The sequence below is a fragment of the Alosa pseudoharengus genome, unplaced genomic scaffold (genome assembly GCF_046254945.1).
Source record: "Alosa pseudoharengus isolate Yale_2024_CS ecotype anadromous, Long Island Sound unplaced genomic scaffold, YU_APseudo_1.1 YU_APseudo_1.1_scf_10, whole genome shotgun sequence".
Classification (NCBI taxonomy): Eukaryota; Metazoa; Chordata; class Actinopteri; order Clupeiformes; family Clupeidae; genus Alosa; species Alosa pseudoharengus.
Window position 1 is genome coordinate 17,566,388 of NW_027468565.1, and position 144,179 is coordinate 17,710,566.

General features: G+C 41.6%; 6 protein-coding genes, 5 long non-coding RNA genes and 1 other non-coding gene across 23 annotated transcripts in view; 7 read left to right on the top strand and 5 right to left on the bottom strand.

Moving 5' to 3' along the window:
• The window catches only part of glg1a (golgi glycoprotein 1a), a 28,015-nt gene extending 26,111 nt beyond the window's left edge, over nt 1–1,904 (top strand). The window contains exon 26 of the mRNA XM_076266170.1: nt 1–1,904. This exon is cut by the window's left edge and continues 1,915 nt beyond it. The gene's annotated coding sequence lies outside the window, so the exon portion shown is untranslated.
• A 1,283-nt stretch (nt 1,905–3,187) lies between these two features.
• LOC143102532 (fibulin-7-like) lies at nt 3,188–7,608 on the bottom strand. The gene is made up of 7 exons (XM_076266184.1): nt 7,536–7,608; nt 6,525–6,678; nt 6,038–6,238; nt 5,793–5,993; nt 5,447–5,584; nt 4,777–4,912; nt 3,188–3,992 (listed from the first exon to the last, which is right to left on the bottom strand). Exons 1-7 carry the CDS (start codon nt 7,593–7,595, stop codon nt 3,632–3,634), a joined length of 1,251 nt encoding a protein of 416 aa, XP_076122299.1. The 5' UTR covers nt 7,596–7,608; the 3' UTR covers nt 3,188–3,631.
• A 12,516-nt stretch (nt 7,609–20,124) lies between these two features.
• LOC143102540 (RNA-binding Raly-like protein) lies at nt 20,125–65,647 on the top strand. Of its 5 annotated transcripts, XM_076266221.1 has the most exons (8): nt 20,125–20,341; nt 30,563–30,638; nt 50,866–50,916; nt 53,041–53,216; nt 54,696–54,809; nt 55,687–55,829; nt 61,103–61,152; nt 64,648–64,771. In XM_076266221.1, exons 1-7 carry the CDS (start codon nt 20,305–20,307, stop codon nt 61,136–61,138), a joined length of 633 nt encoding a protein of 210 aa, XP_076122336.1. In that variant the 5' UTR covers nt 20,125–20,304; the 3' UTR covers nt 61,139–61,152; nt 64,648–64,771. The 5 variants fall into 5 exon arrangements, with proteins under 5 accessions (XP_076122336.1, XP_076122311.1, XP_076122320.1 ...); XM_076266196.1 differs by lacking the exon at nt 61,103–61,152 and having other exon boundaries at nt 64,648–65,647; XM_076266205.1 differs by lacking the exon at nt 61,103–61,152 and having other exon boundaries at nt 20,125–20,279; nt 64,648–65,647.
• A 1,464-nt stretch (nt 65,648–67,111) lies between these two features.
• urahb (urate (5-hydroxyiso-) hydrolase b) lies at nt 67,112–68,034 on the top strand. The gene is made up of 3 exons (XM_076300837.1): nt 67,112–67,248; nt 67,605–67,740; nt 67,945–68,034. Exons 1-3 carry the CDS (start codon nt 67,112–67,114, stop codon nt 68,032–68,034), a joined length of 363 nt encoding a protein of 120 aa, XP_076156952.1.
• A 1,808-nt stretch (nt 68,035–69,842) lies between these two features.
• trnaq-cug (transfer RNA glutamine (anticodon CUG)) lies at nt 69,843–69,914 on the bottom strand. The gene has a single exon. It is a non-coding gene; the product is annotated as a tRNA-Gln (tRNA).
• Nucleotides 69,915–70,987: 1,073 nt separating this feature from the next.
• On the bottom strand, nt 70,988–79,266 carry LOC143102564 (meckelin-like). 2 transcript variants are annotated; one of them, XM_076266252.1, is made up of 29 exons: nt 78,899–79,266; nt 78,734–78,807; nt 78,492–78,579; nt 78,190–78,265; nt 78,020–78,086; nt 77,382–77,426; nt 77,202–77,267; nt 76,985–77,100; nt 76,799–76,877; nt 76,562–76,639; nt 76,400–76,465; nt 76,135–76,261; nt 75,914–76,019; nt 75,602–75,698; nt 75,426–75,482; nt 75,214–75,312; nt 74,778–74,876; nt 74,562–74,657; nt 74,387–74,477; nt 74,048–74,205; nt 73,254–73,394; nt 72,953–73,033; nt 72,741–72,857; nt 72,490–72,606; nt 72,250–72,348; nt 72,050–72,152; nt 71,705–71,794; nt 71,481–71,536; nt 70,988–71,402 (listed from the first exon to the last, which is right to left on the bottom strand). In XM_076266252.1, exons 1-29 carry the CDS (start codon nt 79,077–79,079, stop codon nt 71,322–71,324), a joined length of 2,751 nt encoding a protein of 916 aa, XP_076122367.1. In that variant the 5' UTR covers nt 79,080–79,266; the 3' UTR covers nt 70,988–71,321. The 2 variants fall into 2 exon arrangements, with proteins under 2 accessions (XP_076122367.1, XP_076122358.1); XM_076266243.1 differs by having other exon boundaries at nt 76,135–76,279.
• A 152-nt stretch (nt 79,267–79,418) lies between these two features.
• gdpgp1 (GDP-D-glucose phosphorylase 1) lies at nt 79,419–80,913 on the top strand. Its single transcript, XM_076266264.1, has one exon. The coding sequence runs from the start codon at nt 79,647–79,649 to the stop codon at nt 80,787–80,789; it is 1,143 nt and encodes a 380-aa protein (XP_076122379.1). The 5' UTR covers nt 79,419–79,646; the 3' UTR covers nt 80,790–80,913.
• Nucleotides 80,914–109,324: 28,411 nt separating this feature from the next.
• On the top strand, nt 109,325–111,050 carry LOC143139985 (uncharacterized). 3 transcript variants are annotated; one of them, XR_012990502.1, is made up of 5 exons: nt 109,325–109,390; nt 109,686–109,782; nt 110,089–110,190; nt 110,747–110,848; nt 110,964–111,050. It is a non-coding gene; the product is annotated as an uncharacterized LOC143139985 (long non-coding RNA). The 3 variants fall into 3 exon arrangements; XR_012990500.1 differs by having other exon boundaries at nt 110,944–111,034; XR_012990501.1 differs by having other exon boundaries at nt 110,747–110,839; nt 110,944–111,008.
• Nucleotides 111,051–111,719: 669 nt separating this feature from the next.
• On the bottom strand, nt 111,720–112,740 carry LOC143140001 (uncharacterized). Its single transcript, XR_012990503.1, has 3 exons — nt 112,663–112,740; nt 111,893–112,050; nt 111,720–111,789 (listed from the first exon to the last, which is right to left on the bottom strand). It is a non-coding gene; the product is annotated as an uncharacterized LOC143140001 (long non-coding RNA).
• A 1,082-nt stretch (nt 112,741–113,822) lies between these two features.
• LOC143140007 (uncharacterized) lies at nt 113,823–115,184 on the top strand. 3 transcript variants are annotated; one of them, XR_012990506.1, is made up of 4 exons: nt 113,823–113,915; nt 114,224–114,325; nt 114,881–114,982; nt 115,098–115,184. It is a non-coding gene; the product is annotated as an uncharacterized LOC143140007 (long non-coding RNA). The 3 variants fall into 3 exon arrangements; XR_012990504.1 differs by having other exon boundaries at nt 115,078–115,168; XR_012990505.1 differs by having other exon boundaries at nt 114,881–114,973; nt 115,078–115,142.
• Nucleotides 115,185–115,853: 669 nt separating this feature from the next.
• Nucleotides 115,854–116,874, bottom strand: LOC143140020 (uncharacterized). Its single transcript, XR_012990507.1, has 3 exons — nt 116,797–116,874; nt 116,027–116,184; nt 115,854–115,923 (listed from the first exon to the last, which is right to left on the bottom strand). It is a non-coding gene; the product is annotated as an uncharacterized LOC143140020 (long non-coding RNA).
• A 1,082-nt stretch (nt 116,875–117,956) lies between these two features.
• LOC143140025 (uncharacterized) lies at nt 117,957–120,096 on the top strand. 3 transcript variants are annotated; one of them, XR_012990513.1, is made up of 4 exons: nt 117,957–118,049; nt 118,358–118,459; nt 119,015–119,116; nt 119,212–120,096. It is a non-coding gene; the product is annotated as an uncharacterized LOC143140025 (long non-coding RNA). The 3 variants fall into 3 exon arrangements; XR_012990517.1 differs by having other exon boundaries at nt 119,232–120,096; XR_012990514.1 differs by having other exon boundaries at nt 119,015–119,107.
• The last annotated feature ends 24,083 nt before the right edge of the window (nt 120,097–144,179 follow it).

Genomic DNA, 144,179 nt, shown 5'->3' on the forward strand with positions numbered 1-144,179 from the left:
TTATGGTGCTCTGGATGGTCTGCTGACCAGAGCTGCACTGTGCATGGGTGTCACGTTAGTATTGAAGACATCAACTCATTGCACAAAACTGAAGTGAATTCTCCTCCTTTTCCTAGTATTTAACTGCACAATTCATCCTCCTTATTTGGTAGGGGTTAGTCCTAGCCTTATTTATTCTGAATAGAATGGCTGGTTTGAGATTCTAAGATGATTTTTTTTTTTTTTTTTTTTTTTGGGGGGGGGGGGGGGGGGATTGATTCATTGAGATTGTTGAGATTGTTCATTGATGAATTAAGTTTGGGTTGACATTGAATTGCTTTGGGGTTGAGATGTTCTAGACTGATTTTGAATGTTGCCGTGATGCCCTCTGGATACACCAGCTGACTGCTCAGACTCTGCTCTTAGTCAGCAGTGCGAGGTTGAGTTGTGGAGACTGTGGCCAGTGTGCTGAGGGACAGAAAACCATGAAGGCAGCAAATAAGGATTAAGCTATGGCCTCTCAATTTCAAGCTCCGTGTTCATAATGCACAGCTTATTGGACTGTACTGTGGTTTGTGCATAGCCTTCGCAACACAGAGACCATTCTCTCTGATCTGCCTCAACTCATAGGCTACCGTAGGGGGGCTTTCTCATAGATCATAGGCCTGTCTCCCAGACCATCTGCTTACCTGTGGTCCAGTACGTCTCATTTCAACCCTGGTTATGACCCACTCCCCATCTCCCCCGTCTGTGTGTGTGCCTGCTGTATTCCCCTCCAACGCCTTGATTTCCCCTCGCACCACTCCAGCCCGCCCCGTTGCCACTGTCCCAGGGTCCTATTCGCTGTTGTGGTATGTTGACCATTACTGCAACCAATCAGCTTTCTTCTCTGAGTGCCCTGTTCCTACCCCGCACACTTGTGCTGAATTGGCCTTGTCATTTGTCTGGAACATGTACTTTTACTGTACAGAGCATAAAGTGGACCTTGCAAATTTATATTTCAGACTTTTAAATGTGCTTTCTGACTCCTGCTTGGAGGGAGGGAAGCCTTTGTAAATAGCTGTAAACATTTGCATCAGGAGTAAATAAATGAGTAAAAACCTATTAAAGCGCCCCAAACATCCAGGTGTTGTGGCAATTCAAGGATCCTCCTTACTGTGAAGAATGTGTTGATTCATGCTCAGCATTTGACGTTGTGGGGATATCTGTTTTAAACTCGGTACTTAAAAGAGCGAGCAAAAAGTCGACTTGGCCTATCAGCACCTCAAATCTTGTGCATGAATGAATCGTTCCTTCGCCAACCCAAAGGTTTCGGACCTTGCTCTGTTTAACGCTCTGGCTTTTGATGGTGTTTGTGCGTTTTTCTATGCATTTGTTATCAACGTTATCTGAAACCTCTCACTCCCCCCCTCCCATGGGCCTCAGTGCCTTGTGAATGCCCCGGAGGAGTGAGGGGGGGGGGCCTAACTCCCAGCCCCCGTCTGCTTCAGCCCTCAGCTGATGTCAGCTACTCGAGCTCCACACCAGACAAACAGGTACATTACTCACACTGTACAAAAAACATGGTCAACTGGAAGTTTTCCGATCCTAATTTTTCTTGGTCATTTTCTGGACAAAATGGCTGTCTCACTCGCTTACATGTACAGTTGCAGGTGTGGAAAAGGCATTTTTTTAACTGTCTGTGTACGTACAAAGTGAGCGTTCCTTGAAGTCCAGCTGAAATATAAAATGACTTTACTGATCAAGTGGTAAATGGTTCTAAAACATTTGTTTTTGTATTTTTACCTTTTTTTCTCTCAAAGATGATGATGCCATGTACTATTGAGATGTAACAGAATAACATTGTGCATTTCTTTGTTCTTGTATTTTCTTTCTGTACAGGTCAAATTGAAAAGTTGTTAATAAAATCAGTCTACTGCTTTTTATATTGTACTTCAAGTCAGTCATTGCAGATTTGTTATGTTTACTTGTACTATGTTTACTAGATAATAACTGTTTGAGAGTGGAGGGTCTTCAAGACAAACATCACAACGCAAAAGCTCAAAAACAGGCACTGTGTTGACATTAGTGGAATCTCTGTGTTCCATACAAGGTCTCGTGTGCAAGCAGATTCCTTAAAATGCGTCGCTGACTGTCAAAATACCTATGCGCTGTTTGAAATGAAAGGGAATGCCATATCACTCTCATTGATTTAAAGGATGTTACGCCACATCCTTTTGAAGATTGCACCCGACCTCTGATCACAAAATCATGCCACATGTGGACTGGACACACCCTAAATGTATTTAAGCTTTGCGCCTCTGACCAAACATTTCAAATCGCCAAGATAGGGCCTGTATAGGGCTCTGGGTGTGCCTTTAGAGGAGTGGTCTACAGGGCTTTGGGTATGAGTGGCCTTTAGAGGAGTGGTCTATAGGGCTTTGGGTATGAGTGGCCTTTAGAGGAGTGGTCTATAGGGCTTTGGGTATGAGTGGCCTTTAGAGGAGTGGTCTATAGGGCTCTGGGTATGAGTGGCCTTTAGAAGAGTGGTCTATAGGGATCTGGGTACGCCTTTAGAGGAGTGGTCTGGAAGTTTTCCATTGTTTTACGCAAGAATTTTGTCAAGTCCTACTTCAGGAAATTAAATACACTAATACACCAAAGTGATTTTCTTTCATGGTTTTAAATTATTAATCCTAAAGAACATTACACATAGTATACAACCCTCTATAACTATATATTATAGGCTACAAATCAAAGAGGTCAAAGTCTAGTTCAGAACTAGACCAAAACATTTTCATCATTCAGTTTGGATAGTCAAACATGGCAAGGATTCTCAGAAACAAAATTAAGATGATGTACTTTCATTTGAAACCTGTTAATTTAATGTTAATTTAAACATCTGACAGTGACCTATTCTGTGTTAAAAAATCCCTGGAGGCAAAGCTCTCTCTCACACAGTGGGTGTGAGATACAGGGCTTCTTGCCACGAAGGTGAAACATTTTTGAGAGCATACGTATCCATGTCCTCGTTTTTTTTTGCTCTCCCTCCCTACTCTTTACACACTTGAAAAACAATCTGGAGTTAGATCACCCAAACAACGACTCTTTGTAACTTGCTGAGCCATTACAAAGCTACCTACATAGCCATCATTATTCTGTCACAATTTCAGATTGGTTTTGTTTTGAGATGTAATAGAACGGCAGCCTTACAAAACTATTAGACACACAGAAGTAAAAAGGCTGATTACTTTAATTGATTTAGGGTGTTTTTCATATGTCAATAAATATGCCAGCTTCTGGATTAAGGTAACATGATGACCAAACACCAAAGCAGATTACAGATGGTAATAAATAAGGGCAAAAAATGGCACTGCATTTAAAAGGTTCAAATAAAAAAAAATGTATCATGCTTCAAACCTTTCTTAATGTATCTATCAAAAATAAAGATAAATAGTAGTAAGATCCAGTCTCTTTTGATTGATTTTCACAAAACTACGTGAAATCTGATATAGTCGTTAAGGTAGGGATGTTTCCCTTAAACTGTGTTAATTACACACACAGTTAATTAATTCCATCATCATAGCCCTGAAACAGGGCAAACACTACCCACTCCCTAGGTCTTGATTGTCACTGCCTCTGGATTTCCCCCTGTTTATCCATCCGTCCCCCTCTAGAAGGTGTATGGCGACACAAACAGGGTGACCTTGGTGACGTAGCGGCCCAGCAGCTTGCGCTTCTCCAGCTCGCTCATCTCCACCTCTGCGTAGAGCGTGGCTGGGCCCTGCGGGGGGGCCACCAGCAGCAGTTGGCCCATCGTCTGGCCCGATCGCTGCACGGAGAAGTGGCGCCGGCCGCGGTTCCCCAGCAGCCCGAATCGAAGCGTGTCCCCCAGCAGACGGGCGGCCGACACGCGGAACAGCACACGAGGGGCGGACATGTTGGACACCACTGCCATGTAATGAAAGGACACGGAGCTGGGCGCCTGGATGCAGGCCTTGTCCCAGACCATGCAGGGGTTTCGCTCACAACGCCTAGGGACAGGGGAGAAAACATTCATAAGTGGTAGTTCCAGAAGTTTCCCTCTTACATATGTATTAAATTTACATTTTTGTGGAGCTGCTCTTCAAATTTCAGTTTTCAGTCAGTGCAACCAAGAGAAAGTATCTGTAAGCCCATATGGCAACCATTAATCTTCTTAAAGGAACATGATAACTTTTTGGGAAATCAACTTATTTATTGTCCACAATCCAAAGTTGACTAAAGACCAAGTTGCACGCCTGCCAGAATACTAAGGATATTGAACCAGGCCACGTCAAAGAAAACAAATGGCATATGCTTAATTGTTACAATTATGGAAATGTTCTCCCCCACAAGGGGTCCTTGGAGCCAAAAAGTTTGAGAACACCTGGTCTAATCCACTTCCAATGAATTCTGCTAATTCAACAAGTCAAACATTTGTAAATTTTTTTCTGTAAGTTACAAGAACACTATCTGAAAAGATCACAAAGGTGAAATTGCAATCTGACGCCTGCTTGAATGACAAACAAGAGCCACTCACTCCGCTACCCGTAAACATGCAATTTTACTCTTCAAAAAACAGAATGATGGCTTTGTAGCAGTGAGTCATCTTCTGTCTGCCACAAACCTCTTTCTGGAGTTATCCAGTCTCACATTCAGAACAACAACACTCGGTGTTGACCGCATTCAATGCTAGTTTCATACATTCCATTCATTTGACCAAGGATGCACCATCTGTGCAACTACTTGACCTGTGAAAGCACCAAGTGATGAGAGGGGAAGAATGCCGGTACTCACAGAGGCGAGGTCTTGACATAGGTGGCGTTTCTGAAGTGGGGGCACTGGGCCGCCACACACTCGTATCCCCCGTATGTGTTCACACACACCTGGGCCTGTGTGCAGTTCTGCTGCCCTGTTTCACACTCATCAATATCTGCAATGAGGATATTGGATAGGATACATTTTTTTTATAAAGAATTAAGGTCTTCTGTTTTGTACACATCAGCTCCTTCACCATTAGAATAATGGAGTAAATTGTGTAGGCCTCTGACCATTTCTTTCACCACCAAGGACAGTTTTATTGCAGTCAGAAAATAACAGCTAATAAAAGTTGCTGTACACTACACATTATACCGCAATGAGAGCATTTTATAATAGGGCAGTTGCTATTTCATTTATTAAATCCCATTAAAGTCTGGTTCCAGTAAAAGTACAGAGAACCGCCTCCCTTTAGCATTCAGTCTGCATCTGGCTGCATCTCAAATATGTTCAACTTTGTTCTTGTAGAGGGCAGCTGCTGGCCACTTTTGGCTGTATATTAAGTCCTCTTTCAGGTCCGCTTAAGTCTAACTTGTGACACATAATAACTACTTTGTGAAAGTGTAAGACTTGATCAAAATGAAACTCCTGCAGAGTAGATAAAGCCCTATAAGAGGATGAGCCACTGGCTGTAGGAACAATCTCTGACCTTGGCAGCTGTGGTAGTCTCGGCCGAGTTTGTAGCCGTGAGGGCAGACACAGTGATAACTTCCTGCTGTGTTTACACAGTTGTGCATACACAGCCGAACAGACTGAGTCCTGCGATAGAGCTCGCATTCATCGATGTCTGAAACACACACACACACAGACACACACATTTAAAAATGCTGCTATGTCCACTGCTTAAAACACGCAACCAAGGAATCTTGAATGAACTGAATCTATTTAAGTCAAAAACATCCATGGACATGCTTGAATGGTGGGTAAATGGAGTCCTAAAGGACTTCCTCATTTAATAATGATGAGCATGGACATAGGCATGGTCATGGCCCCACCTGTGCAGATGCTGTTGTCCGTGCCGGTCAGGGCGTACCCCACCTCACAGGTGCAGTGGGTGGAGCCCTGCAGGTGGATGCAGCGCGAGGCTCGCACAAAGTCCGGGAGGGGGGCAGGAGACGGAGCAGGAGCTGGGGTGACTGGCGAAGTAACCGAGCTGTCAGCCTGCCCAGCCACTACAAAGAGGCAGGATATTCTCCCTTATTAATTACCCCTGACTGTGTTTATAAGCATGTAATAGAACGGCTATTATTGTCACAGGAGAGCTGCTTACATTTGCAGTAGGGCTCCGGTCCACTCCAGCTGAGAGACTCGTGGCAGACCCTGGTCTCAGAGCCCACCAGTTCATATCCAGGACTGCACAGGAAGTGGACCTCGTGACCCACAGTGAGGACTCCACCCAACCTCCGGCCATTCTCCAGTGGTTCTGGGAGAGGGCATGTGGCTATAAAGTACAATAAAGAATGGACAGAGAGGTTCAGGTTACAAGCATATGCATCAGTTGGTGAGTAGGTTTCAGTGGTCTACTTGAGAAACATTGAGCAGGTATGGGTAGCTTACATATGAACAGCTGACCAATCCAGTTAATGCACAATATATTCTGTTTGCCTGTCTAATATTTAAAAAATTGAAACACACACTTTTAAGAATGTTTTGCATGAATCTAAGTAAACATAACATTGAGGAGCAAATATGATTTACAGGTATCTCACCATTTCTGTTGCTGCCACTCTTGACATTGGATTTAGTTGTGTTGTTCTTCAACAAATTAAGTTTCTTCCTCAGGTTGCGGAGGCTTTGGATATACGAGGTCTCATGCGCAGTGAGCAACTTGTGGACCTGGCGGAGGGCGGTCTGTAGTTCCTGACTGGAGGGACAGTCCATCTGCATCAGACAGAGTCACTCAGACACTGGACTTTGTTTCACCTAGGATGGGGTCCATTATAGCATGGACTGCAACAGTGCTCAAAAAAAATTAAGACAGTGACACAACCTGTGGGTGTAATTGTGTCTGGGACTAGTGGTATTTTAATAAGTTGTCTCCAGATGCTTAATGTCACAGTAAATGACCTAAATACTTTTAGGCTAGTGACTTCAGACTTTTAGTTGCACCACAGAGCGTATAACGTATAATACAACTCAGCAATCACTAATACCATCTGCAATGTATCTCAGATGCAAACATCCCTGACATAGATAACACTGCTGCATGAGCTTGAAGAATCTCCATTGTAACCCACAGTCTCTACTAATACCATCTGCTGTGAACCTGAACCTGTGTCAAACGCTCATTAGTGTGTGATAGGTGAGGCTGTACAAACAGTCCAGAAGACCCTTGGCACCTTGGCCTCAGCTCTGTTTAAACAGAGCACATGTCTCAGGTGTTAGGTCTATTTACAGGGCTCTCAAGTTGACATACCAACCTGCGAAATTCTGTGACCCAATTTTCTTAAGGTCTCAGTGGTGTGCTAGCTGGCTTAAGGTCATCATCCTCACGTCAGACAAGATATTTATTAACATGGTATAATGAGCCGACTGTCAACACTTGAGAATGCTGCTGTCATCAGATAATCTTGAAGTGTAAGTACCGTTCAGTTTACCACTCACAATTGATCATACACATCCATATTCAGAACTGGAAATATTGTTGAAGAGCGCGTAGTAATATAAAGATGGGGAAAAAAGAAAAAGGTTTTGTTATCAGATGTGTAACGTATCAAATATAGCATTACTACACTCACCTGAGCGAAGCTGAGCTGGCACACACAGACAGCAACCACGAAAAAAACACACTCCTTCATCTTGAGAACAGGGATGTTGCACCCAGAAACGCACAAAAAATCTTGATGCTAAACCGAAAACGACTTTTGGCTAGACTATAAACTTTGGAATGAGCTTATAACAGTTGAAGTTCAGGCTCGATCGTTTCCCTGTACAGTAAGTCAGAGGAGACAGCATCGCACAGGGAGCGCCAGCGGTCACTGGCCTGCCTCCTAGCTCTGCTCCTTTCTTCCAATCTCACGCCAAGATCCTCTCCCCTCGCGCTGGCCGCCCAGTTGTGGTATTTTTACGCGCAGAAAAGGAACTCAGCGGCTAAGCAAGCACATCTGTGAGGAGGTCCTCTGGGCTGCGACCACTGCAACATTTCACGCAATTAGCCTAAAATAGGCATGTGGCCTACATGAACTAGTAGCTTACTGCTGGTCTGTAATACTCCACATGTGAAGAAAGAAAGCACCACAGTGACGTGTCCATGGTAAGGTCCAGCCCTGACCCAAATTATTAGTCTAATTCTGAAAAAATATGTATCGTGCAAAATAATTTGAAAAGTGTAGCCTATTCATATGATCTGCGTGGTTTGTTAGCTATGTGAAGATACTGAATATCCATTGTGGCCTTGGTATTGAAGGGAGAGATTGCACTTTTCTGGTCTTTCTTAGATAAGCAATTGCTTGCGTTTGGGTTAGTGGAGAACCCTGACACTCAAGGCTTAGAAAAAGAGAGAGACGCATGACGGCCTATGATCGTTTGTGAGAAACTGCTTTCGTGGCGTCAAAGCCCAGTCTTTTGTGTAGGCTACTTCACTACACGTGGGCTGCAATGACTGCCTCTCACTCAAACGTTGTAATTATCCTATCGTATGGGAAATAAACAGTTTCTTCTAAATCACACACACGCATTTTTCTAAAGCTGTCATCATAACATCTCATTTGATCTAACAAGGTCAGTTGGCCTAGGGTCATGTGGTATGGCGATGGTAATATGGTTGGCGAAGGGCTGTGATGACAGCAGCCTACAAGTGTGCCACAACAACTGGATTGAGAGGTAAGACCTACAGTAAGATGCAAACTTTTAGCAAAGCTAAAGCTCCGCTTTAACCCTCTCTGCTTTTAGTTTATATAATAGAATAGAATAGAATAGACTTTAATTGTCATTGTGCAGTATAGTAGTAACCAGAGCCATATAAAGGTACCTTTATACGGCTCTGGTAGTACCCTACCAGGGCGATTCTACCGAATTCGTGCAAATTGCTGTCCCAGACCCTAAAAAGTAATTTAAAAAGCATTTATACAGAAAAATGTTACATATTTATGAAGATCTTTTTATTATCTATTAAGAACTAAAACAATATTTGAGGTAGCATCAAGCTTAATATATATAAAATCATAATGTTTAGGGTACTTTCAATTGAGAAGTGGCTGTCCCAAACCCTAAGGCCTAAATTTCACCTTATGAAAAAAAATATGAAATCATTTTTGTAATTTTTTCCACATGTTTTTCTAAAGATCTTTTAAATACCTATGATAAAAGCAATCGAAAAAATATATTTATTGCATATTTTTTTCAAAAATCATAAATTATTATGTAAAAAATGTTGTCCCGCATTTTTATGTCACAACCGAAACACTGTAAGGTTTAGCCCATAGGATGGTAATCATTTTAGTCACACCCCTCCATTTGGACCAGGAAGTGTGTGTGAATCCCTCTCTCTCTCATGGCCACATGGTGAGTAGATCAGTCCAATAATTTTTGAGTAAATGCATTCAAAAGTCTCAAAATCAGGCTGGAACATTTAAAAACGTCACTACCGAACACATATTTATTTCAATTAATCAAGTTGTTTTGGTTGTTTTTTTTTGAAAATTTAGTTTTATTTGTGTATAAATGTTCAGAACTGTGCTATCTAACCATGTGCTGACTAGCATCTTTGAGATAGGCTCAAAAATATATGTTTTTGTCACTACCGAAACAGTCACAACCGAAACATGTATTGAAGTTTCGGTTGTGACGAGATTGTTTCGGTAGTGACTAAATGGACCGTTAGGTCCTATATTTTGGTAAATCAGTGATATTTCCAATTGCACATTTATATAAATAAAATATAGACAAATATTGAGGGATGACTCAGTGAAGTACCAAGAATATTTAAGAAAGGAAAGTGAAAGAAATCATTGTTCAACTGCATATTTTTGCAGAAGCATTAGTTAGGAAGACTGAGGGCCCTATCTTACACTCAGTGCATTGAGGAACCAGGCGCGACACAATTGTTTTCCTAGTTTTAGGTCAGCGCATTTTATCATTATTCCGCCAGACACCCATACTGTGTGATCCTTGCACACCCACGGGTGTATCGATGAAAAAACAGGGGTGGTCAGACATATGATCACAAATTGCTATTTTGACGCCACAAAAAATGATAACACCACTGACCAAGGAAAGTGATCTAAAGTTAAATGGGCATTATTTCAGTTATTTTGAGGGTGCACTGTCAGAGGAGTCTAACAGCCTGGTAAGACCTAAGCCAGTGTTTCTTGAACTGGGGTTCGGGACCCCCAGGGGGGTTGACAAAAATATGGGTGGGGTTGCGAAATGATTTGCAGAAGGTGTTCAGACCAACATGTTTAAAAACTGAGATATTCAGTAGCCCTAGATATATGGTAACAATTCAGTGTTTCCATAATGTTCCTCCGAAGGTGGATGCTTTGTTTACGCGAACTCAAATCTCTATCTGCGCCTCTTGCAACGATAACTTCAAAGATGCTGTGCGTAAGCTTACCAGTGACAGAACATTATGCAGCCTTTTCTTGCCACAGGACTGCCAGTTATACATTGGATGAGTGCTAGTTATCTAAACAATAAATCAGATTGTCAAAGGCTTGGTTTTGATGTTGACATAGCGTACCATTTCTGCCTCTGCCTCCAATGCCAGTCTTGCAACATTTTCCAAAAAGGAAACCAAATTTCATTGGCTGGAGAGAAGGGGGTCTCGAGACTTGGCCAATGTTTTTTGGGGGTCGCCAGTCAAAACGTTTAAGAACCACTGACCTAAGCAACAAGTCCCTGGCAACGCAATTCAAAGTCTGTGCTGGTGTGCTTAGATGAATGTCCTTAGCATTTTTTAACATTCATTAGAATGTTATCGGGGTGTTAGGAAGCGAAGTGCATGAGCATAGACAGTACACAGACACATATATACTCCATACACCTGGGGACGCTGGTTTGCCTGTGTAATCTGTGTTGTGTTAAACCACGTAGCTCAACCTGTCACTCGTCTGGAAACCCGCAAACAGCAGCACCTCGGATCAGGAGCATGCTAGCATTAGCAAAGCAAAAGCCCAGGCTGCAACACTACTCTATAGGCGTCTGCAGGGAGGTTTACCAACATACTGCACACCTACCGTTACACTCCTAAAGCCCCCTAAACCTCACTCCTGATCCGGGTCATGGTCCAGGATTCCTACACAGTGGACCACCCCTCCACCCTTGTTTTGTTTTCATTGTTGAAATTTGGGAAAGAACCTTGTCTTACATTTAAAAAACAAAAACTGAACTGCAGATTTGCTTAACTACTTGGGCTGTCTGACCGAGTGGCTCAGAGTTTAGGCTGGCTATGGACGAGGCAAAGCGGTGTCGCCTGGTTTCAAGCATTCCAACAATAGTTCCATACATACTTTCACATTTTGTTTTGCACACTTTCACATTTGTGTGAGTACCTAGTAGGGGTAATTGTTGATTTAAATAGTAAAAAAAGAAATGTTTGCTCATCCAGATGGTGGTACTGTGCCATGGTACATGCAGTAGGCCTACTTGCTTTTAGGGAATGGGAGATGGCACTCTTATTGTTTTTCTTCTGATTGGTTATGGCATACGGAGCCCAGGAGGTGTCATTGGAAGATATGTTTGTGTATCGAGAGAACGTACGCTTATTTTACTAAATCGTGCACACGTTTTACTAAATTGTGCTCTCAATTTAGTAAATTGTCTGCACGATTTAGTAAAATGTGCACATGATTTAGTAAATTGTGCGCATGTTTTACTAAATAGTGCGCTCGTTTTACTAAATTGTGCTCTAGATTTAGTAAAACATGCGCACGCACGATTTAGTAAATTGTGCGCACGTTTTATGAAATTGTGCGCTCAATTTACAACAATTAAAATGAGAGCACAATTTAGTAAAATGAGCGCACTATTTAGTAAAACGTGCGCGCAATTGTGCGCACGTTTTACTAAATAGTGTGCACGTTTTACTAAATCGTGTGCACGTTTTACTAAATCGTGAGCACGATTTACTAAATTGAGAGCACAATTTAGTAAAATAAGTGCACAATTTAGTAAAATGAGCCCACGCTTTCTGGATATATACCAAAAAATACCTTGCAATGACTCCTCTAGGGCTCCGTATATACCTGCCGACATTTAGCTTTTAAAAAATCGGGTTTTGGGTTGCCAGGTTTTATGACAACAGGATTGAAATTGAAAGTAAGTCATTGTGTTGGCTATGTGTAGGGTGCATATCATACCCAATTTGGCAACCTGGGAAATGTCAGACTAACAGAAAAAATGAATACATCCGTGATTTTAAAATTAAGTTTGATGGTTATGCAATATTCTGGGAGTTTCCCCAGGAGAAATAACAAAACGGGTGGGCGCCGGGAGATGACCTTGAAATACGGGAGAAACTAGGGAAAACGGGAGTGTTGGCAGTTATGGGTTATGCATTATACCTAACAAACATTCATGCTTAAAGGGATACTCCAGCGTAAAAACAACCAAAACAAAATAGCCTTACACTTCGGCGGTAGTGTCCATGGGCATCCCACAGATAAACCGATAAACCCTAGGTAGTTTTTACTTTGAAGTAGCCTTTCAATTAAGGAGCGAGGGACATTATAACAATCCTTTTGAACAATGCACCTGGCGTCTGATCACTTATTCCGCTGTCAAACTAGGAAAAGTGAACTAGACACTCCCTACATACATCAGAACCACATGCTTCAGATCATGCGTCTTAGGTTATCAATATAGGGCCCTGAAGGTAACAAATTGAACACTTAAATGAGATCTGGAGGTTATGTGTTCTTTGAGAAATTGTCAACATGTTAGATACTAATACTTTTAAATGTGACCATTTTTGAACACTTAATAAATCTTTCTTGAAGGATTATAAAACCAAGCATACATGTTCTATCTTGCATCCCATAACACCCAAACTATCCATCAGCTGTTCAGTGAAATATTAAACAGATTTCTTTAAAAAAAAATATATATATATATATATATATATGTCTGTTAAATGTGCTAGCTGCATTATGTGCAACATTTGTGACTTATTTGTCATTTTTATCAACACAAAATACTGGCAGTCTGATGTAGTAGTCACTACCGAAACACTACCGTCACTACCGAACATGTGCTGTCACAACCGAAACATGGGATGTTTTGTTAAAAAAAGATTATATCTAATCATCTGACAAGATAACAGGGTGGTGTTTGGTTAAATATATATTTATAGTAATACATCCTTAAATTTGAAAACGGTATGATCAACTTTATGCGTTTTACAAAGAAATATTGTTTTTAAAATGCAATTAATCTCATAAATGACCTTTATTTTGTGGTAAAAAATATTATTGTTATCAGTTGAATCATGGAAATGCTTTAAGAAAATTCTAAAAAATATATTTAGAAGGTATATGTAAAGAAATTCCTGATAGGTTATCATAAAACTTCTTATTTTGTTAATTTTTATTGTGTTTCGGTAGTGACACATTTTTGGGAGAAGGAAAACATTCCAAAACTGTACAAAAAGACAATATGAAATTAAAATGTCCAATTATTAGAAATGTGTACCTTAGATGTTATACAATGCATGTGAATGAAAAGTTTTGGGGAAAAAAGACACTTTTTTCAAAATGTTTCAACCTCTGAATTTGCACGAATTCGGTAGAATGGCCCACCATAAAACGAAATTATAGAATTCTAGAAAGTTCTAGTCACCTAGAAAGATTTTAGCCTCGTGAGACCATCCTGATCTCGCGAGCTTCAGGGTTTCACTCGCAGATCAGTCTGGATACTTTCCGTTAAAGAAAATTTGGAGCAGTTCACCAAACGAACGTCCAATCAGCATTGGCTTTGAGGCGGGTTGAGGTGTGATGCAACGAACAACATGACGGCATCCACAGAGATGAGCATAGCTATCGCGCAAGTTTTATTCAAATTAGAAAGTATTCCTGGGTAAACTGTGAAGCTATGAGTCTCAGCCATGCAGCTGGGAGGAATGAACGACACAGACATCCTCCACGGCTGATTCCAGTTCATAATGGAGGAATATACTATCTTCAGAAGTGTAGGGCCTACCGTGAAAACTTGATGGGAATTGTCGTTGATTAGGTTCATAAATGGTAAGTTAAAACATCTTAACGTTTGTCACGTTACCTAACTTAATTGTATGTTAAACGGCATTAAAAGAATACTTTGTTCATCTAATTGGTTGATTTGGCCCGTCGATAACCAACAAAGGTGGTGATAGACAGATGGTTTATCCAATCAGCTAACCAGTATGTCCGCCCCTTCCCAAAAGTTCTTCAATGAAAAGTTCCCAGATGGATATGCGGAGCAAATCCATCTGGCGGAGTCAGGTTAGAAAGATTTACCCTTGTCATCTGAAATCAATATAGCAAACTCTCCTGTTCCTGCCACTTCCTCCCCAACACACCAGTAAGGTAGCACTGTGTCCAAGAGAAATTCAGTGTCAGACCTTAAACATCATCACAATGTCAGAAGTGCAGGCCTAGTTTGTATGTCAGTACAGTGATGTCATGCCCATTGAAGCTGAGGGCATGTCCCCAACCACATTTTTAATTTCTGGATCTTTTAAGTTCTAGAATAATAGATAATTTCTTTCTTTTTTTCAGAGGAAGGACCTCATGTCCCAGTAGTACTTTTATTGAGCATTACCAGCCAAACACAACGGCAGGAACCACAAGGTGGCAACATAGTGCAATGAATTCCATTTATATGGGCCCTACTGTCAGTTTCTCAGCTATAACTAAATGAGTTCAATTAGTCTTACTTTATTTACATTTCGAGCCATGTCAGATTATTTCAGTCATTAGTCTGGAGAGCCATGGGTGATTTGTATATTGGTTCTGGTGCTGTGGGTAGAGACAGTCAAACACATTTTACAGACAAATGTTCCTGACCAATTTTTTTTACATCAACAGGGACAAATATTAGTTTTAATTCCAAATTGTTTAAAGAGATTTGGCATATAAACTGCTGCTTTGGCATTCAGAAACCACACACTTTCTCACCCCAGTTTCCCCAGACTTTTAACAGCAAAGTTTGTTTTTTACTTCAGTAGCTCCTCTAAGATAGGGATCTTTATGTGAAGCCAGAGAGCTCTGCATTAGCCCATGGCAGATATTTATGGGCCACATTTGTGTTTTATTGAGACTTTTTAACAATGTGCCTCAGAGTTATTCTAAACCCTTTGTTTCACTCAGTTCATAAACAATGATGTAAGAACAGGGCAACTGTTCTGCAGCTCGTTAATGCTTAGACGCCCGCATCGACCGTGAAAACAATGTGTTGACTGTGTTTAACCCGTTCTCCATCCAGAGTGCTTCCAGCAGAGCTCCTTAGTATTCAATACCCCCACACAAGCAAATGAGCGAGGGTGAAATATACTGATGACCTCATTTGTGCAGTTAACCTGCAAATGGAGTATTGATTGTACTGTGTTGGATGCAAGATGAAAGTCAGATAGAGGCTCAGACCAAGAGGAATGGGTTCAAAAGCAGATGAGCATGCAGCTGCGTATGTGTTTGTGAGCATGCCATGGGTGCCTGTGCATTACATTACAACCCCAAATCAGAACAAGTTGGGACGTTGTGTAAAATGTGAATGTAATAATCTGCAAATCTCTTAAACTCATATTTAGTTGCAAAAAGGACACAGACAACATATCAAATGTTGAAAATGACAAATTTTACTATTTCATGGAAAATATATGTTAATTTTGAATTTGATACCAGCAACATTACATGTTTCAAAACAAGTTGAGACGGTGGTGACAAAATGCTGGAAAGTTGTGTGATGATAAAGAAAACAAAAGGAGGAATTAGGGTAACTGGCAACTAATTAGGGTAACTGGCAGCACGATTGGGTATGAAAAAGAGCATCCCAGAGAGGCAGGATCTCTTAGAAGTAAAGATGTAGGGGTATTCATCACTCTGTGTAAACCTGTGTGCACTGATGAAACAATGTAATTTTAATGCTCCTTAACATGAAATTGTGAAGTATTTGGTGAGTTCATCATCTACAGGATATAATCGTATGAAAACAAATTCAGAGAATCCAGAGAAATCTTTGCAAACAAGGGAAAGAGCTGAAAAACAATATTGGATGGCTGTGGTCTTTTGGACCTCAGATCTATGAGGGTGTGGAAGAGAATTAGTGCCTACAGCATGGGCATCTTCCACATTTGGCAAAGCAATTCTGAATGGTGTATACAGGTTTTAAGCAACATATACTGCCATCCAGGCAATGTCTTCTCCAGGGAAGACCTTGAATATTTCAGGAAAACAATGCCAAAATGAATTCTGCACATATTTAAACAGTATTTCCCCATAGAGTAAGAGTCCAGGTGCTAAAATGGCCTGTGTGCAGTCCAGATTTGTCATATTAGGTGCATCATGGAATAAAAAACATGACTACAAGAATACTCCATACAGTTCAGCAACTGAAATCCTATATCGGGGACAACTGAAATCCTATATCAGGGACAACATTTAATTCTCAAAACTCTAGCAACTGGTCTCCTCAGTTCCTAAACATTTACAGAATTTTGTTAAATGAAGACGTGAAGCAGCACAGTGGTAAACATTCCCTGTCCCAACTTTTTTTGAAACATGTTGCTGGCATCAAATTCAAAATGAACATATTTTCCATGAAACAGTCCAAATTTTCATTTTCACATTTGATTTAATATCATATGGATGGATATGTTGTCTATGTCCTTTTTGCTGCTAAATATTTATTTTATATTTATATTTTACAAGACTTATTATCACATTCTGTTTTTATTTGCATTTTACGCATCGTCCCAACTTTTTCTGATTTGGGGTTGTAGTTTCGGAGGTGGACTTAAGGGTCTTACGTAAAAGCCTTTTCTTCATCTTCATTCTTCATCTTATGTAAGTGATATCATAGTTAGATGACATTTATCTCCTTAATGCTGATAAGAGGAGTGTCATGAACCATATTTCAGTTGATGAGCAGCTTTCTCATCTTTTATAAATGCCATATAAGTTTATGTTATGCCAGTGTAGTGCTCATATTTACAGTCATAATGTCTTATGTGTGTACATAAGCCCATTTATCTTTGTGTACATGCTGATGCATGAGTATGTGAGTGAGTGTTTTTCTCTGTGTGTGTGTGTGTCTTTTTCTCTCTGTCTGTGTCTGTGTGTGTGTGTGTGTGTGCGTGCGCGTGCGTGTGTGTGCGTGTGTGTGTGTGTGTGTGTGTGTGTGCGCATGCATGTGTGTGATAGGTTTAAGCAGGGCTCAGCAAGGGTTGAACAGAGAGCCACAAGTTTCCCCTCCAACGCCTCTTCTTCAGTCAAGCTCCTCTGATAAGGGTGGACAAAAACTCAAGAATTAAGGTGGCTGGCAGCAGGACAGTGACAGAAGGATTAGCCACAATTGTTATTATAATGGAGTCAGTATTTTGCCGCAGAGTTGGACATGGACTCAGTATAATCTGGCAACACGTAATGTCATTCCCTTGGAGGCGGCCATTGTAAAAAAAGGGATGACAATTGCAGCCCTCTCTGAAAATGAATGTTTTGCAAATGGCTTTCCATTCAGGCGAAGAGAGGAGGGCACGAACCAATTAAAGTGTGTGCATTATGCCAACGCGGGAAGCGTGGCCTCTCGTTATTTAAGGATCCAACACCTTTATTGAGCTTGGGTAATGAACTGTGGGAGTCCTCTCTGACTTCTACGCGACTGTGTGCACACACATATGCAGTAATACAACCGTGCTCACCTACCGTACACACACAAGATCATGCACGTATACAACACATCCACTATTCACCGAATGTTGGATACATTTTGTTGCCTCGAACCTCCATCCCCCCTTTTTCCCAATTTAGTTCTTGAGTTGTTGCCCGTTCCTTGTGTATTGAGCTGTTCCCTGTTGTTGCTGTACGCTAGCATTTGCCTCCTCCAGGACACATGGAACCACCTACTGCTTCTTATCAGCGCACAGTGGTGGCTTTCCCCAGGGAGCTGGAACACGCACTTAAGGCCACACCAGGCCGGCCACCTGCAGATGGCCACAGCAGCGGGAGTCGCTGTTGCCCTGGTGGGGATCTTATCCCTAGCTCAGCTACCCATGCACCAAACATTGCCAGTGCCGTTGGGTTGTGTGTCCAGCCCAGCTGAAGGCAGAGATATTGAGCCCAAATCCCCTTGGTAATGGGTCAGTGACTGCTCATCTCTGCAATCTTAATGACCATCAACAATCCCGTTCCAGCAGTGTTATTTTGACACTGTTAAACATTATTGTGCTTCTTTGTGTTTCAGAGATTGTTCCCACTATTCTGACAGTACAAGAGACTGGGCATGGGGATAGACAGGGAGGCTTTTCCTCATCCTAATGGGAGGAACTGGATTTCACACACACACACACACACACACACACACACACACACACACACACGCTCACACACACACACTCGCTCACACATACACACACACATACACACTCGCTCACACACACACACTGTCACACTCTCTCACACACATACACACACACACAGAGCTAGTAATAATAAGGCCCTGGCAGCTCTGAACATCCTCTTCCTCTCTGACATTTAATTAGAGGACTTTTGGAGCTGGGTCAGAAAGGCTTGGTTATAAGGCAATGAGGTGCTGTCAGAATCACGCCACAGCTCAGAGATCTATTACCACCCACGGCCCTTTTGTAAAGTGGTCATCAAACAGTACTAGTGGATAACGATGTCATCCTGGTGAATCACCATGCATTTTATTTTTCATTTGTTCCCTCTCATGCTCATAAGGCTAAAATTGCCACCGGTGGAAAAGAGGGAAATCTGTTTCAGAGCGGTCTCTAGCTGCAGCAAGGATATTTTATGTGCTTTGCTCAGGCTATCTCACACTATTTTACTGAACAACTATGTTTTATTGCACTCAACTCCCAAACCATAACAAATTGCTGGCCAGCAGCAGAACACTTAATGATATTATAGGTTTTGCCTGTAGCCTGTGCTTGACCACTAATTGAGGCGCGATCACCGCCAGGTGACCACTCTGCCATTTACGGCGAGCCCCTGGTCCATCAGGCTCGTCTAATGGGATTCTGCACAGTGCCGCTGACCTGCACTAGCATGTTGTTGCCTCTGTGTGTTGCAGGAAGCCTCCATTTGTGCAACACTTTGCTCCTCTTTGATCCTGCTGGAGGCTTGGCTAGAGAGTAAAATGCCTTCCGTCGATACAGGGTTCAAACACTGTCAGGTCTCATATAGGGATGTTGCCTTTGCCAGCGCTCTAATCAAAGATGACAGCGGTGTGTCATGGTTCATTAAGGAATATGCTAATTCAATCAGCAGTTTCTTAAATGGTATTTCACGCCCCGCACTACGCTTATTTTAGAGCTTGCGAGGCGGGCGGATGCGAGTGGGCTGCACCAGCAGTGGGCAGTTGCGAGAGCTCCTCTGGCTCGGAAGCGCTTTTATCCAGCCTGGCTGACTAAAGGAGTCAGCCACAGAGCCGCACTGAACAGGCAGTGTTAAAATGCATCATTTGCAACAAAGGTTTCCCCTAATCGGAAGCCATTACAGGGCTGATGACAGTGAAGTTGGGGAGGTTGGGGAGAGAAGCGGAGATAGACAATAAGTCTGTGCGTGTCTGAATAACATTAGGGCCTAATTGGAAAGGACAGCTTTGGATTAAATGTAATCATTCCAGTGGTTTTCTCATTAAAACAGCTCTGATGCCCACTCTCATTAACTTTGCCATCCACGGAGGCTGGTTTTACAGCCAGTTGGAGGTGTGTGTGTGTGTGTGTGTGTGTGTGTGGAAGAGAATGTTTGTATATGTCCTGGGCACAAAGGACAAGCCTGGAGTGTTTGTGTTTCTACTACACTTGCCTCTTACAGCTGAGTTGAGAGAAGTAATTTTGGTTTCTCTCTCTCTCTTTCTGTGTGTGTGTGTGTGAATGTGTAAGTGTGTGCCTGTGAGGTAAAAATAGTGAAGATTATTGTTAAGTGAAGTCTGCTCCATAGCAGAGGTTGGAATGGCCTCAAGAAATGAGTCCAAATGGGCCAGAGGCACATCTTACAATCAGACTGGACTGATTTAATTATGAGGAACTGGCATGAACCTGCTCCATCTCAACCTCTTTCTCCCCTCTCCCCTTCCTGGCAGAGCGAAAGTGGGATGGCCCAATGTCTCATCCCCCCCTCTTTCTGTGCAGTGGTGGGAGAGATGGTACAGCCTGCCAGCACAGTTCTTGGAGCACAAGCGTTGATTCAGTTGTTAGCAGTCTCCTCTCTGTCCTCTCTTTCTCTCTCTCCCTCCGTGTCTTTCCTTCTCACGCTCTTCCCTCTCTTTCTGTCCGAGTTGAAGGAAGGTCCAGAAGGGAAGGATTTTCCGCGGTTGGCGGCAGCCTCTTGGTGAGTTTCCGGTTTTTCCACTGGTATGACCCTCTTCAGGAGCGAGCATTACAGTGTGAAACGTAAGTATAGCAGACTCTCCTCTCTTTTCTTCCACCCCCTCTCTTTCCACCCCTTTCTCATACTCCCCTCACTGTGTCTACTTTTTAAGCCTTTGCATACTAAACCTGTTTTGCTTGTTCATGTGGAATAGGTTCAGTGAGGACTGTAGATACGCTTACAATGTGTCTAATTGTAATCACTGCAGAGGAGGTTAGCTGGAGATGACCAAAGCTATTACTTCACAAGTTGTTTGAAAATGCCTGAAAATGTGACTGATTTATAAAAGTGAGGAGACAATGACTAGAAACAGCACAAAGCACTTTGCTCAATTTAAAATAACAGCATCTCTTAAAGATGAGAAAATTTTAGGAATATGTGACTATTATTCATATTTTGAAAGTTCTTATGATATATGTGTCTGTCTATGCATTAGAATATTATGCTTGTGGTTACCAGGTAACTATACCTTTTGTCTACGTGTGACGAGCAGGCAGAAGCGGATAAATAAAGTACAGTAATCACCCTGCCTGCTTGTATCCATCACAATGGGATTTTCATCTGGCCGCTGGCCATGGCCACTGGCCCTTCCCATGTGCCCTTCCTTCAGCTGGGCTGCGGGACCTCTGCATAGAGTGGACCTGACAGCTTCGTCCGTAACAGGCAGCAATTACATTCTGTGCTCCAGTTTCCCGCAACAGCCCTCCCGGCTCAGACAAGTCTGAGCATGCACTTAAATAATGTCTGTTATAAAGAACATTCTTTTGACTAAAATGATATGGCCAAAAAAATAACTACAACAATAACAAGGCCATTCCAAGCTCCCAAATGGCGTCGTGTTAGATTAGCTTCCTGAGAGAGGAAGCCTCCAGGGCTTTTTCATCCCCCCTGACATCTGCAGAGGACAGGTGTGCTGCACTTTCTCCGGCGGAGAGCCTGTGCATGAGCAGGCATCACAGATTGCCAGCTCTCCACTCAGCCCTCCATATGCAGCACCCAAACGTTACCCCCGACCCCCCCGACCCCAAATCTCCAGCCGCTCTTGAGAGCACTGCAACAGTACTTCAGTACGAAATCTTTTTCTCGTACACAAAATATTTTCCAAATGGCTGGCACCAGAGACGCCCCAGGACTGGAGTGGAAAACAAGTGCAGTATGTGCTGAACAAGAACACAGGCTTAAGAGGTGCATCCAGATGGAGTGTGTGCTCACGCAACCATTTCATCTTTTGTCTCTGGAATATTCCAGAATAAGAGGGTTTCAAAAAGTAGACGTGTAAGAAATGTTTATAGCCCAAATACTAAATGAGTCCTGCCCAAATAGGTGACTTAAGCATGCATATCTGCTTACCTTCTCTCACACTGGAGAAACTGTCAAATGAGGTGCTGATGTTGTGAAAGCACTTTGGAGGAGTGCACAGTAGATATGCCTGTAGGTGACAACTTCTGACAAATCCCACATAGAACCAATGTTGCTCAGCCTCCACATGGAGTCAACCTTTCCTGCTAAAAGCTTCATGTGTAAATGTCAGTTTATTTGTGGTTGGCCTCCACTACCTCTCGAAAAGTGTCTTTTACACCATGTTTGAAGTGCTGCGTGTGAGGTGGAGCTTGCTGAAATGTTGGCGCGCCATACATGCTTTTAATCAACTCCCTTTAACCCCCTCGGCGCCACGGGTGCTCCTAAGTGCAGAGAGAGGCGCGCCAGTGAAGACCCCCAGCTGGACAGGCCAGGCAGAGGGATGCGTAAGCGTGGCCCTGATGGACAGTGACAGCGCTGCGGCATACGGCGCCTCCGGACTCGGTTTGACGGCCATTACTGTTTATGAAAGCTGACTGACTCCCGAGACGGTTTGCTGAGAGCACAGGAATCGCTGAGACGTACCGAATCAATCCAAAACAAAAGCAAATGAATTGGCTTATCCCCTTCCAGGGCATTCGGCCGTCCGCGCCGAATTAACAGCGGAGCCGCCCCGTCGATACCGCCACGTCGCGAGTCAATAGGTGATGAGTTGGGCTACCAACTCTCTCTGCTCTCTCCCACTCCACTGCTGTTAACCAAGGCATCCTTCAGGTCTGCATGCAGCAACGATCCACCCCCCCCCCCCCCCCCCTTCCCAACTCCCCATGTGCTCTGTATCTGATATTGATATTCACTGGGCACGGTGTGAGGAGGTGGAAAACTAGCTGTCGGCCTGTGGGTCCCGGAGTGGATCTGAGGAGGGAGGAGCAGAGCGAGCCTGCAGATCTGCTGCTCGGATTCAACAGGAAATTGCACGGCCTAAGCCGCCCTGCATGGCCCTCTCCGACGCAAAGACTAGAGTTACTGCTCGCCACTGCCAAAAACTCCCCCTCCTTCCCCATTTGGAGACTGGGCTTGAGTATTTCGCAGATCCAAGAGGGTGCGGACAGCCAGCCTTATGCAGCTTTAACAATACACCTCAGATATGTGACTGGGCAGATGATCTGCAGAGCTCTGAGCGGTCGAGTCAGTTGTGTTTATTTGGACGTGAGCCACCAGGCGTCAGAAGTGGGGCCTCTCCAGGAGAGTTGTGGTCTTGTGAGGTTGAGCCAAGAGCCACTGAGCCAGAAACATGGCACAGAGTGATGGAAAAATATGGAGAAACTGAAAGAGAGTACTCCACAGCTTTTCAGATATAATGTTCTTATGTGTTTATATATTAAATCCTCCAGTGCATCTGGAGATGTCTAACCTTGCTTGGCTCTTAAAATAGAAGAGCATGATTGTGGATGCTCTCTTCATTTAATAACCCCCAATTAGCTCACCTTCAGACTACAGCTTGTCAGGCTGCTAAAACCAGATCCCTTGCCTTTTTCTTTTTTCTCTCTCTTTTTGGAAAATAACATTAATTGTACCCTGGCACTTGGCAGATTTCAGCCGCTGTTCCCATCCCATGACTCAATTCATTTCTGCCAGTTACCCAGCTGCCATTTCCTCCAGCTCTCTCATGGTCCTCCACAGAGCAAAGCACCATCAAGGCCATGCCAGCTCCGGCCCCCTGTCTGCAGGGGCCATGTCTTTTCATGCTCATAACTCTGCAAAACCCTGCCAGCGCCTGGGCGAAGCAGCTGCTGACACAATATCTGACAGCCTGTGTGTGATTCAATTAAATTGAGCACACAGCAGCAGTGACAATGAAAAACAGTATGCGCGTCGTCAAATTCCTTAAACATGTATAACTGCGTTCTGAAAGTCAAGGCGATTGGAAGTGACAGTGAAAACACACCACACAGAAGTGCTCGCGAGTGACTTTGTGAGGATGTATTTTATTACTTTCGGTTGCTCTCCCTCTCTCTCTAAAAAGCGTCAGTGAGTAAGAGCCAGTCAGAGTCACTAGTGAACCACAAGCAAGGCGACAGGTAAAATAACATGAGGCAGGTAAATCTCCCTCTGAGCCAGACATTACCTGGCTGCAGCTTCACAGGAGCTCGATGAATGCTAATACTGGAGAGCAGACAGCCAGGGGGGCCAGCGTGCAGATTTCCACTTTTGTTCCCATCAGCCAGGGGACCCACCTGAGCTCTGTCAGACAACACCTCAAAGGGCTACTCAGCGCCGCCTTGCCAGACCGGTTTTTAGGCTTGTTTTGGATGAACTAGAGTGGTGGACAATTTTGACGATTGGTCCTGTCTCGACTTTTCTGACTCGTTTTGAATCACCTTTGACTAGTCAGAGTGGCTGCTCACAGGCATGCTCAAACATGTCCTAAAACAACCCTTAACGTTCGTTTTCAAAACTGTGTAACTCACCGAGTGGCAGTGTTGTAATCAAGTCACTATGCCTTGAGTCCGAGTCCAGGATCGAGTCCCCAGTGTTCAAGTATAAGTCAAGTCCAAGTCATTAAAAAGAAATTCCAAGTCAAGTCCCAGTCGAGTCCACTACTCATCCGAGTCAAGTCCGAGTCGAGTCACTATTGATCCACGTCGAGTCCGAGTCGAGTCCCTATTGATCAACTCGAGTCCAAGTCCAGCACTAAAGTAAGCATAGCCTACATGTCGTTCCATTTTTTCCCATTGCAGATGAAAATCCTTAAAAGCAAAACGGACAATCTTCTGTCTCCAAGCAGGGGTGCCATCACTTGTGTGAAAGTAGTATTGCCAAATTTCTTGCCAAACCCAATGTGTTGTATTTATTATATCGGAGAGAATACCATTACATAGCCATACCATAGCCTATGGGCCTACTCATAATAAATGAGCAATCCACATCCCAATCACACAGGCCATTAAGTCACATAATGCTGTTACTGACTGCTGACAATTGTACTCTGTAGGCAGTGTTGTAGAAGTTCATACTTCACAAGAGCTAGATGGACGTTGGATTAGGCCTATTTTGTAAGATGTAGTGTGGATCATAAAAGGGCCTCCCCTGGGCATTTTTTTTAAATTCTGGCTGTTAAATAGCACACACATTTAGCGCAGTTTGGGAGGGACAGAAACAGAGCAGGGCCCATCTTTTTTTATTTTATTTTTTTATTAATGCAATAACAGTAAATACAAAAATTGAAATGAGAGACAGTATAAACACAGACAAAAAGGAAAACATCAACAAAAATAAATAAAATAAATAATATTATAAGAGAAAATAAATACAAGACATAATACAAATCATATGTTATGAGTACAATGAGAGGAAGAGATCAGTCTTTCCATACTATGTGAAGGACACATAGGAGTCTGTCATTTTTTCTGTTGTCTTTAACCACTCTGAGTGAACTGATGAGCAGGTTTACTTCTGCCTTAAAGGCACAAAAGGAAGGTCGTGCCTTCTGCCATTTTTGTTTATGGAGAAAAAATTTAGAGTGCAAAATAAGGAAGTTTACAACATATTCAAGTGAGCTGTTATCAGGGTTTTCATAATAAAACAAAACGTCTTTTATAGTTAGAGAGTAGGAGTCAAAAAGATGCCTGGATAAGTTGTTGATAAACAATGTGGTTTCCTTACAATAAAAAAAAACGTGTTGCAGTGTTTCATCCTTATTACCACAAAAAGAACAAATAGCACTGACATCTGCATATTTAGCTATCCTAACATTCACTGGATATACCTTATGAAGAATTCTGAAGTTAATTTTATTAATTAATTTTATTAATTTTATTAGTGATACAATATTTATAAGGTAAAAGCCAAGCTTTATGCCAGTTGATGTCCTGAACAACAGATTGCCAATAGAACTTGCCCCTTGGTGTAATTTTCTATTTTTGAGCAGGGCCCGTCTTGGTAGCTTCTTTCTGACTCCCGTGACGTGAACACTGGCTACCTGCAACTGCATAATGTTATCAATTCACTGACACTATGGAGACATAGGCTATTTCACGTCAACAATGGAGATGAAAAATAGCTTTCGGTTAACGGAGATGCAGATCATTTGCCTAATTAATTTCTTTGCGCAACAGGCCACATTCTACGTTCATTTCAGCGAGATGAGTGAAATAAATGTTTTTTAAGCTGCCATCGCCATAGGCTACTATTTGCTACGATATTCACCTGTTAGAAATAGAACAAGTTGCTATTTCCTTTTTTTTTGTGCAGTGGATTAGGCTATCAAATCGCTCGTTTTAACAGTTTAGTAATCCACTTCATTCGTGGTTTATAGTTGTTTCTGGCCTACCCACGAGAGGTTCAGTTTGTCAGTTTCACTTGCGCAGACACGTAGGCCTACATTGACACTCTACATGGACACTCTACTATAGGCAATTTAATGTTATGCTTCTAAATTTTATGACACCAAAATTAAGAAGTAGGCCTATGCTATATCTTCATCGGGAAAACTTTTAGTTTATTTTTCTTTCGATCCGATAATAGCCTGCTGCAAATTAACAGACAGAAGCACGGCAGGACACGCCACAAATGAAAATTAATGAATGGAACCTCGCTTCTCGCATCAGTCAGGAAAAACACTGTTCACCAAGTCACGATGATCAGCTATCCAGCAGCGAACAGATATGATAAGGGATCAGATTCCAAAAATAATTCAGTGGAAATGCATGGATTCAGTTGCTTCCAGTAGCAGCAACTGGAATCCATACATTTTCACGGAATTATTTTTGGAATCTGATCCCTTATCATACTTGTTCGTTCGTACTCGTCGCTCAACTTGTCGTGACTGAATTCAAGATGGCGTCGAACTGTAAAATTCCTTAAGGTACTGTCTGTATAAATCGTCTTGTAAATAAACTACCAGTGCTTTTTCAAAGTTCTCTATGTCTCGTTTTAAATGTCAAGGCCCTCGGAAGTCTACCAATGAAGTATGGAGCTACTTTGAGCCTTGTAAATGGTGTAAAACAGTGATTTATTTGCATGGCTAGGCCGATGCCCGAGGCACCACAACGAAACACTGTGTTGGTAGCATTGGCTAACTAGCGCCAGATTTCTGAGTGCAGGGGACAAGCCAGGGTGAGCTATGAGACATACATCCACACTCGGTATCGTGTTTCAACACACTTTAGGTCAAAATCACACCGGAATTATCCTTTAACGTTACTGGACGTTAAATGCGGTGCGTTACTATGCATTGATTGAATAAACTGTGTAATCCGAACGCACCCTGGCTCACAGCTAGTGAGGAGGTGGGTTAATAACGACGTAAGCGATTATGATTGGCTTAAGGCAGAGTCATGTTTCATGATAGTCAATCAAAGCCAGTGTTACCTAGCGTTCATGGGCTTCGGAAAAACCTTTCTCCGAGTGAAAACATCATCATTCCGCGTCATTCACGTCACGTAATGTGTGAGTCAGAGGTCGGAAACTGGGGCTAGATTTTGCTAACAGAGTTGCCCAGTTAGGGGCTCGTCATCACTTTTGTCGTCACGTTGTAGTTCGTTTGTAGTCCATGTGGCCTTTCATGTCCAACAGTTTGAATGTGAACTTGGGAATTTGCCCTTTTTATCACTTGAAAAGCTGCATATCTTTCTTTCGCGAGCATCTTACACTATATTTTAAGCAAATACAGTTGTTTGTTTAGGATTAGTGAGTGTATGTTTTAACCTTTGTTGTGGCATCCGTGTTTGTCACACATTCGATGGCAAAGCACTTTCTATCGGAAAAACAAAGTAGCCATGGGGGCGGTCCTTGTCATTCCGAGGTGCTCTGAATGCACCCTTTTTACACACTTGCCAGCACACGTGCCACACACACACATGCAACAGCTAAAATAGAGATTCGACGAAACAGCAGAGGTCCGGAGCAATCCGAAAAGTTGGCATTTTCAAGGTGGAGATATAAGCACTTCTTCAAATTCATCAAGGCAAGAACGTGCATGTAATGTGTAGCCTACATTATGTCCAGGAGCGAAGACTTTGTCGTCATCCGTTGTAAGCAACTCTAATTTAATGAAGCATCTCACACACGCATCTAAAGCTAGTGGCCAAAAACACCGATACCTCCACCACAGATAACAGCTCGTCATCCACTAGCAAAGAAGGACTCGGAGCAAGGTCCTCCAAGCAGCAAAAGCTAGCTCTTTCTGCCTCACAACAAAAACCTATGACACAGGCTGAAGTCAACCGTCTGTCGATGTGCAATATCTTGAATTTCCCCTTTGGGATCAATAAAGTATCTATCTATCTATCTGTCTAATAAATATCTAGTTATGTAGCCTACAAACACCTGTCTGTTCTACTCATTTCAACTGGCTGGTCAAAACTGCTCAAAAAATCTAAATTCTTTGACATATAGCAACTTTTTTTTTTATAACAGTAACGCAAATAGTTACTTTCCCTGGTAACGAGTTACTCTTATCATAGAGTAATTCAGTTACTAACTCAGTTACTTTTTGGAACAAGTAGTGAGTAACTATAACGAATTACTTTTTTAAAGTAACGTTCCCAACACTGAATTTAGCTAATGACTCCGGGTCTCGGACTCGAGTACTACAACACTGCCGAGTGGTTAGTGGTGTTCGTTGATGTTCCAAAACAAGTAGCGTAGCGAAATACAGTTTCTGACGTGTTTTATTTGCCATTTTGTAAAATCCCATTGATTTCTGTTGGAAGACTCATTGCACGTTGATATTACTGCGCCACCGTCTATGCTTTAGACTCAAATATTGAGCGGAAGTTTATACGCGGTTGTGAGGTGTCTGAAAAAATAGTTACACAATAGCAAATAAGACGGCTGGAAATCATACATTGTGCCGATATATTTGATTTTAATAATCAACGAACACCACTAACCACTCGGTGATTTGCACAGTTTTGAAAATGAATGTTAAGGGCTGTTTGAGGACATGTTTGAGCATGCCTGTGAGCAGCCACTCTGACTAGTCAAAGGTGATTCAAAACGAGTCAGAAAAGTCGAGACAGGACCAATCGTCAAAATTGTCCGCCACTCTAGTTCATCCAAAACAAGCCAGAAAAGGGACTCAAAGTGCTAAAAACCGGTCTGGCGAGGCGGCGCTGAGTAGCCCTTTGAGGTGTTGTCTGACAGAGCTCAGGTGGGTCCCCTGGCTGATGGGAACAAAAGTGGAAATCTGCACGCTGGCCCCCCTGGCTGTCTGCTCTCCAGTATTAGCATTCATCGAGCTCCTGTGAAGCTGCAGCCAGGTAATGTCTGGCTCAGAGGGAGATTTACCTGCCTCATGTTATTTTACCTGTCGCCTTGCTTGTGGTTCACTAGTGACTCTGACTGGCTCTTACTCACTGACGCTTTTTAGAGAGAGAGGGAGAGCAACCGAAAGTAATAAAATACATCCTCACAAAGTCACTCGCGAGCACTTCTAAAAGAGTGGTGTGTTTTCACTGTCACTTCCAATCGCCTTGACTTTCAGAACGCAGTTATACATGTTTAAGGAATTTGACGACGCGCATACTGTTTTTCATTGTCACTGCTGCTGTGTGCTCAGTTTAATTGAATCACACACAGGCTGTCAGATATTGTGTCAGCAGCTGCTTCGCCCAGGCGCTGGCAGGGTTTTGCAGAGTTATAGTTGTAGGCAGCCACTCTGACTAGTCAAAGGCGATTCAAAACGAGTCAGAAAAGTCGAGACAGGACCAATCGTCAAGATTTCGGTGTCCACCACTCTAGTTCATCTAAAACAAACCAGAAAAGGGACTCAAAGTGCTAAATACCAGAATTTTCCTTTGAGACTACGTTTACACGAAGCAGGGTATTTTCCTAAACGAATATCTGGCCATCTACGTTTGCAAATAAAACTGCATGTACACGAGACATGACATGTACACATTTTTTTTAAATGTGTTTACACGAACCCGTGTACATACATGCTGTCATGAGCACGCCAAACCACAGTGGCAGTCTAACGATAGCCTCAAGCTCACATTAACCAATCAGAACCCTGAAAAGTCGCACGTGAGAACATGTAAATGTAAACATTGGTCGCACATTTGGTGTACTTCTGTTGCATACTGTGACGTTGGCTGCCCAAAACTCCGTTTACCACAGTTTAGAACCAAACGCATAAACGGAGTTTTCCCAAAAAAACACTTTGGCCGGAGTTTTTTTGGATAACCGTTTTACGGGACGAATTCTCCGTTTGCGTCTAAATGAAAGGCTCAAACGTAGGGAAATGTCTTCGTTTATAAAGAATACACATGCTCGTGTAAACGGGGTCTAAGGCAGAGCTCGAACCTTCATCTGTATGCACCCTGCTCTCCCCAACACGATCTGTTCACTCGCTAGCAAACACGGCCGCCCAGACAGCTGAAACACATAGCGAGGGAGCGAGAGGAGCCACGTGAATGAGAGAGGTGGAAAAAGAAGCCAGTGAAGGAGACTTGGAGAATGTCCGATGAGCTTTGAGAAGATGCTGGATACAGATGAAGATTGGGGGTGGGTGAGAGAAAGCAATAGAGAGACAACTAAGGGTTTGGGTGGGCGAGGTGGGTAGATGGGCATTCTGTCATGACTAGCAGGTACCAAAGGGGGGAAGGAATTAAACTTGGGAGTCGGAGGCAATTCATTTCACAGTGGCAGATGGAGTGCAATTAGGCTCCAAAGGCCTTCATTTATCAGGACCCGCTGTGTCCCTCTCTTTCCGTCTCTTCCAACATTGACTGTCTGTCTTCCTCATCATTTGTCTATCCCCTTTAGGTCTCTCATCTTGCATACCTTCCTACCTTTTCTCACACAGTTGCTATAGCCCACCTCCACATAGACACTACTTTTACACAAATACAAACACACACACACAACTTTTACCTAAACAGGATACTCAGTGATCAACAGGACTGTTCTGTTTTGACCGCTTCATTCATTTGTTGCAGACATAAGCATGACAGGTGAGACCAGGTCCAGTCGACCCCGGGCAGGAAGCAAGCGGTCCAACAGCGAGTTGTACAGGTAAGCCTCCTCTCCTCCACTACACCTGCATCCCCATGGTAACCGCTTTCCAGACTACTTACACTTATCTCTGCAAGCCACGCAACCACAGCGCACAAGGCATTCTGCACTCTCGTCATTTGCATAAAGCTCCATTCCTGGCTGCTCACTTTGTCTTCTCCTCCCCGCCAGAACTAGTTTATTTCCTGAGATGTTATGAATGCCGTGCCACATCTTTTTGATACACTTTTAGAACAGTCCACCAATCTCTGTGACAGAGTGCCGGAATCAAGGCGATGTTCTGTTAGCTGCTGCGCTTGTGTTTTTGCATGATGGGATTGTGAGCCGCCGTCATTTTTCCTGTCGGCGTTCTCACACACACACACACACACACACACACACACACACACACACACACACACACACACACATAGTTAGAGAGAGAGACACACACACAGACACAATGCTATCTCCTAGCCCTTGACTTATTCTTTCATTGCTTTCTCTGCATTGCCACTTTTTTGGAACATTACTTCCCTTTATGTAAAGTGGTGAGGCGGGAACTGTGTGTGTTAGTAGAGGGAGATTAGTTTCAGTAATGTCAATGAGACATCTCGCCTCCCACCCGCATAGCCCAGACAGAGGGATAGAGACTGTGCTACCACATACCATGCTGAAACACAGAGAAACAACACACTCCAGCACTAGAATCAGCCTTTTGCTGATCTGTGCTTATTTCACTGGGCAATGTTACTTTTATATTGTTTTATGCCAAGAAAAAACATCCTAGGCCATTGTGGTCTTTTTTCAAAACTGAATTTTGCAGATTCTGAATAGAGCATAACCTGTCTAGTTGTATTTAGTGTCACCAGCATAACACTGTGCATGTTAGCTTATGTTATAGCTTAACATAGTCCTATAGGACAGACTAGCATTGCCAAAGAAAATACCAACAAACCATCAAATGCTGGTCCCTGCTTTTTTATTCAGGGGGGGCGGCAATAGCTGCACACTGTAGGATACCTGTGCAGCCTTGCAACATATTGATATCACCTAAGCACTGCCTCACGAGCTCCTGCCGCTTAAGTGCTGGAGCCAGAGGCTGTTGGAGGGTTAGTGTCCCAGAGAGCCCACCTACTGGGACTATGCATACCACTGTACGCACTTGACACGAAAGAATAAGCCTGATGTATTAGTGCCACCTAATGACATGCTAACAGCACTCTCTTGCTACAACGTGAGCTACTAAAGACTCAGTTCCCTTGCATAACAACATCACAAAATGGCTCAGTTGTGCATAGAATCCCACTTTAGATGTGGAGTACCCTGTGTATTACTGTGAAGCCACTTTCATAGACAGGAGACATGTTTGTCATAAACAAAGGGGATGAAATGGTGAGACAAATTAATTTAATGTTCATATTTTATTTATGGGCATGTATAATTCATGTTCCTTTAGTATTCTCAATGGTCTGTTGTGACTGTGTGTACCATTAATACCTCTGATGCTGACAGCACTAGTCTTGATTCTGCACCATCTACTGTTCATTAAAAAGTCTCTCCTGTGCCTCTCTCTCTTCATCTCTCCTCCTCAGTTCAGTTCCCTCGAAAAGCTCTTATAAAACATGTGTAAAGGTGAAATGCATTACTCAAATGGGGGAAATTAAAGGTTCTATAGCTGAACATACAAGACAAAATGTTCTGTCTTCTTCTGCAGCTTTAAGAAAGAATATACGGGATGTGCTAACGATTGCGTAATTAACACACTTGTCATTTATTTTAGGCACAAGGTCACAATGAAATTATACCTAAAACACCTAAAGATGCTAACATCGTAGTGTGTTACAGAGCGGGGAGGTTGGAGAGAGGGAGAGAGAGTCACCTCTTCACCGGCTCTGTGTAGGTTGCCTACAAAGTTATCTACAGTGCTCTGAACCAAACACATGTTGTTTTCCATACAATAATATAGGGCCACTGTCAAGATACGGTCTGAAACTCAAAAAGAATTATTGGATATGGCAAATATGTATTGTGATCATCCATTTTCATCTTGTTGAACTATGTAGCCTCATGTCTGTCCACCACAGACCACAATAGGCACGAACAGGTGTGAAACAACAGCACCATTGCAGGTTATGCACATACAGTATATTCTAAAAGGGTATAACGATATACAAAAATCACAGTTCGGTGTGTACCTCGGTTTTGAAGTCACGGTTTAGTTCATTTTCAGTACAATAACCCTGTTGATGCACAATGGGAATAGTATTTTGAAAAGGTGTCAAATGTTTTTTGCCGTTACTGTAATTGACTTACAGTAACTGACATATGGTCCACTACTTAATGTTTGTGTGGTAACATGGATTTGAAACATGGTCTGCAAGCAAAAAGGCTTACTGTTGATTACTGTTAAAGACTGCATTTGGCACATTAGTTATCTGTATTGAACCTAACATCTTGTACCTAAACGGTTTGGTACAAATATATTTACCTTTACACCCCTACTAAAAGGACACTTCTAAAAATACCTAATTTCACCCACCCACCCACACACACACACACACACACACACACACACACACAGACACCCACACACACACACACACAGAGATGTACAGATAGACCTACCCAATTCTTACAGAAGTTTCACATCTCACAAAACTAAAAACAAGTTCTAGACGTGATAGATATTTAGATCTATAGTGGAAGCAAGAATAGTGCACTTTCGCCTGGAGTGCATCTTCTGTTTGGCTCAGCTGGAGAAGAAATGCTGCGTAAAGAAGGCAATTACAGTTTTTCTCGATTGCTTTGACCTGCTTAAAGAAACTAGGATCCACTTGGTCTTCATGAATACCTTCTTTGCACAGCAGAAGTCATCTCTTGCGAATGTGTTCACACATTTTCATTGGGTTCACATTCAAAGACCCCAAACTCTATTGGAAAACTTTTTCACAGGTGGTAGAGATTCCTTGCATAAGTCTGAATCTCTGATACACATGTATGAAACTCCTTTGCACAATTCTTCAATCAGTATTCATCAGCACATTTAGAGAAAGTACTGTAAAGAAAACAGTACAAAAGGTGTGTAGGTCTATTTCAATGAAAAATTACAAGTTGTAGTTCAATGAAATTTGTATTTTTTATTCAGTACATTTTGTCTTTTCACAGTTTTTTCTGATTCCAGAAAAATGAGAAAGAAACAGAAACAGACATAGCAGAAATGTCAACTTTGAGAACTATATTTTGCATTTTGTTGTCCAGTATGTAATGATTGTTTGAATTCATACAGTGATTTGATGACAGGATGTGTTGTTTGAAGGCAAAATTAGCTTTTGCTGCATGTTTTAAGTGTTTTGAGAGGGTAACAGCCTTTTGCAAGCAAAATGTGTCATTTTGGCAAGAGTGCTTTTGTTCAGACACAGGTGTTAATTGTTTTGAAAACGTGATGTCAGAGTTGATACAAGCATCAACGCGATTGATTTGATTTAATTGACCTTACAGTTGTTTTCAAATCAAACATTTCTCTCATTCTCTCTCTTTCTATCCCTCCCTCCTTCCTTCTCTGGAGGTGTTGTGCTAGTGCACTGTGCTGTAGTGTAGGTGTCTCCTCTGAGTGCTCTCGCTGAGCAGTGTTGTATTTCGGTGTTCTCGAGAGCGAGAGCGACTATTTGTGGAGCTCGCTGTGGCCCTCTAATGGCCCATCATTAGTTTTCATTACGGTGAGGGGAGGCCCTCGCAGGAGTGCCAGGACCAGGCACTGGCTGCCCAGGCCCCATCTGTCATTATGGGCCAGGCTGGTCAGCGCAGTCTGGACGCCTTGGAACGGGTGCCAACACAGATGCCGGGGGGTAGCAGTGATGTGGGGAAGAGAACGTATGTAAACGAACGAGAGAGTGTGGTAGTGATATTTATGGCAGGCCGTTCAGTGACACTAGGCTTAACCCAATGTATTTATGACTTGTCTACAATTTAGACAACTAGAATAACTAGAATTTACATGTCTATAGTTACAGTAAAGAGGATTGAATTTGACAAATTCAAAAATTAACAACAAAATCATGTAGTTAATAGCTAGCCCATTGATTAACCTGTCATCTAGCTCAATAGTAGGCTACAGTACTTACACTGAGTACTTAAAAGACTTATAAGGTATATTTGCCTCGACTACGTTAATGTAACGTGAATATCAATAGATGTTGATGCAGACAATAATTGTCTCCTAAATACCTTTGAATCATATAAATGTTTTCATGCTACATGTAGACTTAACTTAAGCCATTTGATCTATTGGTGTAACCTGATGCGATGGGAGAGGAGGTGGGGGTGGCCCAGTGTAGTGATACTGTATGCTGCCCTCAATTCCCCTTGGAGTTATTAGCTAGCTCTCCAACCAACAGCTTGGCTGATCTACCCTGGAAATCCAGAGTTCTCACAAAAGCACAATGGAATTGTCTCTGCAAGACACTCTGGCAATGAGTAATGATACACGCTACTTTTACCCCACATTCCTGGGAACCAGCTAAATTGATGAAGACAGCGCTGCAACGTTGGAGGACAGTAGGCTACACATTGGTCGTAGTGTTATCCGATTGCGTTGATTCCGAAATCATTCAGAGTAAACATGGTCTAGTGTTATCCAATTGCGTGCAGTGAGATTTTTAAATGCATGCTTGTTGCCACCCCTCGAGTTTGGCCATTACATTGTTCATGGCCAGACCCTTAATCTTTCTAGATTACCAGGGTCTGGATTTTCCAGGCTATGGCTGATCTGCATAACTCCTTGAAATGGTTAGCTAGTGTTAATGTCTTGGCCCCAATCACATCTAAGTCAAACAAAGGCAACATTTACATAAAGGCAGAACATTTACATGCAGCAACTCATTTGGCAAGATGTTGCTATACAGTGTGCACTTAAGAATTTATGCAGTAGCATTATAATTAAAATGGAAACTCATAGGCCTAATGTATTCTGTGATAGTATAATGCCTTGAATTGCAATGTTATGGTCTTGAAATCAAATTTGTATAAGTATTAGTTTAATTTGATTGCATTGTGAGAGGTCAATTGATGTCATTCAAAACTAAAATGTCTTCCTGTGAATGCTTGTGTTTGTGTGTGTATGTGTGTGTGTGTGTGTGTGTGTGTTTGTGTGTGTGTTCTTCCTGTATGTTTTGCATAATTTTCGAATAAATATTTATGGCCTGACAATGTACTGTACATAATCCTTTATAGTCAGTGCTGTATATTTGTATATCAGGGTATTATATTTGAAATCAGTGCTTTGGGTGTGCTTTAGTCAGATTCTGGAGCTGAGCCGATGAGTAGGTGGTCTTGAATGATCAGACTATAGCATAACTACCAAATAGATGTATTTCTGAATGGCCATAGCATTGATAGTGAAATGCCTTTTCAAGTGTCATTAACTATGTATGGAACTTTTTGTATGGAATTACTTATATGAGCAATGAGATGTGTATGGTAAGGCAATGCATTCCGTTCAGGTTCACAGTGATTCACTGGGTTCCAGTCAGACAGACAACTTGTTTACATCGAGTGTGCTGCAGCTATTAACCTTTGTTCCTGCACCCCCCCTTGATTCCTCCATCTTTCCCCCTCTCTCTATCGTCATCCCTCCACTCCTCTTGCACACTCATTGTCTTTTTTTGCATACCTCCTCTCTGGCTCTGTCGCAACTGCTGTTCCACGCTCCATTTAACATCATTTACAACCTTGAGGATCTGACCAGCCACTGGGAAAACAAACAGCTCACACAAATACACACACACAAACACACATACACACCCATTCTTATACGCACATGCATTGTTACCCGCATACTCTCACATACACACATACATAGATGCATCACACTCTCATACACACTCACCCTCTCACACACCTAATATATGTGCACACATATGCACTTGTACATGGACACACACACATGCATGCCCATTTTTTAACACCCACATTTGCATATCAGTGCAACAAAGTGGGAGCATGACTTCCATCACTTATGTAAATGTGATTCTCTTATGTTCGCCTGCATAGCTGTGGGCTCCGCCTGATTTATGCCGTTTGATTGGGCTGATTTGCCTCCCTTAAAACGCTTTCATGGCCCTGATGCAGGCAGGAGTGTTGCTCCTTGTCTTTTCAAAAACCCCTCCCTCAGCACCTCTGGTGACCCCTCTTTCTCTCTCCTCTCCACTCTTTCTCTCTCTCTCTTTCTCTCTGTCTCTCTCTGTCTCTCATACCCTCCAACCAAACTCATCAGAGGCAGCGTGTTGAGAGGGATTGGGATGGGGAAAAACTCCAGTCTGCATTTTAAACGGACTTCCCGCAGGACGGCTGCTCGCGGCTTCAAGAGGAGCCGTATGCATGAGTTTGACATGGGGGACCCAGAGGAAGTGGGGGTGGAGGTGTGGAGAGGGGGGCAGGGGGTGGGGTGGCGGCTGGGTTGGTTCTCCTGTGGACAGCTCTGTTTGATTTGGTGTGGGTTTGCAAGTGTGTGCGTGTGTGTGTGTATATGTATGTGTCTGTGTGTGAGTGTGTGCCTGTGTGTTTGTGAGTGAGTGAGTGAGTGTGTGTGTACGTGGCTGTGAGCATGTGTCTGTGTGTGTGTGGTCATGACTGTGAGTATGTGTCTGTGTGTGTGTGCCTGTGTGTTTGGGAGTAAGTGAGTGTGTACGTGCCTGCATGTGAGTGTGTGTGTATGTGTGTGTGTTCATGGCTATGAGCATGTGTCAGTGTGAGTGTGTGTGTGTGCCTGTGTGTTTGTGAGTGAGTGAGTGTGTATGTGTGTGCATGTGAGTGTTTGTGTACCAGTCTATTTGTCTTTCAGTTTTTGTTGACCTGTGCCTCCCTTGGGGAGCTCCAATGCGGCACATGCTTGTAAATGCTCACCCCGCTCTCGGAATCATCAGTAATAGCCAACAGCCATTCATGATAGGGAGCCTGAATCATATCTTCCAAACACAACGGCAATGAGGAGGCCGTGTAATATCCTGCCGTTCCCAAGGCAACCCGATCTGAATTCCACAAGGGACCTCCGTGGAAACATGAATACCAGATTCGGCATCGGGTTGTTTACAGCCTTTCCTGAGTCCTAACAGATCGGACGAATGCACAGCTCTGCTCTCCAGGCCCCCGGGGTGATTTGCCACATAATGCCCCCTCGGTTACCCCCTACTCCCTTCCCAGCAAGCGGCCTATCCCTCAAAAGACTGCTGCTGGCTGGATGGCATACGGCTGTGTATATCAATGCAGAACCATGATAAAGACGTACTGTGTGTGTGAGTGTGTGTGTGTGTGTTGGGGGGGGGGGGGGAAGGAGGATATCAGCTCATGGGCATTCTCAGAGACAGATGCCCAGCGCTGTCTCTCTGATGAGATGCACTTAAGCTTTTAGTTGATAAAAGAGGGAAATCGCGCCGCAGAGGGGAAGAGTGTATTAAATGCACTGAGAGGCTTTAAGAGGAGACTGGCTTGTTTCTCTTTGTCATTCATCTCACAACTCGGCATTAACTTGCTGTTTTGTCCAACCTGCGTGGGAGGGAAGGAGGGGGTAAATCTCTAAAACATCTCTTGAAGTGAAAACACTATAAGCACAGATTGATTAGTTTCGATGCCATTTTAAGATCACACTTTAAAAACTAATTATTATCTGACTGAGGATGATAATTGTGATTTGGCGACCTCAGGTTACCATTAGCTAGATAGATAGATAGATAGATAGATACTTTATTGATCCCCAGGGGAAATTCAAGGTCTCAGCAGCATACATACAACACAAACACATTCTTTAACAGCAGAAAGAGTAATTAAAGTATATAATATAAAAACACAACTAAGCAGTAAGGACAGTAGACGATAAAGAATATGCTAAATATACTAATACAAATTATACTAACACTTAATACAATATATAAAAATATACTAAAATACAAATTACAAAAATACAAATTATACTAACACTTAATCTAAATCAATTCTAAAAACAGTATCCACATAGTGGTGATTAATAAATCAGAGGCGCTTGCAATGACTGAGGCAGGGACTGAGCCTGTGGACCTAGCAGATATGTTGCAGTTTGACAGAGCCAGCGCTTGAGGTCGACTGGGTTTAACTTTACTGCCAATGAGGAGCAGGGACGTGCACAGGGGGGTTGCTCAGGTTGCCCGGGCAACTGCCCATATGCCCTCCTTGACTCATGTTGCCCTTCCAATGGGGAAAATAAATAAATAAATCGTACAATGGATGCAGAATTTCCCGTAGGCCTAGATAAAAAAAATCGCAAAGCCTCATTCACTTCCATTCCGGCACCGAAAGTGAAAGTCAGTAGGGGAAGGGCAAACTCTGTTTACGTGGCACCTGAGCCTGCATAAGCGGCCCTAGGAGATTGTCGCGGTTGTCGTATGAGACGACTCAACGTTGTCGGAAAAAGTGAGTTTGTGATGTATGACAAACGAACGATCATCGTCATCAAGTTTTATGAAATGAATTAAAATCTTCATAAATCCAGGCTGAGTTTGCCACGTTTAGCCTAAATAATCAGACAGATAGCTTGCAGAGAAGCAGCCTGTTATCACATAGCATAGGCTACTATTTTTTTGGTAGGCATTAGGCAAACTAAGCTACATGTCTGCTGATAGTTAGTTTCTCACATTTCGTTTCAGCAAGAAGAATGAATGATGGAAGAAATGCATCACATTCATTATTTTATTCAAAATGGTTAAATGCCTAAATCCTATCACTAGTATTTTGGGTATTGTTTGAAGCCAAGATGCCCACTGAAAAGTGTCAGATTCAGAAGAGAGAGAGACAATTCAGGGAGGCAGCAATCACTGCAGGGTTGGCTGCGAAAAAGCCAACCAGCAGGTGAGACAGAGACTTTGCACTGTGATAAAGATGACATGACACTTTGTAGACGAATTGATTAATTAATCCGACTCATATTTTAGCCTACTAATGGCAATGTTTCATAATTACATTACATTTAAGATGAGGCACAGTCACAAGCCTCCAGTGAGGAAAATGAATGTGGGCCAGGAGGAGGCACAGAGGACAGGAATGCCTAAGTGATGATCACCAAATATGAGATGAGAGGACCATGCTAGAAAGTACAGGATTAAAGAGCTGCATGCTAAATAATTGTAATCTAAAAAAACATAGGCTATTTTAGAGGTAATTTCAAAGATCTTGCCTGAGCAGAACATAAATACCACTAGTGGGGATTAAAATAATAATGATAAGTTAAGGTGATTGAGTGCTGTATTTCAGTGTTTTACTTCTTTGTGTATATATTTAAAAAAAGACAGTGTTATTCTCATTATTGTATAGCCCGTGAGTTTTTTTTTTTTTTTTTTGGGGGGGGGGGGGGGATTCCTGTGCACGTCCCTGATGAGGAGGATTGTTGGATCTCAGAACCATCTGAACCCATCAAGCTGAGTATATGCACCCTTTATTAGAAACCCCGAGGGTGGTAAAACCAGGCAGCTCACGACCACTTTCATTTAAATGCCATTCACAGATGTGCTACCTGTAGTTGATGAACAAAACAATAAAATTAGTCCCATTAGGTAATACATTTCTATATAAAATTGACATTGCTGGGTTTATTTTTTATCCTACTGATCTGAGATTAGCCCTCATGCCTCAGTCTAATATGGTCTTGGGCTGTCTTTACCATTGCTTACATATATTGCCAATTTTCTTACCATCTGCACTTAACTCTGAGGTAAGAGCACCCATATTACATAAAGTGATGAAGGATTTGATTGAATGTGCTGTCATCAGTGTTCATCTGATCTGAGGCCACCAAATCATTCCCTGATGGTGTACGTGTGGCATATTTGGCATGATGTTTCCTACACAACCACTTGTGATTCTCAGGGATGGGTTCCCTGTAGATGACTCCATGCAGGGTAAGATTATCTGTGCTGTAAAGCCCAGTGGTGAAGAAACAACTGAACACATTTCAGTCGGATACACTGGCGGATACTGTTACACTGTATATCCCCCCTCCTGGTGGTCTGGCCATTCACTCTGGCTCAGTGGCTTATGTCATTTCCCACAATTCCCGCCTTTGATCATACTGAATCAAATCTCATCATCCTGAATTTAATAATCAAAGTTCAAATGGCTAAGTAATTTATCACCCAGCAGACATGTCAAATACAATGTCAGTGATTCTCATGCTATATTCTCATGCTATAGGCTATGCTTGATATTTTTAATGGTTTAACCATTTGGGCTGTCAAGACTTGAATAGATGGCAGGATGTTTTGAGTGGGAATACTGTTCAGAGAAGCAGTGTAATGCATTTTCATCAACATAAAATCACATAAATGATTCTGCAGATAATCGCCCATACTTGTTTGTATGCCAAAGCTCTTACAATTTGTTCACAGAATGAGAAATTGCTGTTTCACAATGTTCACAAGTGACTAGATGATGTGGAGACTGAACAAGCTGTTTTGAGAATGTTAATTCTAATCTTAGACATATGCCAAAGCAACTGGGAACAACTGTAATTAAGCAGGTGCAAAAGCACCTGATGGTTCATTAAAAACCTCACAAGCCTTTTTATGTATAACAATTGCTCCCTTTTAGATTCCATTTAAGCAAACAAGTTTATGTTTAGTCATGTAACTACCGCTTGGAAAAACTCTCTGAACACCCGAACAGACGTGAAGTTTGCAGGTCTGGTTCCTGCTGGGTTGAAGAGACACTATCTGTCACAAAGTCCTTGTGATTGCTAGTTGTAAACGTGAAGGGAATGGAACATAGGAAGGTGGTATTGACACACTGTTCACACAGTTGAATAAATCTTACCCCTCCCTTTTTGCACGGCTGGTTTCTCTCTCTCATTTGCCGGGTGCCAAAGTGATACCAGCGTGTCCCTAACTGCTCTGGCCCAGGGAACCATGGACTTGGCATCCATCCTTGATTTCAGTTTGTGTAGGTGTGATGGGCTCATCTGTCTGTGTGATGAGGTCCTCTCAGAGGCCTTTGAACATGTGAAGGTCAGCCATTCAGTCCCATTGCTCACTCTGTTTGGCCTCCTCTTCAGTGTAGTGCCATCGCTTAAATGGACCTGGTGACCTTTTCTCTTGTGTGAATGTACTACTACTCTCTCCCACTCTCATTATCTGTAGATTACATTGCATGTATTCATATGGCAGATGTTTTGAGGAACAACAATCAAGTAATGTCTTACAATTGAGGAACGACTTTAGTAAATTAGGAGACCTTGGAGTAAGTGCTGAGTACTTGCTCAATCTGGCAGAGTGCAAGGGGATCAGGGAAAAACGTGTAAACAGTGGAGCTAGGTATGTCAAGATGTTCAATGTGTCTGAAAAGGTGGTGCTCTAAGAAAGAGATGAGTAGACAGGGATGCCCCAGCGCGGATAGCATTTCCACCATCGAGGAGCCACAAACGAGAACAGACTGTGTCTTGTGTGAAGGGACCAGTAGATGCCCATTTAGCAGCAGACTGATGGATTTACGGCTGATCTAGAGTCAGTCTCTGGAGAGGCTGGTGCAGCCATGGCTAGTCAATTTCAGATTAGCAACAACTTTTTCCTAAAAGACAAAAAAATGGTGTAAAATAATGGCATGCGCAGACACAGTGACCTGTTTTGAGAGGGTCTGGATAAAGCCCGGGAAGATTGTTTGGGGCGCAGCAATAGTCACCGAGTGGCAATTTGTTTTTCGTGGGTAATTTGACATAAATAAAACCCTTGTGTGAGAATAACACACCCCTCCATTCTATTGACCCAGACAGTAAATACACGGTCGGTAATTACTATCGTGGATCAATGCCGCTGTCACAGCTTGTGTATGGAGACATGCTGAGCATGGGTCCAGCACTGATGGACGATCCCTCAGTAGAAATGTCCTTAAAGCCCAGTGGTCATGTTTGGCACCACGGCACAGACAGACGCTGTGTTACTAGAGGGGGGTGTTTGGGTCTCCTCCTTCAAAGCTCCTCTTCCTGTTTGTCCTCCTTTACTGTCTTTGTGTGCCACAACCTGTCCTCCCAAATGTTTCTACACCTACTAGTACACACACACACACGCCTACACACACACACACACACAGTTTCTGTGCAATAAAAGACTTGAGATGTTAAAGAATTGGAGAAGAGTGCTGGCATCGTGAAATTGCTTTTCCATGCTCGATGTCAGCACTGATGATGATGTCTGCAGAAATGACACGAGAGATGATTGATGACACCTTTGACGTTTCTCAAAAAGCAGACCTGTTTTCTAGATGGTGAAGAGAGGACGGCCAAGGTACATTTTGATGAATCTTTTGTGTATCTAGATGGAGGGGTATGTAATTGTGTGTGTGTGTGTCTGTGTTTCTGTGTAAAGGTTTTTTCCTATTTTCAATTTGTCCTACAAGAAGGCCTCATTTTGCCCAGTCTTGTCCACAACTACAGTACCTCTGCAAATAACCCCCTCTGTGAAGGTTCTCTTGGGTGGAAAGGACTTGCCATTGATGTTTCTCCTGAAACTCGGGAGCAGCAGAGAGCCTTATTTCCTGGTGATGCAGTTTCACACAATCCTGTTTAGTGTAACTGGCACCCAAAAACAGTTTCCCAACAGAGTAAAAAAAGATTAGGAATCCATAATGTAAATGGATGTGTGTGTTTGTGTGTGTGTGTGAGCGTGCGTGCGTGCGTGTGTGTGTGTGGTGCATGGTGTAGCTGTGATCCAATCTCTGAAACAAGTCCTGCTGAGGTGTCTATCTGATAGAGAGTGACTCAGCATTTCTCCAGAGCACAGACAAAAGTTTTACTTGTTGGAAAAGTTGAGACAATCTTCCCTGTTATTTGTCTTTGTATGAAGAGACTTAAAGTTTTGCAATCTTAAATCATACAGCAAGCAATTATGACAATGCTAACATTATAAGATTATGGGGCTTTCTTCTATTGTCTGCATAGTGATTTCAGCTTAAATGAATGAAGGCTAGACAGATTATCAGAATGTGCTTATTCGAAGTCTATTTCCTGAAGTGCAAGCTCTATTTTTTTTAGATATTTCCATAAGTTAAAGTAGGTACATTTCAGTGTATTTTTTGATGACTACTAATGCTACTAGAGTGGTTTGGTGGTAATGGTTTTAACCTTCATAGTCCAAAAGTTAGTCTGAATATGTGTGCAAATATTAATATGTATCTTATCTTATCTGATCTAATTTTATCTTAACTTATATTATATTATATTATATTATATTATATTGTAGTACACTATTGTGTTGTTGCAGTGTTGCAGGTTGGTTGTTGCATTGTTGATGATGGTAGCCAGTGTTGCCACAGTTACCTTGAAAAAGTAATCTGATTACTGATTACTGATTACTCCTTTAAAAAGTAACTTAGTTACTTTACTGATTACTTGATTTTAAAAGTAACTAAGTTAGATTACAAGTTACTTTATTAGTTACTTTCAGCAGCTGCCGACAACACCCCCACCGCCTCAACATAAAAATGATAACTGGTTTTGCCAATACTCACTATACTGGAAGTGCATTTTAACATCAATGTATAGCAGACATCCCAACCTAACCTACTTAGATATTGAAATTCAGATGTTTGTTCAATAATGTCTAAGTACACCAAATAAGGAAGGCCTATTGATAGAAATTGTTATAGTAAAATATGTAGATTTTTTGTAGATTTGTTTTTCATGTAGCCTTGGCAACTAGCCATCTTGTATAGGCCTGAGTAATATGCAAATTAAATTACACTTGTTAAACTCACCTCAACAAGTATTTTGCAATCATTTAACCCGCCGTGAGCAATGCTAAAGTCGCTGTTACAAACAGTGCATTGTGCAAGATTATCATTATGTTTTAATCTTTTGAGACAATTGGGTACACTTTTGTGTAGTCTGATGTGTCTTAAATCTTCCTTTTTGAGGGGCACTGACGCTGCCATCACGCTCCTGTTCCTAGATAGGCTACACTGACTAAACTGATTAATTAAGTTTGGGAGAAAAGAGATATAAGCACACTTACACGTTAAGCTATGCACACGCGATTTGAAGTCCGGTTGGCTTGCGTGCTCTTTGTTCGCTCTAGGTTCCGGGAGATTTTATGTAATTTGCGGGCGTCAGGAAGCTGCAGTATGTGGGAGATTCCCAAAACTTCGGGAGACTTGGGATGTCTAGCTAGACAGCACTTTGTCGCCAGCACAGAATGTACAATTTACCTTAATGTTGTCATGTTTAGCTGACACAAACTCAAAGTAATGACTGATGAAATGTGCATCTCTCCCTCTCCCTCCATTGTTTACGTTTGTGTCGCTGCGTGGTTTTACACGTGAATTGTGCTCATGCTGAAAACGTGAGCATAGCCTACATGACATTAATCCCCAAGACAAGAAGAAAGCAAAGAATATATCTTTTTATTAAGGAAAATGACAAAAATAGTAACGCACAGTAACTTAGATATTTAACTTTAATCCGATTACTGGTTTGTAAATAGTAGCGCGTTAGATTACTCGTTACTGAAAAAAGTGGTCAAAATAGACTAACGCGTTACTAAGTAACGCGTTACTGGCATCACTGATGGTAGCCAACAGGATTGTATTTGTCATGTTGGTCTCTGTGGGTTAGCCGCAGTGGTGTTGCAGTGTTAGAGTTGATGGTGGTTGGTGGTGGTCTGCAGTGGTGTTGCAGTGTGAGGGTTGATGGTGGTGGTCCGCAGTGTTTGAGGCGGTCGACTCAGGCCTTCTGCCCGGGCTGAGGCGGCGGCGCTGAAGTGGCAGGAAATGGTCTCTCCAGCCCATTAAGCTCAGTCACGCCGCGCTGATTCTGATTCATTTCAGAAGCACGAGGGAACGCTGAATCTGAATTAATCAATCCGCCCTCCTCAGGGGACAGTACATCTGGAGTAGGGAGGGAGAGATGGGCTGTGTGTGTGTGTGTTGGGGGGGGGGGGGGGTAGCAGTAAACTACACACTAAAAGGAAAGCAGAGAAGAGGATAGATGAGATAAAAAGAGTAGGAGCAAATAGAGCCAAGCTGAGAAAAGCAGAGGAGAGGGAAGAGAGGAAGGAGAGAGGGCTAGAACCATAGTAACAATAGTTATCTCACGACTCGACTACTGCAACGCCCTCCTGACAGGTCTCCCAGCCTGCGCAGTGAAACCACTTCAGATGATCCAGAACGCGGCGGCGCGCCTGGTCTACAACCAACCCAAGAGGGCACATGTTACCCCGCTACTCATCCAGCTACATTGGCTACCTATGGCGGCCCGCATCAAATTCAAGGCTCTAACGCTTGCCTACAAAGTAGTCTCCGGTTCTGCTCCCACCTACTTGAATGCCTTCATACAGATATACGCTACCTCCAGACCGCTGCGCTCCTCAGACGAACGACGTCTAGCTCTACCTCCGGTACGCTCAGGCCAATCCAAACTTTTCTCATCTGTTGTTCCTCGCTGGTGGAACACACTGCCAGTTCCTACAAGGGCAGGGACATCCCTCTCCATTTTCAAAAAACTCCTGAAGACCCAGCTCTTTAGAGAACATCTCCTCTCATAGCAACACTTACAACAAGTCTTGCTGATCCTAGCACTCACCAGCCGTCTTAAACTGACACGTAACTGTTAAAAACAGCACTCACTGATGCACTTACTCTTACTGTACTCTAATGTTTTTTAAATTGTCCTAATATTGTTGAGAATTGCTCTAAAACTTAAACTGTTTACCATGTTGTTAGTCGCTTTGGCTAAAAATGCGTCAGCCAAATGTAATGTAATGTAATGTAATGTAATGTAGAACCGAATGCAGAAAAGAGGAGGGAAGCGTTAATATTGATGGGAAGGGATTGAGAGATATTGAGTTAGAGAGGAGAGAAAAGTTAGCTAGTATGGAAGGGGGGAAAAGGAGATAGACAGAGGAGAGGAGAGAAGAGGTGGAGAGGTGAGATAGTGAGAGGAGGAGGGTAACAGAGTAGAACGGAATGGAATCACAGGGCAACGTAAACAAAACCGACAACAACAAAGAGAGGAGTGAAATAAGGGGCCCCATCCGACTGTTGATTGTGATTCCAGCTCTCCCGGATGATTAGTGCAGTAATGATCTCTTAACAAATGTACCCAAACAAATGGATCCGCAGCGCTCCTGTGCCGGCATGGCAGGAGAGATGGCGTGCTGAAAAATGGAGATGGATTCCGCCTCCTTTGTACAGATCATTGTAGTTAATGGTCTCGCTCTCTGCAAACACTTATGTGTTGTAAATTATAGATATACTGTAGAGCCTAATGTCCCCTGAGGGAGAGGAGCCAACAGCTGCACTAATGAGCCAACAGCACGGATGACGGATGCGTGCGTGCGTGCGTGCATGCGTGCATGCGTGCATGCGTGCGTGCGTGCGCGGCGCCATCCCACTGCCCCCCCAGAGACATAAATCATATTGGCTCAGTTGCTCGCAATGAGTCTCTCCTGGGCCTGTGACGTATGGAGGGGAATCTCAGAACAGGGACCACCGTCATCGCTCATGTTGGCGGCATGGGCCGTTCTGGCTCGGAGCGAAGAAGGCCCCCCCTCCTCTCCCCGTCCGCCCATAAAAGTGTCAGACGCTCTCCGCCTCGGCGCGACACGCGCAGGGTTTGCGTGTCGCGCCAGGCCGTATGCAAATGGGGGATGCTCAGTGAGGTCACTTCCTCTCCCCATGGCGTGCAGAGAGCAACAGAAGAATGGGAACGCTGGCAGACAGAGGGAAAGAGAGAGAGAGAGAGAGAAAGAAAGAATGACACAGAGTCCAACTGTCTGGAAAGAAACAACAGATGGAGAGCCTAAAAAATGTGAAGACAAGGCCACAGACACATAGATGAAGAGACAGAGAAGAAGACAGAGAAAGAATGATACATTGGGCGGCTGAGAAACTTCTAGCGGAGCTGATGACCAGGCAGACAGAGCAGTGAATGGACAGAGGGACAGAGCTCAGATTTAGCATAATGAGCCTTGTCTGAGGGATGGCCTTGTCGCATGTGAACTCATGAAAAAAAATCTAATTAGCCTCCGGAGACCTTGCCGTCCAGATGAGTGTGTCCCTCCTCCTTTTGCACTGAGAGAGAGAGAGAGAGAGAGAGAGAGAGCATTTTAATGGGTAGCTCTGCCATGTACCTGACACCCCAGCAAATAGCCAGTGTGTGTGGGGTGGGGGGTAAGGTGAAATAGGGCCAAAATTCAGTATTCATCTCTGTGAGCGTGCTACTTGTAAATATACTCTTGTCGATATGAATAGGTTGGAGGCTGTCCCTGGGTAGTGCAGTAACCTGCATGACTGTAAATGTTGCACAGACGCTCCACTGGCCGGAGAAAGCCAGCCCAAAGGTGGATTCTTAACGAGACACCATAAAAGCCCCGACATGCTAGTCCTTCCTCAGGAGAGAGAGAGAGAGAGAACTGTAATGGCAGCCATTACCGTTCTTCCAACTCTCACTCTCGCTCCCTCTCACTCTCTGTCTCCCTACTTGGGAGCACAGTAGAGGTGTAGACTCTGTAATTTAAACAGCCATTTCAGGCCTCCCTCGCCCTGCGTGAACGATCAGCACCGCTGACGGTAATCACTGGTGAAGCAGGGGAACTTTGCGCCAAAGCGTTTCGGAAGACTAAAGGTCAGCCGGCAAGAACACGCAATGCCCCACCACCACACACACACACACACACACACACACACACACACACACACACACACAAATTGATATGGACATAGACTGCAAGGAAACGGCTCTGGAATGTCCGTGACTTATTTTGCCAGGCGACCTTTCAGGTGTGGAGTACTCTGCGTGGCCTTTAAGGAGATTGACACCACATGGGTGGCTGCACCGCGCTCCAACGCTCCACCAGGCTGCGCGTGTTTTCCATCTAATCGCACACGGACTGGGGAAGGGCGGAGAACGCCTCTCTCTCTCAGGGTTATTCAAATGAACACTTGTGCCTACACGCATATTATATACACTTCCATACACACACACACACACACACCTATGCTTTCGCACTCTCAGACATACTCATTACAGAATTGGTTTTCTCCAGTGAATGAAATAGAATGTCTGTAACCCGGTGATGGCTGGCTCTGCAGCCAATAGTTATGGATTTTCTACACGGGCTTCAATACAAATGAAATGTCATGCTCGGGAATCACATTTTCTACAAGGCTTGACATTGTGAATTCAAAATTAACTTCAGCCGAGAGGATCTGCCAATTCCAGCATAAATATTTTTCACATATTTGTGTTCAGTGAACCTTTGCTGTTATTTAGTTCATTTGATTTCAACATGGAGGCACACACAAACCCTCCGTCAGATTCACCCTAATGGGTTGTTTATACCTTACGCCTCACAAATGCAGGCAAGGCCGTGCAGAGCGGTGGGGAGTCTCACTGGATGAATGCAGAACTGAGCGTTAGACTTAGCTGATCTGCTCCCTGGTTCAGATCATGGCAATGGTACACACACATTCACTCAAACATAGAGACACACTTACAGTCTCACACACATAATACACTGATTGTAGACTGTTCTGTCTTGTTTTGCGCTGTGGTATGGTGTGTGTGCAAAAAGGGTAATTACCAGTTTTTGCCTGATAAAAGTTATTTAAAAAATGTTGAAATTGAAATTCAAAATATGCCAATCAAAATGTGCAGTAGTAATACTCATCCAAAACATAGATTTTATTCTTAAACAGGACATTTTGTGCAAGAACCACCAAAGCCTTTACTACAGTAGGAGGACATAGAAAATGTCATTTTGATCGTCAGACACATTGTAGTGATTAGCCAATCAAATTGCTCCATTTCTATGAGGAGGCCTAATCTATCAAAAACATCAGTGTCTCTCCGGGTAATGGGAAAATAAATGCCAACAACCTTAAAATGGATCGGTAGGCTTATTCAAGTTTTGTTTGCCCAAATCAAATTTTTCTGATGTTGAAAAAATACAATATCTTGTCTCATAGTGCCATTGCTACAACTCACGCTGTTGCTTACAAGTAATGCAGGAAATATGATTTCACAATCTAGCGAGCAACAGTTAACATGCTATCGTTTTGTGTGAATAAAACACTATCTTGGATTCCCGAGGTATCACCCCCTGGATTAAAAAAACATTGCTGTTGCTAGCCAGGTCATTTCACAGCCCTTTACATAATCCAACCCTATATTACTCAAGTAAATAATAGCCTACGACAAAATTATTGTCAAAGCAAGAGTTGAGATCAATTCTTTTATTTACTTATTGATCAAAAGTACAACATAGTTTAGGTGAGCAGAACTGACCAAGAGAAGACAATTACTTACTCTGTTCTCAGGTTTCTAGTGTTACCATGTTCACCAAACAAACCCAGAATGTGACTGCACATATAGGCCTGCACTCTGAGCTGAGGAGGTCTCAATGGCATTTCCGATAGATTAGGCCCACCAATAGACATAAAACAACTGTATTGGTTGATCTGATTTGTGTTACAACAGAAATTAGATTGACACAGCTGCAGCCCTGGGGTGGACTCCCACTTCATAGAAAACAAGGCACATGATTGGGTGCAATCTCTTCCCGCACTCTTCAATCACATACTTGAATGTAATTAGAGAAGGAAGTGATCTGGAAAATGGCTTAAGGATTTGGACATTATCTATTCATGTTGAATAAAGCTAACACCCCCCCTCCCCCACACACACACACACACACACACACACTCACACACACACACACACACACAAACACACACACACGCACACACACCACCTCCACCCAAGACATAGGTGTACATCATACTGCATGTGCAAATAGATTATGCCAGCCAGTAAGTTTAGAATTTGTCTGGTACTGTATATGTAGTACATATGGTGACCAGATGTCCCTGTTTTTGGTGGCCAAAATACACGAAAACCAGTTCTGTCCCCTCTTTCTGTAGATACATTTATATATATATATATATATATATATATATATATATATATATATATTTTTTTTTTTTTTTTTTAAATGATAGTCACCGCCAAACTGGAAATGTCCCCGCTTTTCATCTCAGAAATCTGATCACCTGAACATACTAGCTTTGATGTATTTGTACGTTTGTATGTGTAAGTGTTTCTGTGTGTTAATGGTAATGTGGAAATATGGCTCCCATCCATGAATTTGGTGGTCAAAATAGGCAGCAGCTTTGGTCAGGATCATGTTGTGTCTGTACCATGCGAGGGGTTCTGAGCTGGTGCCCTGTTTCTCTCCCCCTGCAGATCTGACCACGACCTGGACTATGACTGCTACTCGGAGCAGCTCTATGACAGGTGCTGTCACTTTCCCTGAGATATGTTTCCCTCAAGCCTTGAGAGCCACCGGCACCACCTGCCCGAGGAAGAAAAGAAGGGCAAGAGAAAAAAGAGGAGCAATAAAGATAGAGAGACAGAGAAAGAAAGAGGGAGAGAAAGAAAGAGAGGGAGAGGAAATGTCAAAAGCGAGTCGTTCATCCTCCCCTGTGTCCTCGCTGTCTCCTGTGCTTGATATGCCACACATTCCCCTGAAATGTTCTGCTCAAATTGTTGTATGAAATCTCTTGGATGGTTTCTTTCGTCACCTCTGAAAAATGTCTCAGCTGTCTTTTTAGATTTATAAGGACCATTTCAGAAACACTCCATTTAAGTTGATGGGACCTCACTGCCTCGCTGTGGTCCTCTCGCTCTGTCGCTCGCCCTCTACCTCTCTCGCTCTCTCCTTTACTCCCTCTCTCCTCTCCTTCTCTCCCTCACTCTGTTTCTCAGGGACACAGAGGGTGATGGTCAGACGCCCCATCTCTCCTCTCCATCTCCTGTTCAGCCCCTATCTGTCTTGTCCCTCTGCTGTCTGGAGGGATTCTTACTCACCTGTCTATCAGCATTGTTTTTGATCCATCACATATTTTGTGTTTCTTCTTCTCCTCTATGCCTTTCTTCCTCTCCTTGTATTCCCTGCTCCTTTTTCTACTTCTATCTTATGTTCCCTCCATCCCTGAGTCCTCTCTGTGTTGTATTTTCTGTACTTCTATGTTATGTTCTCTCTATTCCCCAGCCCTCTCTCTCTCTTGTCTTTCCCTTGTGTAAGGCAGACATGCTTCATCTGACTGCTCTGCTCCTCGCAAATCTTAAGACTCTGTAGCGAGGTCACTAACTGCTATGCGCTTCCAAACCCCTGGGCACACCATGTAACATCTGAGCTATCTCCGGAGCAAGAAGCAAGACACACATTCAAGACAAAAAACAAACAAAGCTACAGCACTTAAAAAACTGAAACTATTGAGTCTTTCTTCTGTGTTTTGTTTCTTCTCTCTCTCTCTCTATCTGTCTCTCTCTCTGTGTCTCTCTCTCTCTGTCTGTGGCGGGCGAGCTTGGAATGATTGAGTGGTGGAGAGTGGGGGATCGGAGGGCGGTGGGGGGGCTTGCGCTGTGGCGTCGCGCAGCCCTCCACAGGGGCAGCTGCATGGGAACGGCGTGATTAGCCCGCCGCTGATTAGTGTAGCACACATGGCACTGCACGGCTCATGCAGCGACAGAGATAAGAGAGCAGACAGAAACCGAGAGAGAGAGAGAGAGAGAGAGAGAGAGAGAGAGAAAACATGACAGAGAGTGGGAGAAGGGGAGAGAGAACGAGAGAGGAGAGAGAGCCAGGGAGGCAGATGTTTGAGGCAGAAAGCGTAGAGAAACAGAGGGCTGGAATTTGCCATAAAGCTTTAACCGTTCCACTCTGTTGTCAAAGTGACACTTAGTCCTCTGCAGGCAGTGACAGTTATATAGTTTGAAGAGGCACAGGAAAGTACAGCCACAAGAAAGGCCTGTCATCTAGCCAGGCAGAGTAGCTAATTCTGGATACGTGTGTTTTGTCTGAGTGCAGGCAAGGTTATATGAGATGTGTGATTTAAGGAGCATCCGCCACAGGCCCTCAGTCATGCTGCAAGATGCACGTTGTCCCCATCCAATGACTACACCGTAGATTGGCTCTTTGGTCAAAGATTGAACCACATCACTGAAGGTGACACTGCCCATTGAAAGTGTGTATTCAGCAGCAGGCAGAAGGAGAGATAAATACTTTAGATGTCCTTTGTGGTTTTGCAATAAAAGGGCACCTTTCTTGTTACGACACACAGTCAGGGGCCTTTTGTGTTGGAATATATTTTTTCTGGAATTATAAAGAAGGTAATTCATATTGAAGTAGATATGGCACCATCAGGTCAAGCCTTCTTTTAAACAGGAGAGGAGAAAGGAATTATGGTGTATAAGTGGAGGATTTTTGAAGAGAGGTAAAGGTGGCTATGACTTAAATTAGCCTGACACTTTACTGTTCATCAGTGACATTGTGTGTATGTGTGTGTGTGTGTGTGTGTGTGTGTGTGTGTGTGTGTGTGTGTGTGTGTCTGTCTGTCTGTCTGTGTGCACTCTCAGAGTCTTTGATTACCAGCGTGTTCCTGTCTCCATGGCAACCATTTCACGAGACGTCACCCCTCCCAAGCGCCCCCGCTCCTCCTCCTCCTCCTCGGCGGTCCACCGCAGCAGCAGAGAGCGCTTCCAGCTCAGGCACAGATCCAGGATCAGTGGGAGCAGCTCCAGCACTGCCAAGTGTGAGAATACCTCTCCAGCTGAAACTGATCAGGGGACAGTGAGTGGGAGGGAGGGCATCAGGCAATCCAGAACATTAGACTACACATCTAATGGTTGCATGGTGACCATGAATTTGTGAAGACACAGTTTAAATGGAATGCTATTAAATTATGGTGAATGAGATTGAGTTTGATTTGAGGCCAGGAACTTTGGGGAAAGACTATATGTAGCAAGTGGTGTGTTTCTAATGTCTCAATGTTGTTGTCGTTGTTGTTGTTGTTGTGTGTGTGTGTGTGTTTGTGTTTGTGCGTTTATATTTTCCCACTGCATTTGTTTATAAAGTAATTACCTTTTTCTGATCCTTTAGGAACCTTTTAGAAAGATTTAAACAGTACAACATAGTGGTTTCTCTGTCAGTGCTGGAGTGTATCACACTGTTATGTGTATTTTGCAGTGGAACAGTAATAGATTATGATTTCCCTGAGTGAAGTTGCATCCCCAGGGCAAAGTGTGAGTGTGTGAATGTGTGTGTGTGTGTGTGTGTGTGTGTGTGTGTGAGAGAGAGAGAGAGAGAGAGAGAGAGGAAGAGGAAGAGAGAGAGAGTGTGTGTACAATGATGCTCCAGATGGTTCCTTCATTAACAACCCCCTCCACTTGCGAACGCTCCCGCCCGTAATCAAACCTAGCCTATCAGGGCACGCAATTATACCAAATTAATAGTGCGTAACCAATAAGAAGTGTTTATATTCTTTATTACAAGCCTTAATAGTTTTTAGTGCCGGCACATCGCAGTGAAATGAGTTTGCCTTTGTAGCCTGGAGGTCAAAACAGCTTTTTAATGGTGTGAGGCGGGTCGGAATGGCTGACGTGCGTCGACCGGGGTGAGCCATGCCGATTGGGGCGCTGATAAATGCTAGCAAGTGGGGTCACGCTCGGGAGACGGGGACGTCATTAAAAACGCCATTACGCGGGCGAGGGGAGGACGTCGGGGCATGTAACTGGGGCCACAGGGCTCCATCTGATAGCTCTCTGACCGTCAGGGAGGAACGGCCCCGACTCCAAATGCCTCGTTCTGCAATCAAAGACACGATACAATGCCGGCATTGCTGTTTTTTTTTTCTTTTTCGTTTTTATCTTTTATATTTTTGGTTGGCGCCGATCACTAGCCTCCCTGTCGTCCCCCGCCTGCGTGTCTCGTTTGCGAACATCAATCGGCCGTCTCTCTTCTTCCTCCTCTCGTGCGTCTCTTCTGGTCCTCTTAGTCGTGTGCGTGGGTTGTGTGTGTGCATGGTGGTGATGATGATCAGCTGTGGGGATCTCATCTTTCTCATTATCCGCCGCATTCTCGCTCTCTCTCAAATCCAGCCACCACCGTCTCCCTTATCTCTTGGCTTTGAATGGAGCAATCTCTTCATCAAAAATGTCACTGTCTTTCTTTTTTCTCCTCGCCTCACTCAGCCTCACTCTCATCTCTGTGTGTCTTTTCTGTCCCTCTCCAGTGAAAATGGAGGAGTTGCAGAGTATCAAGAAGGAGCTGACCGTGATTAAGGTCCAGATCGACGAACTGCTGGACAGTCTGGACGAGATGGACAGACAGAGGAGAGATCAGTCAGGTAGCATCAGGGTGTGCGTATGTAGATGTGAATGACTGCATGTATCAACAGCCCCTTCTCACCACCATGCCCAAGTGGCCCAAGTGACAAAAGTTCCCTCTACACCACCACTATATCAGCTCTCCAACCCCATACACACACACACACACACACACACACACACACACACACACACACACACACACACACACACACACACACACACACACACACCCATATCCAGAGCGTGCGCGCCAAATGTCTTTTTAATTACGCATTCATTTCGCTTGTCACACCGTGTGTTGGGGAGCCGAGGGGAACAGTGCGGAGCTCCCCAACACCGTGTGTTGGGGAGCCGAGGGGAACAGTGCGGAGCTCCCTCGGGGAGCTAGTCCACGGAGGGCCTTTTTCATGTCTGCCTTCGGCTGATAGCATCAGAGCAGCACCCCGCACGCAATGGACATGTTTTATCTGCTGAAGGAGCCGCAGTGAGCATGCTGCGTCGCTCATTCTCCCTCACATATTGATCAGACTCTCACTCTCGCCTCTCGTTACGGTGCCGAGCTCTGTCTGTCACTGGCTCCATCTGTTTGCCTTGTCACAAAGGAATTGCCGGGCCTGTGTTGTCTGGGACCGGTGGATGCCTCTCACACACGGTGACAGGCAGCAGGAGTGATGGAGTCTCTGCAAAGGGCTTTATCTGTGTGTTTGTGTGTGGCTACATTGAGACCATTACTCAAAATGTTCAGTGTTGTAGGCCTGCTACACAAGTTCTTGAGATCTGCAGATCTACTCGTGTGTTGTTCTTTGGCTACATGCAATATGTTGGTTTGCATTCTCTGTGTGTAAATATTTGTGTATAAATATTTGTGTGTGTGTGTGTGTGTGTGTGTGTCAGAGGGCAGTGTGACATGCTCCCCATACCCTGCCTCAGGAGGCAGCACCGCCGGCTCCCCCCGGGTCCCGTCCCCCTTCGGCCGGCCACGCCGAGATCGAGAGAGCCCTGAGCCCGGGGAGGCCAGCGACGACAACAGCTCCCAGGTACAGCACCGCTCAGCACACAGACAAGAACTGAGTACAGTCATAACAAGCCAGAATTAAAAAATATGTTTTGTGCAGGATAATGATATTTTGTACAGTAATAGGGAAATACAGAGAAGCATGGAATAATAATGATAATAACCGTGACCCTACCTGACCCGAGCCTCGACAGACAAGGCTCTGAGGTAATTATACTCAGGGCCAGATGGACAAAGGAAGCGTAATTAGCACCTTTTCACTCCGCAGGAAGCACACGCTGTGCCTTGCCATATTACATGCAATGTACTAAACATTCAGCATCAGGTAAACAGCACTCGCCATCGCCCCCCAATGTTCATTTTCTGTGCCCACAAGTGAACGGTATCACTCAATCACAAATGAAAAGGAATCAAGGGTTTACTGATCATGGAATTATGTCAACAAACAACAAGGTAATGCAGGGAAGCAGTTCTACTCCACTTAAAAATACTCAAAATATTTAAAGTTAAAGTCAACAGATATTTAGCAAATGCTTTTATCCAAAGCAACACAGATGTCACCACCACCACCGTGCTCCACCACACCTGATTTGTGCAGTGAAAGATTTAACATTCTCTAGCAGGCATAGGGACTTGGATTAAGGGTTGCTTTCGACATGATTCAAACAAGTAGAACTGGTGCTCTGTCGTGAGATGACTATTGCCTGAACCAGAAGTTGGGTGGCATCTTGAGTTAAGTAAGTCCTGATTTTCCGTATATTGTAGAGTGCGAAACGGCATGACCGGGCGACTGAGGCAACATGATCTGAGAAGTTTAGTTGGTTGTCGAGAACAACTCCTAGATTTCTTGCAGTCCTGGTAGGTGAAACAGACAGAGAGTCAAATTTGATGTTGATGTCGTGGTGTATGGTAGGTTTAGCTGGGAGGACCAGCAGTTCAGTCTTTGAGAGGTTCAGCTGGAGGTGGTGTGCCTTCATCCATGTAGCTATGTCTGAGAGGCAATCCGAGATCCGTGCTGAAACCAAGGGGTCATCAGGTGGAAAGGACAGATAGAGCTGTGTGTCGTCTGCATAGCAGTGGTATGAGAAGCCATGCGAACGGATAATCTGTCCCAAGGAGGTGGTGTAGATAGCAAAGAGAAGGGGGCCCAGTACTGAGCCCTGGGGGACCCCTGTGGTGAGATGGTGAGGTGCAGATAGCTGACCAAGCCATGATACGTTAAACGAGCGTCCTGTGAGGTAGGATTCAAACCAGGAGAGAGCAGAACCGGAGATTCCCATGTTAGCGAGTATAGAGAGAAGGATGCGGTGATTAACCGTGTCAAAGGCAGCCGATAAGTCAAGCAGAATGAGTACTGATGACCGAGCGGTCGCCCTGGCTTCTTTTAAGGCTTCTGTTACAGACAGCAGAGCCGTTTCGGTAGAGTGGCCGCTTTTGAACCCAGACTGATTTGGATCCAGAAGGTTGTTCTGTGAAAGGAAGTCAGAGACCTGTTTGGAGACTGCTCGTTCAATGCCTTTGGATAAGAAAGGCAGAAGTAGAACTGGTGCTCTGAATACTGGTTCTGAAAGTTTCTCCTATTGATGCATTTTCACCGCAAAACAGGCGTGCGCTGTATTCATATATGCCAAAATGCCTAATCTCTTGAACTCTGCATTACGGACCACCAAACTGTCGCTGTTATAGCAGCTAAGTCCACCGAGTTGCTGATCTACAAGATCGCTCACGACTTTCGGACTGGTTTGCTTCCAGTGATCTCCAGACTAACATGGCCTAACGTTCACGTTATCTCCAGACTGCCAGTGAGTGTAAAGAACTTTGTTGGCGTTGCATCGGTTGTGGAGACACAGCTGTGCGCAGTTTCACGCGAGTCATCATTGCCCTTGGACATTTTCAGCCGGTTGGAAATTGGACTAATTTTATTTTTTATTTATTTTATTTATTAATTTGTTTGTTGTATGTCTTGTATGTCTTGGTGTCACGGGTACGCTGGCGACTACGCCGCTCAGTCCGCTATTGTCTTTGTTAGTGTATGTGTCAATGACAATGTCTTATATGTGGAGCGCTTTGGGTTGCACTCTGTGCATGTTAAATGCGCTATACAAATAAAACTGACTTGACTTGACTTGATTAATCAATCGCTCTTAACACTTCCCCTCCCATGTTTTTGAGCAGTACTCCCAGCTTTTCCCCAGCCTTCCCATAAATGCATATGCATTAGTAAACAAAAATCACAGCTTGCCTGACAGCTCTCCTGTGCCTGGCAAAGTGTGCTTTCATTCATGTGCATTCTGTTCTTTTTTCTTTTTTTTTTTCTTTTTTCATTACATTTGGCTGACGCATTTTTAGCCAAAGCGACTAACAACATGGTAAACAGTTTAAGTTTAGAGCAATTCTCAACAATATTAGGACAATTTAAAAAAACATTAGAGTACAGTAAGAATAAGTGCATCAGTGAGTGCTGTTTTTAACAGTTACGTGTCAGTTTAAGACGGCTGGTGAGTGCTAGGATCAGCAAGACTTGTTGTAAGTGTTGCTATGAGAGGAGATGTTCTCTAAAGAGCTGGGTCTTCAGGAGTTTTTTGAAAATGGAGAGGGATGTCCCTGTCCCTTGTAGGAACTGGCAGTGTGTTCCACCAGCGAGGAACAACAGATGAGAAAAGTTTTGATTGGCCTGAGCGTACCGGAGGTAGAGCTAGACGTCGTTCGTCTGAGGAGCGCAGCGGTCTGGAGGTAGCGTATGTCTGTATGAAGGCATTCAAGTAGGTGGGAGCAGAACCGGAGACTACTTTGTAGGCAAGCGTTAGAGCCTTGAATTTGATGCGGGCCGCCATAGGTAGCCAATGTAGCTGGATGAGTAGCGGGGTAACATGTGCCCTCTTGGGTTGGTTGTAGACCAGGCGCGCTGCCGCGTTCTGGATCATCTGAAGTGGTTTCACTGCGCAGGCTGGGAGACCTGTCAGGAGGGCGTTGCAGTAGTCGAGTCGTGAGATGACTATTGCCTGAACCAGAAGTTGGGTGGCATCTTGAGTTAAGTAAGTCCTGATTTTCCGTATATTGTAGAGTGCGAAACGGCATGACCGGGCGACTGAGGCAACATGATCTGAGAAGTTTAGTTGGTTGTCGAGAACAACTCCTAGATTTCTTGCAGTCCTGGTAGGTGAAACAGACAGAGAGTCAAATTTGATGTTGATGTCGTGGTGTATGGTAGGTTTAGCTGGGAGGACCAGCAGTTCAGTCTTTGAGAGGTTCAGCTGGAGGTGGTGTGCCTTCATCCATGTAGCTATGTCTGAGAGGCAATCCGAGATCCGTGCTGAAACCAAGGGGTCATCAGGTGGAAAGGACAGATAGAGCTGTGTGTCGTCTGCATAGCAGTGGTATGAGAAGCCATGCGAACGGATAATCTGTCCCAAGGAGGTGGTGTAGATAGCAAAGAGAAGGGGGCCCAGTACTGAGCCCTGGGGGACCCCTGTGGTGAGATGGTGAGGTGCAGATAGCTGACCAAGCCATGATACGTTAAACGAGCGTCCTGTGAGGTAGGATTCAAACCAGGAGAGAGCAGAACCGGAGATTCCCATGTTAGCGAGTATAGAGAGAAGGATGCGGTGATTAACCGTGTCAAAGGCAGCCGATAAGTCAAGCAGAATGAGTACTGATGACCGAGCGGTCGCCCTGGCTTCTTTTAAGGCTTCTGTTACAGACAGCAGAGCCGTTTCGGTAGAGTGGCCGCTTTTGAACCCAGACTGATTTGGATCCAGAAGGTTGTTCTGTGAAAGGAAGTCAGAGACCTGTTTGGAGACTGCTCGTTCAATGCCTTTGGATAAGAAAGGCAGGAGTGAGACAGGGCGGTAGTTCTCGACTTGAGCAGGGTTGAGAGAAGCTTTCTTAAGTAACGGTGTTACCCGGGCCGTAATAAATATATATATTCGTATAAATAATGCCAGGTTTTAAGGTGCAAATAAAGCATTGAAACAGGTGCTAATGTCTTTGTACATCAGCTCCTTAGTGTGAAAACTATTCCAACATAGCCAGCAAAATGGTGTATTTTAACTATTGAATACACACTGGATAGGTTTCTCTCAAACTGTCCCTCAGGATGAGTAGACACAGAGAAACAGACTGACTGGCAGGCGTAAGGGAGTATTTACGACCCCCTGTGAGATGACATGAGATCAGAACAGCAATGACGCTGGGTCTTCCTCTAAGCTCTCTTTGTGTGTGTGTGTGTTTGTGTATGTGTGTGTGTGTCGGTATGTATGTATGTGTGTGTGTGTGTGTGTGTCTGTCTGTGTGTCTGTGTGTGTAAGAGAGAGAGAGGAGGGGAGGAAACTGTTGAAGTTAGCACAGCATCCGTGTCCTCAGCAGCCTGGTTTTGGGCATGATGTCAGTACGCCAGGCCATTATTGTACTCTCCAACACTGCAATGTGCAAGATGAGAAAACTGCAGTGTTTTGGCAAACTCAACAAAAAGAGAAACGACACATTCGGACTTGGCAGATTGATTGTGTTGCAGTCTGAGCTTTATCACTGGAGGGAGTGATATCTCTTTTTTATCTTTCAGCTGCACGCTTTTTCTCTGCTACATCCGGCCTGTTACATGGAGTGGCAGCGGGGGGCAAGACTAGATTAATGATAATGTCACATTTCAGCCTTTTCAGTGAACTTCACTTAATTGCTGTGGCTACGCAGACTGCATATTGCCCAAAGGCTACATTACGAACAGTCTTTTTTAAAAACACAAACCAAAAGACCTAATCTGCAGATCAAACTCCAGACATTCCTAAGTGTGATGGACTTACAGAAGGCCTACATGTGATGCAGATTTCACCAACTAGCTTGTAGTCAGCAGGAGAAATGAGGCTCACTCTGGACACAACAGACTCATCACATGAGTGGGGGCAGCAAACTAGCCTGGCTTAGCTTAATTATTATCAGAATGAGTCTGGTATCATGCCATTGGGATGTGATTATGGGGTGTGTTTCAACTGATACAGGGGGGACCTCTGCACACAATTGGGTAAGCTTAACCAATCAGGGCAACGAAATATGTGAATTCCTTAGGGAGAACACCCAAACCATCCTTCTCCTCGACAAATGCCTAAATCGTTGTTTTCTGTTCGTCTTTTAAAGTTGTGCTGTCAATATCTTGCATAATAGCGGAATTTCATACAGTACAAAACAATACAGCACAGTACGTTCCATATTTCTTCATAAGAACAGTTTGGCTCAGTTCTCATGCACCTCCATTTTGTATGGTGTGTCTCGATAGTGAGTTTCCTCTTTCCTCTTTTCCAGATGACCTATCACAGCTCTGACTTTGAGTACATGTGAAGGGTGATGGAGAGGTAAGCAGCACCTCAAACTAGCACCTACAATTACTCACCTCTCCCCCTCTGAGGTGTATGAGTGCTGTTCCTGTCACACAGCAAACCATCCTCCATGCCAAGTGCAGGACTGATTGTTGATACTCTTTCCAGACTCCAACAATGATCCTTTTCCAGAACATTGTGCAGGACTCGTGGGTTGTAAAATCGTGGCCAAATTATTATTATTATTATTATTTTTTACCTTTATTTTCCTTCTCGGGTGTACAATTGAGGGCAGCCCTCATTTTCAATGTAGCCGAGATACAACATGAAACAATAATATAATAACAGCAACCACTGAGATCACAGCCATAAAAATAGATAAAATAAATAAGAATAGATAAAAAATACAATACAGACAGTATACAGTAAAACAGTTACAGACTGGGACACGGAGGGACAGGGAGGTTTGTTACTAATGATTTGAATTGACCATAAGAAACTAAATGATTTAGTTTAAATTTGCGTTGAATTGAGTTCCAAGTGGTGGGGGCATCAAAACAAAAAGCTGACTTTCCCAACTCAGAACGAACACTGGGAACTTTAAGATGAAGATAGTTATTTGAGCGAGTAAAATGAGGACCTGAGTGCCAGCTTAACAGAGAAGATATGTAAGGTCTTTCTGTTAGGGATGCCCAACCAATATTGTCATATAAGATATAGTGGTGTGTATTAAATTTGGCACCTGTCACAAACCTGATAGCAGAGTGATAGACTGTGTCTAGAGCTTTAAGGGAGGATGGGGTAGCGTTCCTATAGATTACATCCCCATAATCCAGCACAGGCATAAAAACAATTCAACAATCCTTTTTCTGCAAGACATGGGGAGGCTTGATTTCTTTCTGTACAGAAGACCAATCTTTTGCCTTAGCTTTTTGGTGAGATAGTTTATATGGAAAGAGAACTTTAGTTTTTCATCAAGCCAGATTCCCAGATACTTATATTCAGAGACCTGTTCAATATCATGACCTTTAAGAGTAAGAAGATGCAGGTCATTTGGGTCAGTGCTTCTGGCTCTAGAGAACAACATAAATTTTGTTTTGTCCACATTTAAAACCAATTTAAGATCAGTCAGGGCTTCCTGTAGAGCAGTAAAGGATTGTTGCAGATTTGTCATGGCAGGTTTGATAGAGTCAGCAATACAGTATATTATGGTATCATCGGCATAGAGATGGACATGACAGTTTTTCAGAGAGGAAGCTATTTCATTAATGTAAATGGTAAAAAGGACCGGACCTAAAACAGAGCCTTGAGGGACACCCTTTCTTATTTGAAGAAAGTCAGACTATACATTACCTGATTTAACACATTGAAATCTATCTGAGAAATAGTTTTGAAACCAGTTACTAGTAGCAGAATCAAAACCTATGTCTTTTAGTTTTTGTTGGAGTAAAGTATGATAGACGGTATCGAATGCTTTTGACAAATCTACAGAGGGCAGCACAATGTTTTCTACTGTCAAGGGCAGATATTATGTCATTTGTGACTAAGGTAGCAGCTGAGATTCTGTTGTGTTTTGCTCTGAAGCCAGATTGGCATGGATGTAATAGAGAACGTCTTGAAAGAAATTATTTCAGTTGGCTGCTTACTAAAGATTCCAGTGCTTTTGCTAAGCAGGGTAATTTGGAAATTGGGCGATAATTATTTAATTTATCCTTGTCACCACCTTTGTGTAAAGGGGTTACATAGGCCATTTTCCAGACTTGAGGGATCGTGCCAGACGAGATAGCAAGGTTAAAAATATGGGTTAGTTGCTCTGTTAAGAGAGGAACAGACAACTTCAGAAGAAAAGGGTCTAACTTGTCCACTCCAGTGGTGCTCCTAGGGTCAATGGCATGCAATGCCCTAAGGACTTCATTTCTGCTGAAGAGAGTAAAGGTGAACAGTGCATCAGGGTGTGGGGTACCAGCTTGGTCAACAGTGTGAGGGAGGTTATGAACAGTGGCAACATTGTATGGCCCATTTATGTTGTCCTTAAAATGTGGCCAGCATTGATGAAATGTTTGTTAAAAGCACTACAAGTATCTGTAAGGTCTTGCAGTCTGCAGTTTCCAGACATTACAGAGGGTGGAGCAGAGACGGTTGAGCTGCAGCTAATGGATTTACACACTTTCCAAAATAATGTGGGATTGAATAAGAGCTGGAGAGCAAGTTCAGATGGTAGTCAGACTTAGCTTTCCTCACCAAAGAGGTGAATTTATTTCTGATACCCCTGAAAAAGGCCCAATCGGCAGCAGTTTTAGTGCGCCTAGCCAGGGTCCAGGCTTTATTTCTGGACTTGAGTAAAGCAGATAACTCCGACGAGAACCAGGGGTTGGTTCTGTTCTTTATTCTGAACTTCTTAAGATGGGGCATGCATATCTGCCACTGAAAGGAAGGTTTTAATGAAGAAGTCCAGCGCGTGCTCAACATCACAGATTTCAGAGGTGCGGTGGATATCGCTGTATCGCTCCTTTTTATTACAATACGAGGTGGGGCTTTCTTTAGGTGAGTATCCCTGATACAAGCTATAGGACAGTGATCACTGATACCAAGGTCAAAGACACCACTGGCAGTGATTTTATCAGGTTTGTTAGAGAAAATTAAGTCAATGGTGGATGACTTAGAAGGATTCAAAATGTTTGGTCTAGTAGGCTCACTAATTAGTTGAGCTAAGTTAAGACCAGCGGATATTTCCTTTAGGTGGTCAGAGGCCTTAGATGACCAGTCGATATTGAAGTCACCAAGGATAACGACTTCAGAGTTAAAGTAGGTGGATAGCTAGGCTAGGTTAGAGCTAGCTGATCAATGGAACTGGCAGTGGCTGAGGGTGGTCTAGACCCCAATAATAACTATAGGATTTTTAGTGTTTGATCCTAAGTTGACTTTCAAAGCAATGAATTCAAAGCAATTAGGGACTGTAATAGCATGGAGGATATGTGAAGTAAAACAAGATATTAGCAACCCCTCCTCCCCTACAAGCTCTATCTATTCTAAAAATATTAAAGTCATTTAAAACAACTTCAGAGTCATTTATAGTATTCTTAATTCTTAAGTCTCAGAGAGAACCAGGATATCAAGATCAGTTTGAGCAATCAGTAATTTCACATGATCCAGTTTCTGAGGGTGGAGAAGGCTTCTAATATTCCAGTGAATAAGACCTAGGCCCTTTCTGGTCTTAAAAACTGAAGGGGTACACTGAGGAGGGACAAGTGGCTCACTGGAAATTAATTCAAAGCTTTTCCTATTATTAAAAGCAACCAAATTATTCAAACATGATGTATCAGAACCACTTGAAATCATAATTACTCAGGACTTGGATTACTTGGATTACTCTGTCAGTGTTACTATCAGAATCTACATTAAAATAATATGTTTTATATCAAATATTAGTGTTGTAAAAAACACTCAGAGTCCTAATATACCCTACTTTTTGACTGTGTACAAGTGCTGCACAATGGTGAGCAGCTGTGCCTGTGGGCTTGTCCCCTGCAGGTGGAGAGACAGGAGGAGTCCACACGAGGAGCCGCTGGAGGAGAGACGGGGGCTGAGAGAAGGAGCACCCAAGGGCCGCTGGTGGTTGTGTACAACTTAGCAGTCAGTATATGAAACTCTGCACTGATGTCTGGCCATCTCACTGGAATCTTTAGGAAGAGACGTCTCTGCATAGCCTGGTCACCAGCACTATTTGATTTCCTGATGCGCTGCGTCACATTCTGGGAAAATATACCTGATTTCAAATTTGAAAAATAATAAATGTTACACAGTATGAGATAAATCTTGGTATTACTCCTGAGAGAAGAATGTGATTGCACCTTCATTTAAAATAGTTATTCAATAGACTGTGTCTAAAAAAAGTTGAGATATGATTTGTTATCCCAGATCTTAGCATTAGAAAGAGAGATCAAGATGGAGAGAAAATATATATATTCAGATCTTCTGAATGCCCACTAGATGTTAAGATGATGATGTAAAACTTCAGACTATCTTCTATATTTCTAAGTGACAAATAGCTAAAAAGGAGAAATGCATTTGTTTTGCAAATGGTGACAACTTTGTTACTAGACTTACAAGTAAATGAATAACTTTAGATTTTCCTCTGAGAGAAGTCTAACTCACTTATTCATCTGTACAACTTCTTAATCACACACACACACACACACACACACACACACACACACCCCACTACCACCATCCACAACAACAACTACACAAATGGTTTATAATCTTATTCTCCGCACAGGCAGAAGACAAAATGGGCAAAGTCGAAGTGTACCTTTGTGTAAAGTACCTTTGTGTAAAACTATTGTAAAATGTTTGTCCTTCATCAGCTTAGCTTTAGAATGCAATTATTTAATCAATTTTGTTTCATAGCACTTGATATCATTTCTATACTGTTTGGTGACAGTGATATGTTAGAATATATTTATTTAGTTTATAATCATATGAGATTGAATGTATATGACTGTAAGACTAATAAAGGTGCTTTCATACTTCATAAACAAACATGTGTCAAACAAAGATCATTTTCATTTTTGAAACAATAGTAGCTTATTGCACCATCAACTCCCCAGATTAGCTGAAAAGATCAGAGGGAACCCGAGACCTACTTGATCTTATTAAGGACACAGAGCGTGTACTTAAGAGGATTACAACAGTAAAAGAACTGTTAATGGAATTTAATCAGTAACTGAGATCAACGTGGACGTCTCTTTGTGTGTTCCTCCCTTTGTGCTTTGTGATTGGAGTTCTCAGCCCCAGACCAACTCTTCTCATGGACCCTACACTTTGACTAGTTGAGTCTGGTTTGACACATGATGTTAGGTCTTAAAACACCAACCTCACTGATTGTCTGCAGAGTGACTGAAGTACATGAAAAAGTGTTGGCAATTCTTCATCTAAATAAGAGGTAAGAATACAAAACAGAGTCGCATTATCATGCTGTGGTGGTAAAAAGACATGGGTAGTCAGAACCACAGCTAGTGTTTTTGTATAAATCTAGACGTGTGTATTTTCTCAAACCTATATCTGCATGTAATCAACAACCGTAGAGTTAAGACTTCAGGCTCAAATTGAACTCAAGACAGGCTATCAATTGTGTCAATTTCATACATTGCCTAATATCATCTGGGATATGGGAGTGCTGCCAGAATTGTATTCCACCGCGTTTATAGCCTTTGCAATGCATTCAATCGATTACAACTACAGCTTTCATGTCTATGCTAACCTGAGGCATGGAAATGTATACTTCTGCACCTTCACATCTTTGAAGTTTCCTGAAACGAGGCATGGGTGACACTGGTTTCAACTGTGTGGTGTCTTTTATGATGCACTCTAACCATCTCTTACCTAGCTTAAACAAACTTATTGTCAGCATTAATCCATCTGGATATGGTGGTGAAGATTGCAGTGAGTTTCAGACATACAAGGGAAAGGTGTTCAATTCTTTGTGTTACCGGTATATGGGTTTTCCCTGTTCCTACAAGGAGTAACACAAACATGTTAAATGCACATACTCTGGGCAAATCATTTAGGTCTTCCAAAATATACAGGATACAGGATATGTGATAATCAGCAAACGCTTGTGTTCAAACAGATAGTTTACTTTATTGTCATTGCAGAGTACAACAAAATTGAGTTGCTATGCTGACAGTGAATTCACACACAACCAACAGGAATTATAACAGGAACTATATCTATAATAATTATATCATAATATTCTTATAATAATCGTATATCTTATAATAATCTAACTGCAACTGCAGAAAATCACTGATAGTCACACAGATATATTCTGTTATTGTATGGCTCTGGAATAGAAGCTGTTCTACTCAATAAATATGTAAATCTGTGTGTTTACCTTGGTGCCTTGCTTTGGATCCATTTGATTTGCACAGTTCACTAATGACGCCATTACTTTTACTGTACTTCTTCCCCAGTGTAATACTTCTTTGCAGAAATGGATCCATCCAAGGACAACAGCCCCATCACCACACATGTGCTGAACACAGCAGACGGGGTCCCTGCCACGCGCATGGCACTCAGTCTACACAGGCTGAACACACACATGATGATCTGGAACCTTCTGGCTGTGGGGTAGGCTGCGGAGTTCTAGAGGATGTTTTGTCATCATTATCTAGCATTATCATTATCAACTGTGGTTATATCTTTGCCTCAAGATGAACAGGCAACAATAGTATTGAATTACAGACAATAGAATTGAATTATGCCACATAAGTGGACCCGGGCATTAACAGCTGCTTCTCGGTAGGTAGGTTCTACATTTGTGTAATTATTATGGGGGGTTGCTGGAGCCGTCTCCATCCCCACAGTAACAATCAATCAGAGGAACACCCAACTGCGCCAGAACATTTTCACCGTCACGGACTCTGCTGACACTTGTAATTGAATTGAGATGTATGACTTTCCATTATGGATCCATCTCCCTTTAGAACAACGGATGAAGAGGGCCGATGTGCAGGGCTGATCAGTGGCGAAAACCTGTCCCTGGGCATGTACAAACTGCGCTTTGAGACTGGACAGTACTGGGAGAACTTGGGCCAGACCTGCTTCTATCCCTATGTTGAGGTGAGGGTTGTGGGGTGTTAGGTGGGTATTCCTGTTGAAGGTTTTGTTCTGACAGGGTAAGTCATTCTTAATCTTGACCCTATACAATTGCCTATAAAAGTAGACTATGTCACATGTAACACAATGTATTGTTCTCATTATCTTTAACATTGATTTTTGATATATTTCTGAATCGTCATAAATACTGTATTTTTCTGCCCTCAGTGCGTCTTCTCCATAACGAGCCTTGAACAGCATGTTCACCTTCCCCTGCTTCTGAGTCGGTTCTCCTACAGCACCTACAAGGGGAGCTAGAGAACCCAGGGGTCCTATACCCTGGACCAAGAGTCTGTCTGCTCCTGCTGCAAATCTGTCTGTCTGCCTGCATGATCCAGCTTTGTTGTAATGGAGTAAAACTCAAGTAGGCTATTCAGTCCAAAAGAGGCTTAAAATTTCAGTCAAAACGCCTACACTTTTGTGAGTTTTTTGTGTATAGGAATATAGGAACATTTTCCCATGATTCCCATGATTTTGTTGCATTTTCAGATAGGTGGCAATAAAAGATCACTGGTTTCAACATTGAGGTGACACGTCTTTTTCTTGACTCTTTATATTTGTTAAGGTTAAAATAATCTTGTTACAGTAAAGCCCAATAGGAGGAAATACGATGACTTACGCTGTCCTCACAATTGGTAGTTCGTTGTCCCCACTGCAAACACACCACTATAATTCTGAAGAGTGTGAGCCCCATCTGCTGGTGCTCTTGCAGAGGCAGCGATAGAGTTTTAGCCATGGATTCTTTTATGGTCCTAGTTCTAGTGCTGACAACACAAAAGTAATTTGAGCACGTTCTATAGCCTACGGAAAATGTGTAATAACCTACTGTAATAAATCACAAGATCGTAACTCATAAAATCACACTAGATGTTATAAGTAGGCCTATATACTCTTTATAGGATAGTGTATACTAGGCTATGCAACATTATTCTCAATGAAATAGGCCTATGTTTTAGCATTTTTATTTTACAACTTTTTTTTTACAAAAAAATAAATATATTTATGACACTTGCAACAATTAAATAAATACCCTAAAAGGGAATGTTATTTGAATGTGTGCGTGGGCACTGGGGATTTTTTCCCCCTCCGTTTTAAAGCAAGGGTAGCCTAGCACATACACTATGGCTGCGCGTCGGGGTTCTGTTCTCCCTGTTTTTAATAACTTATTTTCTGTTATTCCACTGCTTGGTTGAATTTCCCATTGTCCTACGTCATTTAGAACGACCATTAACCGTATGTTATCTGCACACCTATGAAGTAGATCCATTTTTTTGGCCGTATCACACTTGTATATTAATTCGCCGAACTCGTTGTGAAGTTTAAATGAACTGTCACGTTGCATCCGAGCTGTAAAATGCAGACGTTCAGAACATTGCAACATTGTAGCATATGACGGAGGTGGCTTTTAGCTAGATGGATGACAACAGGCTAAGTAAAATAGCGATGTTTCAAAGCTAAAGTTCATCAGAATCTTGGGATACGCCCGCTTGACAACGGGAGAGATCGAACTAACGACTGGCCTTTGGCCGTAGCAACCATCCATTTAGAACTAGTAACGGCACTTTGTCCTGTGAGTTGAGAAATTAGTTGATATGTGTCGGAAGAAATTAGTTCTACAAGACAGTTTTAGCGATTAAAACGTTTAAATTGTAACAGGAAATGAACACAACGCAAGTGGCAACAGTGGAATAAGCGGGATAATGGACTCCACGGTGGTCTGTTCACAGAAGTTAATGCACTACGAGGTTTAAACAGATTCGCGTCGGGGCCGTTTTACAACCTCGACCGTGCATTAAATTCTGTGAACAGACCATCGTGGAGTCCATTATCCCTTACATAATTACCTGCGGACAATACTATCCCTTACTTTGTCTCATCGTCTATTGTTACATTAGGCTACGTGATTGTGGGCCTATGACGTTGTAGCCCTAAGTTAAAGAATGACAACACGGACGACTCGCCTAGCGACAGCCGTTTTGCCACCACCTATCACATGTCACGCGGTGGAAGAATTCTAGATCGTAGTAAACACATTTGGCCTTGAATAGCGCGGATCTCAAAAGCCCAGGTCCTACCGAGATTTGAACTCGGATCGCTGGATTCAGAGTCCAGAGTGCTAACCATTACACCATAGAACCGTCACACCCTACTCAGCGAGGTGACGTCACTATGAACTCGTGTCTGAAGCTGTTGAAGTTTATATTTATTTGTATGCTATTTGATAGACGCCTTCGTCCAAAGCGACGTAGCCTAGACATCACACTCCACCAAAAACAAACATCTGTTGAGGAGTGACATCTATTCCTGGCTCCTTCTAGAATTCTACGCAAACGTTCTATAGTTTCAGTGTTCTTGAAAATCCCTAAAGGTAATTGTCGCATCATAGTGCGGAACTCTCGGTTCGCGAATGTTCTAATCACATGTCAACCGGTTAGGTTTATTTTTAACATTCTAACAAGATTCTGTTACAGCAACAATTCAAAGATCTAAAATTCTATGTTGAATAGAGTCCCGGAGCCATGACGTAGCGTTGCCAAGGCAGCAATTTCACTGGATGTAAATAAATCAATCTAACCATTGAAATCACCATTAGCGGTGGCTTTCTTAATCTATTTCAATAATTTTACATTTCTAAGATGTTAGTATATTTTTTTACACTGTAGAAATCACATACTACAACATATATTCATACCAACACGATCAAATTCGTGACTACAGAGTTTTATTTTAGCATGGGTTTCCTCTGTAAAAGAGATCTGCGTGTAACTTCACAGCATGCGGTTAAAATCCTTAAATTCACGGACAATACTCAACAACTCAACCCAGATATTCTTGTTTCTAAACTGGTGGGTCGGACCCAAAAATGGGACGCGGAACCGTTCTGGGTGGGTCGCGGAGCTTGGTTAAAAAAGAAAATCGCCCACTTAAGATGCTAGCTTATCAGATCTAATATTGGACCTTTATTTTGATACACTTTATTTCTATGTCAGTCATTGATGTTCCAAACAACTAGGCCTAAAGGCACTTCGCCTGTTTAGCCTGGGTTTCATCCATTACTTTTGGTTGGACTATCATCACCCAAAAGTAGTTTTAAAATCCCTGATAAACTAAAGTGTAAATTCCCAAATAATGCACATAGAAATGGCCTAAAATGTCAGCCAATACTGACATCACTGGCACACAGTGAGTGAATCCACAGTCCACCCATATATTAGGCCATTACCATTTCTATTTAATATATTTCAAATAGATTGTGTACACAAATACAATGCAAAAGAAATAGGCAACAAGAAGCTTGTCTAACCTCATTACCCTTGCCCTCCAACAGGGGCCAGATACTGTAATCAATCAGATTTGTCCTTCTGCATGGAGCGAGGGTCTCACAAACTTTTCTTGTTTACTTTACTTATCTATAAAAACATCTACTTGTCAATGCTGATTATTATCACACTTATATACTTAGATACTGCAACCTGGCCTTGCAAAAGTGAACTCTGTACAACAGTTGGCACAATGAAGACCAGATAAATCTTGATCCTCAGCCTTCAGATAAGAAAGCACTGATCCACCAGGGTCTTGGAAGACAAATTGCGTCTGGAGACACGGAAACGTATGATATCCAGTACCTGTGTTAAGAAAAAGCAAAGGTCAGCCTTTAGCACAATGTGACGAAAGGTGTGAGATTATTATTTTTTTGGACATACCTGTTGCACAGTGTAAGTGAGTACTGCTGCAAGCACTACGTCCTGTGAGGCCATATCTGCCATAAAAAAAGAGGGAATTTCACCAAAGGCCATGATGTTTTTTCAAGTTAATGGAACAGGCTACTGGAAGCACAAATGTTTTTCATGTTTGTTGAAGCGGATGTTTATGCTTGGAACATACGACACCAGGAAATGCAATGCTTCAAATTAAGGATGTTTCTTACCAATGACACAGAACAGGAGGGTGTCAAAGATCAGAAGCAGCAGTTCTTTACCATAGTAGAGCACCTCACCAAAGACAGTACCATCTGGGTCTAAAGAAAGACAAAGATAAATTGCTAATGCATACATGCATGTCACTTCTACCACCAAGCCCTATGACGTTTCATATATGGGCCCAAATAATACCACTGTGACACTGAAAACATAAGTCCTTTATGCCAGATACTGCAGTGTGTGAACATATACGATTACACTAACATGATTGACACTGCACATTGCCATTGCCAGATTAAATAGTTCATGTTTATGTGTCTGTACACTGTAGTGGTAAGGTGACAGGTGAATACCTTTGTAGAGTACACTCCTCTCAGTAGGCTGCTGAAATTCATACTTTAGAATCCTCTCCAGGGCCAATTTATCTTTCACAATATAGTCCATGTCCTTCAGGGACTGTGGGGAAAAGTGTACGTTTATCCACTGATATCATGGTTGGAATATAACTTGCTATAGTTGTTTGTTTCAGTGATGATATCTTTGACACACTAACATGCTGAAGGAATAAGGAGAGGAGAGTGTTCATGTTGTGGGAGACTCGGGCTGCCTGGGTCTGGCTCTCTGCTCTGTCACCATGTCTTCTCTCGTTGAGCTACAAAATAAATAGGTATTTTCATTTTATTTTCTAGTTGTAAACTCTGATCATAGACTTACAGCATATTATCTTTCAGTCTGAATCCTTTTAATGGATTTGAGCTCTAATGGAAGATCAAGGATAGACAGATGACTACACCTCAGTTAGAGGCAGTGTGACTCTGTTCAGCTGTTGGCAGACACGTTCCGTCAGCGCAACCTCAAACACCTGGGTGTCAGAGTGGGGCTCCAAACCACGCTGGGCACAGCGGTCCTCCTTCAGAAAAGAATGTTAGTGTGTGTGTGTGTGTGTGTGTGTGTGTGTGTGTGTGTGTGTGTGAGTGTGTGTGTGTGTGTGTGTGTGTGTGTGCGCTCTATTGCATGTGTGTCTAGGTATGTCCACAAGTGTACCTCCTCATTCCTAAGGTTATTTCGCAAAGTCTCGATGCTGACATCTGCATTTCCATGGACTGACCTACCATGTATGTAATATCCATAGCAACGGTGCATGAGAACAAACACAGATACCTGAGAGAAGAAAACAAACAAAAAGACCAATCACACATAAGTTCACTGTTATTGTAAATACAGATATTGTTCAGATGACATTGCTGGAAACCTACATTACTGATTGAACACAGGTCCACAAACTGGCGCACTTTGTCCTCAACACAGCGCTCATACAACAGGTGATAGATTAGAAGCTGCAAGAGAAACAGGACACTGTCAGTAACATGAATGAAAAACACACATCCAGACATGCTGAAAATATATCTCTATCCCCATGTTTTTTTTGTTCCTTCTGCACAAAGATAGCCTCAATACAAGGGACGGCATATACAGCCTATACATAACTGCTCTGATAAACTACTCAGGTAGTGTTTTACCTGAAGCATGTCCACCTGAGCTAAGGTTGGGGCTTACCTGGAGTAGTCCCAGTCCTAGCCACACTGAGGTGATGATGCCATATCTGAGGATGGGGCTGTCTAGGGAGGAGAGGTCATCTCCCACAGTATGCAGATTTAGTCGAAAGTCTCTGGTGGCCATGTTCACCAGGCCCACAACCTGAGAGTGGAAGAGGTCACTCTGTCAGAACAGGCTCTTTGGTTTGCTTGTTGGCTATTTAATGGCCAGAGCATTGTAAGTTAGAGAAGTTTAAATTTGTTTTTTAAAATTTATGCTAGTAAAATATTCTAAAACTTTCAAAGGTGGGACCTTGCTCTATCTTGGTGCACTGAGACAACATTAACACGGTCACACAGAATGGTAGAGTATATTCCAGAGATATTATCTTGTCATTATAGATTCAACAGCATTATACGACAACTCACGATATCACGACTGAAGTTATATGAAAGATGCATTTTTTGGACCTCCAAGACTTCCAAGTCATTACACTCCCATTGTGAGTGTAACGACTACCCACCAGATGTAGCCCTATTCTTCACACTGAAGGCACAGATGTTTAGCCTGGCCTCTGCCTGCCTACGTACTTCCGCTCGATTTCTTTTCCCTGCGAAGTCAGAGAGTCTGGTTTCCAGGCTAACAGATGTTACAATATCATTCAACTAGACAAATGACGATGAGTGAACTACTGTTTTAACTCATCTGACTCTTTATTTCACATTGGTAAGAGGGTTTCACCATCCTCTCATAGCCATTTCCTTTCCAAAGAGCTCCAGGCAGCAACAGCAGTAGCCGCTGGCCTTCAGTCCCACCTGTAGGAGCAGCAGTGCAGCCAGCAGCTGGAGCACCGGGCTGACCCTCCGAACCGCCTGCAGCTCATTCCACTCGTTGGCTACCAGGAGACGCCTCCAGGCCGAGGGAGCAGCTGGAGCAGTGGACGCCACCGGACCAGACAGAGGAGCTGAGGGTCCTGGATCATACAAAATTATCATACCTTATACCACATTACACCACATGAGGAATATGGTGTGTCAAAAGATTACCATGTGTCACTATAATTGCTTTAAAGAATGCCTTTTATGCCTCTTTTTAAATATGCTATTCTGAACCTGATAATAAGTAGTATTTAGCCTAATTGTAGAACAACAGACCTGAGGCCCTGGGTTTATTAGGTCTCTCCCAGTCAATAAGAAATATATCAATGGACAGCTGCACCACCAGCAGGTGTATGAGTTGCAGGGCCTATACACACAGGAGCAGTAAACCATTTATATACAGGTAGCAAGAGGAAGATATGATGAAGTTTGTAAACAGCTTTAAACTTACTTTAAGAATAAAGGCCAGAGACACATAGCTTTTAAAATGCATTTCTATAGTACCACCAGGAGAGGGCAGCATTGCAGTAACAATGGAAAACTGGGCCTTGAAAAGCAATGACAAAAATCAAGTTTCAATATAAAATTAATTTCTGTGAATTCCGTGTATCAAGACAATGTATAATTTCAGTGTCACATAAGGATTTAATGCTGTGTACATACTGACCTTAAAAGCCACAAGCCAGTAAACGCCTGTCCCAAAAGTAACCAGGAAGAAAGTATTTGCCAGATTACCACTCAAAAAGGCCATGAACTTTATTAACGTCTATAAAATAAAGGGAAGAAACAGGAGTATTTGGTCTGTACAGGACAGGGCCAGTGTGCCTCCCTACAATGGAATACTGAGGTGCATTCACAGCTGCATCTCTCTCTCTCTCACTCACTCACTCACTCACTCACTCACTCACTCACTCACTCACTCACTCACTCACTCACTCACTCACTCACTCACACACACACACACACACACACACACACACACACACACACACACACACACACACACACACACACACACACACACACACACACACACACACACACACACACACACACACACACACACACACACACACACACGCCATATACATATCCAAACTCACTGTGAAGTTGAGTGTGTGCTGTCCCGATCTCCGACTCCAGCTGCTTGTCTCGAGCAGTGTCACCAGGAGGGACAAGACACTCAACACTACCACTGAGATCTACAGAATGAACAGAGAAGTCTAAGCAAACTACACACAGATTCAGACATGTTCACTATTTAAAAGACTACACATATACCACACTGATTATATAAAAAGGATAAGGTGCATACTGTGGTGGCCAATTGCATGGCGGCCTCATCCATGCTGTAAGCCACAGCAAATGACACCTTTAAAGGGGGGAAATAAATGTTAAGAATTATTTTACCATAATTATATACGAATTATTCAAATGAATAGTACTGAAATAGCCACAAAATCATTTCAGCATGAGTATGAGAGTGCTCACCAGGACACTGGTATTGTCAGCAACGCTGGCTGTCCTGTACTGAAGGCTCAGCTGGAGAGCTGGAGTAGCCCCTGGGCTGCTGGTTGGGATGCGCACACTACCCCACGGAGCAAAGAGAGAAAGGATAGCATTTGGTGTACACGCCATACTTTGGTTTCCCTCTCAGGACATAGACCAGGTTAGCTTGAGGCCCAACAAGGGGCGTACCAAGGTGTGGAGTAAGTTAACTTTTTTACCACACAAAGCAGTAGACTTCCACCTAATCAGGCACTGGGCCACTGTCGATTCTGAGGTTAGGTGTGGGCACCTCACCTGAACATGAGAGAGCTGAGGTAGTGGACGGATCTTGGTGGTGACATCAGGCTGTCTGCTCTGCCTGTGAGTCCATCCACCAGGAAGAACCTCTGTATGCTGTGGACTGAGTGAGGAGATCAACTATCAGACATGTGGACCCTTTGATGGTGATGACTTTGCTCTGTCTCTCATTACCTAATTGGAACATTATTGTGAATTGGGGACTGTTCCCTGAGCACCTGTGGTTCCGGACTCTGGAAAATGGCTCTGAGTGGGGACTGGCCACACCATCAGTGTTCCATCGCTGTCAGTGTGTCGAAGGAAGAGCTGGTGAAACACTGGCTCAGGATACTTGATGAGAAGCTCCTGAACAGAGATGGAACACTGGGGGAGATGTGAGGAGATCATATAGCAGAAGACAGCAGGCACACACACACACACACACACACACACACACACACACTGTTTATCACTGTCTGCATCAGATCAGAAAAGGAATCTTACAGACTGTCGAAAGGTTGTTCCAAAGAGGTAAGCTGTGTTCAGTCTTGACTGGGTGTCTGGACAAAGCTGGGTTATAAAAACAAGGTATGTGAGGCATTATTCAATAGACATCCTTTGATTTCCTACATGATTTTTTCTCTAGAAAATCATATTGTGCTTCACCTGTAGGATTCCACCAGATACATCCTCCCAACCAACTAACTGACCGCTGGCACTGTAGCTTGCCAGCATCAAAGGCAGCTGCAATGAATGCATATATTATTTATTCACTTTTGTCAAAACAACCAGTTGTTCAACAAATTCATACCTCTTCAGTGGTTTCTCTGAACTAAGGGAAAAGAAAGAAGCATCAACTCCATGCAATACTGTGAAGTTAGAGGGAGAGGGAGCTGAGGAGACCTGTTCATTGCTTCTGAAGGTTAGTCCTCTTGGAAATGCTGGTGTTCCAGTACTGGGGTATAGTCTTGGCAGGAAAGGACTGTGGACAAAAAGACACATTCAGCATTTATCTTCTAGTACATGCTATGTCATGTGGACACTTTATCGTTTACAACACATTGTTTAGATTATTAGGAGTTGACATACAGTGGTGGCTGGTGTGAAGCAGCAAGATGATACAGGTGGACAGCTTTGTCGGCTCTTCCAGCGGCCAGTGCTACCATGTTGGCCAGAAGCTGGCATGCTGTGAGGTTGTTGTAATACTAAAGAAGTCATGTGGAGCGTGGAGAACACATGTGAGTGTTGAACACAAGGGCTTGACATACAGCATCATGTTTTGAGTGTTTTCCACCCGACTCCTCACCAGACATCCCAACAGGCTGGAGTCTAAGTAGGTCTTAAACCAGACGGAGTCCTGCGGTACACTTCCCTGTGAGGAGGTTCAGCAGAGCTTGAACATTACTTAAGATGAAAGATTCATGTCATATTATATTTAAATTATTTTAAATGATATTCTAGTTTAATTCTGAATTATATTACCCACCGGCACACTAGCTGCATCTGTACTAGTAAAACAGACTCCACCTGTCTTTGAAATAAAAATATGCATGGAAAAAAAACGGTACATTACATTACAAAAGGTCAGATGTTTAATGACCTCAAACTACCTCCTTTATGCACTTGAGCAGAAATATGATCCTCGGCCTGCATAAACGCATTGTTGCCATAATGTTCTGGTATACATTTCTACGGACTCAAATCTGCCTTCTGTGCTATCTGATATGTTTATAGTGCCCCAGGCACACTATCGTTTTCAGACAAATTAGGTTTCATGACACATTGACTCTACATGGTGTAGGCCTACAGTTAAAAAGACGCTGACACACCTACTCTGTTTGGGACTGAGTTTATCAGGGGCTATCTTTGGCACACCTTTACTGTTAGGAATTCGTATTCAGCATACTGTCTCATCTTGCAAATATCCAAAGAAAATACACCCCAGTTTCGATTGGCTACTTGGACCCTGACATCTATGGTCTTACAGTGTGACAGTAAGACAAGGATAACTTTATTCTAGCCAGGATTCTAGTGCGTCTAGTCACCTAAATAATTATATGCAAATAGTATATGAGACATGCCAATGAAATATAATCATATAGGGCCACAATGATAGCTACTTACGAGCTGAGCATCAGGACAATGACATAAGCCCGTAACTTTGTAGAATGAATCTCGACACAGACCACATCTGCAAATTATATTTTAAAAGTACAGGTACCAGTAAGAGTTAAAAACTTCACCAAGTATTAAAAATGTACTGCTTATTCTCTTACTCCACAGTGGGTACTCACATGGGACTTGCCGGAATCCCAAGGGTGTCAGGGGAACAAGTGAAACAGGAAGCAGTCAGGTTAGTCAGACTCTCAACTGGAAAGACAGTGAACACACCAGTTGGCCAAAACACTTAGAGACAGAAATGTTGCGAAAGGCAAAATATATTTTGGTAGACAGTAACAGCTACTCCTTAGTTTGAAATGCTTGACAGATTCCTGGAACATACATATTTTCAACAACATGAGAGTAGAATGTGTGAAACAGTTTGTTGTTTGGTGTGTTGAGTACCAATCTCCAGGCAGCAGTAGCACTCACTCACCACGGGTTTGCCCAGTTCCACACTGGCAGTCTCCCTCTGCTTCTGTGCACCTCAGACACCTCCGCTTGTCGTGTGACACTGTGCCATTCTGCAACAAAAATATGGTACTTCTAGTATGCCATTAGTTATGGTATTTATTTTTGTTTTGTAAAAGTACATGGAAAGTATGGAAATCTCTCTTTTCAGTCTCCCGTGTGCCTCCTGTCAGAAGATGTTTAGTCAGTCGCAGCTTAAGTTCTTACACACGGAGTGCACTGCACCACAGGGCTGCCCAGGTTCATCATAGTAAAACCACGATCACAGGTACAAGCTAGACCTGTTGAGAGAAAAAATAAGTATGTCAGACATGAAAACAGTGCTCAGCAGGCAGTGGTGGCAGAGGATATCTCTCTGTCTGTAAGACTCACCACTTGGGCTTCGGTGCTGATTGGATCCACAGGCCTGGCATCTCAGGGATGCGGAGTTGAAGAACTGGTCTCTATTGCACTGACTTGGAAAGTGAAGAGGGATAGATGTGTCCAGTCCTTGCGAGGCACAGCCTGTTGAAATGGCCAGCATCAAAGCGACCACCAGTCTTGCCTGTGTCATCTCTAAATGGAGTATTGCAGTAACACCTTTGATGGAAAGCTTCTGTTGTTGCAGTTGACCAAAGTCCACCTATGCCGGGTGGAAGGAACTATGCCAACGGTGTCCTTGGAGACAGCATACATCTCTGTTGTGCTTTCAATCTTCTCTTATCAAAGACAAACAGGAGGGGTTTTAATTCAAAAATCAGAGTTGGGGGAAGTATGCAAGCAAAATAGTACAGCAAAAGGTGGGAAGAAACTAGCATGGAACATAACCATTGTTGTGTAACGGCCACACCAGTAGGTGGCAATACTTTCATGGTTTAGTATGGTAAAGGTAAACTTGGTCAAGACGAAGAAGAGCATTATGCACGAGCTTCAACAGCAAAATCTGATGATTTGGTCAAAGACAAAATTTTAGCTGAGCGTTTTTAGTTGTGACAGTTTTGGGAATGATTACGCGAATGACAATATAACGCTCGGCGACCTCAAAATATCTGGAAACACCGATGTAATACTAGTCAAAAGGATCATCAGCACTGCCGAGGGTGGTAAGAGGTAGTGAGAGTAGATTGTAGGCTACTCATTTATGCCCCGTCTGTCTCTCTCGGTTGTCGTACTGTGTGCCATGGAGAGCTCTTGTTCCGCCTTTGTTTACAGTAACGCCGATTACAGTAATCATGTGTCTCGATTTAGAGGAAATGATCAACCACCAGATCTGTCCAAATTCGATATGTATCTGAGATCAGCCTGGGTGGAACGAATGCAGCGTGGACTCTTCCAGTATCACCTCGGCCACTTAGAAACACGAATTCTTCCTGGACATGCTCGTCTGGTCGCTCAGTTAAATGTCGAGAGGGGACAACAGAGACGCAAACCTCAGGAGATCTTGAGTATCAAACAGGATTTTGACCCAAAGTTGTTCAATTTCAACAAAGCAAATACCAACGAAACTATGTTCGAATTACGTAAACACGAAGTACCTGAAGCAATCCATGAAGATGGATTTATCAAAGACTGCAGGATGATAATAAACGTCAGCCCTCTGGAGTTTGGACATAGCCTCATAGTTCCAGAACCAAACCAGTGCTATCCCCAGGTACTGACACATCATTCTATTCAAGTGGGGATCGAAAGTGTCCTTTTAAGCACAGACCCAGGCTTTCGAGTTGGATTCAACAGCCTGGGGGCATTTGCTTCCGTCAATCACCTCCACTTGCACGCATACTACCTGAACCATGAGTTGGCCATAGAAAGCGCCCCCGCTGAGTCGGTGATGAACGCGAGGGGCTTGCACTGTTTGAACACTTTTCCGAGAGGCTTCTTGTTATACACGGAAGGAGGAGACCTACATTCAGTTGTCAGTACAATTCATACACTTACAGACTTCTTGGTGAACCATAATGTTGCACATAACCTTTTCCTAACTCGAGGGTCCCCGCCCGACGCAGAAGGCGCACATGACACCAAAAGGTCAGGAGTGCGCATCATTGTGTGGCCCAGGTTGTCGTGCTTTGGGGCAAAGGAGAAGACTGCCTTCAATGTGGCACTATGCGAGCTCGCAGGCCACCTGCCTTTCAAGAACCGAGAGGACTACGAGACTACGACGGAAGAGAAAGTGCACAGCATTATCAAAAAATATATACTTTCTCCGGAAATGTTTCTTGACTTGCAGGCTCAGATCATTTCTCATTTAACTTTATTAGAGTCTGACACGAACCACTGCGAATGAGAAGCCTAGCCTAGTCTAATCTGTATACAGTTTTTACGTATTTTATGTTTTTGGTTTATTATTTACTGGAGAAAAGGCCTGTCGGGATTAGGCCTACGTTAAATTAAATGGTTGGGTGGCTACACACTATGGCATCATGTTTGTGTTTTAAATCTGTATTGATGTGACATCTTTATCATGTACAGGCTATGCCAATAAACTTGAATTTTTACTGACGGAACAGGTCCGCGAAGTAGGCCTACTCCAAAAAGCGCGTAAGTCAGAGGTTGGAAACGGGCTAGATTTTGCTAACAGAGTTGCCCAGTTAGGGGCTCGTCATCACTTTTTTGTCGTCACGTTGTAGTTCGTTTGTAGTCCATGTGGCCTTTCATGTCCAACAGTTTTAACATTTCTTTATGTTGGAATATGCGAAAATAAACAGAAATCGAAGGGATACCTTCTTATACGTGATTTCTGCAACAATGGTTGGCTAGCTTACTGAAAACGTTTGGATATTCTGTTATTACAGTGCATGAAAGTGCACTGTACTGTTCTTCCTAGGCTTCTTCTTATTCTTCTTCTTCTAACGCATTTAATGCAGCTTAAACCGTTTAACGTAGAAACTTCATTCAAACTATGTTACGTAGGTCTTACTTAGGACAAGAGTGCTATGTATTTTTCAGCTTTGTAACTTTTATACTTTTTAAACTATTAATTAAAAACTGTTTCCCTATAGACTTAACATGGGCTGATGATATCACAATAGAGCCGTTAAGCAATTAGAATCCTATGGCAGGTGTTCGGGCCACCTGGATCAACTGCCAGTCTCAGGCTTTAAGCATACAAACTGGCCCTATTAAGACTACACATCCTGTTCAACTGCTTCCTCTGCCAAAAACTGTTTCAAAATAAAAGTCCTCACTACAATATTTCACTGTTAAACAATTTAACCCTTTAAACTACTGAACTTTTTAACTGTTCAGCCATTGTAACTGTTACTTGTCATCAACTATGACTTCTACCCACTGTAGCTAGTTAGCATGGTTAGCATAGTTAGCATGCTAACATGTTAGCATGCTAGCTAGCATAGTTACCATAACTGCTAAAAATGATTAGCTAAGTTAGCTAAGTAACATGGTTAGCATAGTTAGCATGTTAGCATGCTAGCTAGCATAGTTAGCATAACTGCTAAAAATGATTAGCTAAGTAACATAGTTACCATAGTTAGCATGCTAGTATGTTAGCATGCTAGTTAGCATAGTTGGCATACCTACTAAAAATGATTAGCTAGGTTAACTAAGTCACATGGTTAATATAGTTAGCATGTTAGCATTGCTAACATGCTAGTTAGCATGACTACTAAAAATGAAAACATTAGCTAAGTTAACTAACTTAAGTAACTTGGTTAACATATCTTTGATAACATAGTTAGCATAACTGCTAGCAAACATTATAGCCATTCCAACTGTCAGTTATCGTCAATTATCTACCTATATAATTTAACCATTTAAATTATCCACCTATTTAACCGTTCAATTATTCCAACTACTTTAAACCTTATCTACCAAGCAAATCATTTAACTATATAAACTATCCACCTATTTAACTGTTCAGTCATTCCAACTATATTAAACCTCATCTACCTAGCAACCAATATAGTTTGTTTTTACTCTGTATGATATTTTACATCATATTTTTTGCATTTTCATGCACTGTATTTCCTTCAGGAAATGCTTTTCTAGTATTATTGTTATTCTTCTTCCGACCAAATTTGACGTTCAAAGGCTCTAAAACCACTGAACCGTTTGACATCATTCAAACACTCCTACAAAGGTCTTGTAACGGACAATTGTACAATGTCTTTTTACATTTGTGAACTTTATACTTTTTGAGATATTTACGATAAAAGAGCAAGAAATTCTCATAGAGTTAACATTGACCGCCGTGGCGGCAACTTTTAGCATTATGACGTGACCTCCAGCTGAAAGCAATCAGTCTTGCCCTGCTGTGCCGTGGTGACTTTATTTGCTCGTGAAACTCTCTTTCAGAGGCACATTTCTCTAGTTACAGACAAGGTAAGTGTTCCGGTTTTTGGTATTTGAGTAATTTATGTCGTCAAACATTATGTAACGTTAGCGTATGAAATATATGAAACAAATAAACTACACTAACGTTTTAACATTAGTGAATTATTTGACGTTAGCACCTTGCTACGTTGATTATGTAAGGCACTGTTAATCAACGTTAATATGTTGTCAACTTTACAGTGACTGGTTAGCTGTAGGTTTCGATAGATAACGACAATCAAACGTAGGCCTAATGCACTAACGTTACATTTGTTCATTAGGCCTACTAACCAGCAGCGTTTTAACTAGAACGTTAACGTAAACCAGAGAAGTAGGCCTACAGATATGGCTCTGATTTTATTCGACATCAGGTCACTTTACACGGGTGTATAGAATCAAGCACCTAGAATAGATTATGAATGCAGACTGGTGCTTGATTATACTGTGTGAAGGAACCTGATGAAACCCATCATGGGTGTCATGAAGGGCATGAATAACGTGACTCATTGTTGATGGTCATAACGTTATAGCTTCCACCGTTCACATTTTAGTTAAAGCTAACAAATATGCTCCTGTTGTTATTTTTACCAAATTTGTAACGTTGTTCACTGCTTGTTTGTGTATCAAATAGGCCATGGCTACGTTTTCATTCTATGCTCCTGATTCTAACGTAGCCTAAGTAAAGTTGATGGGTTTCATCAGGTCCCTTTCCACAGGTGTATACAATCAAGCACCTAGATTATGAATGCATTTGGTGCTTGATTATACTCCTGTGGAAAGGGACCTTATGAAAGCCATGAATAGGCTACTGTTGCAGACATTCCTTGTATTGTTTTGGCATAACTGTTAAACTTGTTTGCTTTTGTCTTTTAGGTTCCAGACCAGACCAGTGGTGATGACCATGTATGACATTACGTGTGTGCCTGTCTGTGTGCAGACCTGTCAACCATACATCTCTGACAATGTTGCAACATACCTAACATACATTCTTACAAACATGTAACCATATCTGTGCACATACCATTTAACCATACTGAGACTTATCTGAGATCTACACTGAGACATTCTGAGAACTATATTGTTGTGAGGACTATACTCACTAACTATATGGAACATTCCTGTGAATCATATTTGTCAACCATTCATACCTTTGAATCATTCCTGTGCTGTATCATCTGTGAAACATAGCTGTGCTGTTAGACCTCTCTTTTTAGACCTGAGCTGTGCTGTGTGAAAAATAAGATTCTAACTAAGTTCTGTCTAAAACTGATCATCTGAAGGGCTGACTCTTTTATTCTTCAGTGTATATATCACCATCAAATTTGACCTAATACCATTAACTGAGGCCTCTAGCTGTTGCTGCCAGTTCAGAGTTACCACTGATAAATAAATCTGTTTTAGGATAATATGATTGGCATTATCAAGTTCTGTATATATATATATATATATATAACTGTTTTATAATTTTTTATAATTTTTACTTCAAGCTTACATTGGTAAGTGTTCATTAGTGTATTCTGAGTATCATTCTGCTGTATTAAAACAAAGAATGTTGATCAATATTGAATTGACCATTTATTTTTACTGACTGTCATATACTCTAAGCTAACATCTAACCAAGTAAGTGGTTTTCAAGAATACTGTAAGACTGTGTAATCTGAATAATCATACTGTAAGTAATATAATGTTATACACAGCAACTTTTTTGCATTTACATGCAATGGTAATTCCCTGGAATTGCATTTTCTAGTTCCGCTTACCACTTTTTCCGTACGCTATTTCTCTTGAACAGTTTAACTTAGAAACTTCATTCAAACTTTGTAACGTAGGTATTCAAATGGACAAAGCTGCTATGTATTTTCAACTTTGAAACTTTTATACTTTTTAAACTATTAAAGAAAAACTTTTTAAAAATCCCCATAGACTTAACATTGCCGATTGTGACATCATAATACGGCCGTTAAGCAATTAGAATCCTATGGCAGGTGTTCAGGCCACCTGCAGCCTCAGGCTTTAAGCATACAATCTGGGTCAATGAAGACTACACATCCTATTCAACTGTTTCCTCTGCCCAAAACTGTTTCAAAATAAAAGTCCTCACTACAATAACCCACTGTTAAACAATGTAACCCATTAAACTACTGAACTTTTTACATTCAACTTTTAAACGGTCTACTTTTAAACTATCATTAAACTATCTATCTATTAAACTAGCTGTCTATCAACAACTTTTAAACTATCTACATTCAACTTTTAAACTTTTAAACTATATACATTCACTAGCTGTCTATCAACAACTTTTAACTTGTCATCAACTATGTCAACACTTTTCATCAACTATGATTCCTACCCACTGTAGCTAGTTAGCATGGTTAGCAAAGTTAGCATGTTATCATTGCTAACATTGTTAACATTTTTAGCGAAACTGCTAAAAATGATTAGCTAGGTTAGCTAAGTCACATGGTTAGCATAGTTAACATGTTAGCATGCTAGTTAACATATTTAGCAAAACTGCTAAAAATGATTAGCTAGGTTAGCTAAGTCACATGGTTAGCATAGTTAGCATGCTAACATGTTAGCATGCTAGTTAACATATTTAGCATAACTGCTAAAAATGATTAGCTAAGTAACATGGTTAGCATAGTTAGCATGTTAGCATGCTAGTTAGCATTTTTAGCAAAACTGCTAAAAATGATTAGCTAAGTAATATGGTTAGCATGCTAGTTAACATTTTTAGCAAAACTGCTAAAAATGATTAGCTAGGTTAGCTAAGTAACATGGTTAACATAGTTAGCATGCTAGCATGTTAACATGCTAGTTAACATAGTTAGCATAACTACTAAAAATGATTAGCTAAGTTATCTAAGTAACATGGTTAACATAGTTAACATGTTAGCATTGTTAACATAGTTAGCATGTTTAGCAAAACTGCTAGAAAATGTTAGTTAAGTTAGCTAAGTAGCATGGTTAGCATTGCTAGCACTGCTATAAAACATTAGCTAAGTAGCATGGTTAGCAGAATTAAAAAACTTAGCATAACTGCTAGCAAACATTAGAGCCATTCCAACTTTCAGTTATCATCAAATATCTACCTATACACAACCATTAAACTATTTGAATATCAACATTCATTAAACTGCTAGAAAACGTTAGCTAAGTAGCATGGTTAGCAGGTTAGCATTGCTAGCACTGCTATAAAACATTAGCTAAGTAGCATGGTTAGCATAGTTAAAAATCTTAGCATAACTGCTAGCAAACATTAGAGCCATTCCAACTTTCAGTTATCGTCAAATATCTACCTATACACAGCCATTAAACTATTTGAATATCAACATTCATTCAACTTCCAGTCTGTCAACAACTTTTAAACTATTTACCTTCAACTTTTAAACGGTCTACTTTTAAACTATCATTAAACTATCTATTAAACTAGCTGTCTATCAACAACTTTTAAACTATCTACTGTCTATCAACAACTTTTAAACTATCTACATTCAGCTTTTAAACAGTCTAACTTTTATTAAGCTATGCAACCACCATGTCTATCCTAGCATCACCGTAGTAACCATCTCTGTATTATCTGTTAACTATACATGATATTTTACATCACAACTTTAGCATTTTCATGCACTGGTAATTCCTTGGAATTGCTTTTCTAGTTCTTACTGTACTTAATACATAATTGCTTTAAAACTTAACTGTTACCATGTTGTTAGTCGCTTTGGTTAAAAATGCATCAGCCAAATGTAATGTAATGTAATAATGGTGTAGGTCTATCTGATTAAGACCCAAAGAGTGGTTGAAACGTACTTATTAAATAACACTGGGAGCACAGAACTACAGAACAGACTGTCTTCACTTTTTTCCCTTTGTAACTGTCAAAGAAATCCCATAAACACAGGAAGGCCTAGGATATCCTACATCAGATGACCTAAAGATTAGGCTCTTCTGCATAGCATTAAGTGATTGGTATGCAGTAATTTGAACACTGACCTTGATCTAGCCTACTTTGGCTATTTAAAGGTAATTTATTGCCAAAACATCCCACAATATAAATGAGCTATAACAAACAATAAAGGACTTAATCACACACAAACTACTATTTTACTGACTACAAAAATAATAATTATGTAGGAAGTTTAGAACTCCTCTCCTTTGGTCAACCCAGAATTGACCAAAAGTGCACCAAATTCAACACAAATGACTTTTTTTGTCATGCTTCCTTTCTTTTTCCAGATATTTTAGTATTTGTATATCGTTTCAGTATTGAGTATCAAGATATTTATTGCAGGTATTGTATCGAAGTCATGATTTGGTATCGTGACAACACTATGACAGAGCCACTCTGTTTTCTAGATGTCGAGGATCGGAGGCTCTACCACCAACAAGTGATGCTGCTCAATGGCATATTAGAAGAGCACATTATCAAGCTCTAGTATGGAGGCAAGCACACATACCAAATCCAGTGTTACTAGAAGTAAAATGTTTTTTACTTGCCGGTTGTTGCTGATGGTAGATGCAGTTCTGTATTAGGCTTATTCCCGCTATCTAAGTTAATATGTACTGTAGGATATATTGTGAGTTGAAGGTTATCTGTGCAATTTGTTATTGTAATGAAATGCATTAAACACCACGAGTGACTCACTATGTTAGCAATAAAAATATGGTTGTGTTTTGATTAGAATTTCCGAGTTTATTACATGTTAACTGTAATCATGTTCCCATTAAATACGTTAATAAACTATAGTATGGCTTCTTTAATGCTCAGACATGTATTTAGAGAACACTTTTATTTGGTTTTAGTGATTTACTTTTGAAATCAACCCAATTTAAGGAAAAATAAGCAAAAATAATCGCTATTTTATGTTAACACAACATTCAGAATCAGCTGAACCAACTTTTCCTCAAATTTGCCATCAGAAGTCCTCTTCTGTGAAGCTGCTCTTCCTCTAAAAGAGCTTGAGATTCAGAGAACCTGCTCATCCTAAATAGCAATTTGATCAGTGATCATGCACCATATCAGCGCAAGTTTGGTTTGAAACTGGTTTCTGGGGATGGGGTTTACACGATCCTTCACTGGGCTAGTGCCTGCTGTGTTAATATGACCGTGCTGATGCTAACAGCTGCAGCTCCCTCAAATCTATATAGGTTCTCATGCATATTAGGCTAGCTTTTGCCAATGAAAATGAATGCAACATAAAAAAAAAACAGTAGGCTACTGCTCCTAACTGAAGAAACGTTTACATTACTGTAAGGAAATTATTATTATCATTGTATAACCAATTGTGTAAGCAGAAATATTGTTGTGCTGAGTTCTAAGAACAGAGAGTTCAAGTTAAATGTTGTTGTGCTGAGTTCTAAGAACAGAGAGTACAAGTGTGCACCCAGACAGACAGGAACTGCACCCTGTCTGTGTGTGTGTGTGGGTGAGATAAAGAGTCAGAGCTGCCAACTCTCACGCATTGGCCGTGAGACACACGCATTTGATTAATTTCACACGCCACACCCCCGATTTCTCACGCTGAAGTGTTGGTCAGATGCCTGAAAAATGAGTTTAGCCTATCTATAAATCTACCTGTTGAGCCACTGATCGACTACAGTAGTTATGCTTTCAAAGACTGTGTGACTGGTCAGTGCTGGGTCTTGTCGCGCTTCCTGCTCTTTGTCTGTGTTGGCTCTGCTGCTGTTCTGTGTGTGGCCTACAGGGGGAGCTCTGCAGAATGCCGTGGGCTAATTGCGCCAGCGATTAGGGCAGGATATAAGCGGGTCCCGGGAGACTGTTTCACTAAGGCGTGTTCGACTTGAGGCAGATCTGACTTGGTCTGGCTTTCTACGTAAACGTGATCTTCAGAGGCTAGCCGGGAGGAGCTACAACAGAGGGCAGCTCATCCCGGACAGACAGGCTACAGTCTGCCTGACGTGACTCGCGGGAGATATCGCGGAATTTTGTTTGCAATAAACACAGCAGAACTTTCATTCTTACTCATTAAAATGAGCATGATGACTGACGAAATAAATTCTTATGCTGTAGTTTAAATAAACCACTGTTGTCATACAGTTAACAGGCCTGCTTTGTAGCACATAAATTCAATATCAAGTGTTTTCCCTATATGTGTGTCTATCTATTTAACCAACAGCAGAAAATAACAGAATATCCAAACATTTTCAGTAGGCTAGCCTACCATTGTTGCAGAAATCACGTATAAGAAGGTATCCCTTCGATTTCTGTTTATTTTCGCATATTCCAACATAAGGAAGCAGCATGAGACTCCTGTCAAAATCATCATGAGGACATTCCTCCCAAATGGCCCTATCACGTCTTTGAACTAACGTCATGCTCCAGCTCGTGCAGCTCGTGGAAGGCAACTGCAAGATCTGTCTGCAGGCTAAGACTCCCACGATATTTTAAGGTCATGTGACATGGTGTCACGGTGGTAAGTCCCTGCCCGGCTGACAGAAGTCGGACAGAACAGAGCCCGTCTACGGAGAGCCTGGCCACTCCGTATTAAGTCCCATTGTACCGAATTTTGGTTGCAGTTCCACCAGATTTCCACTGGGGGCGATCGCCATGAGATCAATGGGAGTCAATGGAGCTAGACGGCTACATTTGTCTCTTTCACCTGATTGTCGTTGAAAACTCTCAGATTTGATTGTAGTTTGTATAACTTCAACATGGGTTATAGGTCAAAAGTTGAATGAACGAGTACTTATGTCCTTTTGTTTTCTTACAGGTTGGGTCGTTGTTGCCCATAACACGCTAGCATTGTGCTAATGAATGACGTCATTGACACGTTTGAAAGGCTTTTTAGAACAATTAAGTGACTTTAAAAAATATAATAGGCCTACTCAACCAAGTGTATTTTCTTTGCCTCCCCTTTCGAATACAATATTCAAATGACTTGAAAAAAAATTATATCCCGAGAAAAGTGGATTTTGAGGGGTACAGCTCCATAGACCTCCATGCATTCTGCACTCGTGGACGAGCGCCCTCATGTGGAACCACAGAAGGAACTGCAACCAGTTCAGAAACCGGAAGTTTTCCGAGAGTGGCAGTTCTCCCCTTATTAGACATTCTCTGGCGTGTTCGACTTGAGGCAGATCTGACTTGATGTGATGCATGCTGGGTTGAACACAATGCATACTGGGATGGACGCAATGCATACTGGTTAGAAATTCTGTCCGACTTCTGTCAGCCGGGGAGGGACTTTCCACCGTGACACCATGTCACATGACCTTAAATTATCGCGGGAGTCTTAGCCTGCAGACAGATCTTGCAGTTGCCTTCCACGAGCTGCACGAGCTGAAACACGCCCTCATGACGTCAGTTCAAAGACGTGATAGGCCCATTTGGGAGGAATCTCCTCATGACGATTTTGACGAGTCTCATGCTGCTTCCTTAAGTTGGAATATGCGAAAATAAACAGAAATCGAAGGGATACCTTGTTATATGTGATTTCTGCAACAATGGTAGGCTAGCCTACTGAAAACGTTTGGATATTCTGTTATTTTCTGCTGTTGGCTAAATAGATAGACACACATATAGGGGAAACACTTGATATTGAATTTATGTGCTACAATACAGGCCTGTTAACTGTATGACAACAGTGGTTTATTTAAACTACATCATAAGAATTTATTTCGTCAGTCATCATGATTATTTTAATGAGTAAGAATGAAAGTTCTGCTGTATTTATTGCAAACAAAATTCCGCGATATCTCCCGCGATGTCTCCCGCGAGTCACGTCAGGCAGACTGTAGCCTGTCTGTCCGGGATGAGCTGCCCCAGAGCCCGTCTACGGAGAGCCTTGCCACTCCGTTTTAAGTCCCATTGTACCGAATTTTGGACGCAGTTCCACCAGAGTTCCACTGGGGGCGATCGCCATGAGTGCAGAATGAATGGGAGTCAATGGAGCTAGACGGCTAAATTTGTCTCTTTCACCTGATTGTCGTTGACAAATCTCAGATTTGATTGTAGTTTGTATAACTTCAACATGGGTTATAGGTCAAAAGTTGAATGAACGAGTACTTATGTCCTTTTGATTTCTTACAGGTTGGGTCGTTGTTGCACATAACACGCTAGCATTGTGCTAATGAATGACGTCATTGACACATTTGAAAGGCTTTTTAGATCAATTAAGTGACTTTAAAAAATATAATACTCAACCAAGTGTATTTTCTTTGCCTCCCCTTTCGAATACAATACTCAAATTACTTGAAAAAAATGTATATCCCGAGAAAAGTGGATTTTGAGGGGTACAGCTCCATAGACCTCCATGCATTCTGCACTCGTGGACGAGCGCCCTCATGTGGAACCACAGAAGGAACTGCAACCAGTTCAGAAACCGCAAGTTTTCCGAGAGTGGCAGTTCTCCCCTTATTAGACATTCTCTGGCGTGTTCGACTTGAGGCAGATCTGTGCAGATCTCACTTGATGTGATGCATGCTGGGTTGAACACAATGCATACTGGGATGCCTTCCACGAGCTGCACGAGCTAAAACACGCCCTCATGACGTCAGTTCAAAGACGTGATTGGGCCATTTGGGAGGAATGTCCTCATGACGATTTTGACAGGAGTCTCATGCTGCTTCCTTATGTTGGAATATGCGAAAATAAACAGAAATCGAAGGGATACCTTCTTATACGTGATTTCTGCAACAATGGTAGGCTAGCCTACTGAAAATGTTTGGATATTCTGTTATTTTCTGCTGTTGGTTAAATACATAGACACACATGGGAAAACACTTGATATTGAATTTATGTGCTACAAAGCAGGCCTGTTAACTGTATGACAACAGTGGTTTATTTAAACTACATCATAAGAATCTATTTCGTCAGTCATCATGCACATTTTAATGAGTAAGAATGAAAGTTCTGCTGTGTTTATTCCGCAATATTCCGTTTATATCGCGGTTTATTCCGCGATAACTCCCGCGATGTCTCCCGTGAGTCACCTCAGGCAGACTGTAGCCTGTCTGTCCGGGATGAGCTGCCCTCTGTTGTAGCTCCTCCCGGCTAGCCTCTGAAGATCACGTTTACGTAGAAAGCCAGACCAAGTCAGATCTGCCTCAAGTTGAACACGCCTATTCTCTGGACTAGTGTTGCACGGTGCATCGATACTAAAAAGGTATCACGATGCCTTCACGCAAAAAACGATACGATTTCCGACGTTTTTAGAATCGATACTTTATTAAAATTAACGTTCTGTGTCTGCGTGAACTGCTGCTCTCACTGCTCCTTGCACGCATCTAGGCAAGTGGGCGTGTCAAGCAGGCAGCTCTGAGTGAGTGAGTGCGCAGCCAACGTCAACATACAGTAGTTCTTTGCCGACCGTCCTCGGCCTTGTGGATAAAACAAAAGGTGAAGTGAAATCTGCAACTATTTCGGATACATCGCGAATAGTGAAGGCAAGCCATCAGGTACACAGAGGCCGGTTTGTGAAATATGTTTCAAAGTCATTTAAAAGCAGTAGGCTACGCATGGAACTTGGCTAAACACCTCGCAGACATATCCTAACATTTTTGTTCAAAGAACGACAGGTTAACGAATATGCTATAGAAAACACGACTACATGGTAAGTGAAACGAGTATGGTTCTCTGGGATAAAGCGAACCTTCCTTCATCAATGAATTTTGACGAGACATAACGAGCTGTAATCATTTTGACGAGACATAACGAGCTGTAATCATAGGGTGCTAACGTGATGAAAGCTCAATGTTCACGCCAGAATAACATTACCATAACTTGTAAACAATCTATTTCATGTTCGGTCAGTACTACTGGTAATATTTGTCATGGCATGTAGACTGCAATTTGTTCAATAAGTATTGCCCAGATGTAGGATAGGCTACCCGAAATGCGCTAATTAAAGCCCACAGCATATAATACCACCAAAGCGTGTTGAGTCCTAATAATAATAGCGGGTTATTGTTACGTGGTAGCAAATCATGTTATCAAAGAAATAGACGTAGGCTAATGTAGGACTGCACACAGACATATTGCAACAGGTAATGCTGTACACTGTAGGCCTATCTGACGAAGACCTGAGTGGTTGGAACGTCGTACTTGTACACTGGGCGCAAAGAAGACTATCCTCACATTTTTCCCTTTGCAACTGTCAAAGAAATCCCATGAACACGGGAAGGCCTAGGGAAGCCTTTACTGTACATCAGATGGCTTAAAGATTAGGCCCCTCTGCATAGCATTCAGTGATTTGCATGCAGTAATTTCAACACTGACCTTGATCTAGCCTAGTTTGGCTATTTAAAGCTACTTTATTGGCAAAACACAACACAATGTAATGAACTATAACAAAAAATAAAGGACTTAAATCACACAAAGTAGGCCTACTATTTTACTGACTATAAAAATAATAATTATGTAGGAATTTTAGAACCCAGAATTGACCTGCACACTACAAAAGTGCACCGAATTCAACACAAATGACTCAATACACTTGGAGGAGGTATGAGTCCTTTCTTTTCCAGATATCTTAGGATTTCGGCGTAGTATCGTTTCAGTATCGAGCATCGTGATATTTATGGCAGGTATCGTATCGAAGTCATAATTTTGGTATCGTGACAACACTACTCTGGACAGAATTTCTAACCAGCAAGCATTGCGTCTATCCCAGTATGCATTGTGTTCAACCCAGCATGCATCACATCAAGTCAGATCTGCACAGATCTGCCTCAAGTCGAACACGCCAGAGAATGTCTAATAAGGGGAGAACTGCCACTCTCGGAAAACTTCCGGTTTCTGAACTGGTTGCAGTTCCTTCTGTGGTTCCACATGAGGGCGCTCGTCCACGAGTGCAGAATGCATGGAGGTCTATGGAGCTGTACCCCTCAAAATCCACTTTTCTCGGGATATAATTTTTTTTCAAGTAATTTGAGTATTGTATTCGAAAGGGGAGGCAAAGAAAATACACTTGGTTGAGTATTATATTTTTTAAAGTCACTTAATTGTTCTTAAAAGCCTTTCAAATGTGTCAATGACGTCATTCATTAGCACAATGCTAGCGTGTTATGTGCAACAACGACCCAACCTGTAAGAAATCAAAAGGACATAAGTACTCGTTCATTCAACTTTTGACCTATAACCCATGTTGAAGTTATACAAACTACAATTAGTCAGTTTCCTTGTGTAATTTCGTAAAATTTTTTGGGGGATTAGGAAAACTATATATTTTTGGAAACCTTAGAGTATGAAGAATCAGAAAATTTTTGGTTGACAATTTTCAAAGGTCAATATGGCGGCCATCTTGGATTTTCAAAATGGCCGCCTTCAAATACTAATTTCTCAACCTCACATCTCCAGGATTACCTAGAATTTAATTTCTAGCTGTCAAAATGTCATGTTGAATGGCAAATAATCATGTCAAATAGATTTAGATGATCATTGACCCATATTAGGGTTTTTGTTTTATATTTTACTGCCAATCAGCTGCCTTAATGTTATGTTTTTGTTGTTTGTTTTTTTTACCCCACCACCACCCCCCTCATTGGAGGACATCTTTATTTTATTATATTTTGTGTTTTGTTTTAGTGTTTTGTTTTTATTTATTTTATATATTTTCCTATTGTAGCCCCCCCCCCCCCCCCCCCCCACACACCACCACCACTACCACTGTCGGTCCATTGGGGGCATAGCTGGCGGTCCTCTGGCAGGTTGCAGACAAATTGCCCAATATTTTGCCACCATTGGTCTAAAATCTTTTTCATTTGTTTAGTTATACTCCATATATAATTTTATTAACTTTTATTAATATTTCTGACAAGTTAAATTTAAAGAGCGGTCCAACGGCAGTGGCATACGGCCAGCGGTCCGCTATCTGCCAATCTGATTTTGCTATCTGGGATGGGGCTTTTCCAATGCATGGTATCAGCTCAACTCGACTCTACTCGCTTTTTTTTCGGGATACTAACTTTCCCCTACTCCTCGTACTTATCCAAAGCACAAAAAAAAAAACAGTTTTACACATCCCTATTATCCTTGCTGTCATCATCACTGTCACTGAATAATGTTATATTCTGAGAATCATCATCATTCTGGCAGTGCGTTCCACACTGGCCTCTTTTTTGCACAGACATCTTACCATCTCAATGATGGCTTCAGGTGCAGGCAGAGACTTTGTTGTGACTGGTCTCAGCTGGCTATCTCCATCTTTGAAATATCCATTCAGTAATGGGTCAAGGAACTCCTGGTGCGCAATATCTGCCTGTCCCCATACCCTGGCCTGAACATGGGCTCTCAGGACATGCTCCTTCAGAGCAGCACATGTGGGTGGAAGCTTGTCACTCTCTGCCATGTGCTTGCAGAAAAGATACCATCTCAATTCTGGGATATTGTCAATCTGGACCCCCTTTTGGTAAGTATGCAGCACATACAAACTTAGCCAAAGTAGATAGCTGATCCTCTGTTACTTCATTTTTTGGGTGAAAGCATCTGTAGAGCATTGTGGACACAATCATTTGCTTTCAAGTAGATGTTGAACCAAGTGGTCTTTCCTATTCCAGAAAAACGCCCGGTGTTGTCTGCTCCTGTGAATGCATGAACAGACTTTGAACAATCTGCACCTAGAGCTGTCCAAATTTGTTCCACTTGCAGAATCCCAGATGTCATTGAAATACAAGTATCTTTCAACAGACTCTTATAGTTTGCTATGACTAGTAATAGAACATCAGTGTCAGGAGAGAAGAACATCAGCTTTGCATCAGAGGGGTTGCGATGTGATGCCAAAACTGCATGATGAATCAGCAAGGTGTCTGCTTCTTCTCTATTTGAGTGTCCTGCAGCAGAGGATATGATGAGGTTTGGAGAGTTATTACTGTATTCAATGGTCTTTGATACCAGATACTCTGTGACATCTGCCTTTGTCTGGTCATGGGAGAGTAAACGGCTCATCGGAAAGTTCTTGATGTTTTGAAGTTGTTGATGCTCTAATTTGGTACTGGATAGGGATTCCTCGTCTTCTTTTCTGCGTTGTGATATGCTTCAAAGAATCAGCCTTGTATGTGTCAAACACCAGAATGACCTCATCATAGTCTCTGGTTAGAGACATTAGTCTGTCATAAAACCACTCACTTAGATCTTTGACTGTGCCTACGGTTGTTGACTTTGTCAACTTTTGAACAACCACCATGCCATCTACAAGGGCAATGTTGTGAGTGGGATGAGACATTCTACATTGACATTTTATGTCCTCACATCCAGGTTGTAGTTGCTCCTCATTATCTTTGTATTCCTTTGCCAAATTTTCTAAAAGATGTATCAATTAAGATTTGTCTGAGCATTGAAGTGCATCCCCACCACGCTTGTGGTGTTTGCGTGAACTCATAGTTGCCCACAGCCTGCTTTTGGTCAACATGTCTGTCAGACCTGGCAAGGACCAGTAGTCTCCCATAGAGATCTTTGGTCTCTCTGAGATCCACAGTTTTACAGAGGATTTAAGTTTGCCTGACATGAACATATTGTTGTTTTGTTTCTTGACAGGTGACCAAAGGCTGTTGTCACCATTGATTCTGCCTTCAACATAGTCTTCATATAATTTCTGTCTAGTTGCATCAACACTCAAGATTTGTGTTACAAATTCTTGTGGGACATAGGCATGTGTGATCATGTTGTACAACCTGTCACCTTCAGCAGTAACTGGATTGCCATGACTGAGTATGGCAGCCTTTATCTTGTTTATTGCCCGATGGTTTCTATTTAACTCACTAGGTCCTAGTTGAGATGTTTGCATGCATGGTCTTAGCTTAGCTTTGCTTTGCTTAGCTTTGAGGTCATGCATGTCAGCAATGTATCTTGGCCACAGTCGCTTGTATCTGATTCTGTCAAATGCAAAGAAAAGCTTAATAAGTCCTTCTGCAGCCTGAATATGGAGTGCAAGATCAGCAGTGCGAGAAGCTGCCACAAAGAAGAGGATTGTCTCCACTCGATGCAAGTAGTTCATGATGGATCTGAACATTGCATTTTTAGCTTTCTTTGCTTCCCAATCATTTAATGATTTCACAAATTCGGCATTAATCAAAGCTTCAAGGAATGTACTGTTAGCCTACATTGTGCACTCAACCTTGGTGGATTTGTCCTTCTCAGAGCAGGCCGATTCAACTTGCTCTGTTGCCTGCCAGCAAACATCTCTCAGCTGTGGGTTCTCCATAAAGAATTGCTCCAGAACCAATTCGTACAGAGCCATATATGAGTAGATATGGGCACGCAAAGAACGCTTGTAGTGTGTACACTTGAGGATTTGCCTCGTTGTTGCTGCGCCAAAGACATCCGATTCTATCCAGGCATCATCTATACCTGAATTTTCTATAGAAGTCCCAAGAGCTCTCAGAGCAGCCATTGTGGTGTGCAATTCCCCAAGCCTTGGAACAACGGAGTTCTTCAGATCAGGTCTGGAATCCAACAGCTGAACAACCTTCTCGTAGAGGGCCATGTCAAAAGAGATAACAGTTGGATGTTCTTCACCAACTACCAGGCAACGTAGTTGGTTTGCCTGTTTAATCACAGTCAGGAGGGTTGACCACTCATGTGCCACCTCGGGAAGTAGCGGTAGAGCTCCAATCTTAGTGACAGGTTGACTTTCAGGTATTAATGAATTATTAGGTACGTAGGCCTGTAAAGCCTTGTAGTGTTTATGTTGAAGGGAGGCTTCAGATGTAAAGTTATCTGATATAAAAATATGAATGGGCACTCAACGAGGTTACCATCCGGCTGGTATCCCTTTTCCTAGGCTCGGATCCATGGGTGTTTCCACTTCCGGATATTCGCCCACTGCCTTGCCGAAAACAAATGGCTGCCACGGCCACCATGTTGAAAATTCACAATGGTTCAATATCATATTTTTGAACATGCTTTCTGAACAAAGTACACAATTGTTCAGCTAAGCAGCTCCACTTAGACGATAAAACAAAATATCCAGGATTCCCGAATCTAAGTTAAAACCCATGATTGCTAACATTTAACATACTGGCTAACACCTCCATGGTGTTTAGAGGGACCTTCTTTACTTCGTGGCTACTATTATATCATTAAATAGCAATGCTAATATTTAAGGTGGCTTCCTCATGTCAAGTTTGGAAATTTTTGCTAATTAGTGCATATTTCAGTAGATTAAGCCTCATTTGCATATTTAAACATTACATTTCAGAAAACATGCAATACAAATAATACTAATAATAATACAAGTTTACATTTTTACCCTATCTACCAGTATTTTCTCGCCTGAGAGCAAGGCATCCATTTTTAAAATGAAAATTCCGAGAAAGTGGAGACCTGATTTAAATGTTATACAGTGGATTTGTATTAAGTATCTTTAAGAACTATCTAAAAATGCTGTATAACATCTTGTCCTCAACATTTTTTACCTCAGATTTTCTTTAATTTCAATTTGGCAAGATATCAGCAAATTAGCCTATGGCGATTTTAGTGTAATAGTACATTGTTTTCAGGACCCAAAATGACTGCAGTAATGACTTAATTGTCAACCAAAGATTTTCTGATTCTTCAGTCTGTAAGGATTCCAAAAATATATAGGGTAGAGTGGGGGAAAACGCCCCTATGGGGTAAAACGCCCCCCACCTGTTTTTCCCAAATTAACCACTAGAGGGAGTCAAGATACATTTCTACTGTTGCTATGCACTACGTTGACAACGGGGATATACAAATTTCCACGGAGAAGCTGACACCAGCGACGTATTTAACGAGAAGAGGATTACATGGTAAGTGCTATAATTTTCAGATATTAGTAAATAAGTGTTTAAGAGAATATTGTTCTGCAGGATATCACAGTGATGTATGATAGATGAATAGTGAAGTCTGTAGTTTGACAGCATATGTTATTTATAAGGAATGTAATTATATTTAAAAAAAAAAAAAAAATTTTAAAAAGTCATAGCTTGTGGGGTAAAACGCCCCCTACATCGAGGGGTAAAACGCCCCCCAGGGGGCATAGTTTCTCTCTATCATAATTGCTATAATAAATTTTTTCTGTCATCACATCCTTTGTTTTACACTTAATGCAGTATAACTAGATGGTAAAATCTAAATATTTTAACAAAATATAAAAAAATACCTCAAGTTAGCTAGCTAGCTAACTTGGTAGCACAGTTGGCTCACTGATTGAAGGTGGTTAGGTGACCCAATGGTGAAACATAGTGGCTTTTAATTAATTTATTGAATATATTTCATTACATAAATATACTAATTTATAAGTTTAATATTTATTTAGGGTTTTCTGTTTGTCTTGGTGATAGTGGTGAACAAATACATCAATTATCAATCCTATATACGCCTAATGTAGAAATTTCAAACTCATATATGTATATATTTTCCCTCCTTATAGATGCGGACATATAAGAGGAAAACAAACCGTGGTGCTTATACAGAGCAAGCTCTACAAAATGCCCTTAGAGCTGTTGATGAGGGAACTGCTTTGAAGGCTGCAGCCCATCAATTTGGGGTCCCCCCAAAGACCTTGAGGCGGCATAGAGATAAGAAAGTTTTGGAGCCTGGATTGAAGTGCTTAGGCCGCAAAGCAGTTTTTAAATCCTCATTTGAGCTCCAATTAACTGAGCACATCCAGACAATGGAGAGGGCATTGTTTGGGCTTTCAACAATCGATGTAAGGAGGCTGGCCTATGACCTGGCAGAGAAGTTAGGCTTGGACCACTCATTTAATAAAGAGCGTAAGATGGCAGGGAAAGACTGGTTTTACAATTTCCTAAGAAGACAAGGGACCCTGTCTGTCAGGACTCCACAGGCTACAAGCATATCCAGGATGGTGGGGTTCAACAGACCGAAGGTGGACCTGTTCTTCTCTATTTATGAGGACGAACTCCATAGGCTCGGTGAAAACATTGACCCTACCCGTCTGTGGAATATGGATGAGGTAGGTGTCCAGAATGTACAGAAGCCGAACAAAATTGTGGCTACAAAGGGGAAGAGGCAGGTTGCAAGAGTCACAAGTGCGGAAAGAGGCTTTACTGTTACTGCTGCCTGTTCTATGAACGCCGCTGGACAGTTTGTACCACCATTGTTCATTTTTCCGAGAAAGAGAATGAATGAGCGCCTGTTGTATGGTGCCCCAGCAGGATCAATTGGTGGAGTGACTGACTCAGGGTGGATGGACAGCACACTGTTTCTTCAGTGGCTGAAACATTTTTTGTGACGCGATTGGATGCACTCCTCAGAGGCCTCACATTGTAATACTGGATGGCCACCACTCCCATAAGACCCTCGAGGCCGTGTTGCTTGCAAGAGAGCGTGGGGTGATAATGATCACCATCCCACCCCACTGCAGCCACAAGATGCAGCCATTAGACCGCACCTTTTTCAAGGCTTTTAAATCTAAATACAACACCGCTGCAGATAATTGGATGACCTCTCACCCAGGACAGCGAATAGATATTTATGCTGTGTGTGGTCTTTTTGATAAAGCCTACTCAGCTTCAGCATCTGTGGGGAAGGGCCAAAGGGGTTTCAAGGCCTGTGGGATTTGGCCTGTTGACAAGACTGTCTACAAAGACGAGGACTTTGAAGGAGCTGAAGTCACTGAGGAGCTAGATCCAGCCCTCGAGGACAGCAGGGAGATTGAGGAGGAGATTAGTGCTGGTAAACAATTACAACTACTATTACTATAAGGCTAGTGTCATCGTCATTTTCCTCTTCATCATCACTAAATTATGTGTGTGTGTGTGTTCTTTTGACAGGCCCCAGTGGATCATCCGTGGTCCCCAGCACCAGCGCCCACTCCCAACCACAACCTGGGACAAGTGTCCAGAGGCCAGCAGAACATGGTAAGAAAACCTATGTATTCTAAAGAGCTTACTATAATTAACCTTCCAGTCACTTGAAGAAACACTCCAGCTGGTCATTTAATTTGCAGTACAACCTCTATTACTGGCTACTAGTGTTGCACGGTGCATCGATACTAAAAAGGTATCACGATGCCTTCACGCAAAAAACGATACGATTTCCGACGTTTTTAGAATCGATACTTTATTAAAATTAACGTTCTGTGTCTGCGTGAACTGCTGCTCTCACTGCTCCTTGCACGCATCTAGGCAAGTGGGCGTGTCAAGCAGGCAGCTCTGAGTGAGTGAGTGCGCAGCCAACGTCAACATACAGTAGTTCTTTGCCGACCGTCCTCGGCCTTGTGGATAAAACAAAAGGTGAAGTGAAATCTGCAACTATTTCGGATACATCGCGAATAGTGAAGGCAAGCCATCAGGTACACAGAGGCCGGTTTGTGAAATATGTTTCAAAGTCATTTAAAAGCAGTAGGCTACGCATGGAACTTGGCTAAACACCTCGCAGACATATCCTAACATTTTTGTTCAAAGAACGACAGGTTAACGAATATGCTATAGAAAACACGACTACATGGTAAGTGAAACGAGTATGGTTCTCTGGGATAAAGCGAACCTTCCTTCATCAATGAATTTTGACGAGACATAACGAGCTGTAATCATTTTGACGAGACATAACGAGCTGTAATCATAGGGTGCTAACGTGATGAAAGCTCAATGTTCACGCCAGAATAACATTACCATAACTTGTAAACAATCTATTTCATGTTCGGTCAGTACTACTGGTAATATTTGTCATGGCATGTAGACTGCAATTTGTTCAATAAGTATTGCCCAGATGTAGGATAGGCTACCCGAAATGCGCTAATTAAAGCCCACAGCATATAATACCACCAAAGCGTGTTGAGTCCTAATAATAATAGCGGGTTATTTTTACGTGGTAGCAAATCATGTTATCAAAGAAATAGACGTAGGCTAATGTAGGACTGCACACAGACATATTGCAACAGGTAATGCTGTACACTGTAGGCCTATCTGACGAAGACCTGAGTGGTTGGAACGTCGTACTTGTACACTGGGCGCAAAGAAGACTATCCTCACATTTTTCCCTTTGCAACTGTCAAAGAAATCCCATGAACACGGGAAGGCCTAGGGAAGCCTTTACTGTACATCAGATGGCTTAAAGATTAGGCCCCTCTGCATAGCATTCAGTGATTTGCATGCAGTAATTTCAACACTGACCTTGATCTAGCCTAGTTTGGCTATTTAAAGCTACTTTATTGGCAAAACACAACACAATGTAATGAACTATAACAAAAAATAAAGGACTTAAATCACACAAAGTAGGCCTACTATTTTACTGACTATAAAAGTAATAATTATGTAGGAATTTTAGAACCCAGAATTGACCTGCACACTACAAAAGTGCACCGAATTCAACACAAATGACTCAATACACTTGGAGGAGGTATGAGTCCTTTCTTTTCCAGATATCTTAGGATTTCGGCGTAGTATCGTTTCAGTATCGAGCATCGTGATATTTATGGCAGGTATCGTATCGAAGTCATAATTTTGGTATCGTGACAACACTACTGGCTACTTTTATCATCATTATCATCATTATCATCACTATATTTTGTGTGTGTGTGTTCTTTTGACAGGGCCCAGTGGATCATCCGTGGTCCCCAGCACCAGCGCCCACTCCCAACCACAACCTGGGACAAGTGTCCAGAGGCCAGCAGAACATGGTAAGAAAAACTATGCTAAAGAGTTTACTATAATTAAAGCTTGTATCAGCGATAGCGGGGATACGTCACTTCTGTTGATGTTCAAACAAAACAGAGAGCTAGCTCGCTACTCCCTCCCGTGCAATTAAAACTCTCCTAAACGCACATCTCGTCGGTTATTGGTTGAAACACTTTATTTTGCCTTTGAGTGGGTTGCCAACACACTCCAACTGGTCATTTAATTTGTAGTACAACCTCTATTACTGGCTACTTTTATCGTCATTATCATCTTCATCATCACTACATTGTGTATTTGTATGTGTGTGTGTGTTTTTTTGATTCGCCCCAGTGAGTTTCTGTATTCTAATATACTTTTTATTCCTTTTTAAAGGGCCAAATCAGTCACCCTCCTCGATTATAGAAGAGCTGTCCCCTAGGCCAAGAATAAAAAACAAGAGGCCACGAAAGAGGGCATGTGAATCTTCAGCTGTGCTGACCTCCTCGCCATATAAAAAAATGTTGGAGGACAAGATAGCTGCACGAAAGAAAGGCACACAAAAAAAAGTTAAAAGCAACAGCGCAGCTGAAGTGAACAATAAGAAGAATGAAGATGATACAGAATGTCTCTACTGTGGGGAGTTATTTTCAATTAGTGGGGGGGACTGGGTAAGGTGTGAGGTGTGCCAAAAGTGGGCACATGTAGATTGTTCTAATGAGATTCGAGGGGAATTCATCTGTGAAATTTGCATGGATAAACAGTGAATGGCTAATGAATGTTTGTTTGTTTGTTTATTTATTTATTTATTTATTTAATTTATTCATGTATTCATTCATTTATTTGTTTATTTGTCTGTCTGTCTATTTATTTATTTATTTATTTATGAATGAATGACAACATTTCTTTGCATGGCTTAGTTATATGTTTTATGTATTTATAAATGTTACAAATTTGTCTATTTTGGACATTCCTGAAATAAATATTAATATATATACATGTTGACATTACTTGCCTTTTACTTTTAGACATTAAAAACTATAGTCATTTGAACTATGTTCATTTTGCTGTTGATCTATGCAGCAAACTGGTTGGTAAGAAAGGGGGCATTTTACCCCACCTTGGGGGGCGTTTTACCCCACTGGTGGGGCAAAACGCCCCCTTGGTACAAAAATATTTTAAGTCAAAATACTAATTGATTATGAAGGTTAAGCAACTTTAATATTTGGTGAATAACTCCTGCCATAGTGGCTCAAAACTGGGATGGGAATTCTAGTCCCATTTATGTTTTGTTTCACAGTAATGTGACATTTTCCTTAAGGGAGGCGTTTTCCCCCACTCTACCACAGTAATCATGGGTTTTAACTTAGATTCGGGAATCCTGGATATTTTGTTTTATCGTCTAAGTGGAGCTGCTTAGCTGAACAATTGTGTACTTTGTTCAGAAAGCATGTTCAAAAATATGATATTGAACCATTGTGAATTTTCAACATGGTGGCCGTGGCAGCCATTTGTTTTCGGCAAGGCAGTGGGCGAATATCCGGAAGTGGAAACACCCATGGATCCGAGCCTAGGAAAAGGGATACCAGCCGGATGGTAACCTCGTTGAGTGCCCATTCATATTTTTATACCAGATAACTTTACATCTGAAGCCTCCCTTCAACATAAACACTACAAGGCTTTACAGGCCTACGTACCTAATAATTCATTAATACCTGCAAGTCAACCTGTCACTAAGATTGGAGCTCTACCGCTACTTCTCGAGGTGGCACATGAGTGGTCAACCCTCCTGACTGTGATTATACAGGCAAACCAACTACGTTGCCTGGTAGTTGGTGAAGAACATCCAACTGTTATCTCTTTTGACATGGCCCTCTACGAGAAGGTTGTTCAGCTGTTGGATTCCAGACCTGATCTGAAGAACTCCGTTGTTCCAAGGCTTGGGGAATTGCACACCACAATGGCTGCTCTGAGAGCTCTTGGGACTTCTATAGAAAATTCAGGTATAGATGATGCCTGGATAGAATCGGATGTCTTTGGCGCAGCAACAACGAGGCAAATCCTCAAGTGTACACACTACAAGCGTTCTTTGCATGCCCATATCTACTCATATATGGCTCTGTACGAATTGGTTCTGGAGCAATTCTTTATGGAGAACCCACAGCTGAGAGATGTTTGCTGGCAGGCAACAGAGCAAGTTGAATCGGCCTGCTCTGAGAAGGACAAATCCACCAAGGTTGAGTGCACAATGTAGGCTAACAGTACATTCCTTGAAGCTTTGATTAATGCCGAATTTGTGAAATCATTAAATGATTGGGAAGCAAAGAAAGCTAAAAATGCAATGCTCAGATCCATCATGAACTACTTGCATCGAGTGGAGACAATCCTCTTCTTTGTGGCAGCTTCTCGCACTGCTGATCTTGCACTCCATATTCAGGCTGCAGAAGGACTTAGTAAGCTTTTCTTTCTTTACTTAAGTAGAATTTATACGGCATACTTTTGACTTTTACTTCGTTACATTTTACAGCAATTATCTGTAGGCTACTTTTACTCCGCTTTCTACAACACCATCGTTCCTTTTTATGATACATTTTATGATCAGATTTTTTTTTCTCTCTGACAAACACGTTTGTTTTACCAGGGGGCGGGGTTGCTATAAGATTCTGGAGCGCTACGTGTCCAGCTTCTAAATCTGAAACATAAGCTTCTAGACCAGGCAAAGCGAGCTTGTAGCCATCTGCATTCGTAGGCTATATTCACCAGACCCATGGCTACACTGGACATGTGTTCTGTGCCTTTCTCTCTGTTATCTGCAGAGTTAGGGCCTCCTCTCCGATGAGATTGCTATCCGCGGATCAGCGAAGTTACAGGCTATGCCCATGCTTCTGTCACACGTCTGGGGCCGGTTCCCCAAAACGTTCTTATCGCTAAGTAGTTCTTAACCTATTCCTTTACCTCTTACCTCTTAACGTTATGGCACGATTCCCGACACGTTCGTACAAGGGCGCGGGAAGGGGGGTGCTGAGGGTGCTGCAGCACTCCCTGCTGGCAGGAGATAGATTTTTAAAATTTGTTATATAGCCTATATTGTAAATAATTAGGCTACTAATTCGCTGTCTGTCATTATTTATATTTGTGTATGTCAAATGATGAGTCAAATAGCAGAAAAGGGTTATGGATTGGTTGGAATATAGGCTACTAAAAATTAACAGTTATAGAGATCAACGTGAACGTGAGTCAGTTACTGTAAGAACCGTAGCGTGGTTTCAGCTATGTGATAGCCAGAGAATGTCTAATCTGTAAACGGGCTCTGGTGATAGCGATCAAGTGTGTAGGCCTACGATTGATATGGGCCTACATATTCTATGCGATTTACAAGTTAAAAAAAGCATGGATAAGCTGAAAGAAACGTTAATTGTGTTGTACAGTTTTGCAAAATTAATACATTATAGCTAGTGAAATCATTTCACTAGTCGCAGATAGAAATTATTAGGACACATTCTTGCTGTGGAGATGACACACTTTAGTCTATTCAGGAATTATTTGCAAGATCATTGCAGCCTGATTATTAGCCTATATTTAAAGCCAAACATCTCTGGTGTGGTTTTGACGATCAGAAAAGTAATTTTCCATACTGAAATAGGCTAATTATGTCGTGCGCTTCTGTGGGTGCAGTGGAGTCGGAGTGCTGTCGCGGAACATTGGAATTTGTGGCTGCCCAGGACGTATAGATAGATAGATAGATATACTTAATTGATCCCTAAAACTTCTCTCTATCACCCGCACACCGCACTAAAATGATGTATTTAGCAGTCAAAATCCGAAACATGTCCAGGAGGGGAGAAATCGTCGGACATCCATTATTTTGGTTATTCAGCACCCCTGGTCAAAAATAGGTTCCCGCGCGCCTGCGTTCGTACGCTAAAATTATCTTCTGTAAGTCACACGTTCGTAAGGTTGGTCTGGGGCCGGTTCCCCGATAACGCTCACTCTTAGCGCGCTAAGAAAAATCAAAAGATATATCTTACCAAAGTTGTTTATGTTCCTAAGTGTGTTCCCCGAAGTGTCCCTTAGGAAGCTTCTTAACACGCTGCCTCTTACGTTCGACGTTACAAAGGCGCTGTCCCAAGTGAAGGTGCTGAATTAGTTGGCATCGATTGCTCAGGAATCGATTTTCTACTTCACGTGAAGGTGCATGACGGCGTTAAGAAACACAACACGTTCTATGCAAATGAAACATTCCATAAATTATTCCAGTAACATTTATTTTAACATAGTTTAAGTTATCAGTAAAATATAAATTATTAACTAAATTATCAAATTGTCAGTAATATGTTCACACGATATGTTGTGACGGGTAGACTAACCGGGTAGGCCTATCCCTCGCTAATCATCCACCCTCCCTCCTTATCCCGTTGTGCCACTTGGGCCACTTCTTGACATGGATTTAACAACTTCTTAAAATGATGTAATACACTTTTATATTAATGGTAAGGTACCTTACAATTATAATTGATTGGCAAGCAGCTGCAGTTACTTCTGTTTAATGTTAGATAGATAGATAGATAGATAGATAGATAGATAGGCCTACTTTATTGATCCCCAGGGGAAATTCAAGGTTCAAATTAAAAAAATGATTGCCATTGGTTAATGTTTTCAATAAAAAGCAACCTATCTACAATGAACAGAGTCATTTAGATAGGGTGGGGAAGCAACGTAAAAAAGGGGCACCAAGCTTCTTGTCAGAGGAACTTGAAGTTTTGCTGGACGAGGTGAGCTTGCACAAGGTGACACCGTTTTCCAGCTTTCGGAATAACTTGTGCAACAGCAACAAAAAAGAGCTATGGAGCGACATGGACTACACGCCGTTTTTGATTTAATGCAAGGACACGTTGGATCGCTGCCATAGGCCTAGTTGGTCGCTACTGGACACCACCATACTTACCCATTTATAGATCTTAGCCATTTAGAGGCAAATTCTTTGCCAGCTTTTAATTATCAAGTGATTGCCAATTTGAACGCTTTAATGACATTACTAAATAGCATAGGCTAATTACCAGTTCAACAGCAAACAGGACTTTTCAGCACGTATCAAACCACGTAGGCTAGCCCAATGAACGCAAATAGACAAAACACTCACATCAAAGCAGGGTGACTTCTTCAGATTTGCGAGTGCTGTCAAATCGATACGGTTTGCTCATATAGTCTAGAGGTGTGGTGGTGAAGTGTCATGCTGCGTTCAAGAGCGTAGTATAGCTAGGTCTACGTCCCGTAGTAGCCTATATTTTAATTTAACGTCTTTAATGGTAAGAGATCGCACAGGGATGAATAATGAGCGGTTGTTTAAGATTAAATTACAATGCCAGACACCTTCAGATATGAGAGACCCCCTCAGGTTTTTGACTATGTTGCTTTCATGGGAGCCAGTCCTCACTCTATGGGAGCTCGGCGCCCTCTGGCTCCCACGTAATTCGAGCACTGGATGGTAGGCTATGTCTAATCTCTGCATATTTCCCAGTGAATGGGCGCTGTTAAATCTTCTGTGGTAAAACCATATAAAAACTAAAATGTGTGATCATACAGTAACAACATATCTCAATGTGTCACTAACAGATATGTCCAACACTGATGGAGAGGAAGGAGAGGACCAAGGGGACAAAGGAGTAAATGATGGTAAACATTGTCCACATATAGGCCTACATTTTCCCATTTGCATTAACGTTAAGGTTAGTGTAATTTAGGGTTAGGGTAATTTAGGCTAATTCAAATGAAACTTCCCTTTTTCTTCTCAATTTTTACAGCTCTTAAAGATCTTATCCAAAGGTCAGAAACACAAATCATGATGGCAATGGAAAGAATGCAGGCTGATGTAGCTAATTCTATTAACCGCCTGGTCCAAGCTCTAAATTACCCTCCACCTGGACCAGCTGCCCAGCCCTTTAATAGAATTGAAAGACCTTGCCAGACAGTGCAGGAACTGGAGGAGCTGCAAGCAAAGCTTGAGGCCCCTGATTTCAAAAAAGGAGTAGTAAGTTGATGTTGATGCAGTTTTCAAATATTTGTGTGTGTGAAGCAAAAGATGTTGGCTTGTTAATTACAAAACATCTGTTTATAAATCTTTGTAATATCTAAGCTGTGAGTTAGCTAATTATTTATTTAATTGATATGTTAATTGATGTAATTAAATCTCCCATAACATACTGTAATTAAATCTCCCATAACATAACATTTTCCTTCAGGATAAATAAAGTATCTCTATCTATCTATCTATCTATCTATCTATCTATCTATAAATCAATCATAGATACAGTTCCTCAGTCTAATGGGGGGAAACTCCCTTGGAGATGTAGTCAGAAGGGTCCTGAGAAAACTGGCCACAAATGCAGTCTGGGCCCAGTACAGCCTTCGAGGGAGAAAGGGAAAGTTGGCCTTGGGAAACACCCTCTACAATGTAATTTTAAGTAAGTCCCTGTTCAGTAGCGGAGATTACAGTTTTTATCAGTCGCTTTGGTGCTTTTCTCAGATCAGAATGAAAATTCTCATAACTAATAGTTCAACCTCCACAACATTCGAGCCCTGGTATTGCCTTGGTAGGCTATGCGCGGGGTGTGCCAACTTTTTATGAGATAGAGAGACCCCCTTAAAGACAAAAAGATAATTTGAGCCCTGACCTTACCGCATCGTAATGATTCTGTTAGTGTTGACTATTTGGTCGACACTGAGCTTCAACAAAACATTTGTTTTTATCAGCCACTCATCCACCAGCAACCCCTTATCATAGTTGTTCAAACACCATCGCAAAAAAAAACTACTGGAAGAGAACCCCCATCCCATGGTTTTCATGGACGCCTCCTATAAAGGCATTACAGCCTATGGCTATGCCTTTTACGCACTGCTGTTGATCAATAAAACCGGAAGAGGTGTACCATTTGCATATTTTATCATGAGCAAGGAATCAAGTGAAACACTAAGCCTTTGCCTACAGGAGCTTCAGCGAAGCAATCCTAGCTTTTATCCAAGGTCAGTGTTAGTGAATGTGTACGTTGTAATCACTTCTTTACTAAAAGTAAACCACTGTATATAATATTGGAAACATTCAATATTTTATTTTAAGAAACTGCTTGCACAAAGAAGCCTGTTACCGTCTATTCGGCATCCCTATTATTTAGAATTTGTAATGGTAGTGTACTTTAGTAGCTAAAGTAGGCCTTTTAGGCAAAATATTGTACCTTTGGAAATGTATGACTTGAGTGCCTGTTTGTACTCTTTCCTAGCAGGGTGTGGTACAACTCACTTTTTTTTTCAAATGCTATAGGTCCGTAATGAATGACCATGACCTAAAGGTGCTCAATGCCGTCAAACATGTTTTTCCAGATGGAAAGGTTCTCCTTTGTTGGTTCCATGTGCTTCAGGTAAAGTGAAAGATTACACTGTATTACTTTTTGACAGGGAAATTTTGAATATTGTGCAGTTAAAATTCAAATAGACAAACAGAAAAAGTGAAGCTGGTAGGTATTTTCTGAAGCAACAGTGTTAATTATGTTAAAGGTGCAGTCAGGGATTTCACAAGAAGCCACATTTGTTTGTGTTTATGTTTAAATTTTATTTTATTAGCAGACGGTTTTGTGCCAAAAACATACATGATATTTTAGCCAAGGACCAAAGGAAACATGCCAGAGAGGTAGCTCATCTAAAACCATTTTTGTATGCTGCTATAGGCTGTTAATAGATGGCTTGTGAAGACTGATGGAGGGCACTTGACAACTGACCAGAGAAATGTGGTCATACATGCCATAGTGTCCATGAAAGCATGCCTAAAGGTAATATTCTTCTTTTTTAATATTCATAAGCCCAGTACTATTTAAGTGGTCAACAAAAGCAAAATTATATATTTTGTATTCTGTATACTGTATGGAACAATTGACATAATAGCCTTTAATAGTGATATTGATGATGTAGGATCTGAGACAAAAATCAGTTTTTCAGGAAGAAGAATTTCTGAGTGTGTCTGCTAAAAAATGCAGCAAGATTGACACCTATTTAGGTAGTACACATGTAACAACCTACCTAAAGACCAATTGGTTCCCTTATGCTGAGCTGTGGGTTATTTTGGCAAAACATTCTTTCACTGTAGCAGTGAGACCAACAACAAGGCAGAGAGGTATTATACTAACCATTTATCATTCATATTTAAAAAAACAGTACTGTATACATTTATGTATTGTTTTGTTCATATGAATATGGTGACAATTACCTTATATACAGTACTCATATTTCCTTTAAAGTATAGCTGACATGATGGATTTTTGGCTGTCAAATCTGAAAATACCTTGCTCATCACATGTGAATTACATACTGCCTTTTTTTATTTTTAAGATTCTTCCTTACACTGAAGTATCAGTTTCTACGGGGCCAGGCCAACAAGAGAGTTGACCAACTTCTACATTTGCTGTGTGGAGATATGCAGAAGTATTACAAGTTAGTTATTTTACTTTAGTGTCATGGTTCTGTTGTCCTAGTCTTTCATACCCTCTTGTATCTTTGAAAATAATATATTTTCCCCTATACTGCAGTTACATGGATGACCTCACAGAAGCTGGAAGGCTGAAAGTGGACACCTCCGCTGCTGCTAAGGAAGCTGCAGTCATGTTTGAAAAGGGTCTTGGCTCAAACTTAAACATTGACGAAAACGGAAAATGTTCTGTAAAATCTGAATCTGGTCCCAACTGCTACACAGTCGATTTAGTTAACTTTATGTGTGATTGCGAAAGTTTCAGAATAGGTAACCTGTGTAAACACATCATTTTAGTGAAGACAGAGGCATGGACATTGAGAACATGCGAAATACAGAAGCAGAAAAAGTAATCAACAGTCAACTGTACCACAAAAATTATGACAACGTAACCGTCTTCCATAGTGATGGAAGCATTAGTATTGTCAGTCTGAAAAGTCCAACTTTGTGCACGTGTACAGCAAATAGTCACAGAGAAAAATGTGTCTGTATACATGTTGTAAATATCCTCCAACCTCAAGAGCTACCCACATTCTCAGAAAACACAGTACAGTCACAAAAGCCTGAAGCTGAAAAGAAACCGTCTATACAGTACATGCCATGTTGACAGACCTACTAGAGTGGTGCAATTCAGATTGTTTCAAGCTAAGCCATGACCTGTATAACACTGTACAAAGAGCACACAAGCTGGCTTTCAGCAACTTCACCAGTGTGTCCAAAAAAAAGAAAATTGTGGCTTTACATGCATATAGGCAACAAATGAAAAGAACAAAGCATGAGAACTTCCAACTAAAAAGAAGAACAAGGATACACAACAGACTCCACTCAAAGGACTGTTTTTATTGAACAATAGTCTTGGTGAACAGTTATTGAGCAGTGGTCAGGTTGGAGGCTGGCTTGTGTGTCTCTGGTAGGAGAAGAATAAGAGAATATGCAGAGAATATGCAATACATCAATGCAGTATATGAATGAAAATAAAGAATTATAAATGTGTACAATCAATATCTCACTTTATTTCTGGGTCTCCAAAATTTCAATTTTTTTTTCCAGACAGGTGTCGATCAGGGCAAAGGTGCCCTTCAAGATTTGTGGACCAAGGCCATAAGTGGCCAGGCCATAATTGTCCCAATTGGCCTCCATGGTGGTCAGGAGGTGTCCCAGCGTCTTCCTGCAAATGTATAGTAAATGTTATAGTTTGGTGGAGGCATTGTAGACCAAGTTGATATATCAGGAATGATGTGCTAAAATGAGGCCTTTTTTCTACTCCCCAACAGTGTGTGTGACTGTGTGTGAGAGAGAGAGACAGAGGGAATATATGAAGTGTGTGTGTGTGTAAGTGAGAGAGAGAGAGTGTGAGAGAGTGTGTGTGTATGCGAGGGAGAGAACATGTCTGTGTGTGTGAAGTATGTGAGGAAGAGAGAGTGAGAGTGCAGTGACTTGAGCTGTGGCTTGACTGTGCATCATCAGTATTCTCAACTCATTCGCCACTCAAAATTCCAAATTCAAATACAGTAAATTCAGTTAGCCTACCAACTGAAACTGCTCTCTCACACATAGGCTACATCTCTGTATATTATTTTTGTCCTTTCTTTTGTTCACACACAAATTGGGGAAGTCTACAGTTTACAGCAGACATCACTGCTTGATAATGATGTATACCTTACTTGGGCCGGTTGGGTTATTATATCTAGTCTTTCACAAGTAGCCTAGTCATTGGTCATATCCTTACTCATTCTCACACATCTGAAACATAACACAAATAAAAATAAACAGGACTCACCTTGTAATCTGTTTTTGACACTACAATAGCCATTGTTGTTCTGTAGTCTAACTAAACTGCTTCCATCCACATACTGGCCCTGTGGCCCAGCAAACACCAACACCAGTGTTGCCAGATTGGGTTGAGTGATTTCCGCCCATTCACGCTCAAAAACCCGCCCTCTTCAGCAAAAAAACGCTCCAACAATGATTTTGTTATAAAGAACCATTGAACTCAAAATTTTATTTGCCCACCTAAAGCTTATTTTCCCCCGCCCGACGAAGTCAAAAGAAGCCCAATTGGGCGGGCACCCACCCAACACTGACCAACACACTCTAAAGTTGGCAGTTTATATTTGTACTGTAGAATGTTCAGAAAACAAATCTAGTTCCAGACAAATTGAAAAAACAGAATTTAGGCCTAATAGTTATACAAGATCTACATGCATTCTCTTTAGAATTGAAATATAATGGCATGTCTGATCATTATAGTTCTGGTATCATTAAGGAAAACAAATTACTTACCCTAAAATATATTTTTCTGAGAAGTCTATATATTCTAGGTGTGATATAATGTGCATTGAGACATTTCCCAACTTCCTCCATACCACTTTACCTTAGTTCTGTAATGTATTTTGCATTACATTGAAAAGCATTGATTTTCAATGGACAGCTATTAGTTATGGGTCTAAAATAGCTGTGTAAAGTGTATTCAGCTATCTAACCCATATATTTTCTAAAAGCCCATACTCTCTAGATGTGATATAGGCATGTATTCTGAATTGTACTGGGTATGGGTATAAAAGCCAGTAAAAATACAACTAAGCTACCACTTAGAAAAGGTTATCATGCCAAAACATATCTCTCAGACATAGAGGGTTACGAAAATCATTGCTAGATTTAGCCACCTTTGGTGATACCCACTTCTGCTCTGACCCATGGACTAATATTGGAAACATTCAATATTTTATTTTAAGAAACTGCTTGCACAAAGAAGCCTGTTACCGTCTATTCGGCATCCCTATTATCTAGAATTTGTAATGGTAGTGTACTTTAGTAGCTAAAGTAGGCCTTTTAGGCAAAATATTGTACCTTTGGAAATGTATGACTTGAGTGCCTGTTTGTACTCTTTCCTAGCAGGGTGTGGTACAACTCACTTTTTTTTTCAAATGCTATAGGTCCGTAATGAATGACCATGACCTAAAGGTGCTCAATGCCGTCAAACATGTTTTTCCAGATGGAAAGGTTCTCCTTTGTTGGTTCCATGTGCTTCAGGTAAAGTGAATGATTACACTGTATTACTTTTTGACAGGGAAATTTAGAATATTGTGCAGTTAAAATTCAAATAGACAAACAGAAAAAGTGAAGCTGGTAGGTATTTTCTGAAGCAACAGTGTTAATTATGTTAAAGGTGCAGTCAGGGATTTCACAAGAAGCCACATTTGTTTGTGTTTATGTTTAAATTAAATTTTATTAGCAGACGGTTTTGTGCCAAAAACATACATGATATTTTAGCCAAGGACCAAAGGAAACATGCCAGAGAGGTAGCTCATCTAAAACCAATTTTTTGTATGCTGCTATAGGCTGTTAATAGATGGCTTGTGAAGACTGATGGAGGGCACTTGACAACTGACCAGAGAAATGTGGTCATACATGCCATAGTGTCCATGAAAGCATGCCTAAAGGTAATATTCTTCTTTTTTAATATTCATAAGCCCAGTACCAATTAAGTGGTCAACAAAAGCAAAATGATATATTTTGTATTCTGTATACTGTATGGAACAATTGACATAATAGCCTTTAATAGTGATATTGATGATGTAGGATCTGAGACAAAAATCTGTTTTTCAGGAAGAAGATTTTCTGAGTGTGTCTGCTAAAAAGTGCAGCAAGATTGACACCTATTTAGGTAGTACACATGTAACAACCTACCTAAAGACCAATTGGTTCCCTTATGCTGAGCTGTGGGTTATTTTGGCAGAACATTCTTTCACTGTAGCAGTGAGACCAACAACAAGGCAGAGAGGTATTATACTAACCATTTATCATTCATATTTAAAAAAACAGTACTGTATACATTTATGTATTGTTTTGTTCATATGAATATGGTGACAATTACCTTATATACAGTACTCATATTTCCTTTAAAGTATAGCTGACATGATGGATGTTTTGCTGTCAAATCTGAAAATACCTTGCTCATCACATGTGAATTACATACTGCCTTTTTTATTTTTAAGATTCTTCCTTACACTGAAGTATCAGTTTCTACGGGGCCAGGCCAACAAGAGAGTTGACCAACTTCTACATTTGCTGTGTGGAGATATGCAGAAGTATTACAAGTTAGTTATTTTACTTTAGTGTCATGGTTCTGTTGTCCTAGTCTTTCATACCCTCTTGTATCTTTGAAAATAATATATTTTCCCCTATACTGCAGTTACATGGATGACCTCACAGAAGCTGGAAGGCTGAAAGTGGACACCTCCGCTGCTGCTAAGGAAGCTGCAGTCATGTTTGAAAAGGGTCTTGGCTCAAACTTAAACATTGACGAAAACGGAAAATGTTCTGTAAAATCTGAATCTGGTCCCAACTGCTACACAGTCGATTTAGTTAACTTTATGTGTGATTGCGAAAGTTTCAGAATAGGTAACCTGTGTAAACACATCATTTTAGTGAAGACAGAGGCATGGACATTGAGAACATGCGAAATACAGAAGCAGAAAAAGTAATCAACAGTCAACTGTACCACAAAAATTATGACAACGTAACCGTCTTCCATAGTGATGGAAGCATTAGTATTGTCAGTCTGAAAAGTCCAACTTTGTGCACGTGTACAGCAAATAGTCACAGAGAAAAATGTGTCTGTATACATGTTGTAAATATCCTCCAACCTCAAGAGCTACCCACATTCTCAGAAAACACAGTACAGTCACAAAAGCCTGAAGCTGAAAAGAAACCGTCTATACAGTACATGCCATGTTGACAGACCTACTAGAGTGGTGCAATTCAGATTGTTTCAAGCTAAGCCATGACCTGTATAACACTGTACAAAGAGCACACAAGCTGGCTTTCAGCAACTTCACCAGTGTGTCCAAAAAAAAGAAAATTGTGGCTTTACATGCATATAGGCAACAAATGAAAAGAACAAAGCATGAGAACTTCCAACTAAAAAGAAGAACAAGGATACACAACAGACTCCACTCAAAGGACTGTTTTTATTGAACAATAGTCTTGGTGAACAGTTATTGAGCAGTGGTCAGGTTGGAGGCTGGCTTGTGTGTCTCTGGTAGGAGAAGAATAAGAGAATATGCAGAGAATATGCAATACATCAATGCAGTATATGAATGAAAATAAAGAATTATAAATGTGTACAATCAATATCTCACTTTATTTCTGGGTCTCCAAAATTTCAATTTTTTTTTCCAGACAGGTGTCGATCAGGGCAAAGGTGCCCTTCAAGATTTGTGGACCAAGGCCATAAGTGGCCAGGCCATAATTGTCCCAATTGGCCTCCATGGTGGTCAGGAGGTGTCCCAGCGTCTTCCTGCAAATGTATAGTAAATGTTATAGTTTGGTGGAGGCATTGTAGACCAAGTTGATATATCAGGAATGATGTGCTAAAATGAGGCCTTTTTTCTACTCCCCAACAGTGTGTGTGACTGTGTGTGAGAGAGAGAGACAGAGGGAATATATGAAGTGTGTGTGTGTGTAAGTGAGAGAGAGAGAGTGTGAGAGAGTGTGTGTGTATGCGAGGGAGAGAACATGTCTGTGTGTGTGAAGTATGTGAGGAAGAGAGAGTGAGAGTGCAGTGACTTGAGCTGTGGCTTGACTGTGCATCATCAGTATTCTCAACTCATTCGCCACTCAAAATTCCAAATTCAAATACAGTAAATTCAGTTAGCCTACCAACTGAAACTGCTCTCTCACACATAGGCTACATCTCTGTATATTATTTTTGTCCTTTCTTTTGTTCACACACAAATTGGGGAAGTCTACAGTTTACAGCAGACATCACTGCTTGATAATGATGTATACCTTACTTGGGCCGGTTGGGTTATTATATCTAGTCTTTCACAAGTAGCCTAGTCATTGGTCATATCCTTACTCATTCTCACACATCTGAAACATAACACAAATAAAAATAAACAGGACTCACCTTGTAATCTGTTTTTGACACTACAATAGCCATTGTTGTTCTGTAGTCTAACTAAACTGCTTCCATCCACATACTGGCCCTGTGGCCCAGCAAACACCAACACCAGTGTTGCCAGATTGGGTTGAGTGATTTCCGCCCATTCACGCTCAAAAACCCGCCCTCTTCAGCAAAAAAACGCTCCAACAATGATTTTGTTATAAAGAACCATTGAACTCAAAATTTTATTTGCCCACCTAAAGCTTATTTTCCCCCGCCCGACGAAGTCAAAAGAAGCCCAATTGGGCGGGCACCCACCCAACACTGACCAACACACTCTAAAGTTGGCAGTTTATATTTGTACTGTAGAATGTTCAGAAAACAAATCTAGTTCCAGACAAATTGAAAAAACAGAATTTAGGCCTAATAGTTATACAAGATCTACATGCATTCTCTTTAGAATTGAAATATAATGGCATGTCTGATCATTATAGTTCTGGTATCATTAAGGAAAACAAATTACTTACCCTAAAATATATTTTTCTGAGAAGTCTATATATTCTAGGTGTGATATAATGTGCATTGAGACATTTCCCAACTTCCTCCATACCACTTTACCTTAGTTCTGTAATGTATTTTGCATTACATTGAAAAGCATTGATTTTCAATGGACAGCTATTAGTTATGGGTCTAAAATAGCTGTGTAAAGTGTATTCAGCTATCTAACCCATATATTTTCTAAAAGCCCATACTCTCTAGATGTGATATAGGCATGTATTCTGAATTGTACTGGGTATGGGTATAAAAGCCAGTAAAAATACAACTAAGCTACCACTTAGAAAAGGTTATCATGCCAAAACATATCTCTCAGACATAGAGGGTTACGAAAATCATTGCTAGATTTAGCCACCTTTGGTGATACCCACTTCTGCTCTGACCCATGGACTAATATTGGAAACATTCAATATTTTATTTTAAGAAACTGCTTGCACAAAGAAGCCTGTTACCGTCTATTCGGCATCCCTATTATCTAGAATTTGTAATGGTAGTGTACTTTAGTAGCTAAAGTAGGCCTTTTAGGCAAAATATTGTACCTTTGGAAATGTATGACTTGAGTGCCTGTTTGTACTCTTTCCTAGCAGGGTGTGGTACAACTCACTTTTTTTTTCAAATGCTATAGGTCCGTAATGAATGACCATGACCTAAAGGTGCTCAATGCCGTCAAACATGTTTTTCCAGATGGAAAGGTTCTCCTTTGTTGGTTCCATGTGCTTCAGGTAAAGTGAATGATTACACTGTATTACTTTTTGACAGGGAAATTTAGAATATTGTGCAGTTAAAATTCAAATAGACAAACAGAAAAAGTGAAGCTGGTAGGTATTTTCTGAAGCAACAGTGTTAATTATGTTAAAGGTGCAGTCAGGGATTTCACAAGAAGCCACATTTGTTTGTGTTTATGTTTAAATTAAATTTTATTAGCAGACGGTTTTGTGCCAAAAACATACATGATATTTTAGCCAAGGACCAAAGGAAACATGCCAGAGAGGTAGCTCATCTAAAACCAATTTTTTGTATGCTGCTATAGGCTGTTAATAGATGGCTTGTGAAGACTGATGGAGGGCACTTGACAACTGACCAGAGAAATGTGGTCATACATGCCATAGTGTCCATGAAAGCATGCCTAAAGGTAATATTCTTCTTTTTTAATATTCATAAGCCCAGTACCAATTAAGTGGTCAACAAAAGCAAAATGATATATTTTGTATTCTGTATACTGTATGGAACAATTGACATAATAGCCTTTAATAGTGATATTGATGATGTAGGATCTGAGACAAAAATCTGTTTTTCAGGAAGAAGATTTTCTGAGTGTGTCTGCTAAAAAGTGCAGCAAGATTGACACCTATTTAGGTAGTACACATGTAACAACCTACCTAAAGACCAATTGGTTCCCTTATGCTGAGCTGTGGGTTATTTTGGCAGAACATTCTTTCACTGTAGCAGTGAGACCAACAACAAGGCAGAGAGGTATTATACTAACCATTTATCATTCATATTTAAAAAAACAGTACTGTATACATTTATGTATTGTTTTGTTCATATGAATATGGTGACAATTACCTTATATACAGTACTCATATTTCCTTTAAAGTATAGCTGACATGATGGATGTTTTGCTGTCAAATCTGAAAATACCTTGCTCATCACATGTGAATTACATACTGCCTTTTTTATTTTTAAGATTCTTCCTTACACTGAAGTATCAGTTTCTACGGGGCCAGGCCAACAAGAGAGTTGACCAACTTCTACATTTGCTGTGTGGAGATATGCAGAAGTATTACAAGTTAGTTATTTTACTTTAGTGTCATGGTTCTGTTGTCCTAGTCTTTCATACCCTCTTGTATCTTTGAAAATAATATATTTTCCCCTATACTGCAGTTACATGGATGACCTCACAGAAGCTGGAAGGCTGAAAGTGGACACCTCCGCTGCTGCTAAGGAAGCTGCAGTCATGTTTGAAAAGGGTCTTGGCTCAAACTTAAACATTGACGAAAACGGAAAATGTTCTGTAAAATCTGAATCTGGTCCCAACTGCTACACAGTCGATTTAGTTAACTTTATGTGTGATTGCGAAAGTTTCAGAATAGGTAACCTGTGTAAACACATCATTTTAGTGAAGACAGAGGCATGGACATTGAGAACATGCGAAATACAGAAGCAGAAAAAGTAATCAACAGTCAACTGTACCACAAAAATTATGACAACGTAACCGTCTTCCATAGTGATGGAAGCATTAGTATTGTCAGTCTGAAAAGTCCAACTTTGTGCACGTGTACAGCAAATAGTCACAGAGAAAAATGTGTCTGTATACATGTTGTAAATATCCTCCAACCTCAAGAGCTACCCACATTCTCAGAAAACACAGTACAGTCACAAAAGCCTGAAGCTGAAAAGAAACCGTCTATACAGTACATGCCATGTTGACAGACCTACTAGAGTGGTGCAATTCAGATTGTTTCAAGCTAAGCCATGACCTGTATAACACTGTACAAAGAGCACACAAGCTGGCTTTCAGCAACTTCACCAGTGTGTCCAAAAAAAAGAAAATTGTGGCTTAACATGCATATAGGCAACAAATGAAAAGAACAAAGCATGAGAACTTCCAACTAAAAAGAAGAACAAGGATACACAACAGACTCCACTCAAAGGACTGTTTTTATTGAACAATAGTCTTGGTGAACAGTTATTGAGCAGTGGTCAGGTTGGAGGCTGGCTTGTGTGTCTCTGGTAGGAGAAGAATAAGAGAATATGCAGAGAATATGCAATACATCAATGCAGTATATGAAAATAAAGAATTATAAATGTGTACAATCAATATCTCACTTTATTTCTGGGTCTCCACATTTTTTTTTTTTTTTTTCCAGACAGGTGTCGATCAGGGCAAAGGTGCCCTTCAAGATTTGTGGACCAAGGCCATGAGTGGCCAGGCCATAATTGTCCCAATTGGCCTCCATGGTGGTCAGGAGGTGTCCCAGCGTCTTCCTGCAAATGTATAGTAAATGTTATAGTTTGGTGGAGGCATTGTAGACCAAGTTGATTTTCATGACAACAATGAGAAATAATGCAATTATTCAAATGATAATGCAATAAGTCAAATGATGACTGTACACAAGCACAATTACCTGCAGTTTTCAGTCTTTGCTATGGCCTCATGTAACCCATCACCCTCCTCCAGACAGGCCTGGCTGATAGTTGTGATGGGGAGGAACTTTGCTGCCAGGAAGTTCAAATCCTCAGAAAGGGTCACACATTCCTCTACAAAAATACAATTGCATATTTACATTTAGAGAAATGGAAAGAGGAACTTTAATGACACATATGTCTCGATACACAATCTGATCTTTTATCTGCTCTTTGCTGCTGGTATTAATCTGCTGGTTACAACGAAAACTACTTTTAGTTTTGATTTGCAGCCTGCACACATTTGTACTCATACAACTGGTTTAATACAACTAAGGGAAGGGTTCCCTCAAAGCCAAATGCAAGTCTATCAAGAGCTCAGCAACAGTTTGAATCTGTGTGCACCTGAATAATATATTTTAGCATTAAAGCAACAACAAAGAGTTTTTTGTACCTTAAAATAATGTTTCCAAAATCGTTTCAGTGGTTCATCAACTTGTAACAGGGTGAACGGCACTTCTGCATTCACTTTGCGGCCCTCTATCGGCTATAACCGCACTATGTGAGTTTCCCAGATCGGGTAGCGGATCTGTAGCCTAGAAATCTAGACGCACCCTAACGGCAGCAAATTACATTCGCTTCCAGAGCTAGCGGATCTGTAGTTCAATGGAATGAGACATAACAAACTACAAATTTGACTTGCATCTGATGTCGCAATACATCGTACTTTCATAAATCGTGCAACATATTCTACCTTGTCTGTAGACATCGTTATTTGCAAAGCCGGTGCTGGATAAACAAATAGCGTGCGTGCGACAGAGGTGTTGCTTTAATTACAGTGTAGTAGACTACAGTAAATCAGTAAATAGAATTACCCTTTCTTTCTCTCTGACCAAGATTACACTCTTGCGCATCATGTTCTTAACCTCTAAACCTCACAGTTACCTTCACACAACTTGCTGACACTTGGGCACAGGAATCAAAAGTAACCCTGAACCAAATTTTCCCTAATCTTTCCCTTTTTTTCAGAAACTCTTTGTCTATGTGGTTTTCCTTTCAGTTCTTTACGCCAAATAACACATTAGAGATTAAACAACAGATATTGTGACTTAATTCTAATATCTGCATCAGAGTTTCCGCTAGAAAAAAATGGTGCCGGTCAAAGTGACTGGCAGAGGTTTCGTTTTCCGGACATTTTGATGATATGCCGGTCAAATATCCTATTATCGCTTCTTAATTAGTCAAATTGAGGAAAACTGGAGACAGGCTATGTAGCTTAAAGAATGACATAATCAGGCTGTATAGATTGCAACGTGTCCATTAGCCTAACTTAAACATGCCTAACAAGATCTAGCCAGTATCTTTCCCTGGACAGCAAGAGTCCGCTTCGTTCGTTGTTTTAAAAAGGCGACGTTGTTTGTTGCTGCTACCCCCGTTATCTCCAGTGGTGACTGTTTAACTTACACAGATGCGCACACACAAGAATGAGCGCTCACACCACTACCCCCTAATGTTATGCCTCTTTATTTGATAACAATACATTAAGAAATGTTTCCTATTCTGGCCTGGGAAATGTTTAGTTTCTTTTTCTTTCGGCCGCGATTCAATGATACCGTTTAATTGTGCCAGAAATGATCCGCGGACCAGTAATCGCCTCGTCGAGGAGGCCCTAACCCTACTGTAGGCCTATGCTTTGGGTAAAGAACACTTTGCATGTCCAGTATACACGGAGAATGACAGTGTCTTGGAGCGGCCGCACCCCCCGCAACTCCACTTCCAATTCCAATGTCACTGATTCCGACAGATACGCCCGACACTTCTGCTTTTTATCTGGTGGTGGTGGAGTTGACCGGACAGCTGAGGCTTCAGACATTACCAATTTATCATCATCCATCGCGTCTGGCCTCTGAAAAAACGTTTAAGGCTAGTCTGCCTGGGCCTGGCCATGTTTGAACCGCCTTACTCATTTGTTCGTTGTTTAACATGGTCGTTTTAAGCGTGCGCTTCCTATTTGAAATGCAGCATAGGCTATGCGTGTTGTTTAATAGCTTACTTTTCAAACGGTAGAGCCTGTTCATTTAAAAACATAGCCAGAGGACGTATAATATAGGCTTACATATTAAGGCTTATTCTCAAATTCAGATTGCGTTAGGGAACGGGATTATTAGCCAATTTCAATTGGACAATTTGACCGGAGAGATTTAATTTGGTCGGACATTTCATTTTTTTTCCGGCCAATGTCCGGTAATTACCGGACAACGGAAACCCTGATCTGCATAGATAAAAAACCTAATTTTTAGATAATAATCTACTTTTTGTAAATGACATATTGAATAGTAAATGACAATTTCTAAGTTATGAATCCTTTGTTTCAATATATGGAGACTTTTGTCCAAAACTACGGTATCTACAGTTGTTATCAGCAATCTCTTCATCTTGGAAAATAACACTACTTGATTCAAATGCAAACCTAGGTGTCTGCCGTCCAGCTATTAAAAATTATAAATGGTTGGGGCATAAAAAAGTAAATTTTGACATGTACAGCTTCTTTTTATTTTTTAAAAATACTGCAATTTCTCTAGCCTGGCGGGCCATCCTATATCATTGAAATGTATAGTCTGGAATCGAATCATTCACCTGCTTAATCCAAGGGGCGGGCAGAGAATTGTCTTTCAAACTGCCTAGGCATGCAATAGGCCAGCGCTACGACCATATCCGTATCCGGTCGGCAAAACGGCAAATAAATCCTTCTTCGAAAGGAATGACTTAAGTGTATTGTGTTGCTCTACTTTCAAAGAAAAGCACAAGTCCAACTCCTCCAAAGTTGACGCCAACGCCGATTCAAACAACCACTCTTCGTTCGCCATAGCCACCTTCCTTGTTGTTCACCGTCGCAGGATGTCGTTATCCTGTTAAACCCGCCTTAAGACTCTCTAACGAAATAGAGCGCTGTGATTGGAGAACATCCACGGTGTTAAGCCAATAGAAATTTACTAGACGTACAGGCTGAGCAAATTAATTTGCCGCCGCTAGGGTGCGTCTAGATTTCTAGGCTACAATTTCTCCATACTATTTTCAAGACTATTGGGAAAGTATTTTTGATACTCCACTTCCTTGGTTGGATGTCTTTAAGAATCTGTACATCCTGTTCAACATATGTATGTATTACAAGTTAAAATGTTCTACAAGATTCTACCAACAAAGAAAATGCTAAAGATTTGGAGAATAAATGAAGACAATACAAGGATACAAGGAAGTTTATTGTCACATGCATATAGTTACTGGAAGTAAGAAATGCAGTGAAATTATGTCTGGTGTCAGCCTATTTGTGCATTAATGGGGGGGGGGGGTTAAAAGTGCAGTAGAAGAGGGGTTTAGTAGATTAAGTGGCAAGGGCTGCATAAAAAAAGGTGGGGGAGGATTAGGATTGGGTGGGGGGCACCAACAAGGAGCACCCAAGAGCAACAGGGGCAAGGAAAAACTCCCTTACCAAGGAAGAAACCTTGGGCAGATCCACGGCTCAAGGGGCTAACCCAACTGCCAGGGGTCTTGGTGTGTGTGTTGGGGGGATGACAGGGGAGATGGGATAGTGTGCTGTGTATGTGGGGAGAGGGCAGTGTGCAATATGTGTGTTGGAGAAGCTTCCTCATGAGACAATGTGCTGTGTATTGGGGGGGTGGGGCAGTGTGCTGTAAGTATGTTGGGGATGTGTGTTGGAGAAGCTTCCTGATGAAATAATGTGCTGTGTATATGGGGGGGGGGGCAGGGACTTACTATTACTTTTATGGGGGGGGGGCAGGGACTTACTAGCAGAGTACTGTATGTATGATGTATGTGAGTGATGACAGTGAAGATGTGTGTGTGGGCGGGAGGGGAGTGGAGCAGTGACTGTGTGTGTGTGTGTGTGTAGTGTGTGTGTGGGCAGTGTGCTGTAAGTATGTTGGGGATGTGTGTTGGAGAAGATCCTGAAGACAATGTGCTGTGTATGTAGGGGGGGGGGCAGTGTGCAGCAAGTATGTAGAGGAGGCTTACTGTAGCAAGCAGTGTGCTGTATGTATGTGAAGTGATGACAGTGATGATGTAAGTGTGTGTGTTGCGGATGGGGGTGGGGTGGGGGGTGGGGGCAGAAAGGCTAGGCAATCAAGGACATGGGTAGATGGAGGAGAAATCAAAAATAATAAATAAAAAGTTCTATGGAGATGTGCAAAAGTTGGAGAAAGTCAGATATGTGTGTGTGTGTGTGTGTGTGTGTGTTTGTGTGTTTTGACGTGTGATGAAATAAGAAAATAAATAAAAGGTCTGTAGCATAGGGAGAGGGATGTAAAAGTGCTAAAAGTCTTGTAGGTGTGTGTGTGTGTGGGTGGGGGGGGGGGGGGGGGTCATGAGTGCTGAGTAGTGAATGAGTGCAAAGTCAGTATAGTGTGAGTTCAGAGTTGGGAAATGTTTGAGAGTGCTGAGGAGTGAATGTGTGCAAAGTCAGTATAGTGTGAGTTCAGAGTTCGGATGGCCTGGGGATAAAAACTTCTCCTAAGTCTCTCAGTTCTGGCTTTGTGACTACATAGGCGTCTTCTTGATTTCAGCGGTATGAATAATCCATTGTTAGGTTGAGAAGAGTCCTTCAGAATCTTTTGGGCTCTTAGGAGTACTCTTCTGGAATAGATATCTTGTAGAGCAGGGAGTTGAGTTCTTATAGTACGTTCAGCTGAGCGCACTACTCTCTGCAGAGTACTACAATCTCTAACTGTGGAGTTCCCATACCAGGTGATGATGCTACCAGTTAGAACACTCTCAACCGCTTAAGTGTAGAAGGCCTTCATGATGGATGTAGAAACTTTGAATTTCCTTAGCTGACGAAGGAAGTAGAGTCGTTGTCTGGATTTCTTCAGAACATATTGAGTGTTAACAGTCAAGTCTTCAGTAATTTGGACACCAAGGTATTTAAAACTTGTGACTCTCTCTACAGGTTGCCCGCTGATCATTAGTGGGGTGTAACTGTAGTTCTGCTGCTGCCTTCTGTAATCCACTACCATTTCCTTGGTTTTATTGATATTCAGTGTCAAGCTGTTAGATTGACACCACTGTGCCACCTCATCAACCTGATCCAAGTAGAGCTGTTCATTGCTGTTACTAATCAGGCCCAAGATCACTGTGTCATCTGCAAACTTGATGATGTAGGTATGACTACTGTTGGCTTTGCAGTCATGTGTGTAGATGTTGTACAGCAGTGGACTCAAAACACAGCCTTGGGGAGCACCAGTGCTGATGGTTAATGAGTCAGATGTCAGACCCCCCACTCTAACCACTTGTAAACGGTTGGTGAGGAAGTCAAATATCCAGTGACACAGGGTGGTGTTCAGTCCTAAGGCCTTCATCTTTGTGACCAAGGTGAGAGGTACTATCGTGTTGAATGCTGAACTAAAGTCAATGAACAGCATCCTCACATAATTCCCATTCCCCTCCTCCAGGTGAGTTAAGGTGGTGTGCATGAGGTTTGAGATGGCATCCTCTGTAGACCTGTTGGCTCTGTAAGCAAATTGGAGGGGGTCGAAGGAGGCAGGGAGGGATGAGCAGATAATGTTTTTCACAAGCTTCTCAAAACACTTCATCACTGTAGACGTCAGGGCTACTGGGCGGTAGTCATTCAGACATGATGGACTTTTGTTTTTCGGTACTGGAACAATAACAGTCTGCTTGAGGCAAGTAGGAACGGTCTCTTGAGCCAATGATGTGTTAAAGATATAAGTGAACACAGGAGCTAACTGAGCAGCGCAGGATTTCAAAACCCTGTTAGAAATTCCATCTGGTCCAGCTTTTCTACAATTAACCCTCCTAAAGGCATTGCTCACATCGACCTCAGAGACACAGAATGTGATGGTGATGGTTCGGAGTCCTTTCCACACTCGTGCTGGATCACCCTCCAAGAAATCAGCTTCAACTCTGTCTCTATAGCGCCGCTTAGCATCTTTAATAGCTCTACGTAAACTATAAGATGCTGCTTTGTAATCCGTCATATCCCCTGAAATAAGCCCAGCATTATAAGTCATGGTGCGTGTCTTTAATGCCGTTCTCACTTCTCTATCCGTCCATGGCTTCTGGTTAGGGAAGCTTCGGATCTTTACAGTTGGGTAATATGTGTAGATATTGTGGTGAAGAAGAGGAAGACACCATGCATTTGTTTTGGTACTGTCCAGATGTCATGCTTTTTTGGGCGCAAGGTGGCAGCTTGGCTGTCTGAGCAAGGACTTGACTTACCAATAGCAACAATCAATATAATTTGGGGTTTGCATGAAGAACAAAATATGCTGTTAAACATTATTGTGCTCCTTGGAAAAATTTATATTTTCAAAAAAGAAAAATGCATTACATTGGAACTATTCATCATGTTTCTAAAACATTATTATTTAATGACTAAGAACATGATAAAAAATAAAAGAAAACCACAATCAGATGATTGGAGAAAATTAACTATCACAAAAAAATGGGATAAAGATCAATAATGTTTATTTATTTATTTATTTTTATTATTATTCTGATATCTATCTGTTGCCACATACTCCTGTTCTGGCTGTCATGGAGTTAATTTACAGCTTAAATATGAAAATGACTGGGTTATAAAGCTAAAATATGTATGCTTTTTTGTTTGTTTGTGTATGATTTTGGTTGTTGTTGTTTGTTTGTTTGTTTTCTTCATTACCGTTGTTTACTTGTCTGTCTTCTATGTTGTAAACACCATTAAAAATAATAATAATAAATAAATAAAAATAAATAAAAGACAATAGAAGCTGAGCAGACTTGATGGCACCAAAAGGCCACATCCCCACACACAACACCTTTACATTGCATATTCATACTAGTAGGTCACTCCTTCTCTTTGTGTGTAACTTAAATAGAGAATACTGGTTCTGTGTAGTTAGAGAATCTGGTGAAACCCATGATGGAGTGACACAAACATGCCATCTCTCCCTTGAGGGGCACTGGCCCCTCATTGAAAAGAATAAAAGCCTGGATCCTGATTTTCCATCGTCCTGACTGAATCTTAAGAGAAATATGGTAGTAAAAAATAGTCAAATCAGTTATGGAGGTTCCACCGAGATTAACACTTTGGATTTAAATTGGATTCAAATTTTGCTGACAGATCTTCTTCATCGTGTTTGACGGCACACTCTTAAGGTAAGGTAATTGATATTTTCTGGTGGTGAGATAATAGGGAGTTGAGTCCTGAGTTCTGTTGGGCGTTAGTAACAAGCTTGTTTTGTTCCTGTAAATGGCCCGTAAGTGTTATTGAAAATACTTTCGTCTCTATGAGACCGGCGTTAGAACAATAGTTCTGTAAATAGCCATATATGTTTCAGACAAAAACATATTCGGTCCTATGGACACAATCTGGAGCTTATTGGATTAAGCTTTTCAGAGTAGCCGGGGACTTGGCCATTCCCCACTTGATGGCTACATTTGGGGGGACTGCTTGCCTAAGAATCTCTCACCTGAAAATGAAATTGCATAAGAGTGTTGCTGGTCATAACAGATGTATGAAACCATCTTTAGATTGTGTAACTAAGATCACAGTTTGAAGTAGCCTATAAAGATGTTGAACTGAAAGCATAATATTAATAGTTGGGCGTCGAATGACGTTTTCCACCGTTTAAAGTAAGACATTGGAGTTGGTATGATACTGTGTTCTTCAAATTGATAAATTACAACTAGTTTGAAATTGGATTGATAATGCAATTTTTAAATTATGGAGACTGATGGATGATGAAACCAGGATTCATGTCGTAATAACCTTTTTCAAGTGTGCAAACATAGCATCCCAGATAGCAATTTCCTTTGTGCCGGATCCGCATAAAAGCCTTTAGATCCGCCTGTAGCGGACATACGGTATCTGGCTGTGGGCCAGATCTGCTCTTGATAGAGGTTTCAGCTCTGCTAGTAATGCTGTTTTATCACCGGTTTACAGATTTGTCCCAGGTCCGATTTCCGCAACTCAACTGGAAGTCAGGAGATGCGTTTAAAATACAAAACACTGATTTGGCCCAAACCTGTGATACGGATATGAGCCGAAGGACCATTTTTTCACAGCAGACCCAGGTGGTAATGATATTAATTAAGGTGCTGATTCTGCTAAATTGACTGTCCTTTCCCTACTTCATTGTCAACTGGCTGCTAAAGAAAAAAAAAGTATTTTGGAATGGCACACATTTAGAAACCATGGGGGTGCACTATGTTCCCATGGCCACTTCATTTCTACAGTAAGGCTGGAAAAGAAGATATAGTTGGCTCAATATTGATCATATGCTCGTTTCATTATTTTTATTATTACCTAGCAGTGGTAAAAGTAGTCAATTGTTGTTTAATTGTGTCAGATCAAACAGTGCTATGAGACAACCCCATATTCTTGCCACACATGCAGAAGTCCAAGCAGTAACGTTAATCAAGGATCTTTGGTTTGCGCACTATCAATCTTTTGACATGATTTGCCAGCCTGGGGTTGGACTAGGAGCCCAACTTTTCAAGGTAAGCTATCTGCTTTTTATCTCTGTTCAGTTTATTCATTACAACAACAAGCAGCCGAGCGATTGATAACTTTGCTGTAAGTTTATACTATTATTTTCCAGCAATATAGGCTACTAGCTTAGCTTGAGCAAAACAGCCATCACAATAACTAGCCTATTTTGGAAAAAACAGTGATAACGCTAACAGGATCACTAATGATAAAAAAACGAGTGTAATTGTGACTTAGCCTATTTTCAAAAAGGAATAAATGGCTAATGTTTATTTTGTGTTGTTTCAGATTGACCATGGAGATGACTGAGAAAGACCGCCTGAATATCGATGGGAACAGTGGAATTAACACAACTTAAACTTTGTCTGGGATTGCACTTCTACAGCCAGGTTGTTGAATAAAAAAAATAAAAAGACACTTATTTGTAAAGTTTTTTTTTACCCCCCTATTGTGTTTGTAGCCTAGCTTTTGTTTATTAGTTGAGCTGTTGGGAAAACGTTACGAACTTTAGCCTGGGTGAACCTATAACGAACCTGTTAGCAAATGTGTAGCAAACAGATTTTTCAGGATAATTAATTACCAATCACATTTCACATGTCAAATAAAGCCAGCTGATATCTGATAAACGGGTCCGTACCACACACAATAAGCGGACCCGTATGATAAGCAGATCTGGAACACGTCAATAACACAGACTATCATACGGAACTGGGCCAGTCTTATTGGAACCAGATCCGTCAAACGGATCCAGACCAGTTTTGGACCGATGTGCGTTTGGACGCCGGATCAGGTCCATTATGCAGATCCGTGCCGGACGTTGTGGTAGGTGTGGCCCAGTTCCGTCCCAGTGTATGTTTGCTATCTGGGTTAAGCTCAAGAGAGCATGGTTAAGCCTCTTTTAAGTACGCCTGAGCTAACTAGCTGCCGCTAGGGGCGTCTAGATGTCTTTGTCTATGAGCTAACATGACATCTTTTATTTCTTGATATAATATGTGTTTGTTTCCATTTTTTTGTTTCCTGTGGTCCTGTCAGGACATGGCAGGACAAACGAAAACAGATGTTTTATTTCATTATTTTGTTTCAAGTCCTTCTGTTTTGAAATGTATGGGTGAGGAATTGTTGCAAAGTTGATAATCTATCAGGATCAAGGACTTCAATACCTTTATTTTATGATCCATAGTATAAAGTAGTTTTTCTTTTACCTGTAACTTTTATTTCCCAGCTGAAATGGATTGCTGTTTAACAGGCTTGTGCACAATTCATAATTTAATTGAGAATGACTCCTAAATTCCAATTCAATTCTTGAATTTGAATTGAATTTGAATTAAGGTCAAAAACAGGATGTAGAATTACAATTCAAATTTGAATTAAAGGTAGAATTGAAATTTAATGAAATTCGAAGAAATTCATATACATAATTTAAGGGTAGTGTTTTACAATGACCCCCTAACAGTATATGTCAGATATGATAGCATTAAACACACAACTTGTAACTTAACAGCATAACTCTCAAAAATAATTTCAAGTTTTTGCCTGAAATTGCACTGTGCCTATTTACAAGGGCATTGTTCCCACCTCTTCTGGGGCCTACCATCAAATGTTGGACCTCTATAGAAAGCTGAGAACCTCTAGTTTTCGTAGGAAACAGTCAAAATAAATGTGTGATGTACTCACAAAGAGTTACAGAGGCTAGAATATAGTTTTTTCTTTCTGCCGGATTACAAGCATCTCTGAACTGACCACATTTCAGCCCTCTAGGTCTCTTGATATCCCTTAGAAACACAACTGAGCCCTAGCACCAGGTCTTGTGAAGTTGTGTGCAAAAGTAGATCAATATAGAATGAAAATATGAGTGCTTTAGACTATTATTTGCCAAGGTATGCCCATGCGTTTTGTAAAATGCCTATGGATACTCCCCATAGGACTTTTTGTTATCCAAAATGCACACTGACAATCAAATGCTTACTGCACATGAACCCCTTTGTGTAGAAGCATAATCCTGGTCTCAAATAAAAGGTAACACTTTGAGGTTTCATGCTTGTATTTGGATTATACTTCAGGGGTTCTGATATGGAATGACTACACAAAATATGGAATGATTACAAAAATGTCTCTATTTTTGCATTTACTTTGTTGGTTCAATGAGTGTGTATAAGATAGACTATACATCTGTACAACTAATCTTGGATAACACAACATGAAGATTCAATTTCTATGGATTCTTGTGAATATTTCAGTACCCAATATGTTGCATCTACTTATTGTGCTGCAGCTACACTGCAGCCAGAAGTTAGGGTAGCACCAAAAGCGGAAGGGGGGGAGGGGGGCATTTTGGATCAAATTTAATTGAGACATAATAAGATTAATCTAAGAATGTAAAGCACTATACAGATTGTACATGAAAAAAGTTGTCATTTTTGGATTCCCAAGAGTCAAAGCTTTGAAATGGTGTATAACATTACTATGCTACATAGCAATATGGTGCATACAATTGATTTAGAATGTTGGGGGGAGGTGGGGGAGGGGGGTAACCGTCCCGCCGGCGGGACACTGAAAGTTATGTGGTTTTAAACAGTAACAAATTATATTTCCACACATAATAGTTTTACTTACTTAAAATGTTATAGTAAGTAGAATTCAGGTTTTGTCTTTTGTTGAGATTACTTGCGTAAAATGAGTGTTACTTCATTTTGATGTAGAAAAGTAAACAGTCAAGTAAACTATACTTGAATTGCTGAAGTTTGTGCTACACTGTAAAATTAGTTTATAATCTTAGTTGCAAACTGATTGTCTATGCAATTCCCATTCCAGATTTGTCTGTAATGTCAAGTTGTGCAAACGAATGCTCACTTAGTGTAGTGCACTTACAGTACAGTACACAGAATTGCTATTTCAACTAATTTGGTCATTACAATTACAAGTAAAGTATACTGTATGTTTATTTAACACAAAAGGTGTATTGAAGTTGTGCTAACTAATGTCAAAGTTCAGCTAACTGATATGACAAAAATGCATTTCCAGAATACCACAGACCCGGCCTACATATTGTTTAAGGGATCACATATTAATCTTTCCTGAAATTCAATCTTAAGTTACAATAACAAAGTGACAGTGACACTAAAGGCTATATATAGTGTTGTTGTGTAATTGATATGTGATTTATATTGATACATCACCCCATCAATGACTATCCAAAACAGACCAAACCTGTGAGTATAGTGCTGACAGTTATAGACAGACACAGATCTGTAGCTGGAAACCATACATACAGGTACCCTGTCTCTGCTAAGTTACTGAGGCTAAATGTGAGCTTGATTAGGATTTTTATGGGTGCTCTCCTTGCAAACTTATGTTTCTATTAGACATGGTGATGTTAGTGGCTGTCCATTACATGCACTCTCCTCTCTGGTCAGGATAATAATATCAACCCCAATGCCTTTACAACATCATGGATACACTGAAATGCCAAAATCAGGCCTTTGAATGAAGTGGTAAAACAAAGTCCTGACTCACTGTGGACATCAAAGATTAGGGGGTTTCCTGAACCGCTGGACATCCCCAGGTGTGTGCCACATATTGGTGGTACATAGTGAGGTCTCCCCTTCATTGTGCAGTACTTTCAGAGTGTAGTAAAACAAAATACCAATGTAACATGTTGCTGAAGTTCTACCCACAGCATTAGAGTGTTTTGGATAGTCATCCACATAAATTACACACCAACAGTATATATATTTGTATATTTGTCACTGTCACTTGTAATTTAAGATTGAATTTCAGTAAGGATTAATATGTGATATCTTTACAAATATGTGGGCCAGGGCAGTGGCATTCTGGAAGTGCAGAATGTAACATCAGTTAGCACACCTTGTGTTTACACAATATACTTTACTTGTAATGACCAAGTTAGGTTAAATAGGAATTCTCCTTAGTGTAAGTGTACTACACAAAGTAAGCATTTGTTTGCACAACTTGGAATTCCTATCCCAGATTAGTCTGTAATTTCAAGGCAATCGGTTTGCATGTTTTACAGGTTAAGTAAGGTTAACTAACTAACTAACTTCACAGTGTAGCAAAACTTAAGCAATTCAAGTATAGTTTACTCGATTTAAATGATCATGTTCACTTAAATTACTCCTTTTAGCCAAGTTATCAAAAAGCAAAATCAACATAATCAACAAAAGACAAAAACTGAGTTATACTAACTAAACTTTAAGTAAGAATAGCTATTCAATTTTACAATCCAAAGTAACTTTCCCAAAACTGAATGGATGTGAGATTCAATACATTCTTCCTGTTGTTTGACTGTGGAATTGCATTGAATTGCCATGAATTTAATTCCACTTCCTGTCATTCCAATTCCAATTCCAATTCAACTTCCTGTGGGGCTGAGCCAATTCAATTCAAATTTGTGAATTGAATGGAGATCCATTCTAAAATTCGGAATTTTGCACAAGCCTGCTGTTTAAAATGTTTTAGGCCTACTTGATGAGATACAATTTATTTTAAGTCTGATCTAATGATTCCTATTTTTTCTTCAGAAAGACCATTGTTTTGGTTTCAACCATTTTTCTTTCCTTTATTTATTTTGTCTTTTGAGGGACACCTTTTGGGGTTTAACATTTTTAAGACATATTTTTATTTTTGCTTGTTTGCTACATGTTTACGCCTTGTTTGATGTGGGCAAATGTTCAATTGAGTGGATTCAGACCCACGACTTGAGTTCTTTATGTTTGAAATGACCTTTTATTTATTTATTTAATATTTTTTTGGGGCTTTTTATGCCTTTAATTTGATAGGACAGTGGAGAATGACAGGAAGTGAGTGGGAGAGAGAGTCGGGGTGGGATCAGGAAAGGACCACGGGGCGGGAATCGAACCCGGGTCGCCGGCGTACGGTGCAGGTGCCCCAGCCAGTTGCGCCACAGCTAGGGCCTATTTGTTTTTTTTTTTAGTTTTGTATTTTCTTTTTTCTTCATTCATATTGGGATCAGAATTTGTTATAGTTAAGAAACTATAAAAAGGGGTAGATGGTATTGACGAAATACTTTCTTCTCTAAGTTTACTGGTTTTATTGCTCAAATTGTCATTTTTTTAAATGCTTAATGTTTTGTTTTACTGACCCTCACTTCTAATGCAAAATCTCTTTAAAAGACAGGGATACCCTACCCACGTGAGTCTTTATTTTCTTTATATTGGCCTTTGCCAATAGATGCAAACCTATTCATTAATTTGTTTTATTTTGCTGTTGATCCGATGCAAATGTTTACTCTCTGTTTGGAGGTAAATAGCCCTGAAAACATTAGCATACTTTTGTTGACTTGTGAAACTGCATTCACAAGACACTGCTTGACGCTAAGTTTTTTTGTTGCTTTAAAGCACCTAGGCTATACAGATGCTAGTTGTAACTAATATAATTTCTATTTCTTTCATTTGATTCTCTTTGACTTTGAATTTTATTTTTGTTATTCTGTTGCACCTTTATTTCTTTATGTTACGGTTTATTTCATTTGATTTCCTTTTCAGTTTGTCCTGACTAGGAATACTTGTTGCTCAGATGATATGGTTACAGATTTCCCAATTCCATTATAGGTGCTAAGATAACAGGAGGATCATTTTTATATAATCCCCATTATTTGAGCCTTTTCTGGCTGTGTTGTTATTTTTTTAATTTTTTAATTTTTTTCCTTGTTTTCATTGGTTTAATTTCTGATGGTCTGTTTGCTTGCTTTAACTCAGCGTTTCTCAAACTGTGGGTCGCGACCCACTACTGGGTCGCGGAGACATGCCAGATGGGGCGCGAATTGATGTGAAAAACAGGAGTTTTTTTTTATTTTTTTTATCTGTAGCCTGGGCCCAGGTAGCACCCGATGCGCAATGGACGCACTGTGTTATTCATAGGGAAGCGCTCGTGTCAAGGCAGCTTAGTTAGTCCCGACCTACATGAGATTTTGAACGTTGTTGTGAGAGTGGTGAATTTCATCAAAACCCGGCCCTTAAAAGCGCATCTATTCTCCGCACTTTGCGAAGAGATGGTAGCTGACCAAAAGGCTGTACTGTTTCACAGCGAGGCAAGGTGGCTTTCCCGAGGTAAAGTGCTGTTGCGCGTGTTTGAGCTCCGAGTCGCCTCTTCTTGGAGGAAGAGCGCATGTTTGAATCTGCAAGCACGTTCACTAATGAACATTTCTTGACGAAGCTGGCCTATCTTAGCGATATATTTCATATATCTTAGCGATGGGTACATTTGAGTTAAATGTCCAGTTACAAGGCAAAGACAAGCACTTCAGCTGGTGCTGCAGATATAATAATAAATAAATAAAGCACCTACCTCACCTAGCAAACTGCATTCACCAAAAAAACTTGAGGTATGGGACAGCTAGGCGCCTCGATCGCGACAGTATTATGCATTATGTATTATTGAGAGTTCTGAGCGAAATCGCTGAAACGTCTGATTCGGGAGCCACTCTTGTAATCCCATGTATTAAACAGTAGGCCTACATCACATCCCTGCAAAGTTTATTTCAAAAATATTTCCCAACCAGCAGTGCTCATGACTGGATTATGGATCCATTTAATGCAGCATGTTTTCATTGAATATATTGTACAACAGAGGAGGCTCCTTCACTGAGGACATAGATATATACACTAGATGTCGCCTTGACTACTGCTGTTCATTGGAACGAATGCGTCAATCGAGACGCCATCTTGCTTCAGTGATCCACTCCTCTATAATGCATTAGCGTCAATCTGGGCAAAGATCTAGCGAAAATAAAATCACCATAAATCGTCAAAATCTCAAGCAATTATCTAATTTTTTGGATTGTTCCAACTGACAGGCATGTATTTATGGTTGAGTCTACAGAAAACTAAGCTTAAGACGATAATAAAGATACATTTTACCCGTCTAGCCCCATAGACTCCCATTCATTCTGCACTAGCTAGCGGCGGCCCCTAGAGGAACAATGAGTAAACTGCAACCAGGTTCGATACAATGAAAGTAAACAGGCTCTTCGTAGACAGGCTCTGGTTGAGGCCACATACCCCTCGTCTCGTTTACTCATGTAAGTTGTAATCTCACCAGAAGTTGCTGTAGATCTGTAGAACATTTACCTCTGCTACTACATAGGCTACGCCAGTCGTTACTTTTATAATCATGGGTCAGTGCCATGGGCAAACGAGATGTAGCTGAATTCATAAATGACAAAGCCATGAGAAAGGTGATTTTCTTACGTTTCAACAACAAAGAAGCCGATCTGCCATCATTGTGAGAACTTCCCAAATTTGTCGCTAATCGCTAAAAAGGTTTTCTATCGCTGGGGATGGCCAAACGTCGCTAAATAGGTAACGCTGACAATACAGGAGAACTAGTTTAGCGATTCAGATCCCTGTACAAAGATGGCGGCGGTGTTGACGCATGCTGAGAAGCAGAAGGCGACATCTAGTGTATATATCTATGCACTGAGGAAAGGGAGGAACACCCTCCCTAAAATTTCAGAGAAAAATAAAAAATATATAAAGTGAATTACTAATCTGATAAATTACTGTTAATATTACTATTTTTAACACTTTGAATGAACAAAATCGTTCCCCTAGGTCAAAATGCCAACAGCACCCCCTATCGCTATTGAAAATTACTGTATGGAGGAGCTTCCTCCTCAAGGCCCTCATTGAAGTCCATTATAAACGCCTCGGACCCCAGCGGCTCGTGAATCACGTCGTTTTCAATGGCCAAGGGAGGAAGCTCCTCCGTACAGTAATTTTCAATTGCGATAGGGGGTGCTGTTTTTAGCGGCTACGGTTCAAGAACGTTATCTGCAGTCTACGAATCTTATGTTGAACGGAAAGCTTGTTTTTTGCTCGTGAAATAAACAGTACAATGGATTTAGAGGACAATCTCAAATCTTTTATACATTCAAATACACTGCGAATACACTGATGTATGATGAATGTTTATCAAAGCAGGAAGACCAGCTCCAACAATTCATATTCCAAAACAAAACGGTAAGGCTAGTGTAGGCTACTCATGGCTAACTGGTAACGTTAGCACAGAAAACAATCAGCCATTGCCTACTGCTGGCCTGTCACATACGTGGACAGTTCACTTGGTGATAAAACATTTTTGGATAGTTATGCGTTGTTATAATCATCCAAGTTATGCCTTAACTAAACAATTGTTAAATAAGGTTCTTGTTGTTATGTTCTTGTTTTCACCGTTCTAAATGTATCTTTGGATGGTAACATTGTTAATGAATGTTTCAGACCATGATGCATTCCTTTAATGACGTCTTCAATAACATTTGCCTTTCGAGTATGCTTTCATAAATTCCCACTTAGCTATTACAACCTGTCTTTAAATTATAGCGATTTGGCTTTAAAAACAATAGCATGTTACAAATAACCACATTTAAGGTCTATTTTTAATGGTAAATAGTTACATGGTTTTATAAAACAAGTGTCTATTTTTATTATTATAGACTTTTCTGCCAATATATTACACTGAGCAAAACCTCCAGACTTTCCATAATTTTGCACATCTGGAAAACAGTATTTCATAACTAGACCTACATATCTTCCCTGACTTCCCAGACCTAAATTTACATTTATTTACATTTACATTTATTAATTTAGCACTATTATCCAAAGTGACTTATATATTTAAATATTACAAAGTCCATTGTCCCTGGACAAATTTGGGGTTAAGTGCCTTGCTCAAATGCACAATGGTGGAAGCCAAGAATTGAACCCACAACTTTTCTTGGCTGCTGCATGCTTGCCTAGTTCCCCCCCCCCCGAGAATGTCAGAACAGCATTTAATGCACAACATTGCCAGTTAAAATGCTGGCAGTACATACTGCTGCTATAAATGTGTCTGGGTAGGTGGCCTACATACTCTATTGTTCACATATGCCACCAACACCGTCACAACCTCACATTTGCCACTAACGCCAATCAAGCAGACATTCCTTCCTCCGTTATTTTTTTAACCACCAGCCGCCACTGTTGTACAATGCTGTAAAATGGCCTATGCTTCCTAATATGTTGCTGGAAAACAGAAATATGTGTGTTGTTATGTATTTATTTATTATTATATCTGCAGCACCAGCTGATTTTAACTCTGTTGAAGAGGATATATTTAGAACTTGTCATTATTTCAATAAATTTGACCATTTTAAGCTTGACCTACCACTTTCTTAGAGCGATGAGGGACAGGTGGGGCTCGAGAATGCCTCCTTGATCAAAGTGGGGAATGAAAGAAAAAGTTTGAGAACCACTGATCTAGTTTGTTAACTACCACAGTCACGAGTTGGGTCGCGATAGTCTGTCATTTTTAAAAAGTGGGTCCCCAGAAAAAAAGTTTGAGAAACACTGCTTTAACTGCTGATAAATTTTAATTGCATTAGAAAGCGGGTTGAAGTTTCATTGCATTGCATGTAAATGCAATGGACTATTATCGCTGTTCTTCTTCTTCTTATTCTTCCGACCAAATTCAACGTTTAATGCGACTGAAACCGCTGAACTGTCTGACCTCATTCAAAGACTCCTACAAAGCTCTTGTAACGGACAATCGTAGAATGTATTTTTCATATTTGTGAACTTTATACTTTTTGAGATATTTACGATAAAAGAGCAATAAAATCCCATAGACTTAACATTGACCGCCGTGGCGGCAACTTTTGGCATTATGACGTGACCTGCACCTGAAAACAATCAACAGCTGGTCTGCTGCAATCTTTCTATGGAGCTGTGAATCTTCTGAACGTTTTGGCCTGCCGTGATACTTTACTTGCTCGTAAAACTCTCCTCCAGAGGCACATTTCTCTAACTACAGACAAGGTAAGTGGTCCGATTTTTGGTGTTTGACTCATTTATGTCGTCAAACATTATGTTATGTAGCATTCTACTATAGGCCTATGTATGAAATGAAAGGCCTAGTTCTAGGTCACAAGTAGCCAAACTCGGTAGTTCTAACGTTAGGGGAATAGTTAACATTAGCACTTATCCTATCCGTTGATATTTATTATGTAAGGAAAGTTATGAAACCCACCTAATCAACGTTAATAAGTCGGCACTTTAAATTGACCGGTTAGCTGTAGGTTTCCATAACGTTAGTTAACGACATTCAAACCTAACGTCGCTCCCAGCTGAGCACTGACTTTAACGTTACATTTGCTCACTTACCAGTAACTGCTAGCGTTTTAACTAGTGTTATACTATCTGGCTCTTGATAACCTGTGGAAAGGGACCTGATTAAAACCTTACTGTTTGGAAACGGACCATATGACCAAAGTATTGTAACGATTTGATAGCGACACACACAGTTGTCCAATCAAAAGGTTTATTCACTGAGATCGAGAGCAGGGACATAGACCAAGACCAAGACACAGAATACAATGCAAACAGGGCAGGTCAAGCACGCACACACACTACACATACAGGGGAGGACGCAGCCTCCCACACAAAAAGGATCACACACGAGGGAGAACTAAAAGGGAAACATGTTACAATAAAGACGCTAACATTACACACAAAACTAAGGAGAATAACGACATAAACCCCCCAAATGTTCGCTCTCGTATCCCAGGATCCCCTGCGTGGGAGAACGCAAACACTGTCTTTTTGCGCCGACGCTTCATAGCTCCCCCAACAAGCCGTTGCCGTCCTCGGCAACGACCACGAGGTAGCCACATGCTAGCGTCGGCGCGCGTCGCCCGCCACTCAGTTCAGTGCGACAGTACCGCCAACTCACGTGGGGTGCACGCGCCGCAGGAGCTCACTCAACGGGGCGCCACGCTGCTAGCAATCCAGTTCGGGCGTGCTAGCAGCCACGTGGCCGACCCGCTCGTCACCAGCTCCCTCTCAGCAGCCGCCCTCAGGCTGCACTTTCCGCGGCGTGTCACCGCGGCACTCCTCCTCTCCAGACGGGGCCCTAGGTGGCCTTACAACCGTCGACACTGTACCAAGCACCGGGGTTCGAGGGGGGCCAGATGAAGCTGCACCAACGCCACTCCGCTCTGTCGAGTCGCCGACCAGGACAGACAGGCACCGACTCCACAGCAACCGGACCGCGCTGAGCTCTCCCGCTGCAGCTACCGTCTTCGGCGTCCCTCCTCGTGTTGCCATCTCGCAGAGCCGTCCTGCTCTGCTCCCGGCACGTTCCACTCCTTCGCGGCCTCGGCGAAGGCACGACCCCCGAGATGGCCGTGCTATCGAACTCCACACACAAACTTTTTTCAAAAGGCGCCGGCCAACAGGCCAACTAGAACGGGCGCCCACACAGCACGGTGCCTCTCACACGCACCCAAAAGTTTTAAAGTTCAGAGGGCCTTCCGACGAAGCTGCCCCACCGTCGTGAGTTCGCTGCCCTCAGCGGCTCCGCCAACCTTCCATCGTCTAGGAACCTCTTCCTCGCAGTGGAGTCAGCGCCCAGGCCAGCGTCGTCTTCTCCGCGACCGCTTCTTCCGGCCAGATCTCCTCCCATGGCAGCAGGCAGGTCCCGGCGACAGCTCCTCTCCTCCGTCGGCTGTAGCGATAGAAGGCCCCGAGCTTTTTAGTAGCCCTTACAAGGGCTCTCCCTGGATCCTCTTGCGTGGGCCTCCACCCAGTGGTATGGTCTTCCGCGCCCCACTTCTCTCGCTGGGCGGAGGCCATGTTCGAAAGTCGCTTCTGACACCAATGTAACGATTTGATAGCGACACACACAGTTGTCCAATCAAAAGGTTTATTCACTGAGATCGAGAGCAGGGACATAGACCAAGACCAAGACACAGAACACAATGCAAACAGGGCAGGTCAAGCACGCACACACACTACACATACAGGGGAGGACGCAGCCTCCCACACAAAAAGGATCACACACGAGGGAGAACTACAAGGGAAACATGTTACAATAAAGACGCTAACATTACACACAAAACTAAGGAGAATAACGACATAAACCCCCCAAATGTTCGCTCTCGTATCCCAGGATCCCCTGCGCGGGAGAACGCTAACACTGTCTTTTGCGCCGACCTTACAGTATTGTTAAAACACACTACAGAAATTGAGGTATAACGTGTGTGCTGTCAACATAGCTACAGAGTATGTTTACTTGGCCTAGGCTACTCATTTCTGCATTATCTGGCCTATAAATTAAAGCTTCCCAGTTGTTGTAGGCTACATCCTAAAGTGGGATCTGTAGAAATAATGTGGATAACAGACCTAGCAAACTGTAAGATATAGTGTAGTTGGTTATCAAGATGCTTAATATCAGAATGGTCCATCCTTAAGACTCAGTTTATGATTATCAACAGCAACAACACACCCTTTGCCTACAAAGTGTTCTAAGCTGTTTACTTTAAACTGTTTGGCTGTCAACTATCCTTAAACAGAAATTAATAAAACACGTCAAACATGTTGCTTTGTTTGCAGTGAAATACTATAGGCTAGTATATTTAACTACCATTACAGATTTATGGTGCAACAACCTCACTTAAATATCTAAGTTGTATCGAACAATTGTACACATTCCATGTTTTTGGTATAACTCTAACTTGTTTGCTTTTGTCTTTTAGGGACCAGACCAGTGTGGTGATGACCGTGTATTACATTATGTGTGTGCCTGTCTGTGTGCACATCCTGCCAACCATACATCGCTGACATTAACACTAACATTAATTCTTAAAAAACATGTGACCATATCTCAACATATCTGCACATACCTTCGAACTATAGACGTGGATCTGAGATCTACACTGAGACATTCTGAGTATTATATTGTTGCAGGAGGACTATGCCGACAACTATATGAAGCATGCATACATTTGAATCATGTGCTGTGACATCTGTGAAACTTAGCTGTGCTGTTAGACCTCTGTTTTTAGACCTGAGCTGTGCTGTGTGAAAATTAAGATTCTAACCTAAGTTCCGTCTAAAACTGATCATCTGAAGGGCTGAATCTTGTTCTTCAGTCTATATCACCATCAAAAGTGAACTATTTATTACAATTAACTGAGACCTCTAGCTCTTGCTGCCATTTCAGAATTACTGATAAATAGATCTGTCTTAGGATAATATGATTGGCATTATTAAGTTCTGTATATACACACAACTGTGATTTTGTTTTTTACTTCAAGCTTACATTGGTTGTTAAGTGTTCATTAGTGTATTCTGAGTATCATTCTGCTGTATTAAAACAAAGAATGTTGATCAATATTGAATTAACAATTTATTTTTAATGACTGTCATATACTCTAAGCCAGTGGTCCCCAAACTTTTTCTTCCGAGGGCCAGCTCACTATGCCTGGCTCTAAGAGAGGGCCAGAGACTCGGAGTATATTAGCCTTAAATAGCTTAGTGCTGTGAACAACAAACATTTAATCATAGGCTACTGCAATTTAATACCATTGTTAACTGTGTTTATATTGCCATCATGCCATGTAAAATGTAGCTCAAATGAAATAATACTAATAAAAAAGACTTTAGCATTCCCAAAAGTATTAGCAGGGAGTCCCAAAAGTATATTTTATCTAAAATGTGTGAACTCTGAGTCTTTGCATACACAGCTCAAGTTTTGAACAAGCAATATCCTACAAATAATTTAATAACCAAGTTTTATGAAGTGCTGGCAAAAACATCTGAAATGACCACCATTCTAACTTTCACTCACCTGATGAGAACTTTGTGAAGTGTGAATTTGGATGAACATTTGAACGAGTGAATAAAAAATTTAAATAATTATTCCAGGAAGTCCCAGAAATATGACTTGAATAGAAGTTAGTTAGTTATTAACAATTAATTGATAAACTTTTAGAATACTTTGAGCACTGATGCAGTCAGCATACTGTAGGCCTCTTCACATTGTTTGTAAGCCTACATTTCATTCCGTTTTCAATGGTAGACGCGAAACAGCGCCAAAACAACCACCGGTGGACAAAAAAAGTATTACACGCGTACTGGTAAGACTCGCCATAGAGAATGAATGGGGGAAATTACGGAGGTTACAGTTTGGCGATGTCATACTCTTGTGCGGGCCAGATGCTATACCACAGATATGTTTTGGGGGGCCAGGGGCGCCTGCAGGAATTAATGCTATGGTACGCACACCCATCCCCCCCCGAAAAAAAAAAAAACCGCTCACGCAGTATTTTTCCTTTAGGTTCGTGCATACATAGCATAACAACATCCACATGCAATAATGCAACAACAACGTCTACAATTACCTATTCATTTGAGCAACTTTATACATCCAGGCTAAAGCTACCTTTAGTTGTGTTATAGCTACTGTAACGTCTGGCTTTAAACAGCTGTAATGCAGTCGTTCTGACAAGCACACCAATTGCTTAGCCAACCTTGTTCTTGCCCATCTTGAATATCTCCTCTAGCTTTGCTGCCTCCATCCTTTCTGTTTTCGTTGTTTAAACTTGTGATATCCATGATGAGTATTGAGTTAGTGAATTAGCTCAACATTGTGTGCTGATAACCATATAGAAAGCCGAGTAAAAGAAAACAAGTAGCCTATGCGTGCCTGCGTGCGTATTCTCTCCTGCTCAAACATGTGTGCGCGTTAATTTTGATAAGTGTTCACTAACTTTACTTAATAGAAAATTGTAAATAGCCTGATGGCATGCAACTATGGGATACTGTGCATTGTTGTAAAGGTATGGTAGGCCAATATGGTGTGAATATACACACCCACAAGGTAAATTTTCTCTCGTTGTTGAGTGATGGTACGCACAGTGCGTACGGACGTACACCTGCAGGCGCGCCTGTGGGGGGCCACCCAAAATGAGGTGGCGGGCCGTAGTTTGGGGACCACTGCTCTAAGCTAACATCTAATCAAGTTAGTGGTTTTCAAGAATACTGGACACGTCTATGTAATCTGAATAATCATACTGTAAGTAATTTAATGTTATACACAGCAGCTTTTTTGCATTTACATGCAATGGTAATTCCCTGGAATTGCTTTTTCTAGTTTTTTTTATGTTGTTTGTTTGTTTGTTTGTTTTGTAATGATTTATTTCATACATTTACAAGCTTTGCTCCTAGCCACCCATCACCGGATGATATTTGATGTCTACAAGCAGAACCTTACCATGTTATTTCATACAATGATGTCTTCCTGTAGTTTGTTTTGTTATCAGTTTCGGAGGTGGATCTGGTGGACAAGGGTGTGCCACCGATCCGGAAGTGTGATGGATGGGACAGAAGTGTGATGAAAGACACAGCTTATTGAAAGGGGGACAGCAACC

Excerpts from the sequence above, each read along its gene's own strand:
- LOC143102532 (XM_076266184.1), bottom strand. The coding sequence starts at position 7,595 with ATGAAGGAGTGTGTTTTTTTCGTGGTTGCTGTCTGTGTGTGCCAGCTC. Across the intron at positions 4,913-5,446 it reads AGACTACCACAGCTGCCAAG|ATATTGATGAGTGTGAAACA; the intron begins GTCAGAGATTGT and ends TCCTCATTGCAG. Across the intron at positions 3,993-4,776 it reads TATGTCAAGACCTCGCCTCT|GCGTTGTGAGCGAAACCCCT; the intron begins GTGAGTACCGGC and ends CCCTGTCCCTAG.
- LOC143102540 (XM_076266196.1), top strand. The coding sequence starts at position 20,305 with ATGACCCTCTTCAGGAGCGAGCATTACAGTGTGAAAC. Across the intron at positions 20,342-30,562 it reads CGAGCATTACAGTGTGAAAC|ACATAAGCATGACAGGTGAG; the intron begins GTAAGTATAGCA and ends CATTTGTTGCAG. Across the intron at positions 30,639-50,865 it reads TCCAACAGCGAGTTGTACAG|ATCTGACCACGACCTGGACT; the intron begins GTAAGCCTCCTC and ends CTCCCCCTGCAG.
- urahb (XM_076300837.1), top strand. The coding sequence starts at position 67,112 with ATGGATCCATCCAAGGACAACAGCCCCATCACCACACATGTGCTGAAC. Across the intron at positions 67,249-67,604 it reads TGGAACCTTCTGGCTGTGGG|AACAACGGATGAAGAGGGCC; the intron begins GTAGGCTGCGGA and ends ATCTCCCTTTAG. Across the intron at positions 67,741-67,944 it reads GCTTCTATCCCTATGTTGAG|TGCGTCTTCTCCATAACGAG; the intron begins GTGAGGGTTGTG and ends TTCTGCCCTCAG.
- LOC143102564 (XM_076266243.1), bottom strand. The coding sequence starts at position 79,079 with ATGACACAGGCAAGACTGGTGGTCGCTTTGATGCTGGCCATTTCAACA. Across the intron at positions 76,878-76,984 it reads GCTTCACACCAGCCACCACT|TCCTTTCCTGCCAAGACTAT; the intron begins GTATGTCAACTC and ends TTTTGTCCACAG. Across the intron at positions 74,658-74,777 it reads ACTGGCTTGTGGCTTTTAAG|GCCCAGTTTTCCATTGTTAC; the intron begins GTCAGTATGTAC and ends TTGCTTTTCAAG.
- gdpgp1 (XM_076266264.1), top strand. The coding sequence starts at position 79,647 with ATGCCCCGTCTGTCTCTCTCGGTTGTCGTACTGTGTGCCATGGAGAGC.